A 144,179-nucleotide genomic window follows, 5' to 3' on the forward strand; every position below is an offset into this window, starting at 1 on the left:
TTTTTTGCAAAACATGATTTGCAGAGCATTGAACACATTATAGCCCCGTTGACACCTGTGCTGAAATCTTGTCTGATAGATGGATTTATGAAGCGCAATCCGAGCTGCATAGACAGGCACTTTTGCATAGCTCGACCATTTGTTTAGTACTTGAATCAACTAATCAAATGTGACCAGTGAATTTTTTTTACAAATTGATACCGATAATGACTCAATAACGTTGACAGTCAACTATACAATGTACATGACTTTTAGGGAGGTAGAACCAACTTTGGTATTGCCACATATTCTTTTCAAAGACGCAGCTTGCTTATTTACTTAGTAAGAAACTAGTTTTTGGGGTGGGCAATGATATACACCCCTCCCCCAGGATGGGCATCATGTGGGCAGGGCTTTTGGAAGGCTGTACTATATCATTAGTGTGGGTAGCGGCGAAACTGTGTCAATACAAAGACCTTATTCTATGTAGCCTGCTTAACATAATTACTGTAGACCGGTTGAATTGGTAGTCGGTACTAAGATCTTCACATAGTATTCAGAAGAAGCTAATATGAAAAGCTTTTAGTTTTCCTTGTTTGAGGCATTTGAGACATTGGTAATAATGTATCTGTAGCTGGATTCAAAATTTTATTCTAGCCAACATGAGCAAATACAAAATAAAATATATGCCAATAGAGACACATAATACTAGATTTTTATCGCAATAGCCAATGCAAATACGAAAGATAGAGACAAGTTGTATCACGCGTTACATCATTTTGGGCAAGTCTGGGCTTTTTTTTGCCTGAGCATTTTTACCGCGATCATTTTTTTTCGATTATAAACTACATATATCTTGACAATGAGATCGCCTAACACAAGAAACAACATATCAACTGATAGACAAAGAAAAATACTTTCTTTTAAAATCAGCTCAAATTTGACGCAACCACATCTTTAAGGGCAGACATTTCAAATTCTATTTAAAGCAGAGCATTTGTTATAAGACTTTACTGCTAGATATAGTACGGACATGTTTCTATAGTAGTTTTGAAATCTTAAATGTAAAACAACAAATTGGAAAATAACACTTTATTTTAATAAAAAACAGATATCAATAGAAACCAGGCTGCTCATTCTCATATAACTTTACCTAAAATACAGATACCTGTTTCTGATTTCACATACATTCATCTGTAGCTTATTATTAAATAACTTGGAACCATTTGGCAGCATGCTTATAGTTAATATATTAACACAAGTTTACTTGTGATAGTTTATATACCAGCACACACAAAATAAATAAATATTTCTTGTTTTAATAGATATTTGAAAGTTGTACTCCCATCCTTTCTGTAACAAAACCTTCAAAACAAAAATTCTAAAACCATTACAAATGAGTTCAGCAGAAATTTACAGAAAATTTAAATAAAATTATTTTGCAAAATGAAATGAAAACAAACAGCCTTAGCAGACACAACCATGTCATCTTACTGGAATGTTGGAGGTTTTTGTTTACAGGGATAAACACACTGCCTACCAATTTACTCTATGAATGTACTCTTCTAGAATGACTGATGCAGGAAATACTTAACTAAGTTGACAGGTCTTTGTTTTATGAAAACACCTGCTTTACATGTTAAAGACTCCAATGCAATGAACTGCACGAACTGCACGAACTGCACAAGCTGCACAAGCTGCACAAGCTGCACGAATGGCACAAACTGCAAGAACTGCACAAGCTGCACGAGCTGCAAGAACTGCACGAACTGCACACACTGCACGAACTGCACATGCTGCACGAGCTGCACGAACTGCATGAACTGTACAAACTGCACGAACTGCACGTGCTGCACGAGCTGCACACACTGCACGAACTGCACGTGCTGCACGAGCTGTACAAACTGCACGAACTGCATGAACTGCACGAACTGCACAAACTGCACGAACTGCACAAACTGTACGAACTGCACGAACTGCACGAACTGCACGAACTGCACGAACTGCACGAACTGCACGAACTGCACATGCTGCACGAGCTGCACAAACTGCACGAACTGCATGAACTGCAAAAACTGCATGAACTGCACGAACTGGACAAACTGCACGAACTGCACGAACTGCACGAACTGCACGAACTGCACGAACTGCAAAAACTGCATGAACTGCATGAACTGCACGAACTGCACGAACTGCACGAACTGCACGAACTGCACGAACTGCACAAGCTGCACGAACTGCACGAACTGCACGAACTGCACGAACTGCATGAACTGCACATGCTGCACGAGCTGCACAAACTGCACAAACTGCATGAACTGCAAAAACTGCACGAACTGCACGAACTGGACAAACTGCACGAACTGCACGAACTGCAAAAACTGCATGAACTGCACGAACTGCACGAACTGCACGAACTGCACGAGCTGCACGAACTGCACGAACTGCATGTGCTGCACGAGCTGTACAAACTGCATGAACTGCATGAACTGCACGAACTGCACGAACTGCACGAACTGCACAAACTGCACGAACTGCACGAACTGCACGAACTGCACGAGCTGCACGAACTGCACGAACTGCACGAACTGCATGAACTGCACATGCTGCACGAGCTGCACAAACTGCACGAACTGCATGAACTGCAAAAACTGCATGAACTGCACGAACTGGACAAACTGCACGAACTGCACGAACTGCACGAACTGCACGAACTGCAAAAACTGCATGAACTGCAAAAACTGCATGAACTGCAAAAACTGCGTAAACGGCGTGAACCGAGTAAACCACGTAAACCGCGTAAATTGCGTAAACTGCGAGAACTGTGTAAACTTCATAAACTGCGTATACTGCGTGAACTGTGTGAACTGCGTGAACAGCGTAAACTGCGTACACTGCGTGAACTGCGTGAACTGCGTGAACTGCGTGAACTGCGTAAACTGCATAAACTGCGTATACTGCGTAAGTGATGTAAATAAAGCTTGTTGTCTATTGGTCTCAGTTATAATGACTAAGAAAAAAAGCTTCTTACTACTTTAACTACATAAACAGTCCTAAAATAGACCATAAAAGCTAATCTTTTTGTTGGAACAGACGACCAACATACATGTACAGTCGAATTTAAATAGAATTAGTGTAAGTTGAAATATTGTGCATGATGAGATTTCAATAGATGATATAAGCTGATCAGCAGGATCTCAGTCTAACTGGTAGAGAGTCAAGGCTAAATTAGAATACACTAGATTGTATAGCTGCATGTACAGTTATGACTTTCACACTGTTTGACCCCACAGGGTTTCATTGTTCTAGGCTGACTTAGCGAAAATGGTAATTGTTCACTCATGAAAAAAGCTGCAAACAACTCCCATATAACAGTGAAACTTGCTCAATAATTCATGAAGTTTGGCATTGAACTTTACTAAACCAATCAAGTTTCTGTAGTCAAATTTTAGATCATATGCTACAAGGTACACTTGATTACAATTATATGTATATGGAGAAATAAAAGTGAACTTAGTTTAAGTTTAATGTACTCATTAGCCTATATATATTATATTTATTCAATAAATCTCTAGATTTATTTGCAAGTTATAAAATATATTAGTGGCAGTGAATATTCAGACCAGGTTAAGAACACATAATTAGAATTATTTCAAAAAGGCATTGAAAATGAAAACAATTTTCTCATTAAAAACTTTTTTCACTAAAATTGCATAAGAAATATCTGAATTAAACGCATTAGGTTTTTAACACGAAACTAACAAATTTATAATTAGCTAGTAGATCACATTCCAAAGTAATGGCAAAGCAGTCTATTATCGTGTGTGAAACAGACTGAAAATGTGCATCAAGTTCTAACTTGTTTGACCTAGTTCTAACTCGTGTAAACTAGCTAAGACTAGTTTACTACAACTGCAGCTAATAATGGTTTGTACTGGCTTAATAAGGTCAACTTTGTCTGTTTATGGATGTCATTCTCACAACAAGTTCTGGGTAAGAATAAACTTAATTATTCTAAATGTAGAAAAGTATTTTACCAGCTAATACAGTAACAGTCAAATAACAAAACAATTACAATAAAATGTTTCATTTAGCCAGGTGCTTAGATTGCAGGATGTGATGAAGGAGCTTTTACAACAATATAAATTTTTCTGCAAAACAGGTTTCTGACACAAACCAGATTGATTTTGAATGAAGATTTATTTAGTAAAAACAGTGTTTAGTAACCCGAAAATGCTTGTTAAGCATCTGGGCTTGACTTGCATAGGCTAACCGTAGTTTATAAGGTCGTGTGTATAGTGTTTATCTTGTAAATGACACTGTGAAGCTTTTCCACAAAACTTCCAGAACGCTTAAGGTTGATTGGTTTTTAATATAAGTCTATTTACAATGATATTCTCAAGGCTGTTTTACTTTTGTCTCATTTACTCACAAGTAATTCTGACATTGTGAAGCCTTACAGCAAAAGCGTGAATCAATTGAACTAAGATTTGAATCAAAAGATTAAAAATATCTGAATTAAAAGTATAAATCAAGAATAATACTCAACACTGCATTGATTTGGCTCAATGAACTCAAAAATGTGAATGGTATCGACCTTGTCTTTTTTAACAATCTTATCAATACTCTTATGTGATTTAAACTTTACCATAACCCATGTGTAACTCACTGCTTCCTCCAGCTAAGGTGATGGGAGCTACTACTACCACTACTACTACTACTATTACTACTACTACTACTACTACTACTACTACTACTACTACTATTACTACTACTACTACTACTATTATTACTACTACTACTACTACTACTACTACTAATACTACTAATACTAATACTATTACTACGACTACTACTACTACCACCACCACCACCACCACAACAACTACTACTACTACTATTACTACTACTACTACTACTACTACTACTACTACTACTACTACCATCACTACTACTGAACTATCTTTTGAGCATTGCTGCCAGCCATGACAAGTCAGCTCAAGGAACCATAGGGCTAGTAGAGTGCATACAAACAATACCCAATACTGATTATATGCTCACAAACCTAAGTCTGACTAACAATACAGGCACCAACCCAAGTCAAAAATGAGGTCATTACTGCAAATTTACATGTATAATGCAATTACTTTCCTGGCACATTGAACAGCAAAGTACTTTAGACTGTTAATCTTTGCAAAACCTACAGGTATATAATGTCGGTCTGCTAGATGCAATAACAGTTAATATTTTAAAGCGTCTGCAAAAAATAATGACTTTTTAAAAGTTGAGAGAAGTTATTTGCCGAGTTTTGCTCGAATATGTTTCCTTCCTGAAATGCATAAAGTGAATTTTATTATTGAAGACTATGAATCATGATACATATTTCTTGGTTCCAATGAAAACCCTTTGATCATTGAGTCTTCTATAAATACGACTTTGTCGCAACAATACAATCAAGAGTTGCAGTTAGTCAGCGTTACTTGCAAATTGATTAAAACTTGTTTGAAAATTTTGATTTTATTAGATTTGGTTTTACCATTATACTACAATATAGGCCTATTTTGTCATTTGTATGCTGCTAGTTTTTGCTGCAAAGACATGCTAATTATTTTACTTAAGCTAGATCAGCTCATTGTCAAGTCAAAATTTTCTGCTACTGATGGAAATGTTTTCAAATTCTCTAGTTGAATTTAGTACACCAGCTGTTTGTAGTTTTTATTGTTTATGAATACAGGTCGGCAATTTTAATGCTTTTTATTTTATTGACTAAATAAGCTCCCTCGTAGGATTCTAAAGGAACATAAATTGGCTAAATTTTGTAATACCACAGGAAATGTTAAACTTGAATTCACACAAAAAAACATAAAGTATTAACACACAAATGACTCTATCATAAAGTTGTGGCATGTACCATGTAGTACTCTACAATAGACATCAGTGAGATAAGACAATATAATTATATATTAAAATAATAATTGCATCTGTACAACTAAAAGTGTCTTTACAGTGTCTGCTGATTTGCTTAGTGATCCATGATGCACTCTCATAAGTACTGCATTCCACGCAATGAAATAGTCTAGCATGCGAGTTTAGGTTTGAGTGGCTGGTGGGAGTACGACAAATGCTAAATAGGTTGTTAGAGAAAACATATTTTGCAGCAATTAATTCAGTTTTCAAAGATCAAAAGGTTTTTTTGTGTATTTGTATCTTTCTTTGGAATTATGCGAAGTGCTGACCAATATTCCAGGAATGCTTTACTGCATTTGATAAAAAAAGAAATTGCTAAATTTATTGAATTCATTTGGCTCAAGCATACTAAAAATTTAAATTAGTCATGGTTAATTGCTTAAAACTCATCATGCAACTCTAGTGTCATTGACATCCTGCCAGTGACACCTGCTGTTATATTGATGAGTTCTTGAGTTTTGCATTCTGACTCACTGTAATTATAATATTGACTTTTGATTTAAGTAATAGTTTCTGAAGATGTTTTAGCTCAATTCATTCAATGCGTAACCAAAATGATAAGCAGTTACATAATCTATGAAAGGAAACATAATTAACGTATTCAATTTATATAATAATTAATTTTGTAATGTAAAATTCCTATAACATGAGCATAAGTTTTAGGATTGTCTATTACCTACTGATATAGTCAAAGTTAGGGATGAGCATAACCTGATATTCAAAATGATTTTCTAACAATGAGTAAAAAATAAATGTTATTATTTGTGAGTTCAGTGCATGCGGTGTATCGAATTACATTATTATGTAGTGTTATGTGGTATGATGTAATATAGTGTGGTACATTGAATTGTAGTTGAGTATGAATCACGATAGTGTAAAACGGTGTAGCTTTTTGTAGAATAGTGAGATGTAGTGCAGTGTAGTTACGTGAAAAAAATATTTAGACAAAAATTTTTTTAATTCAACACATACCACATTTACCATTCTGACTTTTAAATGTCATATCATGAAAATAGTGTTTTTGTGCAGTTCAAATAAAATAAGAGAAAAAAATAAATAACAGTAAAGTTTTAAAATATTTTCAAACAACTGTGACTTTTAAATTTCATATCAAGAATAAAATGTTTTGTTGAAATAAATTAAGAAGAAAAGTAAAACTGTAAGGGTGTTTAAATGTAAATTTAAGATCATTTGTAAGTAATGGCTAAATATAGTCTGTTTTATAAAGATTATAATGGAAATTTATTTGGTGTGCAATTATGATTTTTAGTTCATTTCAGTGTTGGCATCATAAGGAGAAAATATTGTATAGGCGTATAGATTGGTATAGAAGCCCTGAGTAATTATCCGGTGCAATCACCTTCTGGTAATAATCATCAAAATTATAATCATTAAAAAATAGTCACAAAATATGTTAACCTTAGTAACTATAGCTACCTACAATTATTTTAGCGCATTTTGTAGGTTTGATCTGCAAAAAATGTAACATTTCGTAAAAACTAGTTTCACAATTTTTACCTGCAATACAAACAGACATGCAAGACAGACAAACGTGTAACATAAACGCTGAATCTAACTTATATGAATTTAGCTTACTAAAACATACTTGAAGAAAGTTTTAGTATGTATTTTAATAAACTTGTAACTAAAATATTATTACTCATCTGTTTGCGAACCTGTTTTTACTGTAACGGATGACGTTAAACTGAGATATAAGTGCCAAATTTCATTTTCGAGAGAAGTTCTGTCAATATCGTCTTGCGGAAAACAATTTAGCCCTAGTACAGCAAGTATGGAGATCCATCGTGTTTCACAAATGTAATAGAGTTCATAGAGTTTTAATTAATACGTCATTTAGCTTATGAAATCATGAAAAAGGTGTATATAGTATATAGTAAGGGCTTTCAATCGCAGTATGAAGAATGGTAGTTAGACAGTTGAATTTCAAACCTGCAGTTGCAATATTTGTGAGTTCAAATCCAGCAAGATGCGAGATTATATTTGTAAATTTTAATAGCTATAGTCAGACAGATATCCAAACAGACGATGACAGAAAACGACAGACGAACAAACATTGAGATTTATATATATATAGGTGTAAGATATATAATTATATGTATTTATTTATAAAGTTATATACAATGTATCTGTTTATAAATGTGCATAATTAATATATAAAACAAAATAATTTACATCAAGATAAAATTAACAATAAAAATATTGCCATTTTCCTTAAAAATCTCCTGAAAGTTTCCAATAACTTTAGTCTCAACACACAAATCTAAAAAAAATTTGTTAGTTAATCTTGTCAAATTTTTTGAATATGCAAAGCGACTATAAAAGTCACAAAGCATTTTGAATTTAGTGTTTTTGAAAGTATTTAACTTGATTTTAACACAAGAGCTGCATTTCCTCAATGTACTTTTTTAAAACTGAGTGAATAGCAAAAATAACTTTTAAGGCCAACTTTGTAATCTTGTAATTATCAGTGTTTGATCCAAATGACACAGATAATATACTAAACTCTGATTGGCTGCTTACTAATAAAACTAAAAGCGTAATTGAAATATAGTCTTTGTAAAAAACAACTTTTATTATAATGCTTAAATATAGATATTTATCCATTCTGTCCACTAGTACACCGGCCTTGGCGTTGTGATGAGACAGGTGGGAAGTTTTCTTGTATCAGTTTCACTTGACAGTTATTGTGAGTGTTGCTGTAGTTTATAGTCGACAAAAATTTTGTTTCAAAAAACTCATGGACGATATAAAAAATTTATAAAATAAAAACTGGTATATAAAATTTTGTTAAAGCAAAATAATACAAAAGCGTTTTGTATGTGGTAGCACGACTCACACAATAGTTCCCTACTTCAGATTCCATTTTTTTTACCAAAAGAAGTATTCCAAAAACATATGATAGAAAAATAAAAATAGTTTATTGAAATAACCTACCTGACAGATTGAAAAAAGTTGTAAACAAATTTGACTTTTAAAAACAATTAAATTGGTATCTCCTGTCTCTCTGACAGGGGTGGGCTGAGGCCTGCCTTTGTTCTGCTGCTGTTGGCTGTTGTTTTGGGCTTGCGTGACATTAGCTGGGCTACAGTGCACCTATGGCTCCATCATCATTATCTCGTGCTCAGGTTGAGTGAATTTTGCTATAGTTTTCATTTTCTCATTGATTTGTATTTAACCTGATATATTTACTAATATGCAGTTTATTTTTCTGTATTGTTTCTGTTGATGAAATTAAACAAACATACACGCACGCACGCGCACACGCACACACACACACACACACACACACACACATGCACACACAATAAATGAAAATACCTAAGAGTTTAGTGTGACCTGTTTGACAAATTGATTTGTTGAAAATGACAAAAAGATGAATGTTAGCTAGATGAAATTTATTTTGGGTTTTTCAGTAACAAGAAATTAGTTTTATCATCATTTAAAGTGAATTTGTTTGAAGTGCACCAGTTTTGAATAGCAAGAAGTTTGTTATTTAAACAATCTATGTGCTCATTGAAGTTTTAGGTTTCAGAAAATAGATAAGTGTCATCTGAATAGAGCAAAGGTGTGAAAAGGTTGGTGACACATGTTAAATCGTTTATGTAAATTAAAAAAATAGTTGGACCAAGGATGGAACCTTGAAGTACACCACATGTTAGATCTAGCATGGAAGATTAAGCGTTACCAATAATAGTGTGTTTCTTATGTTAGGTTAGATAGCTTTTGATCTAGTTAACTGCGTGACTGGTATCAGCATCAACTTGCTTATACAGGTTCTAACTGGTTTAAACAAGTTCAAATTAGTTTAAACTAGTTATGAATACCATAAGTAAGCCATTGCTGACACACTATTGCTTTTGATTTAGGTCAACTATATAAGCATAATTTTTTTTTATTCACAGGAAAACTGCTTTCTAACAAAGGAGAATATTTCAGTACATTATTTAGGAAAATCCTCTTCCATTATGATTGCTAAGCAATATCTTGGAGTTCAGGTTGTTGCAAAAATCGTCAGCCTCCTGAACAAGAAAATGAATTTTTTTCGTAAAACATTTTGAAACCTACCGGAGTTGAAAAAAATAGCTGACAGTTTGCAGCACAAGTGAAGTTGAGCTCAGACCTATCTTGCCCACAACTGAAATATGCTATCAATAGCGTCATAATCTGCAAAGCTGTTCAAACCTATTCATAATCATGAGATCTGTGCAGTAATAACTTTAGCCATTAGCAATCAATGCAACCACTTTTTTCAATTTGGATTTTTAAATTTAAGTTGACAGTACTAAATTACAAATGAATGTTACTTACCAGTTTTATTGTTTTACTAAATAGTTTCACATATATAATGTTAACATAGTGTAAATTAAAATAATGGAATTATATAAAAAAATTCTAACAAAAACAAAAAGAGGCAAGTTATTTCAAATGCCCATCCAATTCAAATTCAATTCAAAATTACTAAAAATGCCAAAAATTTTGTAGTGAATCAAAGCTTAAATCATGTCTACTAATTTATATTCTTCAGTAGACACTGCAAAACAGTAAAAAAAATTAGTTATATTCACAACATTCTGTGGTAATTTCTAAATATATTATCAGACTATAAGCATTAGACAAGATAAAATAATGATGAAATTTCAATGGACTTAATGCATTTTAAAATTTACATTATGCAATGCATAGTTATAAATTAGTCATTGCAAAGACAGTATTTTTTATGGATTTAGGTGCAATTTTTCCAGGCTGACTCGTATTTCTTTTGAATGCTGTACTCCAGTCAGTAACTTGGCTGCCAAAACTATATGTATGAAGTTTGACAAAGAATGTAATTAGGTAGGCAAAGTGGTTAGTTTTCAAAACTACGATAAGCTGTCAACTCTACAAAATTTGATGCATATCCTTCTGATTGTTTTACAGTGTTATAAGCCGTCTCACTAGTCATAGATACACTGTTCACCAGAGAAGCAACAGCCGACTTTAATCTGTTCAGGTTTTTAAAGTCACAAACTGCATGAGAACAATAATAACTCCCTGAAGAGTAAGAAAAACGTTTAATATCACATACACTGCATCTTCATTCACTTCAGGATTCACATTGAACAGCAATAGAATCCAATGAAAACCACAAATGATCTGGAGTTTTATTACAGCTATCATCTTTTTCTGTGTTTTCTTTTTGTCATTAGCTGTGATAGTACTGCCAGCTTTAACAACCTTGATGGTTGCAGATAAACACAGCACTGTGTTTAACAATATATAGAAATATATAGGACCCGAGAACAACAAAAAACAAGTCCAACCACGGGATATTAGGCAAATATTATCAGTAAATACAAGATAGAACAAGTCGACCTTTGCTGAGTGGAGAGCATGTGCTAATATCACAAACGCTAGAGGAGTCAGCCAAGCGTAGGCAGCATAACCGATATAAGTTTTCACTCCTGAATCACTCGCTCTCCTCAGTGTACTTATACCTCGTACCATCCAAATACTAATAGCATTTGTCCAAACTTGAACACTGATTAACAAATACTGATTCAGTGTGGCAATAATTCTACAGCCAATACATGAGCCAGTGTATACAATGCAGTAACAAATAAGAGGCTGCAGCAAGAGTGAAAAGAGAGCTGATAACAAAGTTACCTGTTACTGACCATTTAGCCTTGACAACATAATAGAAAGTATAACCTAAGACAGCCATTAAAGAAATACCTGAAAAGACATAGTTATAAGAATATAAAAAAAATTCTTGCTCGACATACTCTGTACAAACTCTCAAACTCTGCTCCTCTAAAAAAAAGTCTTTATATTCAATATCATTACTTACATCGTATAAGTTATTGCCATTACAAACCAACCACTTTTGTTGAGACTTGTTTACAGGAGAGTACTCGAAGCAAGAAGAAAATGGTTTGTCGGTGAATGTAGAAAAAACCTGTTCAAACCCGTCAATAGAAGTTTTGTCCAAGTGAGTGAAAAGATCAAGTTTGACAGGAGTATATGAGACAGCCAGAGAATTGAGTAGAGACACTTTAGACGCATCAAACTGGATAGGAGTATATGATATAGCCACAGAATTTAGCAAATATACCTACACTTGAGTGTCAGTGATTGGTACGCCTGCACCTGCGGCTCGGATCCCAAAGTCACTGATGCAAACATCATTTAGATAAAAATATTTGCACTGTGTTAGTGAATCTCTGTGTGCACAGTGTATGCTAGAAAATACGGCAGCTGTATCATTGTCATAATTGAAGGGAGAGTATCTACTTACAGCAGTGCACTCTGAGGAACCATTTAAACATGCTTGACAGAGATTTTGAGCCAATTTTGCTGGCAAAGGCGTGTAAGTAGAATTATTTTCACAACTCTTGATTGCATAGGAAGACATTTCAAATGTTTCCATACTATAGCTGTTGTTTAAACAGTTGGTATTGCTGTAATAAGGTAGTGGGAGACAGTTACCAATTTCTAAGTTTAAAATAGACTGACAGTCACATTGTTTAAGTTGTGAACTAATAGAGGTACATGTGTCCCACCCTGTTGTATAGTCACTGTAAAGTAGAGCTGAGTCAGAGTCTAGTCTACGGAATCTCTCATTCAAGTCTATTCTGAATACAAGGATAAACTTTCTTACCTCTGACTTATATTGCATAAACAAGTCATGTTTTTTTCTATCAACTCCAAAGCTGCGTTTTGTATGACAGCCCAACCAGGCCATTCCATGACAACTAGCACAGTAGCTGTTTCTATATCTTGATTTCTGCCTATAGGCATAAAATGCAACCTCACCAGCTCCTACATAATCCATCACTCCATAAATCATCGGAAATTCATAATTGCGGTGTATGATTTGATCCAGAAACCCTCCTTGAAAAACGAAAGAAGCTGGAGAACTCTCACATTTCTCAGAAATCACCCAGTCTTCAGTATGCGGTGAACAGGTAGATATATATTCCTCAGCATCATAGTTACATCTACGAACTATAGGTATGTCTTTTGGTGGCAGTAGCTGCTTCACTCTGCAACTAAAATAACGAAAGCAATAATAACAATACAAATATATGTACAAGTTTCGGATAGAAAAAAATTTGTTATGTTGGTCAGGAGACAAAATAAGAGGGTAGTAGATTCATGTATCAGTATGCTGGAAGGACAGATGTTGTAAAACATAGAAAAAGGATCTTGTAAGTATATAATAGTACTAGAGGCAGATGAGATCAAGATGGAAGATATGCAGGAGAAGGTCAAAGAGAAGTATTAGGGAAGAATAACAAAAAGTGCTGGACTCGAAGCTGAATAGAGGAATATAGTTAAAGCAATGAACACATGATCAGTGTCAGCAGTGTGTTACACAAAAGGTATAGTTGATTAAACTATCTATGAGTTAAAAGAGATGGATAGAAAGAGAAGAAAACTGATGAAGACATCATGTAAATATATATGATGCTCTTTGTACATCAGAAAAGATGTAGGAATTAGAGGAATAGTTTTAGTTGAGTTAGGTTTTGTGAGGAGCAAAGAATGCAGCTTGTTAGGCTAAGTAAATAAAATTAGTTTGGGTGCAAATCTAGTTTTGGATAGTTTTTTAACCCAACGGAGCCCCTTTTGACCATTACAATGAATCAGTATTGAAAATGACAATATAAAGATAATGTGGGATTTCCGAGTGCACACTAAACATGAACATAGAGACTAGGTGGCCCGTTATTATAGTGGTAGACAAGCTGGTGTCATTAACATTGATTGTAGATATTGCTGTTCCTGGTGATTTTTGAATGAGAGAGAAAGAATCAGAGAAATTGAGAATTACCTAAGCCTGGCACCGACGGTAACTTGAATGTGGAAGACAACAGCAAGTTATCTCCATTGTGATAGGGGCTCACAGCGTCAGACTTCAGATTACTGATTGGATGGTTCTACTTACATTAGATTTGATAGAAATAAAAACTAATTGGTACAACAGACAGCTTTGTTAGGAGGGACTAATGTCAATAGGAAAGTTCTGTCTATCTTAGCCTGGTAGACCTTGACCGATAACTGACGAGATCATCAGCTTAAGCTGTGATAACATTTATAATAAAATAGATTGTGCTAAGTTGAGGTCTAGTCATTTTGCAGAAACAGTTAAAGTTTTGAACGCTTCTTACCTGTAGGAATCAAATGCTTCTTGCAATTTTTCTAAAGTTGCGTCATTCCGCAAGGCATCCAAAATGTCTGTGGTTAAGCTATCAAAATAGCCCATAAAATATGCGCACTTATCATTAGCCACTCCATAGCAACCAACATCCACTCTCCAGAACTGGATACTTTTCATGTCATGGCATAGTGCACAGTACCAGTTGGCATACCTGAAACCGTATCAAACGTATTAGGCATTTTCTTTCTTGATATAATTTAAATTAGTTACATTTCAATGAAAAATACCTTTAAACTGAAACTTTAGCATGAAAAGCTGATAGAAAGAAAAAGTTTCTGCTGTCCAATTATTGGAAGATGGGATTTCTTTTTTCCATATTTTTAGCCATTGAATATTTAAATATTTTGAGCGTTTGAAACAGAACACTTTGGTATAAGTCTTTAAAACTAATTTTCCGATTAAAAAGCATAACTTGGAAAGGCTTTGTGACCTTTGTAGCAAGATATATAATTGTCAATAAAATCTACTAAACAACTGTCAGTCACTCACCTGATTCCTGTAGTAGAATCTGTTACAGGAATCATCTCATGGTTCAGCTTTCGCCACGAAGGATGCTCACATTTTCTTCTAGTTTCATTATCTTCATATCCTCTAGGACATCGGTTTACTTCCATTATTCCCAATTGTATGTCACTAGGATTGTATTTTCCCATCAGCTCTGAAACATCTTCCTTACAGTGAAATGTATTGTCTGGTAACTTGGTTTCTGCTGTAGCTTGATATGGTGAATCTTCACAGCAATCATTGTAGTAGATACACTGCTTATCACAGAAACAGTGGAGTTCATGAGTTTGTAATAGTCCTAGTTCAACTGACTTACACTGACTTTGATAGGCACAGATGGAATGTGAGTGCCAAGGTAAGTCATTATTTTCTAGTACTGATTCATTTACGTTATGGTTACGTTACGTTACGTTCATGGTTACGTTGATACATTGCATGGATGAGGATCTAGTATATAATGTTCTCCACATCCTGGCAGTGAGCATTCAGAAGTAGCACTAATCAAAAACTGATCACAGATTTTATGAAAAGGACTGTAGCAAGACACGGACTCAAGGTCCCAAATAGGATCTGAAGTACTTTTAGTTAGTTCAAAATAGAATGTAAAGTACTCAACACAAAAGTTCTGATCAACTTGTGCAAACAAAGAGCATGAAAGTTCCATTTAATTAATAAACTTAGTGAAGGGAAAAGTAGCAAAGCTTGAATCGGTAGTCCATAATGTTGGACGGAGTATCGCAACAATTTCTCGCTCTTCTTTTTGCCAATGATTAGAAGGTTTTTTGGCTCTCCACAAAAACTGAACTTCTGTGTTGTTGGGGAGAACAGGTTGACTATATGTCTCAAGACTTACTCCGTTACACAAAGCACAAAACTGGTTTCGATATACTATTCCGGTTGTTGAGATGTTTATTTAGTTGGAAGGTGCTGTTTCACAAAGGTTTGCATGCTCAGAATTTGCATTGTCTGGACAAGACCTTTCGGACTCCCAACAGAAGTCTGGGGTTGTTGATGGCCGGAATACAACATTGCAATATCTACAAGACAGAACTAAAATTCAATCAATCCACCAAGCCATTGATAATGCGACCTAAATTTTGTTTACATAGTTTTTAGCAGTAATGGCACAATCTTGAGATAAAATTTTGTTGGCGATTTTTATATTTTAGTTGGTAAGTTTGCATCTGCTTCTATTGTTGCAACTGATGGTCACAAATAAGTGTTGAACAGGGACATTTTACAAATATGATTCAGGAATTCACCACCATTATTTTAAATAGTTCTTTCACACTTTGAATCTCGATCTAAAAATATCTCGATGCATTTAAAACATGCAAATAGGGAATTCCTGAAAATATTTGTCATCATAAATTTAAAAAACCAAAAAAACTAAAAAGAGGTTATTAAATCCAATGCAACCTTAAATTGTTTTAATTGATTCTAGAGCTGTTAAACTTATCTTATATAGCATTAATTCTGCATGAAATCGCTTGAGTAATAAAACTTTTGTGAGTAAAAAGCAATCGGAAATAAAGTGTTCCTGCTAATATTACGATCTTACATGTCTCAAATATATCTCGAAACCACTTGTTAGATACTTTGGTGCTCGTTAATAATCTCAAGCGCTACAGATATAGATTGTAACAAGATTTTTAGCAATATTTAGCTCAAGGGTAGAGAGTAGAGACTATTGAAAACATACTTAACAAATATATAAAGGTCAGAAACAAAGATGGTTATGAGAAAAATGAAGGTAATAGCAGATAACTCTAAAACGCTTTTGTCACCTGAAATTTGCAAATCATGTCTACTAAAACTAAAGCCAAATTATTGCACTGTGTTTCAAACTCATGTTGCATAAGATGCGTCAAAATCTAAAAAGTGGTACAGTTCAATTTTTCTAAGCATGCCTAGCTTACCTGACTTTTCTGAACATACCTAGCATATGTGACAGTCTAACTAGTCTTGGGCATGCCTAGCATAAGTAACTTATCTAGGCATGACTAGCACATGTGAAAACCTTAGGTTTCTAAACATGCCTAGCATGTGTTACAATCTAACTTGTCTAAACATGTCTTGCATGTGTGGCAATCCAACTTATCTGAGAAGACCTAGCGTATTTATGGGACAATCCAATTCGTTTGAATATGTCCTGCATATGTGATAATCTGATTTGTCTGAACTTGCCTAACATATGTGACAACCTAATTTGTTTGAACATGACTAGCATATTTAACAATCTACCTGTAACATGTCTGAACATGCTTAGCATATGTGACAATCTAGGCTAATTTTGTCTGAGCATGTTTAAAAATGGTAGGTACAACATGAATTTGAGCTATAATTAGGTTTACTGTGAGTTGAACACATTATAACCATCACCATCTTTAAAAATTAGAGCCTTTATGGTTTACTCAATAATTTTATGTTGGACAGTCTTAGCCATTCTTTGTAAATAAACTTAGAAGCATCCGCATGCTATCCATAGCAACAATTATTTAGTTATGAAACATTAACTTCTACAGGAACCCATGTAGTAACTTATTTTAGTTAGAACATCTGAAAGTTTTCCTTATTTTTGTTAACGTGGTATGCATACCTTATGATGAAATTAACCAGCTTCTGATGGTCAGGACTGTTTTCCAGGTATTCCTCAATGGAATCCTTAGCACACTCGACTTTGGCAGGCCACCATTCTACTCTAGAGATTGTTGTATTTTTCTCCTCTGGTCTACCAAACCAGGTCTGAGCTTGTAAGTCTACATCATCATATGTATCAACACCATTACAAATGGCATAGTATATGCTCTTATATACCAGATGGTTCACTCTTCCACAAACCGGCCATCTTTTTATGGAGATATCTAAAACAATGAAGTTTGTTTGCTAAGCATTCAGCTTTTCATATACTCTTCGCTACAATAGCATTGTCAACATACATTGTTCAATTCAGAGAAATGCATAAACACTTCATTATTGGGTTTTCATGCTTTTAATTGATTCTGAGTGTCTTCCACTCCAAATGATAAAATAAGAAAATTCTGAACAAATTTGTTGCCATTTCATTTTGCTAAATAAATGCAAAGGCAATCGCAATGGAACTACTAGTTGATGTCACTGAAGCACTCACCGCGAAAAGATTTGAATCGATAAAGTCTGGTTTAGCTCTCCCCAGTACAAATAAAAAAAGTTCAGCGCATTTCATCACACCACTGCATAGGCATGTTCTAACTACTAGTGCCAATTTTGGGTTGCTCATTCGATGATGATGAGGTAGCTACCTTTCTTTTCATTTTATTACCTTAATTGTTAAAGAACTGAACCTACCAATTGTGGAAATTATTAAATGCACTGGTGCTGACATCTCTTTAGACTCATCTCTTATAGCATAAAAAAGCTTTTCTACTAAAATCAATTGTCATTCATGTGACCTTCTAATAATAATGTAACTCTATATCAAGTAGCAACTTTTTTTCCTGTTTGGATACCAAAAGCAGCCATAAAAAGAAAAAAAAGATTGGGATCAAGCATTATGGTCTAGTTAGTAAAACAAGTATACAAAGCATAAACTAAAAAGTGACCGAGACCGAAAAGTAAGTCTTACTTTAACAACTTTTTCTGTCTTAAGGAGTATATCACGAGTCTTGAAAACATCGATTGAGTGCAACTCAAAATCATTGAAATTGTAAGGAGCAAACTCGTTGGCAGAGATGAAGTCCAAATCTATTTGAAATATGGAAACCCAGTAAATGAGTTCCCATGAACCTTTTTACAGAAAATGCATTTAACGCTTCCTTTGCTTGCATACAAGCATAGGAAAGCAGGCTATGTACTTTCATAGCAATTGTGATTGCTATAAAAAAGAATTCAAGCAAAAATGATCCAAATGAAAAAATATGTGTTTAGGAGGTACTCTGAATGTCTAGAGCAAATGTAATCTTTGTAAATCCATCATAATAAACACAAGTTGTTAGTACCTAAACTAATATCAAATACCAAAATGTTCACCTCATAAAGTACTATTATTTTATTAGGAGAATTTTTCATTAGGCCAAACATGGGCTTTGTTTAGTTTGTTAACCGAAACCTATTACAAACTATTATAATCATCACTACATCTATCACGAGGAATATCTACAATTGGCGGAGTTCTCATCACCTATCAACACAATTGAGTTGGAGGCTAGCAAGCATTCTCATTTGATGAGGACTTCATTGTGTGCAGCGACTCAAGAAATTTCATAGGATTTATGTATCGAAGCAACACTAAGCTAAAGCCTGAAGAAAGGCACACCGTACCCACATTGTTCAGTTTTAAATAATCAAGCCTAAGTAAGTAGCTGCTGGTTAGTTTTCTTAATTTAATCAAACTCTAAAAGGACCAGTATTTTTGTAAGTAGAAACGTACTCTTTTGTCAATCTCTAGATTTTAGTATAAAATTAATTATTATGTCAACTTACATGAATATTATATTAATGTGTTTTCCAGCGCGATGTGTTAAGATTAGTTAAAGATCAGAACATATATCTTACCATCTGCTGAGTTTTATTGGAAACTTGAAGAGCTTCCAATACAATTATAAGCACACGTTTTACCTTCTGGTACAAAGAGCTGACATTTCTCAGTATTTTGTCACACATAAAGTACAGGTAGGGAAATTAAAAGCACCTTAAAAAGTGTGAGTATATTTTAATTAGTAAGCTCTAAACTAGCTTGAACTAGAACGTCAGTCAGTAGTGTGACCTTGAACTATAATGCTAGTCAGTAGTGAGACCTTGAATTATATTGTCAGTCAGTAGTGTGACCTTGAGCTATAATGTCAGTAGTGTGACCTTGAACTATAATATCAGTCAGTAGTGTGAGCTTGAACTCTTATATCAGTCAACAGTGTGAGCTTGAACTCTCATATCAGTCAGCAGTGTGAGCTTGAACTCTAATATCAGTCATTAGTGTGAGCCTGAACTCTAATATTGATCAGTAGTGTGAGTTTGAACTGCAATATCAGTCAATAGTGTTAGCTTGAACTCTAATATCAGTCAGCAGTGTGAGCTTGAACTCGAATATCAGTCAGTAGTGTGAGCTTGAACTGTAATATCAGTCAGTAGTGTTAGCTTGAACTCTAATATCAGACAGCAGTGTGAGCTTGAACTCTAATATCAGTCAGCAGTGTGAGCTTGAACTCTAATATCAGTCAGCAGTGTGAGCTTGAACTATAATATCAGTCAGTAGTGTTAGCTTGAACTCTAATATCAGACAGCAGTGTGAGCTTGAACTCTAATATCAGTCAGCAGTGTGAGCTTGAACTCTAATATCAGTCAGCAGTGTGAGCTTGAACTCTAATATCAATCAGCAGTGTGAGCTTGAACTCTAATATCAGTCAGCAGTGTGAGCTTGAACTCTAATATCAGTCAGCAGTGTGAGCTTGAACTCTAATATCAGACAGCAGTGTGAGCTTGAACTCTAGTATCAATCAGCAGTGTGAGCTTGAACTCTAGTATCAATCAGCGGTGTGAGCTTGAACTCTAATATCAGTCAGCAGTGTGAGCTTGAACTCTAATATCAGTCAGCAGTGTGAGCTTGAACTCTAATATCAGTCAGCAGTGTGAGCTTGAACTCTAATATCAATCAGCAGTGTGAGCTTGAACTCTAATATCAGTCAGCAGTGTGAGCTTGAACTCTAATATCAGACAGCAGTGTGAGCTTGAACTCTAATATCAGTCAGCAGTGTGAGCTTGAACTCTAATATCAGTCAGCAGTGTGAGCTTGAACTCTAATATCAGTCAGCAGTGTGAGCTTGAACTCTAATATCAGTCAGCAGTGTGAGCTTGAACTCTAATATCAATCAGCAGTGTGAGCTTGAACTCTAATATCAGTCAGCAGTGTGAGCTTGAACTCTAATATCAGTCAGCAGTGTGAGCTTGAACTCTAGTATCAATCAGCAGTGTGAGCTTGAACTCTAGTATCAGTCAGCAGTGTGATCTTGAACTCTAGTATCAATCAGCAGTGTGAGCTTGAACTCTAATATCAGTCAGCAGTGTGAGCTTGAACTCTAATATCAGTCAGCAGTGTGAGCTTGAACTCTAATATCAGTCAGTAGTGTGAGCCTGAACTCTAATATCAGTCAGTAGTGTGAGCTTGAACTCTAATATCAGTCAATAGTGTGAGCCTGAACTCTAATATTGATCAGTAGTGTGAGTTTGAACTGCAATATCAGTCAGCAGTGTGACCTTGAACTATAATATCAGTCAGTAGTGTTAGCTTGAACTCTAATATCAGTCAGCAGTGTGAGCTTGAACTATAATATCAGTCAGTAGTGTTAGCTTGAACTCTAATATCAGACAGCAGTGTGAGTAAATACTTACAATATTATAGTTCAAGAGCTTGAACTCTAATATCAGTCAGCAGTGTGAGCTTGAACTCTAATATCAATCAGCAGTGTGAGCTTGAACTCTAATATCAGTCAGCAGTGTGAGCTTGAACTCTAATATCAGTCAGCAGTGTGAGCTTGAACTCTAGTATCAATCAGCAGTGTGAGCTTGAACTCTAGTATCAGTCAGCAGTGTGATCTTGAACTCTAGTATCAATCAGCAGTGTGAGCTTGAACTCTAATATCAGTCAGCAGTGTGAGCTTGAACTCTAATATCAGTCAGCAGTGTGAGCTTGAACTATAATATCAGCCAGCAGTGTGAGCTTGAACTCTAATATCAGTCAGTAGTGTTAGCTTGAACTCTAATACCAGTCAGTAGTGTGAGCTTGAACTCTAATATCAGTCAGTAGTGTTAGCTTGAACTCTAATATCAGTCAGTAGTGTGAGCTTGAACTCTAATATCAGTCAGCAGTGTGACCTTGAACTATAATATCAGTCAGCAGTGTGAGCTTGAACTATAATATCAGTCAGCAGTGTGAGCTTGAACTCTAATATCAGTCAGCAGTGTGACCTTTAACTGAAATGCTGAATGAATTGAATAAGGATCAAGAAGTTTTCTTATCATTTCTGATTTCCTACTTTCATACTGAGTAAATAGTGCTATGAATGAGTAATCATTTTTGAATTAGATTTTAAAACCTTTATCTTATACTTTTAAGATTATTTACTAATGACGGACAAGCTACCAAAGAACAAGCATCTTCAAAAATAAACTGGGTCAGTTAATTCAAAGTTTAAACAACTTTTAGTGTACTTTTCTTGTTTCTGATATTGTATGCTACTTGCAAATAGGGTGTAATACATTTAACATGAACTCATTCAAGCTTTGTATTATTCTCTACTCACCAGACTCCTCTGCATCTCCTTCACAAAGATCTCTCAGCTCCTTATTCTCTGTAACTCAGTTAGCAGTTAGCAGTTGAGCTGTGCACAAGCGTTTCTGAGAGCTCCTGAGGATTAAGCATTTACCAGCAAAGAGCTTATATTTCTATATACGCAACACACAATACACATACTCGACCGCTGATATATACCCTATCAAGGCGTTTACAGAATACAGTATTTACTAACTACAGAACACAAGAGAAAGAATTCAAGCACAGGACTGCAATAAGGGGGCGTAATTGGTGTTAACTGTGAAACCCCCCTGAAATTGGTAAGTCTTCCATTACATTTCTGATTAATATGGGACCAAAACATGGAGAATCTGCTTCACACTCTGGAGACCAAATCACTCTTGCTTCTATTGATCTAAAACTAACTCAGCTGATATCGGATGTTGCCAAAATACACAAACGTTTGGACTTAATTGAGAACAAGCAAGCTGAATATGAATTGTCGCTAGAAAATTTTCAAGAAGAGATCAACGATGTCAAATCTAAAGTTAGTGAACTCGAATCAGCTAAAACAAAAATGCAACAATCAACCACACATAATAATTTGCTAATGCGTGTTGAAGCTAATGAACATCTCAACAGAGCTAAAGCCATAGAGCTGAACGGAATTCCATTTAAAAGTGGCGAGAACTTAATGGAAGGTTTTTCAAAACTTTTGAAGGTAGCAAAACTTGATGACATCAACCCTACACGAGATATTGACAATATTTATAGGATTAGACAGACTCCCAGAATTCTTGTTAAATTCATCCAGACAACTAAACGAGACAATTTTTTTCAATTATACAGAAGAAATATTATTGATACTTCACTCTTAGGGTTTCAAGAGAAAAACAGAATCTACATCAACGAAGTTTTAAGTAGAGAACAAAACGAACTATTCTGGAAAGCTCGAAAATTTAAAACAAACAAAAACTTCCGGTTTATTTGGACTTTCAATCAAAGAATTTACCTACGTAAAACTCCTGAATCAGATGCTGTTCAGATAAGAACCCAAAGTGACTTGGATGATTTGGAAGCTTCGCAGTAATCATGATTTGTCTTTATTACTGGTGCTTATATGTATTTATGGCAGAGTTTTGTGTAGACTGTGTACCACAATCTGTATTTTCTTTCAACCAGCTTCGGTTACCCACTAATAGTTTTCATGTCTTGAACTTTAATTGTCAGAGTTTAAAGAATAAATTTACCGACTTTGAATATTTTCTTTCAACAATTAACACTAGTTTTGATGTGATATGTGTTACTGAAACTTGGTTCTACGAGAATGAAGCTTCAAATTTTACATTGCAGAATTACTTTTTCTCAGGTACACAGCGACACTCCAGGGGCGGTGGTGCTGGGGCTTATGTGCAGTGTGGCATGGCCGTTGAGACGGTGGATATCACAATGAGAGGGGCAGATGTACACGCTTTTAGACTAGTTGGTGGCGCTTCAGTTCATTCCCTTACGGTAATTATAATTTATCGCAGGCCTAGTTCCGACCTTGATTTATTTCTAAATGACATTGACCAGTTTCTTGCAACTACCTCAGAGTCTAAGTACCTCATTTTAGGTGATATCAATATTGATTATCTAGATAAAAAAGCAAGTGAAAACTATAAAAACATAATTTCCTTATATAATTTTGAAAACACTATTACAATTCCAGCAAGACTATCAAAGCAAAAGCATTCCTGTTTAGATCATATTTTAACAAACACAATGGAAAACAACATATTTTCAGGAACTATTAAATGTGATTTAAGTGACCATCTACCTACTTTTTACATAAGTACAACAAACTCTAATTTTAACGATCAAATCAGTAACCTTTCAACCACAAATAAACAATATATTCATTACAATAGATTAGCACAATATATAACGAATACAAATTGGGATAATATTTTTATTTCTGAATGTCTCAACACAAATTACACCCTTTTTATTAAAACGCTTCAAAATCTGATAGCAAAATGCACTCTTGAGAGGTCTGGGTCCTTCGGGAACAAGAGATTCAAATATACCAAACCTTGGCTGACCAATGATTTGCTGAATAAAATTAAAAAGAAATACAATATTTACCGCCAGTTATCTAAGTCTCCTCTTAATACGAAATTAAAACTTAAATACAACAAATTCAAGAATCAACTGTCAACCAAATTAAAGAATGCAAAATTTTCTTATTTCAAAGACAGTTTTAACAATTGCTCCAATGCTTCAGAAACTTGGAAAGTAATTAACACACAAATATTGAACAAATCAACATCAAAAATTTGCAGAGTGCCAACCCAACTTGAAGCTATTTCCAACGCTTCCAATTTAATATGTTCAGATATAGAAATAGCTAATGAACTAAATACATATTTCACTAACGTTGGACCCTCACTAGCAAAAAAGCTTCCAACTGAAATTTTGAGCTACAGACTACCCAATTACAATCCAAGCTTTGAATTACATCCAGTTACCAGCCAAAAGATTATAGACACAATAAATTCTTTAAGCGAAAAGAAAGCTGCTGGCTTAGATGGTATTACAAGCAAAGTTATTAAACGCAATGCTAATTCTTTAGGCTGTATACTCTCCCGCATCATAAACAAAAGCATAACTACACAAATTATTCCAGATGGTATGAAAATTGCAAGAATTAACCCTCTGTATAAAAAAGGAAACATAAATAAATGTGAAAATTATAGGCCTATCTCAGTTCTTCCGATATTTAGCAAAATCACAGAAAAACTTATAAATTTCCAAATCATGGATTATCTTGAACGCAATAACATTCTAGACTCTAATCAATTTGGTTTTAGAAAAGGTATTGGAACAAGAGATGCAATTATTTCCTTTACAAACAAAACATTCCAAGCTTTTAACAAGGGAAATTGTGTTCTTGGTATATTTATAGATTTCAGCAAAGCATTTGATACCATTGACCATGATATATTGTTATTAAAATTGAAGTCTATTGGTTTCAAATCAACAGCCATTAAATGGATAGAAAACTACTTAAAAGATCGGAGTCAAAGAACAAAAATAAATACTACCCTTTCAGCACCACAAACTATAAAATGTGGTGTTCCTCAAGTATCTGTATTGGGTTCAACCTTGTTCCTAATATATATTAATGACTTGGCATGTCAATTAAAAGTACTTTCACCAATATTGTATGCAGATGATACTAATCTTTTTTTTGAATCCAAAGACCTTCACAAGCAAATGCATTCAATAAATGAAGACCTAAAAATCCTTCAGAGTTGGTGCAACCAAAATAAACTAACAATTAATTTCAACAAAACTTGATACATTTTATTAAAAAACCCACAGAACTCGTACCACTTTGATGAACAATCCCTACTAATTAATGGTCATGCAATAAATAAATCTGACAATATAAAATTTTTGGGAGTACTTATTGACCCTCAGCTGAATTGGAGCAATCATATATCCAAACTGTTAAAAGACTTTAGACCTTATGCTGGGTTGTTTTTTCGATTGTCTCAGTACCTCTCTAAGGATGTTTTGCTAATTCTGTACAATTCCTTCATCAATTCCAAACTCTCGTATTGTGTTGAGGCATGGGGAAATGCTCCAGACTGCTACTTAAACAAAATTAAAGTTTTTCAAAACCGTTTACTCAGAATAATTAACAAGAAAGCTTATGACTTTTCAGCTAATCCGCTATTCAACTTAAATAGAATTTTAACTATTAAAAAGTTATACAAATACAAAGTACTAATAAAAGCACACAACACATTTTACAAAACAAACAATAACAGGACGATAACACATTTAACTACTCGTCAAACACACATAAACCTAAAAATACCATTGTTTAAAACAAAAGCTGGTCAATGTTGTTTGGATTATCAGGAGTCATTGCTATGGAATCGACTACCGGTTACACTGCGTAAAATTGTAAATGCTAATTCTTTCAAAAATGAACTGAAGCGCTACCTCAGACAACCAGACGACTAAACCAACTAGACATACTTCTGCTGACTCTACTTTCAGGTTCCGCGCCTTGATTAGCCTTGCTATTGCGCACAGGGACCTCATCATCACCTTCCCTGGAGTGACATTTTGTTCTATTTCTCTTGTCTTTTTATACTGTTAGAAACACTCTTCATGTTATTTTTTGTGGTTATATTATAGATGAAAATAAACAAACAAACAAACAAACAAACAAACTGGAGGACATCTGTCTGCTATATAATATCCATCATGGCAAGAGAAAGTCTTTGGAGCCAGTTGCTCTAGAGGTCGAGATGGTGTCATGGCACAGCAGTCACTGTAGTACTTACATCTATCAAAGCTCTTTACATTATACTGGAAGCAAGTTCCATTTATTAAATGTGTTTTCACAACTTCCGCTGATTCTGTTAATAGACCGAGATATATTTCCGTAGGCACTTCATTCCACAAGCTGAAGTAGTCCAGTATTACATCTTGCGGGATAGCAAGAGGTAACACAGCCAATGCCAGAAATATTGTTAGGCAGACCATTTGTTGTGATTAAAGATTTAAGACTGTGAACGCAAAACTCTACAAATGTCCTGTCCTTAATTGAGATGAAGCAGTTTTATCAATATTCAAGCAGTCTTCAGGCTGATGCTAATATGAAGTGATACCCCAATAGAATGTTTTCAGACCAGCATGAGTGGATGTTTGCTTTTGTCAAGCATGATTGACTTGAGCGTATGATGAGATCAGGCAAGTAAGAGTTTTGAAGTTTTTTTTAACTCAGTTGAGGTTGATTTAAGACAAGTTAGTATATATATTTGTACTAGCTGTACTACCCGACGTTGCCCGGTAATAAAAAAGTCTTTAGACAGAAAATTTATTTGTATTCAACATATAACAGCATTCGCCATTCTAACTTTCAAACTATGTATCATTAGAAAGGTGTTTTGTGTAATTGAAATAAATTAAGGGAACAAATAAAAACAGCTGTAAAGGCTTTTAAACTTTGTCCAAACAACTGTAACTTTCAAACTTTATATCATGAAAAAATGTTTTGTGTAGGTCAAATAAATTAAAATAAAATATAACATCTATAAAGGGGTTTCAATGTAAATGCAAAATAATTAACAAGTAATAGCTAAATCAGGGTGTCAGGGTGGCCTAGTGGTAGCATCTTTGATTTCAACCATAGGGTTGGTAGTTTGAGTCCTGCTTAATGCCCATCAGACAAAATACTCTCAGCAATGTTTCAACCCTAAATTACTGGGTCTTTTAGATAGATCTAGACCATAACTTGGATCACACTGACCATGTGGGCCCGTTGAAGATCCACCTCTGTCCTTCGCACATTGGGCAAGTAAATAGCTACCTGGCTCTGTCAGACTGGGCATTTTGCAAAAGCATCCAATCCGATTAATTTGACAGTTCCGAAAGTGGTAGACAGTCACCTTTTTGGGTCACCTTTTTGCTGACCCAGGCATGCAAAAAGGTTGATCGACTCAGGCATGCATCGCTAAGATGCTTCTAAGATGCAAGTCATTGTCCATTTCCGACCGACAGCCATATAATTAAGAGCTAAATTGAGTTTGTTTAGCTAGGATTACATGATTTGACATGAGCTATGACTTGCTATAATAAATACAAAAAGGAAAAAATAAAAAATCTTGAATATGTTGAATTAATAAAAACAGTTCTTGTATAGAAGTATGTGTAAATAAAATAAAATATTACTAGAGTAAATAAAAGGTTACAGATCCACCAGAAGCTGTCTATCAAAACTTTAAATGCGATGATACTGGTACCTCTCGATACTGGTACAAATGTAAAAATGAGATATTGTACTGTCTTTGTCTGACCAAATGAAAAAGGAATGTCGCATCTCTTCCTACAAAGATAATACAACTGTCCCTGTGAAAAGAATTGGCCTCGACCATGATATAACAATTGAACCTTACGAAAAAAATCGAAAATTGAAGTTAAAGAAAACACAAAAAAGTATCGTGTTTTATTGAGCTAATAAAATTCAGAGAGCTTCAAATAAATACGCCTACAAATTATACCATCTAAATGTGAGATTTTAACAATTTCAAATGATTTACTAAAACACCAAACCTGTGAGAGTGTGATGACCTCACACATAATGAATTTGGCGTAAAACAATACTTTCACTCTAAGCGTTAAGCAAGATATTGTATTTGAGTCAAATACACTGTGCATATAGCAATCACATGTAAAGAACTCTTGATCTATAGCTAAAAAAATTTCTTTTATGCAAAAACTGTAGCAGCATGATTGACGTCAAAGGACCAACGCCACTCGGTGTTTATGACGCATAACATTAGCCAAAATATATATTTTATGTTTTAGACACCGATGACACAATAAAAGTTCACAGGGAAATATATAAAGACGTTGGATGAAATGTATCAAGAATAAACTTTGAAAGCAGAGACAAAATGAAATTGTTGGCTTTAGACATTGTTCATATTAATTAATGTCAGCAATGACTGTTGATATAAATCAAACAGTAAACATTACATAGCTTGTGTAAATGAGAGTCATTTTTAAAATGTTACAGTGATGTTATTAGAATGAGACGATGGTTGTCATATAAGGCTGACATATTTAGATCAGATTCAGCAGCTGTTTCCTTTAAGATATTATAATATCTTACAAACCATTTGTACCATGAGCTTCAAGCAAGAACTCTTCTATTTGTAAGCCATCTAATTTCGTTTAACAAAATAAATAAACTTTCTATTATGGGCAGATTAAGTACATCAACTTGTCACAATAAACAATAAATTAATCAGTACTGGCTTTGCCTTGCAGAGCTGTGTATAAAAAGGACAGCTTTTCAACAATGTATACAGGACCTTTGTTTTAAACAATGAACTTTAATAGGCATCGTATTTTTTGTTGATCATTTCCAATTTGTAGCAGCTACTTCCCTGAGAGCCTGGCATGTCGTGAGACATTGTCAGATGGACTCATAAAGCATAGAGAACAAGTATATGTACAATTATTTTAAAAGGCTTTAGGGTGTTTGGAGGGTGCAAGTATCAAAGTGTTTGGCGACCAGGGCAGTATCCACCTGTTTGAAAGTGGTACTGCAAGAAGAGTCCAAGAGGGGTACCGAACGCCCTCTCGGTGGGGGAGGGGGTCCGAGGGTTTTCCTCCAGAAAAATTTTCAGTATAACTAGTCAAATTGGTGCAAATCTAGCACACTTGGCTCCTGATGGGGCACATGTTCTAACAGCAAATTTGACATTATAATCCCATTTTCTAACTATAAAACTGTTTATTGAGATTGACTTTAACAACGCTTATTAAAAATATAATGTGAATGAGAGCTGCTGAAGGGGTTGGCCACAGCTAGCATGAGGTAGAATTATCACCGGGTACAATGCTGAATAGTGTAGGAGACGGGTAGTCTCCTATGAAATAATTTAATTAAATAATATTGTAGAGTTAAAAAATAAAATTAATAGAGCATCATGTTAAAAGTAATGCACTTATACTATAGTCTATAATACTGAGCAAGTAGTAGGCCTGGTAGATTTAAGTTTGTGCTATGCACGTTACATGCATAGCTCAAACTTAAATTTATTTCTATGAACAAAATATTTTGTACATAAAGCATTCATTTACATATCTACTACTACAAAAAATACAACCATGTACAATTGTCTCTGTATGACATGCTTGGAAGCATTCCTTTCGGTAGAGTCCAATGCTATAACGTTGCCGTGCGAGCTACCGTAACGATTGTTTTTCTTTGTATATTCCAAGTATAATAAAAGTCTAAAATGTTTACATCACTTCTATCATCTGAATTACTGTTAATCCAATCACACCAAAAATCACTTACAATCAAAGGATCAAATAATATTTTAATTTACTGTTTTGAAAGTCGAGCCGATGTTGACTGGTGTTTCCAGCTTTTATTCTTTTCCAAGGAGGCGCGATTTTTTTAGCACCAAGCAACACCTTTTGGATAATCGTTTCATATCTTAATTTATTGACTAATATCTTATTGATGATATTTAAAACTTACTCGCATTCAGATCCTTTGTTTAACGTTACGAGATGGCAGCTTTATAAATGTCTACCGAAAGCGACATAAATGCCGTTTTCCCACGCAACTGTTAAACGACATTCTGGTCATTTTCCCAGCCAAAGTGTTAAAATCAGGCAAAAATGACGTGAATTCCAGAATTTTGAGCCTCAAAAAATGGTACTGCCATGGCAGTAGCTGCAGTATAGGAGGATACGGCCCTGTCGGCGACCAAGCCAAAAGACGGAAGTTGGATTTTAGTATGATGCAATTTTTTTCCCAACTTTCCAAAGTAGCGTTTGACAGGCAGACAACATGCCTGTATTCATAGCAATGCTTGTAATATAATTGATTCCAAAAGCCTTCAGGAAGTTTTTGCTGTAAAAATAACTAGCAACTAGCAACTAGCCACTTAACAAGCTCCAGGCTTTTGCATTGACATTTGACACTTTTCACTCTCTAATTACTTGTTAACTGTTCTAACCTCTAAAATATCAGTGGCTACTGCACTGAATATGTTGAATGAGTTTTTTATGATGGTACTACGCTCCAATGGTTGATATTAATCTAATGTGGACTGGTTTTGGACCAGCGACATCCTTTGAATATACATGTTTATACCCAGTGCATTCAAGCTTGAAATATCTCCATCTTTTATTAAGCATTCCATAAAAACATAGCTCTTAGTCTACGCTAAGAATTTGCTCGTTAATCATTACAAAAGAATTACTGTGTCAGTCAAATGTCTGCATAACTTTTTATAACCCCTCGTAGTCACCCACAAAATGATGTTTTTCCTTACATGCCAAAAAAGGAAAACAGAAATCTGAAATTATTGAGTAAGTCAAACAAGATGGTTTTGAAAGTTAGTAATGTATGGTAAATGGTAAGTGTTACGTATTAGGTAAGTATTGTGAATTAAGAAAGTATTGCGGAGGATTCGTGATGGCGAATTAAAGGTTGAAGTTACAGAAAGTTCATAAACTTAAACAAGCATATCGCATAAGGTAACGTGTAGAGTACTTCAGGTCCTATGGTGTAGAGGTGGCTCCAGGTTAATAGATATGCAAAAAAATAAACAAGTGCTTATTGTGTATTCCAGTACAGGATAAGTAGTATTTTGATTTGCTGTCATTTGACCTCTCAAGTTAGGCGTGTTTAAATCTAAAGCATCCAAAAGCAAGCCATGTGTGAACGGCCATGAAGATTTTGTTGTCGAATAGTTCATTTAAAATAATCCGCCTCGAAATCAAAGCGTAAATGTTTCCAGGTTTTGGTTACACTCAATTTAATTTAGTAAAGCATGTCAATGACTTACATGTAAAGATTTTGTAGAAAAAAATCATCTCGTGCAAAATTATCCCATCGATAGTAACCAAACTTACCCAATAGTTTTTCCAAAATGTGTACTGCAATACAAATATGCATTTAAATTTAGTATCCTATCAGCTTTGTTATAGAATAATTGAAATATATTGTTGGACATTTTACTGGCGTTCAAAGCTCTAAATATTGCTCTTAATATGTTCTAATATTCTAATGTTATTTTTTTATTTCTAAATTATGTTGCACTGGTGAGCATGTTAGTTGTTAACAAAGATGTTGCTACAAAGTGAGACTATCTTGCTATTGATTTAACAAAGAAAGTTATTTGGGTAATTTATTTCCAAGCATTCTTCAAATAAACACAAATTACTGAAGCTATCTAACAAACATACAAGTAGATCATAAAATAATATAAAACTTTCATGGAGTAAATTAGGGGAGCATTTCATAATACATTGGTCTAAAACAGTTGTCTTCACTTACAATTGAGAATGAACTATGTGTTTAAAAACTACATTCAAGCAGTAGAAACTATAAAAACTAGACAAAAATTATAAAACATTGATATAACAAAATAAAGATAGGAATATTTTATGTTGTTATGGTTCAAAGCAAATGAAAGAAATTGATATTGAGTCAGGATATTGTGATGAAGGTTATATCAAAAACAGGGAGACTGGTTGAAAGTCTTTAGAGTGGGACAAGAATTAATGATCAAAGAGAAAAGCAAACAAGCACTGACTCTAAACATGTGACCTTTTTAACATAACTGAGTCTATTTACTGTAAGTCAAATTTCTACCTACAGTTCAAGCAGGCATTATTGCACTTGGAATAAACCACTTAATTTTTTTAACAAATGAAAATATATTTTTGTTTTTACTCAAAAGTTGACTATAATTTAGCTCTTTTAAAAATAATTTGACATAGTTTGAAATATTTTTCAATTTCTAAACTCCATATGTCAAGCAAACACTCCCATCACCTCCTAAGCATCAATTAGCGAAAAGCCAATACTTTTTTCAAAAAAATTAGTTCCGAAGTTGGACTACTCAAATGGAACAGAGAGCTTTTCATAATGATGCGTGTTAGCATTATAAAAAATGGCTTTTTGCAACAGTAGTAATGACATAATCAATATGAAAAACAAATAATTTCAAAACGTACATGTATGTTCTTCTGTCTATCTTTATATCAGCAAAATTAGTAGAGCACAGGCTATTAAATAGAGCACAGGCTATTAAATATGTGCTTCAGCAGAAACCAGGACAGGTGCCTGACTGATCAACAATGTCTGAATTAAAGTTAGCTGCAACATCAGGCAATGATGCGAGCATCATTAAAAGTTAGTTCTATCAATTGAAAACCAAATATAGTTTCAAATCCAGACTTAGCTCAGCGATTAAATAATTACAATGCTGTCTAATTTTTTAAAAGTTTAATACTTGCTGCTGATCATTTGAAACTAAGTAGAAATGTAGCTAATACTATTTTTCATGGTCTCCGAGCGCCAAAGATTCCGAAGCTAGTTTTACACTACGACTTTTGCTGTCAGGAGTGCGACTCAATGAAAGGTTAGTTTTCAACGAGAGCATCGTATTTTACAACTTTTCAATATACTTGTTAAATTTGCAAAGCTGTATATAAAATGACAGTTTTCAAACAATGTAAACAGTACCTTTGTTTTAAACAAATAACTTTAATAGGCATCATCCCTTTTGTTTGGCCATTTCCAATGTGTAGCAGCTGCTTCCCTGACAGTCTGACGTGCCGTGAGAGATTGTCAGGCGGACTCATAAAGCACAGAGAATAACTATATTTACAATTATTCTAAAATGCTTTATGGTGTTTGATTGGTGCAAGTATTAAAGTGTTGAGCAACCAAGCCGAAAGACGGGAAGTTCGATTATAGTATTATATAATATTTGCCCCTAACTTTCCAAAGACAGGCCAAAAATAGCTGTAATTAAAGCAAGGCTTGACGTATAATTGATTCCAAAAGCTTTCAGGAAATTCTTGTTGTAAAAAGAACCAGCAACTAGCAACTAGCAATTAGCAATTAGCAACAACAGGCATCAGAGTTTTGCATTGACATCGGGCACTTTTCAGTCTCTAATTATTTTGTAACTGTTCCAACCTTTAAAATATTAGTGGCTACAGCTCCACCAAATATGTTCAATTAGTCTTCATGATGGTACTATACATATCTGGTTAATACTAATCTAATGAGGATTAGTTTTGGACCAGTAACCTCCTTTGCATATACATGTTTATACCCAGTGCATTCAAGCTTGAAATATTTCCATCTTTTATTAAGCATTCCACAAAAAGTAGCTTTTAGTCTACACTAAGAATTCACTCATTAATCATTGATAAGAGAATTTCTGTGTCAGTCAAATGTCTGCATAACTTGTTATAACTTTCTCGTAGTCACCCACAAAATGTTGTTTTTCATTACATTCCAAAAATGGAAGACAGAAATCTGAAATTATTGAGTAAGTCAAGCAAGATGGTTTTAAAAGCTGGTAATGTATTGCGTATTGGTAAGATTTAGGTATTAGGTAAGTATTGCGAATTAGGTAAGAATTGTGGAGAAGTCGGGATAGCGAATTAAAGGTTGAAGTAACAGAAAGTTCATAAACTGAAGCAAGCATATCGCATAAGGTAACATGTAGAGTACTTCAGGTCCTTCGGTGTAGAGGTGGCTCCAGGTTAATAAATATGCAAAAGATTAAGCAAGTGCTTATCATGTATTCCAGTACAGGATAGGTAGTCTTTTGATATGTTCTCATTGGACCTCCTAAGTTAGGCGTGATTAAATCTAAAGCATCCAAAAGCAAGCCATGCGTCAATGGCCATGAAACTTCTGATGTTCAATACTTCAGTTAAAATAATCCGCCTCGAAATCAAAGCATAAACGTTTTCAGGCTTTGGTTACACTTAAATTGATTTGGTAAAGCATAACCGAAGCTTGCAATTGATTGGACGAATTATTAGTCAGTAATAATACAGTGTAACTCTAGTAATAGTAGTAATAGTGCACTATTCACTCTATTTCTACGCTGTCGTAAAGCAGGTAATGATGTAATAAGCATATTATTATCTATATTCTATGCATAGACAGGTTGGTTGAAAATCAACTGTCATACAGTAAATAAAATTTTCTAATTACACAACATGAAACGTTTGGAACAATTTTAACTTTTAGACTTTGGTTGGAACTCATGTGACCCCTGAACGCAAAATGTGGGTGTTTCAGTTGTGATTGGGCCGCCTCTAAACCTTTCCTAAAGTTGTAGTACAGCTATTATTTTAGACATATTGACCTACCATGCCTAATTATACAATGAACAGCACTGTGTGTCATTTTCATGGCTTGCTGAAAATTTAAGTTTTATGATGCATGAAGTATTTTTCCTTAATAACATCCCCAGAGATTTGCTAATTGAGGCACTCATAGAGTTATTGCAATTGTATAAGAACTTCTTGTAATAAAGAAAGCAGCATGCATCAGGAGACAGGAAAAGTCCTAAACACTTTGCTTTAATTACATAAAAACAGCTGGTTAGGTGGATAGGCAGTGATGAGAAATTACTGCTACTACGATGTATTGTCATCACTTGAGCTAGTCCAGTGCTTCTCTATTCATTTTTATTATCTTATGGCTGATCGGGAAAGTCTCATATTCCCATGTTTTGAATAAATAAAAAAGAATGAAAATAATGAAAGCAGACATCAGTAATATATATAAAAACAATACGTGTTTCATGGTCATTTTAAGAAGAGTCTAATGTATTCAACCAGCAGCAACATATGAAGCAGTCAACTCACTTTATGATCTTTGATGTTTTCTGTCCCTTCTCTGCTATTATCTGTTCAAAGCATGTTGCCTTGTGAGTTGGTAAAATGTGCAGATCATTATCAGGTTTGGTGGCGTTAAGATATTTATTTTTGATTGATAGAAGTCATGCAAATTGACTTCTGGACTTTCGCAGAAAACATCTTACACCCCTTAGGGTGTCGAATACACCTATCCGCCAGCCCTGAGCTAGTTGCTTGTGAAACTTACTGAGTATTTCTTCAAACACTTATTGAACCAAAAAAATTTACTTTGATGACCTTGACATACCTTTGGCATGGTTTTTTTGCTATCACTTGAATATTCATTGATGGTTAAAATGTGGTTCCATTGAATTAGATTAGAAACAGGTCATCTTAGGACCTTCCAAAGAGCTGTAGCAGTATCAATATTTCAGATAACCAACCAAGTTGTGATCACTACAATCGATTAATTGTGAATCATTGTAGCAATTTCCATGTAAAGGCTTCGTATAAAACAATCCTCTCATGCAAAGTCATGAAAAATCATTCCATAAATGGTAGCGAAACTTATACAACAGCTCATTCAAAATATGTACCGCAATAAAAATACCCTTTTAATTTTATTATCTTATCAGCTTTATTATAGATTAATTGAAATGTATTGTGAGTCATTTTAATTACATTCTAATGTAATTTTTTATTTTTTAATTAAAAGTTGTGCAAGTGAACACGTTAATCATTTACAAAGTTATTGCCACAAAGTGAGTTCTACTTTTCTCTTGATTTAACACAGAAAGTTATTTGGGTAATTTACATGTATTGCCAAATAATCATAAAATAAACAAAAATTAGCGAAGCAATCTAAAAAGTATGCAAGCAGATCATAAAATAATATACAACTTTTATGAAGGAAGTTAGAGAAGTGTTTTCTAATATACATTGGTCTAAAAACCTGTCTTCACTTACATATGAAATGAAAATAAGTGTTCAAAAAAACATTCTGGCAGTAAAAACTACAACAACTAGACAAAAAATATAAAACATCAGTATAACAAAATAAAGATATGAGTATTTTATGTTGCTATAGTTTAGGGCAAATGCAAGAACTAGCTCATCGAGTCAAACTATTGTGGTCAAGAATACATTGATAACAGGTAGAGTGGTTAAAAGTTGTTAGAGTGAGACAATAAGATTCAAGGGGAAAGCAAACAACGACAGACTCTGAAGACATATTCTTTTCCACATAACTGAGTCTATTTCAGTTAAACTGCTGTCTATGGGAAAGGCAGGCAATATTGCACTTCGAATAAACCCCACAGTTTTTTTAACAAATAAAAAATTTTTTTTGTATTCTTTACTCCGAAATTGGCAATATTTAGCTACTTTTAAAATAATTTCACATAGCTTGGAAATTTTATCAATTTTCAATCTTAAAACGTCAAGCAAACACTTGCATAACCTTCTAGCCAACAGTTAGTGAGAAGCCGAGACCTTCCTAAAAAATGAGTTCTAAAGAAACACTACATAAGTTAGCAGAGAGTCATTCATAATGTTCCATATTAGCATTGGCACAAATAGCTTTTTGCAGCAACTGTCATAGAATTCGCAGAAAAAAAGCTAATAATTTTAAAACGGAGGTTTCTCTGTCTATCTCTATATCAGCAAAAGTAGTGAGCACAGGCTATTAAATATGTCTCAGTAGAAACCAGAACAGGTGCCTGGTTGATCAACATTGTCAGAATTAAAGTTAGTTGCAACACCAGGAAATGTTGCAATAATCATTAAAGGTTAGTTTTTCCATTGAAAATAAAATATAATTTCAATTCCAGATTCAGATCGACTATTCAACAATTACAATGCTACCTAATTCTTTAAAAAGTTTAATATTTGCTGTTGATAATTTGAAACCAAATAGAAATGTAGTTGATACTATTTTTCATGGTCTCTGAGCGCCAATGATTCCGAAGCTAGTCTAACACTGCGACTTTCACTGTCAGGAGTGCGACTTGATGTTGAAAGATTAGTTTTCAATGAATTCATCGTATTTTTAAATTTGTCAATATTCTTTGAGGTTAGGAACTGCATGAAGACAAGAATGACACCTTGAAGGGTTAAAAATATGTTCAAGATTATGTAAATGACAGAAATGTTGACTTTAGGAACTGAATTAAATAACAATAGAATCCAATGGAAACCAAAAACTGTCTGCAGCTTTATTACAGCGATGACCTTTTTCTGCACTTTCTTTTTATCATTAGCTGTGATATTATTTCCTGATCTAACTACCATTATGATAGCAGCAATACAGAGTACTGTGTTTAACAAAATGTAGAGGTATATCGGACCTGTGAACAAGAGAAGACGAGTCCAGCCACTGGATATAAGGCAGATATTATCTGTAAACACAGGATAAAAGGCTTCGACTCTTTCCCAGTGTAAAATGTATGCTAGGATTACAAACACTAGTGGAGTCAGCCAAGCATAAGCAGCATAACTAATATAAGTTTTCACCCCTGAATCACTCGCTCTCCTCAGTGTACTTATACCTCTTACCATCCAAATACCAATAGCATTTGTCCAGACTTGAACACTGATTAACAAATACTGATTTAGTGTAGCAATAACTCTACAACCAACAGAGGAACCTGTGTATACAAGACAGTAACAAACGAGAGCTGCAGCGAGAGTGAGGAGAGAGCTAATCACAAAGTTTCCTGTTACAGACCTTCTAGCTTTGCCAAAATAATGCACAGCATAGACTATAATAGCTACTATTGAGAGTGCTGAAAATACATAGTTATATGCGTACAATGTAAATTCAGCCTCTACATAATCAGTACAGACTCGTAGCTCTGACCCCCTCAAAAGGAAGTCAGCATATGTGATTCGGTGATGAAAATCGTACAAACTACTTTTATGGCATACTAACCAATTTGGTTGAGAATCATTGACGAGAGAATATTCAGAACAAGTAGAAAGAGGTTTGTCAGTAAAAGTTGAAAAAACTTGTTCAAATCCATCGACAGCAATTTTATGCATTTTTACAGCAAAGTCAAATTTAGCAGGAAAGTAAGAAATAGCAACAGCGTTTAGCAATGATATCTTCGTTTGTCGTGGCTCGCTTGAAAGGCTTGAGCTTAATCCCCCAAAAGAATACGAAGACAAGCAAGATGAGCTAGAAGAAGGACTATTGCACCTAGTCAAGGATTTCGGTGCGCAGTGAATGCTCGGGTACTCTACTGTTGGATTATATTTAAAAGCATAGTCTGTTACGCCAACACAGCTCGATGAATTATCTGTGCATGTCAGGCATTGACTCAATGCTAAAGTTTCTGGCAACGGTGCATAAGTGAAATTATCTCCACAACTTTTAACTGCATAAGAAGACAGCTCAAATGTTTCTATATTATAGTCACTGTTTAAACAGTTAGTATTGCTGTAATAAGGTAGTCGGAGACAGTCACCAGTTTCTAAGTTTAAAATAGACTGACAGTTACATTGTTTAAGTTGTGAACTAATAGTGGTGCATGTGTCCCAACCCGTTGTATAGTCACTGTAAAGTAAAGCTGAGTCTGAGTCTAGTCTGCAAGATCTCTCATTCAAGTCTATTTTATATACAAGGAGAAACTTAGCTACCTCTGACTCATATTGCATGTACAAGTCACGGTCGCCGCTGAAGATCTCAAAGCTATGTTTAGCATGGCAGCCCAACCAGGCCATACCGTGGCAACTAGCGCAGTAACTGTTTCTATATTTAGACTCTTGTCTATAAGAGGCAATTGCAACATTTCCAAGAGTTTTATAGAGGTATGTTTTATATGTCACTGGAAAGTAATAGCCTTGAGTTATTATCTGCTTCAAAAACCCTCCTTGAAACACGAAAGAAGCCGGAGAATTCTCACACTTATCAGAAATCACCCAGTCTTTTGTATGTGGAGGACAAGTGGATATATATTCCTCAGCATCATAGTTACATCTACGAACCGTAGGTACACCTTTTGGTGGCAGATACTGTTTCACACTGCACCTACATCAAACGTTAAAAATATAGAACTATTAATTTAAACATCATTAAAAAACTTTGACAGGAAATATACTCTAGAACCTCTATTTGAGCACCCCCTTTATTTGAACGCCACCTCTAAAAGAATATCACTATTAAGAAACATAAAAAGTATGGCGTTAGCCTATAATTGAATGTCAACTGTAATAGATCTTCATTTTGACACTCGTCATGTTTGATCTTTATATACCTAAGATGAAAATAAATAATCAGAAAACTTTTCAAAAATAGATACCAATTTTGACTTGATTTTATCAATGGCAATGTTTGCCATCATTGCTGCTATGGTAGTTAATAATAAGGCTTTTCATTGTTGTTGTTGTGGTAGATGCTAGTGCTTTAGTGTAGCTTTACCTGAAAGTTTGATTGTCAGAATCATCAGAACTAGATCGTAATCTCTTTCTAGTTGCTCTTGTTGCTGAGGAAGGAGTTTTCTATCTTTGTTTATTTTTAATCTTTCAGTAAAAAGAAATTTAATCAATTTGTGTAATTAAAAGGATATGTTCTGAGCGCAGCTATTTTTCACTTCTCGGTCAGTTAGAAGTCTCATTGCTATATTGGCGATATCCCACAAACCAATACTCTAACAACTTTTTAAACTACAAAATGATATTAAAAACATATTATGCACATATTATGGACTAGTATTCTACAATTTATGTAAAGCACAAGTGCAAAATTAACAGAGTAAAACTACACAGTCAAGTGTACTCGGGAGCACTATCAGATGGGAAACAACGCCCCGAACTATCCCCGACACATGCTTCAAACTGTTAAACAGCACAGCTATAGTTCAAGTTGAAATTGCATCCGGAGTACTAACTTAAACATTGATAGTTAAAATCTAGACCTCTTCTCACCTGTATGATTCCAAGGCTTGTTGTAAAATATCCAGTGTTGCATCATCCCTAAAGGCATCAGCAAAGCTCATATCTGATACAGATGACATTCCAAAAATGTAAGAACAATTGTCATTAGCCACTGAATAGCAACCGACATCGATCCTCCAGAACTGGATGTTTCCAACTTTGTGACATTGCGCGCAGTACCAATTAGCGTATCTGTAACACCAAACGTAAAGCGATGTTGGAAATTAAAAAAGACAATGAAATTATTTTGTTGTCAAGTTGAGTCTGACATAGTGAGATCAGCAAAATAAACAAGTTTGAAGCAAAAGACTTTGTCATTGCTGTCATTAGTACTACTTATTCACAACTAATATTAATTCTAGAAAGATAAGAAATGACCATAAAGATAAACAAGAGTTTTTCTTGAAACGCTTTCTTATTTTACTTTCTTTTCACTTTTTATTATTTAATATTATTTTAAATGAACATTAGTGGTAGTAAGAAAAGATTTTTACAGTTTCCTAAATTTGTAAGAACTCCACAGAGTCTAGAGCTCACATAGCTTGCATGTTAGTTTCATAGAATCAGATTCCCAGATAAGATTGTTACATTAATTTTTTTTTTATTTCAACATCATATAGAATCTTATAGAGTCTCACCTAATTCCTGTGTTAGGATCTGTAACAGGAATCATCTGATGACTCAATGTGTTTCTAGAAGGAGGTTCTTCACATTGTCTTCTAGTTTCATTATCTTCATATCCACCAGGACATCGATTTACTTCCATTATTCCCAATGGTATGTCACTAGGATTATATTTTCCCATCAACTCTGAAACATCTTCCTTACAGTGAAATGTGTTGTCTGGTAACTTTGTTTCCGCTGTAGCCTGATATGGTGAATCTTCACAGCAATCATTGTAGTAGATACATTGTTCATCACAGAAACAGTTGAGTTCATGAGTTTGTAGTAGTCCTAGTTCAACAGCCTTACACTGACTTTGATAAGCACAGATGGAATGTGAGTGCCAAGGTAAGTTATTATTCTCTAGTACTGTTTCATTACCAATTACAAAGGTGGTTAAGTTGATACATTTCAGTGAGTGAGGATCTAATATAGATTTTTCTCCGCATCCTGGTGTTGAGCATTCGGAGGTTTTTGCCGTTAAGAGTCGATCACAGACTTTATGAAAAGCAGAAAAACAAGATGCAGAACGGAGGTTCCAAACAGGATCCGAAAAATTATTTTGGGAATTTTCAGCAAGCGGTCGCAACAGTTTCTCACAGAAATTCTGCTCTTCTTGCACAAAAAACGAACATTTGAGATCGATATTATCAACAAAACTTGTGAATCGGAAAATTGAAAAATTAAAATTACTGTTCCATAAAGTTGGCCGCATTATTGCAAAAATTTCCATGTGATTTTTCTCTTCAGTATAAGCTCCCAGCCTTTTAGCTTTCCATGTTAACTGAACAGCTTCGGTGTTGTTGGCAAGGTCTGGCTGGTTATACGAATAAAAGCTTTCTTTGTTACACAGGGCACAAAATTGGTTCCTATACACTAAGCCTGTCGATGGGATGCTGATGTAGTTTGCAGGTCCCTCTTCGCAAAGCTTCACCAATTCAATTTCGGTACCTACTGGGCATGTTCTTTCAGACTCCCAGCAAAGGTCAGGCGCTTCGGGTGGCAAGAATACAACATCGCATGAACTAAAAATAGAAAAACTGTTTATTGCCATTTTAAGCCCTGCTTCAAAAAGTTGCACAAAGTGAAGGTTAACAACAAAACCTTTCAACTTAAGCAGTTTTATGGGTATGTTTGATCTCTTCTTCAGATGACCCTGTAAGTCACTTTAACAGCTGAATTAAGTGTTAAATTACGAGCAAATGATGCTAATATTTTTGCTTGAAAAATGTTAATTTTGGTTTTAAGCTGGTAATTTTTGTTTCTAAATGTGTTATAAATATGGTGTGATTATATCTTTTTGTTCTTGAATATATATTTTAGCATATAATAGATTATTATTATACAAGTTATAAATTTGCAGATTTCTAGCATATTAGTTGATAGCATCAACTAATATGAACTCGGCTCACAATGGGTCGACGCTCGTAACTCCTCTTCTAGTGCACATAAAAAGCCAGTTTTGGCTACAAACTCTAACAAACATGTAAGTGAGCGCAATGAGCTTTTATGCAACTTTGTTAAATATATTTAGTTACAAAATGAATATACGCCTTCAACTTTAAAATGAGATAAAATTGAAAGCTCCCACAAATTGCAAAGCAGGCTATAAGATCATCGGAGGTTAATTGCAAGCAATGGATATCAACTGCGAGAGACACGCATCAGCTTCCCCATGTATATTCATTTAGAGATCCAGCACAAGTTAGAAGTAAGTAAGCAAAATTCTTTTATTTAAAGGCTTAATGTCGCTTTGCCCAAAGGATAATACAAAATATAAGTGGCATTCATTTTGCCCATAAACAGATTAAATTTTTCTTCTAAGGTTCTTACGAGGTTTTTCAAAAGTAAAAATCTACCTTTATTTTAACACCACCTCTAATAAAGCACCACTGTAAAGGAAGGGTTAAAAAATAGACCGCCATGACATTCAAATAAAGGTTTTACGGTAATAGTAGTAAATATTTTTTATTTATCCAATTTAATTCATATTAGTTCCACTATGTTAAGGCCTCTATAAAAAGGCTAAAACTTGTGATGGGGATATTTCTTAAAGCGATCAAAAAATAATAATTAATGACTTCCTTTTGTTTTCAAACCTGATCAACTAGTAGACCGGTATCAAAAGGCTCTACTAATAAATGACCCAAGCATGTCCCAAAGGTAAAAATCATTAATATTTATGTGTAATTAAGCTACTGTTTCCAATACTCAGTGTGTTGCCTCATGTAAGAAAACTGAGCATGTTTTTACTCCCGGCTTTGATACACTATGTTTCCATGACAAATTTAAAACGCAAGTTTATATCATCTGCAAGATGGAAGTGACAAAAGCCCACAAGGCAAGAGAGTTTTATTACTCATAAAGTTTTATCAATTTTTTTACGAGCGGAGGATGAAAACTGCACTTGCTAATGATGTGCAAGCAAGTGTCACACACACAAAATAGGAGCAGTGCACGGATATGAACTCTGGTACAGTTGCGTATGTTTTTCAATAAAGCACCTGCGTTAATCTACAACATTTAAATGTCCAATGAAACCCTTACTGCACGGTAACTCAAGGAGCAGACAATTCCAAATCTGCATCAACCGCACAATGAAAACATACTTTACCGTCTTCAGATTTTATGCTTATGTCAAAACCATTCCAATTTTTTTTATTTAGTTGAAAAAATTTTGAGTTTAAAAAAAGTTTTTTATATTTTTTAAAACGATACTTTCTAAAAATTGTTACTCAAGTGTGGAAATTATTTTTAGAATGCTTATAAATTTGAAAGGTTTTTAGAAGACGTTTCTATAAACATCCAAGTGAACTGTGTTCTCACGCCTGTTTAGTTACCTCCCAATGAAATCAACCAATTTCTGATGGTTAGGACTGTCTTCCAAGTATTTCTCAATAGAATCCTTGGGACACTCTATTTTAGCCGGCCACCATTCTACTCTAGAGACCAGGGAACCTCCATCATCTAAATTGCCATGGAAGGTTTGAGCTTGTAAGTCCAACTCATCATATGGATCAACACCATTACATATTGCGCAGTAGATGTTCTTATATACCAGATGGTTTACTTTTCCTCGGACTGGCCATCTTTTTATGGAGATATCTGGAACAATAAAAGCTTTCATTAAAATTATGGAAACTTGATCGTTGATGCGATTAAAAAGAATCTGCACAAAATTTTAGTAGGTTTTTTTTAAGTTTCAGTGTTTTTCTATCATTTGAAACTTTTATTGATGTTTGATGTTATCTGACAGCCAGGATGTTTCAAGACTAAAATCAACAAAGGTTGATCACGGTTAAAACACTCAAACAAAAACGACGTCTCCACAAATTATGTTCTGACAGTCACCCCAAACATAAAAAAACAATTGCTAATGAGAAGAAAATAGTTTTATTTCTGATGAAATCTACTAAAGGTTTGTGCAAGCTCATTTTAACAAAGTCAAATGAGGGAGCTGGCACTTCCGTAAGGGACCATAACTCTAACACAATAATCAAAGAGTTCTTCATAAGGTTCGAACAACTAAACAGGTACAGTAGCTAGCTTTCCTAGCTTAGCAAAAAGCTTGCGGCCTTCTAAAGAGATCATATGAATATGAGTTTTTCAGATCTTTCAGCTGTTTTGTCACAATTATGTAGACTTTAGTCCTTCGTTTTGGTTGTTATTTTTCTCTATGGTAAAATCTTTATTATAAAAGAACTGTGTCCATGCATCTGTCTCATGCTACAGTTGATGGCTGAAATTAAACACTATTTCACACGGGCTTCGAACTTATGACATTTACCTTAGAGGCCCACAATGCTAACACCTGTAACAATCGACCACCCGCCAACATTTCAGAATGCTTGTGCACATAGTTATTACACCTGATGATCTTTCAAAGCACGCTAATATGTCAGGGTACTAGTGTATATAAAATTAAAAAAACAACTCACCATCAAATGAACATAAAAGAAAACAGTTCAAGATTTTTAAAATGACTTGCAAAGTAATACAATATCGTATTATTACCATAGTAACAGAGATTATTAATAAATAACATTCATAGATGGTTTCATTTTTGCACATCAAATAATTGAGTCATTTTATGCTAACCACTTTGGTTAAAATTAATTTAACTCATTGCCTTGCTACAATGAATGCCCTTTCAACCCATTAGCTAGCTGAGCCAATAAATGGGACAATACTACATTTGAAATGAGCTTCACGCATGACAGAGAGCCATCTCTACTGTCGCAATTACACAGTGCTGGCTGACCCACAATAGCCTGTGCTCCATCAATGTAGCATAGCAGCATTACTTTTTATATTTCTTTTGCTGACTACAAATCTAGTCTATAACTGGTTACAAGAACAAAAAGTTGCCAAAAGCCCATTGATTTAACACCTTTTCAATTACAGAACAATCATGCATTTATTTTGCCCATATTCTTTAGGTTTCCTAATAGGTTTTTCTTCACATAGACAGAGTGTTGTATCAACTTGTCATTTTAGATTAGAGCGCAACGGACAGGTGACTTGCTTGACATGATCCAGAGCAGAAATAGCGAATCCCATTGCTTGATGGAAAAATATTCTAAAGACAGATAAAATATCTGAAGACCTCTTTAAACTTCAGCTGCGAGACATAGATGCCATAGACATAGATGCATAGCACACTTTAATGTATTTAGCAAGGCATAAAATAGAAAAATGTACATATTCATGTAGTATTTTACTACTAACTGCCTAAGAATGCCAAACAATAAGCACATGCATCGAGCTAGAAAAATTGACTTGATCCTTGATTAGAAATTAAGAAACTGTTCGTCTCTCAAAGATTTGTCATATCTGTAGAAAACTTATGTTTGTAGTTCACTTGCTGAAGCATACTGGAAGGATATTTATCAAGGTTGCTGGTGAATGCTGATGTCAATGCTTTCTCTGAAGGCTAAAATGTCTACTGACCTTGACCTAGAGTATCTGCACATTTTGATGTTAATTGGCGCCACTTGATCCTCATTGGTTGCCTAATTGGCGACATCGATGTTTTCAAAAGAAATCTGGAAAGCTATGGAAACAATAATTCTATTGTAGCCATTACCAAATAAAAACTTTATTAAAAATATGATTTTCAAAATGCTTGCTAGAAATGCACAGTTTAAAATGCTACCGTCATAATACTAAATGTCAACGAAGAAAGATCCAAATTTTAAGGTTAACAGAAACCTTTGGTAGCCTAGTGTTGATTGGGAATCAGTTTCCTCAAAATTATTATTTTCTTCCAAGTTGTTTCAGTCCTGAGGCTACAGTAAGTCTGCAACCTGTCCACTGGCTTGCGCAATAAAGTACTTAATCTATCAGAGCATAATTAAATCAAAATGGTTGGGGAAATTTCGACACAGTCAAACTATAATGATTAACATATTGTCGCTAGTATGTTATACTGCAGAGTCATAACTCAGTCTAGGTAAGATTTAACATTCAAAACCTTCAAAACATTTGAGGGTTTGGCATACTTTTAGCTACGCATAAAATTTCTGCAGTTGATGCAAACATTGGTGCCAGCAGCTAGTATATATATATATATATATATATAATGGTTGAGACTTCACTGATATAGTGCTCAAAGTTGTCCACCGAGCCTGTATAAGTACAAAGATGGAAAAAGTTTTTTAGCAACAGTTTATTACTTAAAGTTTCATGATGCAAAATGATGTTAAGTTTACACCAATCGTCAGATAAAATATTGCATGACACAAACACAAAACCAAGAATACACTAAGAACACCAAAATGAAGAGTTACCTGTATAAGTACAAAGATGGAAAAAGTTTTTAGCAACAGTTTATGACTAAAAGTTTCATACTGCATGCAGTAATCATCAGACGCTAATGTGAAGTGCTGGTGTATAATACTTGGTCAAATCAAGTATAAAAGCCTAACTATTAAATTGGTTAATTGGTGAGCTTAGCCTTAGATAAGTAAAATTTGGTGAATTTGGTAATGAATCAGAGAAGTCATATAGTAACATCCTGTAGACACCAAATTTTACTTATCTAAGGCTAAGCTCACCAATTAACCAATTTAATAGTTAGGCTTTTATACTTGATTTGACCAAGTATTATACACCAGCACTTCACATTAGCATCTGATGATTACTGCATGCAGTATGAAACTTTTAGTCATAAACTGTTGCTAAAAGACTTTTTCCATCTTTGTACTTATACAGGTAACTCTTCATTTTGGTGTTCTTAGTGTATTCTTGGTTTTGTGTTTGTGTCATGCAATTTTTTATCTGACGATTGGTGTAAACTTAACATCATTTTGCATCATGAAACTTTAAGTAATAAACTGTTGCTAAAAACTTTTTCCATCTTTGTACTTATATATATATATATATATATGTATATATATATATATATATATATATATACTATATATATATATACTATATATATATACTATATATATATATACTATATATATACTATATATATATATATATATATATATATATATATATATATATACTATATATATATATATATATATATATACTATATATATATATATATATACTATATATATATATATATATATATACTATATATCTGTTTCAAACAGATCTTGGCCTGCTCTAATCAAGTGATCATTTCACAAAGGTGGTTCTTACTGGTGGATGGCAATCACCTTTGACAATGAGATTTGTGGGCTCGTTCCTAATGATTAATGAATAATATTTACATAATATATATTTACATGTCATATAAACATATATGATATATAATATAAATTGTATATAACAATTTATACATACATTATATCTCTAGTAAGCTATAATCCATAAGCTAATACCACAAAAACTGCAGACTAAAACAATAAAGCTAAGCCTTCTTCCAGAGAGCCGAAATAAACAGGATCTGTTGTAATGAATGTCAGTGGGTAACTTGAGAAAGTAGAGTGTGTAAACATAAAGATCTTGTTGCATAAATATCTTTCTGCTAAATTACTACCCAACGCAAGAGGATAAAATGCATGCAACAGACAGATCGTAACTTCCTTACGAGTTTGCGCTAGATGAATCGGGCCTACACTAAACAGTGATGACACCTGCCTGCACTAGACAGTGATGACACCTGCCTGCACTAGACAGTAATGACACCTGCCTGCACTAGACCGTGATGACACTGGCCTGCATTGGTTTGTAATGACGCCTGCCTTTCAGTGCCACAAGCAACAACTCGTACAAATTATTATAAGCAAGCCTTGACTGTTTGCTAATGCGAGGTACCCACTGTAATTTATTTTACTCTACTGTTGCAATACGCTGATAAGTTTGCTGCTAAACTGGTCTCGAGACAGATGGTGAAACTGAAGCAAACTGTTTATATAGAAAATTTGTAATTTTGAGTCAATATCATGAAACAAGAAGAACACGGAAATTTAATAAACTGTTTTACGGTCCATTTTTGTATGGCCTGTTTCATTACTGTTTTTCTATAGCTTGCGCTTCATCAAGCCTTTTTGTTTGTCTTTAATTAGCTAGCTTAGTTTGACTTAACTAGCTTAGCATTAATTAAAGCTTAGCTTGCAGCCTTTTTGAAGTTGAAGAACAAAATATTTTTATTTAATTAGATGAAAGGAATAAACTTGAAGGTTTAAAATGATGTAAAGATTTATGCACTTGGAGCTAAGCTGAGATGAGAAGATATATTAATTACCAAGAAGCGCTAGGGTCGCCACTATTTTTCACACTACTAAATATCAATACGCATCTGTAGCTACTAAAAAATTACAAAAGGTAGACTACGATCAACCATTTTGGAATAATATGAATCTTAAGCACTTTCCGTAAACAAGGGCTGATTTTTAAAGTTTGCATCAGTCTATAGCCTCAGGAATATTTTTAGAGTTCTGTGCTCTGAAAGAACTGGCAACAAATGTAAAATTTAAGTTTTACCTGTACCATACATCATGCCTTTTTGGCTTGTAAAATTCCTCACTTTTCTCTCACATAATTGACAGCGTTCAGCAGAAGCCTTAAAGTTTGAGAAAAACTGAAAGCAAATTGAGTTGAGCACGGGAATGTTGCTATTACTTCTTATATCTGATAAGCACTTTCTATATAGTCATGGTGTGCTTAAATAGCCCACTGTTAGCGTATATATTACTTTATTGTCAATAATTATATGTATATATTATATTTATAAATATCTACATAAAGCAAATTGGACCAAGTATGAGAAGGTTGCCGTTATTTATTGTACTTCATAAATGAGGCAAAATTTTTGATTTTTGGATAACTGGTCACAATATACCGTTGTATGTCGGTGTTAATCACACAAAACTTTAGTGATCGTCTGTAATAACAATTTTAACACTATCACAAATTCATCCATGTTCACATCAAGGAATAGTCCACGGTGTATCGTTCTCATTGCACAATGTGATAGCAGAGATGATGAAATATGTATTAGTCCCATGGCCATCAGGAAAGCAAATATAGATCAATCCTCGATGGCCAGTCATCATCACGGAAGTGGTGCACATTGTACAGGCTGCTGGAATGCTTGCCAAACTATTGGCAAAGTTTGACAGCTTCAATCTTTCTTGATGTATCGGCGTTGCCTGGGCGTAGAGAGAATTTCTGAGTAGAGACTATTTCGCTACCTGCACGAAACTTGAACTAGATTTTTTAAAGATATTTTGAAACGGTTGGCCTATTTTGCTACTTTCGCCCATAGATGTATTTGCAATAGCACTTTAATTATTGTGGAAGTACATGAAGCTGCCAGATTGTTTCCTTTGGAACTAAGAATATAATTTCAGTTTTTTCACAAGTTTAAAAAACAATGGTATACATAATATATTTAGTAGAAAATGTGTTTTTATCGTGAATATTGCTTCTACTGCCAGTCATGCCGGACCCAAAATATGACAGCCCATGAACTTTATGACAGAAAATGGTTAGATTAAAATGGACCTTACCACAATCTTTCAAATTTAAGCTCTGCATGCTAATCTTGAAAATAAACAGTTGACATGTAGAAGTTACTAGCTAGTACATGAGAAGGGAAGCTGGCTTTAGATATTTGATTCAGTGTCTATTTATGACAGTAACTCTTTTCACGAATCATTTCATATGCTTTCTATAGTAATTTGAGAGGAGTTACATGTATGAACTACTCAAGCATGTTCTATAGCTGATCACTCCCTCACTTGTCTATTAGTAAAGCTGGGGTCACTACTAGCCTCAGTCAGCTACTGCATAAAAATGGTAGTTTAAGAATTTGGTAATTAGGTAATTTAAGATGCTCCTGCATGTGACGCTTTCTGATGTATGTGCATTAGCTTTATGTCAACATATTTGCAGACATGTTCTTTTATTGAAAAGTTTCAAAGCCAAAAAAAGTTTAAAGGTACCAGTCAGTGCTGAAAAACATTTTCTTTTTGAAGAGAGTTATGCAAACTTATGTCCTGACACTTTCTCATTTAAAATTTTTAGAGAAAAATCAGATCATTCCAAACGGTTCCAATTGAGTGTTATTATAAGTTGCAAAATATTTACTGTAAAAAGAGCTGTGATCATACGCCTGTCCAAAGCCATGGTTGACATGAATGTTGGGAAAAATAGCTTCACACAGAATTTGAACTCCGACATTTGGCTTTCCAGCAAGGCACACTGTCAGCTGCACTATTTGATCACTTTGTTACCTTTCAGAATAGTCGAACAGATACTTTTCACACCTGAGGATACATCACGACGTACCGTACTGTCATGGTACTAGTATCTGTATACCAAAGACATCCACCTGTGATTTTTAGCATTAATAACTTTGCAAACCTAAGTATGTTTTAACTTGATTTTAAATGCGAGTTTAAACCAAGTCTTAAGTTTACCTGATAATGCGCCAAAATATCCTTCACAAAGATCTCTCAGCTCATTATTCTCTGTAACCGGAGGACATCTGTCTACTATATAATATCCATCATGACAAGAAAAAGTGTTTGGAGCCAGTTGCTCTAGAGGTCGAGATGGGGTCATGGCACAGCAGTCACTGTAGTACTTACATCTATCAAAGCCGTTTACATTATACTGAAAACAAGTTCCATTTACTAAAGGTGTCTTCACAACTTCTGATGATTCTGTTAGTAGTCCGAGATATACTTCCGTAGGTACTTCATTCCATTGTAGGAAATAGTCAAGAATTTGATCTTGCGAGCCAACTGTTTGCAAAAAAATTAGCGCTAAAAATGTTGACAAACAAGCAGCCTGTTTCTTTGACATGTTGTTGTATTTCTGCCGTTGCTAGTGTGTAATAAGCTTGCTACCACAACTGCATCTGCCTATGAAATAGTCTAATTTAGCCAGCTGATCGTCAGTGTAAAAAGTTTATTGAAATCGGCTATCCCTGCCCTTGTAGAGTTAGCTTATGGTCTCTATTCATTCAAGCGTGAATTTTTTGCAGTAAACTCAAAGCATCTAAATCTACAGTCCAACAGTATACATCAAAGTATTTCAGCTAATTGAATGTATGGAGAAGTAACAAAACTAATCAACACAAGACTCCCCTGCATCTCTGGCCTGTGGTTGTCTATAATAATTTTTATTGTGATAGCTGAAAAATATGACAGGCACAATTTGCATTTGGATCAAAATAAAAAAAAAAGTTTTTTGAATTTATCTCTACAAGAAACTGGTCAGACTTGAAAAAATCGAAACGAAAAAGTCGCAACTCATTAAATATTTTTCTGAGTGATAAAGGACTAAAGTTAATTGCATTTGTTAATATGGTAAACTAAACTGCCATGACTACCATCTATAGAACATTTGTGGAAGGTATCAGAAGTTTCAGGTTTGTTTAAAAAGGTCTTTTAACACTTTGAACTCATGGACCCAGTTAATTTGGGGAATTGTTTTCCCAAGCATGAGTAAACTCGGCAGCGTAGTTTTACTTTGTGGTCTACTGTACTTTCGGTCTATGTAGAACTACGAAAATTCAGTTTCTTGATGCAGGATGTGTTTGCAGCGTAGTTCTAAAATTTTAAATCAATTAGTTCATGAAACATTGCCAAAATACCAGAGGGCATTTTTACACATTGATTACACTTTTTGGGAACAGAGGATCAAGAATAGAGAAAGCTAGATAGCTACTTCTCAGCAACAAGAATTGTAAACAAAAACTATTTGCATTTTTGTTTATAATAAATATATTAAAGGATTTGCTGTGACCCCTTTGCTGCTCCACTCATAATCAACTATTTTGTTCAAGTATAAAATATATATTTGCATCAAGTATATATAATACAGTTAACAGTTTGCACATACATATAACTGCATTAGGTGAGGTTTTTGTGCTCTGTCTGGCTTTTGCCTGAGTAGCTCTTTTTATACTTTAGACTCTGCCCTTCTTTTTTAAAGTCGGGCTGGTCTCCTCAATGCCGAGCTTGAGAGTAGGTTAGTCTCTTGGGCGTGGCTTAATAGCTGGCTGGTCACTCCTTTATCTTCTGGCAGCCAGCTGGTTGTATTCCTGACGGGCTCACTTTTCATTTTCAGAGTCGGTCAAGCCGAATCTCTCGACACGGCTGGGCCATTCCAGGCCATCCTCCAGCCGGCTACCTGGTGTGGTGGCGAACTGGTCAGTCATGTTGGTGATGCTTAGCTTGGGGCTTGGTCGCTTTTATTCATCCCACTCTACATACACTATCAGAAACACTATACTGCAACCATTACGTTTCTTCAGTATTCTATAAACCATCACTTCTTTGCAAGAGGAGAGAAAAAACTATTTACAGTATTTGATTTTTACCTTTTTGAGTTCTGCAAGCTTAGAGTTGCAATGTGGTACTCAGTTTAAAAATTACCCCATTCTAAGTTTTTGTTACAGTAGACAGAAAGTTATGAATATGATCTAAGATCAAGGGACTTGATTGTATACACATGATTAGATGTTAGTGTTGTAAGTGTTAATTCACATTCAGATATTTGGCATCTCTATCATTTCTAATACTAAGATCTGTGCATCTCTAGTTCCAATTAAACTGCTTTGCGACATTTGCTATCCAATTACTTTTTGAAGATGTCATAGCTAGCTGCTAATCAGGTCAAGTATACTTGACCAGGTCAAGTATACGTGACTTGGCTGAGCTATAGCTCAGTCAGCAACATTGTTGAGCAAATAAAAGTGATACTTATTTTTTGTCCTGCTGCTTATGAATGTTAAGCAAATAGCTGGAAGGTGACAGGTAGAGGGCCTACTCTGTGTATTATAGGGTCACTCACACCATATTTTAAAATGTTTTATCAAAAACTCTTAATATTTTTCATCATTTGAGATTTTGGTTGTTGTTTAGGGTGATCTGACTGCCGAGATATTTCAAGAACAAAATTGAGAAAGTTGATGACAGTTCAAATGCTCAGGTTCAAACTAAAGTGTGATTATAATGTCTATAATTATTCTTCGGCAAAGAAACTGACAGAATGGAAATATTGTGATTGGTTTGCAGTTGGATACCTGAACACTGTAGAGAACTTGTAGCCTTAGTACTGCACCTGCTACTTTTTTGAAACCTAAATGAGTTCAGGCTGTATCTTGAGAGTCACCAATCAGCCAACATAGTTTTGTTCCTTCAACAAAACCTTCACAGATTGCTTAAAAATTACTTGCATGTGGTGATCGTAATTATGGAGCTACTTAAAATAAACATGTTGTTTGTTATTAACTCATAGTTTAAGTGTTTATTATACTAATTATCGAAATATGCACATCATACAAAAGTCAAGCCTGCTTCTCATATACGCGCAAAGCACCAGCGACAGCACAGCAAGCTATTAACGGTGAAATGTGAACCTGCACGCAGGGTTCCACCAAGTATTGTCGGTAGTTGCCAGCGGCAATGCAAGAATTTAGAGATGTTCAAATTTTGCAAGGATCCGCAGACTAAATTTTCCTGAAATTCACTGTACAGCTAAAGGTCAGCATTATCTAAACGGCATGGCGATCGAACGTTTTTATGTGGTTATTAGTAATGCAGCTTTATGTGAACAGAAGCCTGTGAGCTTAGAGTCTCAAGCGTTTTGCTGCGGAAGACTACCGATGGGGTCTTCCAATCGACATGGGAACTAGGCTTTAAGGATACTCTACACGGAAATATTATTAAATATCAACTGGTATTTGCCTCGTTAGCTTTGTTTGGATGTAACATAGCGGTATCCACACCTTTTGACAAAACAATCCACTAAAAACTAAGTTTATATTTATCAACCAGAGTTGGCCAAACTAAAAATGTTTTTTCCCCATATTCAGATTGATGTAACTACGTAAAAATAAATTGGTGGACTTTGAAGTGTTAGCAGCATCATAAAATCTAATTGGCCAGCGGTAATGGCCAATCACTGCATAGGTTAAAGTGGGTGCCAAATAACTAGATCATATTTCTTGAGAATCATTTTAGTGGCAGACCGAGTGTCTACAAAACTCACTTCTCAAATATGTATAGTACTAGCTGTTCCACCCGGCGTTGCCCAGGTAATAAAAAAGTCTTTGGACAGAAAATTGATTTGTATTTAACATAATTTATAACAACATTTGTCATTCTAACTTTCAAACTACATATCATGAGAAAAGTGTTTTGTCTTATCCCGGAGCTAAGGGTGAACATGGAGGCAGCCATGCAGGTCCTAAAGGTAATGATATTATATATATAATATATCTACATGTACTATAGTATAATATATATAGTGCTAGCTGTGCCACCTGACGTTTCCCAGGTAATAAAAAAGTCTTTGGACAGAAAATTGATTTGTATTTAACATATAACAACATTTGTCATTCTAACTTTCAGACTACATACCATGAGAGAAGTGTTTTGTGTAGTTGAAATAAATTAAGAAATGAAATAAAAACAACTGTAAAGGTTTTCAAACTTTGTCAAACAACTGTAACTTTTAAACTTCATATCATGAGAAAAATATTTTGTGAAAATCAAATGAATTAAAAAAAATGAAACAATTATAAAATGATTTAAATGTAAATTTATTAAATGTAGGCTTGTTAGCGCTATTTCCCAATGATATGGTACTCTACTAGAGTTGTCTAATATCTTCGATAGCAAAACTTCATTTTTGTTGCCCATGTTTTCGTCTGTTTTAGGACAGGGACGTTTGTGCCATCTGCAAGCCTTATGCTAACCTCAATACGGTTTGCGTCTGGATTACTCAAGAAGGCAGCAGGTAGATGGAACTAGAATAGGCTTGTTTACTAGCTAACTTAACATAATCCAATATAAATATATATTTCTCAATGTTTGTCGTCTGTTTCTGTTTCTATTACCCGGCGTTTCCCAGGTAATAAAAAAGTCTTTGGACAGAAAATTGATTTGTATTTAACATATAACAACATTTGCCATTCTAACTTTCGAACTACATATCATGGGAGAAGTGTGTCATGTAGTTGAAGTGAATTAAGAAAGAAATAAAAACAACTGTAAAGGTTTTAAAACTTTGTCAAACAACTGTACCTTTCAAGCTAGTGGCCTGGCATATTGCCAATGGAAACTCCACTAAGCTAGTTAATAAGGTTAGGCTTCCAATGACAGGAAGAATTCCATGAATTTCCATGAAATTCCATGAATTTGAGTCTTTATTGTTGTCAAGCTCAGCTGTTCTAATAATAGCTATAGCCGGATTTCAGACAGACATACAGACATACGGTCTTTGAGAAATATGTATATAGATGTATGGTCTGAGATAATCAAGGATGTGTTTATGTCATACATGACAAAGAACACAAAAAACACTATAGTGTCCCATAATTATGATCACAACTGTAAATATAATTTAGTAGTGAAGCTTCTGTCTGAATCACCAAGTCATCGCTAGATTGCACATAGCAATAGCGTGGGAAGCTGTTGTTTACATGCACTGCCAGCTCTGCTAAAACACTCATACTGTTTAGCTCGCACATAATGAAAAACATTGAGAAAAAAAGTGGCCAATATTTATTAAGCCATTGGGAACGTTTTGATGCAATAAGCTGAACTTGTTTAAATACAATAACTAAAATCTGTTCAATACATGATCAAGCAGTCTAGCTCCTTTGTAGTAGGCTGACCCTTGCTGCTATTAATTACATAATAAAATTTGGCTTCATCCCATCAGCTCTACATGCGTTGTGCTGGGGGTAGACTAGAAGCCCCCTATGTTAGCCTTAGCTTAACCCTCCAGCTTGAAGGTATGGACACCACAACTATAGTTGTACCAGCTTGTAAAACACACCAATAATAGCGTGACAGGTGACAAATTTAATTTAACCAGCATGTGTAAATAAATGCCTGGAAATAGAAAGCCGTTGTATGAGAGAAATGAGCTCATATGCAATGTTGTTCATTATTAGCTGCCAGTCAAACTAACGTCAAATAGTAAATATTTTTCTGAAATGTAGATAAAAATTATAGCCACTGTGAGGAAGCAATTTTTTAGCAATTCAAACAATTTGAGAAAATATTGGGAATCGTCTCTATAATTAAAAAAACCTGTTTTCACCAGCCTATATACAGCATTTCCAAAATAAACTGCCGCTATGCAGGAATAGTAATGTCTTAGAAATGGGATAATATAATCTTAATCTATATATAAATTCGCAGTTTGTGTGTTACTTGTGTGTACAGCTATAAAGATTAAAATCTAGCTAAGAAAAAACTGCATCAAACTGGATTAGACCCTCAAACCAACAATTTGCAAGGTGACAACATAATCTATTAAGCTACACTGAAGTAAAATGAATCCATTGATCGTTTTTATTACCCATGTAGTCATCTAATTTCGTACATCATGTAAACATAAGCACTTGCGAAGAAATGGCAAAAGCTCTATAGGAGTTCTCACAACAACACACTAAAATAATTTTTATTATGATAGGAGTTATTTCCGTCTGTTCAAAGTAAAGGTTGGAGGTTAGAATAAAATATTGCTTTTGACAGGATTCAAACTCAACATTTGATTTAGCAGCCCAAATCTTTAACACCTTTGTCTTATCACCTGCGTCCATATTTACAGATTATTTGTGCACATACTTGTTATATGTGCTTCGATGACCCACTTGACAATCTCTCCCAACACACTAAACTGTCAGGGTCCAGTGTGCTAGTCTAGGAACTAGCTTTTAATAGATAGACTGAAGCTGCTAATAGAAGTAGGGAGTGTTAGTGTATTCACTTGTATGGGAAATGCTTGATATTTACACTTGCCTTTATGCTAAGATTGGTTAGCTGTCTGTCAAAAAGTATGCTTAGAAAAATTTGAAATCTACGCAAGAGAGCATTTTGTTTTATAATAAAAAGCAAAACTTTAAAATCATGTAATGTAATTTAGAATAAAAGTTGTTTTGAAAAAATATTAGTAAAATGAGAATTAAAGTATATAGATGTACATATATACTAGCAGAATGCCTACCGTTGCTCGGGTAATAAACAAGTGTTTGCACAAAAAATTTATCTTTTATTTAACGTGTAATAACGGTTACTACTCCGCCTTTCAAATTTTATATCATGAGCAAAGTGTTTTGTTGCAGTTCAATAAAATTAAAAAAGGCACATGTGAAGGTGTTTAAATGTAAAATAATTAGCAAGTAATAGCTGAATTAACTTTGTTTTGCTACGATTACAATGAAAAATGATTTGGTAATGATACAATTAACACGAACGGAGAAAACAAAATAAAAATCATGAATATGTTGAATGATTAATAACAACGAGTGAATAGAAGTGTGTGTATAAAAAGGTTTCTGTTGCAGCAGAAGTTATCTATCAAAACTTTGAATATGACAGTACTGGTACCTCTCATTACTGGTTCAAACAAAAATAAAAAAAATGGATTTTCCTTGTTTGATACTTTGTCTGACCAAATGGAGAGAGAATGTAGAGGTAATTCTTACTCTAGCTAATACAATTGTTTACATGAAAAGCATTTAGCCTTTACAGTTTTAGCAATCCAACCTTGGAAAAAGTCAAAAATAGGAGTGTAGCGGCATATTTGAAATTGATATGGTGCAGTTAACAACTACAAATAATAAACAGCTAATCAGTAATAGAAAAAACTTTTACTGAGTTTTATAAAAACAAACACAAAAAGTAATAATAATTAATAATAAAAGGTATATGTTTAGCATGTGCGATCACGATAAGAATAGATAAAGATTTCAGAATGTTAAGAACGGCTTAGCCTACTAGTAGACTTGTGGGTTTGAATTTTACGAGCTCAAATCCAGTATAAAAGCGATGACTTGTTTCTAAGACTTTATCATTGTAACTATACAGCCAAACAATAAACAGGTGACAGACAGAGAAATACTGAGATTTAAACATATACATGTAAATTGGATACATTGTAGTCTTGTATAAATATACTAATTTTAAGAACAATATAAATCTCATGTTGGATACATCAAACCGGTTTGTTATAGCATTTGTCGCACCGCTGATGTTACTACTAGGTTATAAATTATCTGCTTTTATTTCTTAACAAACTTCAGCTTCCATTCTAACAGCAAAATTACAAAATACTGAAAGTTTTAAAATGTTTAACTGGTGAGCAAAAAAATCTCTTTTTCATATGTTTGCCAGCACATTGATAAACCACTAAAATGTTACTGACAGTACACCATTAACTCAGGAATAAAGAAACTGGTAATGTAGTCATTAAAACAGCATCAGTAATGAAATGCTGCTGTTACACAGATTCTACAGGAGCAAACAGAATTGACAGATGGGCCACTCAACATATTAAAAACAATTTTTCTAGAGCATTCTTTAAGTGCAATTTTATGTGAACAACTAGTGAATTTTATTGAGCAACTAGTGAATCAATTTTTTCATATTGTGATATTTATACTCCAAAAAAGCAGCTCTTTATTTAGTCACACCACCCTGAATATTTTGAAATGTTCTTGCCACAATAGTCTACTAACCATAAACACTTGTAGCGTACCAGAGTTGAGGGCCACCAAAAATTGTGCCTGCTGAGCACCTCTGCTGTTACTGGATCATCACCAGACACCATTACCTGACATCATGAGCAATTGGTCACCAGACACTACCACAGCATTAGTTGTCTAATACTAAATTGCTACCACATGCTATGCCTAGACTATCTAGAAGTTTTTCTTTTCGCCTAATGTAGGTTTCTTTCCTTATTGATGCATTCCTAAATGTAATATACACACAATTATAGTGTGTAATTTTTCACTCTATCTAGTATAGGCCATCGGCGTATAACTCCAAATGCTACTTGTACGCTTGGAAACTCTAGAGTTTCTAGTGCTATAAATTGTTATAAAACACAGCAAATTTTATTAAAATAATTAGATTTATAGTATATATAAACATATTCCATATTAACAGAATATTGCAACAGTCTCATGCAAGTGGATTACAGCAAATAGATACATAAGTAATATGATAGGAAAGACAATTCCCAGTATCACAATAAAAATATATTGATAGTTTTTTATGCCATACCTTTTAGAGACGGTTCACAAGTATATAAAATATGTATGCATCTAGATGAGCTTAACATGGCTCAAGATTACTTTTGTACTGATGCTATTCCTTTACATCAAAGTATTGTAACAAAACTCCATTAATCAATCAGATAATTACAAATGATAACATTCTTGTTTTTAATAATAGTATTACCAACAATATGATCTGTTGCCACAGTGCTACAATTAGCAAAGTTTCGTATTAATATTTCGTTTGCTTTAGTTTTTAGACATAATCGAAAATTTACATGTCGCGCATATACATGTAGAATCTTTTAATCTAGCCACACAAGAATATATATGCTATATATGCTATATATTTGCTATATATGCTTACAAGATGGTGTATGTACTCAGCAATTAAAATGTGTAGTCATGAGCACTTTCATATTCTACTGAACTACAAATAGTTTTAGAACAATCCTGACCATGGATAAAATATATCTGTATGAAGTAGTCAAAATTGTTGTTTCACACTGCAAACAAACAAATATGTAGTAATTATGATTATCTTTACAGAGACAAAGTTGTCTGCTCATAAAAACTGCATTGAATCACAACTCCAAATGTGCACATAAAGGTTTCTCATAGCAACCACAACTCAATAGACCCACTCAGTCATTGAGTGGGTCTATTCTCAACTATTCACGCATGATGCCATCTGCTTGCCTAATCAACGTTATGACTATCTGGAGATGAAATTACAAAAGGTTAAAAGGTCGCACTATCCTTTACTGCTGTTGCCGTCATGAGTGTGATTGATTTGTGGTATGATATTCAGAGCTACAAGGGACAGTTATAAAGCTTGGCACCGCTAGTATGAACGTATAAGACAAGAGTATTCCATCACGCAAGAAAAAAAAATTTTGATAGAGACAATTGAGCCATCTTCTCCATCTTATAAGGTAAGAAGAGATTCAGCTAGTCTACCTTTATGTACAAGTTGCCATGACGTAAACACTGAGTTACATTTTGAAAGCCCATTGTTAAGCAAGTCAGTCATTTAAAAAGCCTCCCCAATCCCTTCAAGACCTTGACAACAAATTTTCTTGATAGTTGACTATTGTCTTGCATACATAATCGAGGACGTTATTTGCTATTAACTCATAGTTAACTCATTGTTAAGAATTTGTTAGCTGAAATATTGAAACATGTACATTAATGGAAAACTGTTCTACACAAAAATATTATTAAATATTAACTGATATCGGTAGTTTAATCCTCAGTTTAAGGTAACATAGCGGTATCTGTACATGATGACAAAATGCCTTTTTCACCACTGCTCTTCATCTGCTACTTATTGACTGTTTTATTACTAGGTGTAAACTTTTAATAAGTTAAAGTTTAACTTTTTTACTTAATCTTTGTGAGTGCATGTACACAGATGTGGTGTACATTGCGGTAAATTCTAAGTGTTTACACCTATTGTCTATTTTTGCTTTTTTTGCTTTTTCTTGGTGTTTTTCTTCTCATCAAACATTTGTATTGACCAGGTGTTTTTTATTATAACGCCTTTAAGTATGGCAAATATGTCTCTGTCTGTATGTCTCTCTCTCATAGTCAGTTGAAGCCACTAATACCGTCTATGGTTGAGGCTTGAATATGATAACCAATTTCCAATCAGCTTGATTACAAGCAGTGATCTGCTGTATGTTCGTATTGATCCATCTCTATTTTAACTTCCTCTCAGCTACATGTTTATGGCGGAGTCTAGGCCTTCTTTAATCTCACTTACCACCTCGTAGTTGTGAGCATAATATACGACATGGAAGCCAGTCTTGTTCCATTCGGTGTACATGGATAAACCATCTCAAAAGTTTACTATAAGGATGTCAGCCACTGATAAGAGGCTTACCCATTTTAAGATTTCTGTGATTGTAATCTTTTCCTTCCACTTGATGTTCATGATTTCTCTCGAATGTATCAGAATCTCTTGAGCAATAAGTTCAAAGTTCTCATTGTGTGGGTGTGTGCATGTGTTTGTGTGTGTTTCTCTACAAAACCTATGTGTTTGCACACTTTTACTCAATTTGTACAAGGTTTTCACGCATATAGTTCTGGTAGTTCTGAGGCACACTTCCTTTTACATTAAGCGGTTCTGTGTTGATGCTGCTAAGTATTGGCAGCGATATGCTTGAACAGTTGACATGCTTGTCATAGTTGACATGGTTGACATGAGACTCTTCAGCTAACCAGTGACTCGAAATACTTTTGTTTGAAGCTAATTCAACCAACATGCACTAGAGCTAAAGTCTTCAGTCCAACATCAACAGGTTTTCCGAGCTGCTTATGCTCACTCTCGTTCTATATTATGACCCAATAATCAAAAAGTAAGTAAGTAAATACACTAGCTTTTGCAACATAGCGCAGCTGATGCAGCTTTGATTTTGTTGCAATTATCATAAAACCCAAACTGAAAAAATAGAAAAAGACAGTAGGTAAGCAAAAGCATGTCATATTTTACTTTTAAAATACTTTGATTTGATACTAAATCAACCTTCATGCAATAGAACCGAGGTATTTAGTTCATCTTCAACACGTTGGCTGAGCTTCTGAGCTGCGTACACTCATTCTCAATCTATATTATGACGCAAGTAGTAAAATCAACTGCCACTATGTAGTGACTAAACCTTGTGGTTCCTATGATGCCACATGATGAACTGCTGACCACAGGGTTTATTTTACTTTTAGCAAACAAGGTGTTAATACTTGCTTACGTAAAACCTGGCTTACTGTATATATAACAGAGGTGTTAGAAAATGATTTCTTAGTCAATGGGAAATAAGCTTCGCCCATCCTGGTCATCATTTTGGTGCGTGATTAGTTTTTTAATATGAGTGGTGTATTGCAGCTCAAGGGTGAAAGTAATAGAAAAACACTGATGTTCTGAGCAAATGAGTTTAGAGAACAGAAAACTATGTTAAAAGCAGAAACCAAGAAACTGAAATTTAGAAAAAGACAGTAGGTAAGCAAAAAAAGGTCTTATTTTAATTGGACAAGTTATTTCGAGTATTAATAGTAAACAAAATGTGTGTTTTAGCACCAAGTTAGCAAAATCTTGTTATTTAAATGCAGCGCTGTAATAAAGGCTGGATCACACTATATCAGTGTATATCGGGCTTGTTCTCATGTTTATTTGCAGACTATGTGCGCCATAAATTGGTAACATTACCATGGCGACGCGAGTAGTTAGGAAAACATGGCAGCTGACAAACTTTCTTATTATTTTGACGAACATCCAGAACAGTCAGTACAGTGTACACCATTTTGGACCATGGTGATTGGCTGTCAGACTGCCTAATCTATATATCTATCCATTATAGTTGCTGTGAGACTTGTATTTCATTGTTTCAGCTACCACCTTGTGTAATGAGACCACTATATGGCAAAACATTTGCCAATGTACAGTAATCTACAAATTGGAATGTGATAATATGAATTATGTTATCACGGACAATTTCTGTTCTATTCTATGGGATAAACACATACATACTGCAATACAGTGTCAACTGTATTGTATCTTTAGCAGTTTACAATAGCTGTTTCACTTTTAAGAAGCAGCTGGTCTGTTGCCATGGAAATGTTGTCAACAGTGACACCCTAACGCGACTAGCTTCTTCAGCTATTCAAATGATTAAAATCAAATTAACTTTATCTCACCTTTATAATTCTTTTCTAATTGCGTGATCGTTTATTAAAACTAAACTAAATTCAAAGGTAGGACATGTCCTTGCGCATTATGTTACATAATCACCTTTTTGAGGTCATAAAAATATCACTCAAAATTTAGTGCCTGATGACTAACAACATGCTATGTTACACGATGGGTATTTTTGCTAAAAAACTTTTAACTTTTGATCATTTCAGCTGTTTGTTTGAGTACACAAATTATCCCCTATTTTGAAAAGGTCATGTACATATGGTGTCAATATAACCTGAATTATGTATATTAGCAAAACAAAAGGGTGCTTCTAGCATCAAAAGAGTTATTGCCATTGCAAATAGGCCAATCATATGACTAAAACTATTCATTATGAGTCAAGTTCCTGTACCGAGTTAACTACTAATTTTGTAAGAAGGATGTTTGAATTGACTCGTAGTTGGGATGCTAATCAAAGGACAATCAGCTATGTTTTGTCCCTCCCTTAATAAGACTCTTGCTATCTCTTTATTATGACCTGATTATGACCTACAGCACTCGAATTACTCATTATAACTATAGACTATGGTACTCATCTTGAACTAGATGCAGTTAATTACGATATTTGTCTAAGATAACTTTTCTTTGGCAATAACTGGTTTGAAAGTTCTTGTTTAATTAGTGAAATATTTACTAGTGTTACATGCTACGAATATTTGTCATATTTTTCAATTTCGTAGCATGTAAAGGGTTTGAGATGTTGAATCTTTAAGTATGTGAACCAGTTTAAATCTTCGTAAGATTTTTTGAAGGGGATATTTTTGAAAACATCGTATCAACCATGAAGTACTGCATATTATGTAAACAGCGATATTTGTATTATTGTACCAATCTTTGCGATCGGGAGTTGGATTTTCATCATCTTTATTAGTGACCTCCTTATAAAATTCATACGCAGCTTTGTTTTTAACGCACTTGTTTTAAAAATATTATCTCAAAAAAAAATAATAGCCTGATATTTGAAAAAAACTTTCCTAAACGCTTTTGACATTGAAATTTGACCTTGGACGCATTGCAAGAGTGTCAGCCCCGATATAAAATATGAACCCCGTCGTAGCTAAAAGCGCAACAGACTAATATAGAAAAGCGGAGCTGTCCGGCAATTTCTTCATGGCATATGATCTCGTCAGCTACGAATAATTGGGAGTTGTGAAACCACTCCTGTAAATGTAAAATCATGTAAATATGTCTTCCTCATTCCTACAATTAAAACCACAACTTTAAAGCTCATATATTTGTAGCATATAACATTAGTGAATATTGATGAATCTCATGTTCATGACAAGAAAAGTTGTTCGACTCAGTTAAAACCATCGATAACTTAAGTACAAATTTTCATCGATTTACGACGTATGCTACTTATGTCTGACTGACTTTTTGACCTTCCTCAATATTTGTTTTTAAGGGAACTTTTTATATTTTCGTATTTTTCAAAATGTTGTTGTCACAAATCACATGTAGTAAATTGATAATTATTTAACATCTTCTGAATCCAAAGAAAGACAACAATAAACATTTTTAGCCCACACAGCACTCAATTGTTGGTAAAAATGTTTGCTGGAGTAAACAAAGAAGGTTGCTTTGATGGTAAATCATATTTTTATTTTGTATTGCATTTTGTCAAGTTTTGTATTTTATATTTAAATTTTGGTAAAAATAATATTGTATTGAACAATTCAATTGCATTCAGGCTGACTTGCGTGTCGTTCAACCATCTAGAAAGGTTTAGGGTGACTTCCATGTGTTGTAATTGCACAACATGCTGATGAAACTCAAGCCACATTAATCCATTCATCACCAACAGCTGTAAGTGTATTAGGATTTTTGAACTCTTTTTATCCAACGTTTCTTGGAGAATATAAACTCCCAAATGTTTCAAAACAAATTGATAGCAATTACAAATATTCAACTAAAAACAATATCTTTTTTCTTTCAACTAGAAAAACTTTTTAGATGTACCATCAGTGGTCTATCTAAGGTTTTCAATTTTTTTTTAAAAAATTAGCAAATATTTTAGTCAGCACTTAATGTAGTCTGGAATATAAGTTATTCAATGTTTTAAAAAGTTTTGCATTAAAGTTTTGTGAATGAAGGAGGAAAGGCTGGTCAAAGTTAAAACTAAAACATAAAAACACTGAACAACATTTCGGTTAAAAAAGTTTTGTCTTTACCTAGGTACGTTAAAGTAAACCTTTAGCATCTTGTATCATTATATTTCATTTCAAATAGAACGGAAGATAATTTTGAATCATGTCCATTGGTGAAGCGTTTGAATGTTTATCCACCATGCTGATTATCATGAGTTCGAATCCCACACAAAGTGATATTTTATCTCTAACGGTTCTCTGAGAGATAAAAGCCTTTTTGACTGACTATGGGCACATTATGTTGTTGTCTTAAATTTAGCATAAAATTTTTTTTAGTTTGTATATAGCCATATATATATATATATCCTACGTTTTTTTGTGACGTCATTTTACAGTTGTCGGCCAGCTTTATAAACAATTGTATCGTTAAAAACATGAAGCTTTTGCAATGAGTTGTTGAAAACAATGCTTTTGTTTGCAATTTTTTTATTATTGTATCAAAACTATACCAACAAGTACTACTAAATAAAAGAAAAACGATTGTTTTCTACAAATATGGCGACTTTTTCGTGAACGAGCGAATGTGCAAATGACTTGATGACATCAAAAAACGATGGATTGCTTGGTCTATTGCCTGCGTCAGTTATTTAAAGATATGAGCTGATGAATAACTCAGTGAATTTAATTTTATTCTATGATTTATTTTTGTTCCAACATTTGATAGCTTTAACATACAAAGTAAAACTTTAAATTGATTAGCTGTGAATGCCAAGGCAGGACCATATATTGATGCATCTAGCAAAGCAAATGTATCATATACCTTGTTACATGCTAAAAGGAAGCATGTGTTATCTCTAGTTCAGTACTTGGATATTAGCGCGATATGCTACGACTAAACTAACACTGTAGTAGCTGGGAACTTACTGACAAGTATCTCTGAGGAGCTGAGCTAACTCTACTTGATGGAGTTAGTCTGCTTTAATATTTGATTACTATTGAATAGCTGCCTGAGAATTGCTGCCAGTGATTGACAGCTCATTTTCAGCACGGTAATTTGCCAAAGAAGCTGTTTTCAATCTGATGGACGGATTTGGAATGAGCAATGACTGCCAGCAGCGCACTTTCACTAATGAAAATGGCTTGTTAAATAGCATGTGGCACGTGCATTGTCATAGCAGCAACGCTGCCATCTGCCATTGCAAGCAAAGCTGCCATAGCTGTCATGGTAGCCTGTTTTTATCTTTGTTGCCGTAGCAGCCATTGCATTTTCTGCTTACAATCTGCACTTTGTTTTTAAAACTTTTATGCATTACACAGTTAATATGCTTTTTTAATCATCAAAAATGCAACATAAATCACTTTGATTTATTATATTAAAGATGTTCACTTTTAAAATATAAAAGCATACACTTTGTTTTATAAAAATATAAATCATACATTAAAACCTTTTTAATTACACTTGCATTTTAGTTCAGATGGCTGAGTTACGATGCTTTGTGTGGAATGATAGATCATTCCACAAAATGATTTTAGTTTTATGGTTAGGATCATAACTCAGCCAACTCAGCTAAAAGGCATAGATCTATAGTTGAAAAAGGTTTCAAAATTATAAAACAAAATGTATGTTTTTATACCTTAAAAGTGAACATTGCAGAAATGCTATAGCACTTCTGCATTAAGAAATTGTACTAAGCATATTCTGAAATAATTATCTAGAATTATTCTAGTATAATGCTCACATAGATGAAATTCCAAAAGTTCTGGTGATCTGATAAAAATCTTTCCAAAGCTCGATATACATGCATTTACATCTACGTAAAAATCACAACTGAGCAATAGCAAAATCATATAAGAAATTACTATTTTTTACATTTTTTTAAATTATAGCGCTTTAATTTGCTAATTTTTTCAAGCATAAAGTTAAATAATCGAACCACAAAATTTGGTTTACAAATTGTCTCTATTTGGTGTTTCGCGCTCGCTCTATTCGGTGATAATGCAGATTTATTTCAACGCTTTTACTTGCAAAAACATGCTGTTGACAGTTAGGAGCTGTTTAGTGGGGAGCTTAGCGTAGGATCTGTTGACAGAAATGCTAAAGAGCGTTTTTTCATCAGCTGATATATGCCAGCACAGACTGCTTTGTTGGATCAACACGTTATCAGATCCCTGCTGTTTAGTATGCCTCTACACTGACTTGAATAAATTATGTATTGATTCTACTTTATGGGTTGAGATGGTCATTCGTTAATATGTAAAGATGAAATTACACAAAAGTTTTTGAAGATTTTGTCATGAAACATGAGTATTTTTTTATCTTTTGAGGTTGATTGTCATTTTTGTGGTGATATGTTTGCCAGGATGTTTCAAGATTAAAATCGATAAAACTTGATCACTATAAAAACAATCAGATCAAAGGAAAGTGTGGTTATGATGTCTATAGTCTATAGTCGATAGTCTAGTCTATAGTATATAGTCTATAGTTTATATATATATATATGATGTCTATAGTTTAGCTTAGCTCCAAAGGACAAGCAGAGCAAAGCTTTCAAAGTGAAAATATCTTGACTGAAGCATTCAAGGCAAAAATAGTTTTAATAACAAAACCAGTTCAACAAATATTAAACTTTGACAGAACAAAGATATGATTACACCAAATTTTAACAGATTTTATCATAAGGTTTAGACATTTTTCTATCAGTTGTGATTTTGTGTGTTGTTTCGGTGATCTGACTGTCAGGATGTTTAAATATGAAAATAAGCAAAACTTGATCGTGATGAAAAAACCGATTAAATAGAGACGCATAACGCTACAATTTAAAATCAATAGCCAATAAATATCATCAGTCGCAACGATAGCAATCAGTGACATTATTTTGCAAAAATATTTCTTTGGGCATTTTAATCGCTATCAATCTTGAAACATCTTGACAGTCAGATCACCTCAAACATCAAAAATAATCACAAATGATAAAAAAGGAAAATACAATTAACTAGAACTTTGTACAAGTGTAATAGCCAGTAAGGACTGAAGCTAATTGGAAGCAAAATAAAAGATATTGTACAATGCCTCAGCCCTTTTCTCTTTGAAAACCAAACAAAGAAACTTTTGTAACATAAATTTGCTGCATTTTATTACACGAAATTACAGCAGGCAAACTAATGTAACTGTCCATTTTGTAATAATCACCGTTGTTCTCTTTTTTAAAGGTATTTTAACACAAATAAAGTGGTGTCACTAGAATGGCAAAGAAAGGAGATGGTAATCGCTTTCTAGTCTCAACTTAAATGGTTTCCATAGAAGCATCTTTATAAAAATGGAATTTAAATACATTTTTAATGAGCTTTCTTCTATGCCTAAAATATGGTAGGTAATGGCTGTCTTTACTACTTCAAAAAAGGCTAATTTACATGCCTTCGGTTCTTACTCACTGATACCTAGCTAGTCAAAACCTCGTTTTAGAAGCTATGAGACACACTTGTAGCAATTGCTAGGCTCCCATTTAAATATTTTTTAATATGCAGCAATCAGTAGACTCGTGCAGGTAACGTTGTAATACTCTTTAGTCGTGCTTTTTTATCTATTTAAACAAATTATCAAATTATGTTATCAAATAAATATCTCATTGATCAGTTTGCTAATAATATACAAAGTGGTGTTTCGATGTGAAGGGGCTTTTTATTTTTTTTCAATTTGAGATATATATATAGATATATGGGTTCCCTGGTAGTTTTGCATGTCTTGGAAAATTATCAAGTGTGCCAATCAAACACGGAGAATAAGTATGTGTACAATTATTCTAAAATGTAGAAACGTCCATTGGTGCAAGTGTTGGAATGTTTGCTTTCCAAGGCGAATAATATTGATTCCGGCACAAAGTGATCTTTTTCTAACATCTAGCCTTGGCTAAGGATGGGTATGGCTCTTATTATAGTGAAGACGAGTTTGAATCCCGTTCGACACAATCTTTTTTAACCGTCAACCATGGCTTTAAACGGGTAAAAGTATATACTAACATTCCTTAGCATGCTTTACTAGTTGAAACAAGTTTGACTGTAACCACACCTTTTTTGTAAGGATTCAAAGTATCAAACGCCGTATATGAGAGATGTCAGGGTTTGTCAATATAATTACATACATATAGGCCTTACTCCGCGCTAAAGACACCTTATCACCATATGCTGATTTCCCAGCCGTAGCAATCAGTAGGTAATGACAACAATATATCATGCTCTAGAATTTCTTAATACAAACTAGCTAACACCAACTTATCTATAGGTCAAAACAGTTTTCCTGAAAGTCGGGTAAGTTCGTCAGTGCTAAACTGTATAAATTTTATTACTATGTTTCTATTGTGTGGAAGATGCTGAGTTGAAACGGCGCACACTGAGTTACTGTGTGATAGGCCTTACTGCTTCAATAGACTTTCACATGCTGCAAAGTAACAAGGATGCTTTGTTGAAAAGATAAGTAATTATATGACAATGTTCATAGCGGTGAACTCTGTCTTGCTGTCCCGTTGTCTAGAAAGTCGAGAATAGCGGTAGTAAAAGCTAGGAATGAGCGAAGGGTAAAAAATGTTCGCAATGGAAACTCTTGCGAGACATTTCCTCTTGCGCATCATTTGTAAGTACTTTTTCCATCTTCCATAAACATGAAATGCTTGATAAAAGTTTGCGAGCAACAAAACTTACTTTACTCATTGGTTTTATAATTTCCAACTTGCGGCTAACATAACTTACTTACCACCGCTCTTATTATAGTAAATATTATTCTGGAAAGAGTTCACATTAACACGGTTGGTATTGTAAGCTGAATGTCCTCGAGTTCATGTTATGTACACACAAATCTTTTATGAAGCCTTTTAATTACCATTTATATTATTTCTTTTATGTGATGGTATGAGGCAGTATTGCACAATGGTCACAGTTTTAGAACTACTAAGAAATAGATTAAATAGTTTCAGAGCCTCTAAGTCAACTTCAAGCATTGATCCGACATATGGTCTGTGCACGGAAGTTTATTTTCTAATGAAGAAAGCTGATATTTATCATCCAAACAATATTTTTAAAAAACACATAATTTTGAACTTTATCAAAGTTAGTGCTACGCATGTCTTTAGAGAGAACCTTCACCTTATAACTAAAACTATTTAGCTCCGACTGCTAACTGAAGACCATGACTAAAACGTATTGTTTACATCAGAAGTACCTAAATTTACACCTGTATAGCTATGCCATTTGTCATTTAGCATTGCTTTTAGAATTGTGCTTTGAAACATATAAGAACATTTTAATTTGTGTCAATTTTTAATAAATGCAAAAACCTAGGCTCAGGCAAAATCCTCCATTAACAAGCAGCATTACAGTTTTGTAGCAAATGTTGTGAGGCATTGGCTTGAGAATTTGTTCATTTTAAACATGCCTGCTGTTTCTACCAAGGGCGTAAAATTGTTGCTTTGAATTGTATGTCAGACCATCAGATAGCATTCTTGAACGATGAGTTATTTGTCATCTGTAATCAGTCATATGTGACAAATTTTAAGATATTGGCTGTTACTAGGTGTTACTGTCAGTTTTTCACAGCTTACAAAATTTAATCCAAGGCAAGAATATTTTGGCAAATTTATCGGAGTAGAGACGCAATCATAAGCGGAACTTCAAGCTAAAATGTACATTCAGTTGCAATTTCCTTACTTAACAATCACGGTGTTACCATAATGTGGATGGTGCGAGCTTGGAATTGTGCGCACATGGAACTACCATGTGATGGGTGTTTCAATGCACAATTGGATGTTGTAGATTGTTGAAAAACATAAAGATTTCTGGGCCAGAGGTTTTAGCAGTGCGCTTCTGTTTTGCTTCGTAGCACGCTTTTGAAATAGGAGCTACTAAAGCCCAGAAAATGTTCAAAATGAAATAGCTAGATTAGCATTTTTGCACAGCATTTGCAAGGCCCATTTTTATTTTTTGCAAGCATGAAACCCTTAAAAAAAGAAGCAAATAATCAAACTTATTTTTGTGGGCTTACGCCACTATAATTTTGTGGATGTCTGAAACTTTCAGGATAACTGCATCATAAAAACAAAGTGATTCTAACACCAGACATTTCCTTCGACCAAAGATTAGACTAAATTTTGCTAAGATGCAGTCTTCAAAGTTTTTTAATTATTGTAGTTGTGTTAACCCTGTGAACCCTGGCTGTTTTTGTCAATCTGTGTCAGTAATCCTGAGCAATCTGTCCAACGATCCAAAGTTTTTAAACTTTTGTTAAATATATCTAGACGGGATCATAATACAATGATAATTGGTAAAACACTAGTAAAAAATGTCGGGCAACCCATAGCAAATGTCATCAAACAGAAAAAAAACAGAACTTCACCATTATTCGGGCTAAAACTATAAAAGTTTGTACGATTTTAAAAACTCGTAAAAACATTTACAGTAGCATCATAATCATTGAACACATGTTCATCATCATTTCATGACTCAAAATATGTGACAGCTCGTGTCATTTTCAATACAAACGCGGCATTTCATATAGCGCACAATAGGCTCTCAAAGTGAAACTTGTCCATGCGGCTCAGACTTTTGTGTTTTGAGGTCATGAACTTTCTAGGGCGAATAGTATGTCAGGAATTGATTTCTGAGGTGCTTGATTGGCTAGGATGCTTAATTAGACTGTTTTGCAGACTTTCAAGTGGTTGCTAAGGACGATAAAAATGGCGATTTTTCATTTCCGGTTATTCGGTCTGCGTATCGTATTTTAAAATGTCTTACCGCGATGTCGATGGTGGTGATTTTTGGAGAGAATTTGAGGAGGTAGATGCAGATTATTTAGATTTACAATGTAGAGAAGAAAGTGATAGTGATTCTGGAAGCAGTGAGATCGATTTAGATCTTGAGAACGATGGGTTAGATGGGAATTTTCAGCCGAGTTTTGCGGATGACAGTCGTAATTTAGAGACATCTTCTACAAATAATACTGCTCAGCCGTGCTCAGATGATACAGGTACAGCTCTGCCAGCAGATGTAGAGTTTCATCTCAGTGATGATGAGTACCTACTGCAAGCAGGTAGGTGTATTCTAAAAAAATATTGAATGTATTATTGTGAGTATTATTTTATTATGTATTATCTTATTAGTAGGCCTATTATTATGTAGTATTATTATCTTCTTCCACAGTTCGGTGTAAACGACCAACCTTTTTTTCCCTTACCAATCTAACACTCAGTGTGATACATGTATTTAGTGTCATGAATTCATATTTACCTTAAATCAGCTAGCACCGTCAATGACCTGACTGATAATTCTTAAGCTTACAAGTTGTTTTTGTTTTTAAGGGTGTAAACCGACATGTGGCTGCATTGCACGGTTTGAAGTGTCAAATATACGCATGATCCGCACAGTCAACCAATCACTAGCCAAGGAGAGCAGAGATCTTATCATTCTTGGGAAGATTTCAGCCATAAATGACATGTCAGAGACAACTGGCAAAAAGCATAAACACAAGGAGATGCAGCGAGAGCGAGACCGCTGCAACTTTGCTCACGAAGGTAGGATGTTTTTGATGTTACTGTGGAAAATCTGTGATCGAAAGCTGTTATTGTGATTTCACACCGCTACATAATGCTTTCTGGTATGTAGGTCAGAAAATATGCCAGGAAACATTTCTTTTCCTCAACGGAATTGGGAAAAATACATTTCAAACACTGAAACGACACTATAGGACAGAAGGAGCTGTACCAAGGAGTTTCAATTACCAAGGTAGGAATAAGAGGGCTGTCACATCAGATGATAGTAAGAGCATTGCAGACTTCTTAGACCACATCACCTCCATTCACTCTCTTGACCTTCCAGGCCGAGTTTCAGGTAAGCCAACTATGTTTTAAAATTTTAAAATAAAATGCTTTTAAAGCTTAATTACGGTTATTTTTATTTTGCAATTAGTTAACTTAAGTCATTTATAGTGTCAGAGCTACGTTGAACATTATTCATCAAAACATTCCAATAGGGTTTCGACGTGAGGAACTAAAGATTCTGCCTAGCAGCTTCACAGTCGAGTCAATATATGAGCTCTATAAGCAAAAGTGTCAGCAGGCTATGCTTAACTTCAAGTGTAAGTCGACATTCAGAGCAATCTGGAAGGAGCTTCGGCCTTACCTTATCATCACCAAACCAAGTACAGATCTGTGTTGGCTCTGCCAGAAAAACAACATGGCATACTTGAGGTATGTGCGTTTACAGTTTGAGTCTTGGTGATATTTGAGCATATTGAATATTCTGGCAAGTGTTCTTTGCACACTGCCCATTACCTTTCGTTATTGTTTGTCACAACAGATCTGCAAACCAACCGTTACATAAACGAGCTGCAGAGATCGATCAGCAGCGGATTCACCTGGAACATGCTAGACAGGCACGCAAATACCTTAATGAGTGCATCCTGTCATCACGACAATATCTTACACAAGGTTTGAAGCTCGGTGCCAACACTCCTCTTACTGGACCTCCCATTGCTTACTACGGATTTGATTATGCACAGCAGGTAGGTCAAAACATTTTTTTGAACATTTTTTGTTGCTTGTTACAAAACGCAAATCTCATCTTTTATTTTCGTCAAAAACACACAGAGCCCAATATATAAAAATAATTACTCGACTATTACAAGGTTATAAGGTTATGAATGTAGTGTTTCAAGTATAAACATTGCTGAGTTTTAGCAATTGGCAATTAGCAATTGCAAATGCTAAATAAGAATTATAAAAACAATCAAATTTATAAATAAAAATATACATTTAAAAATGAAAATAGTAAATGTACAGTGTACTTGCAAGCCTATAAAGAACAAAAAATGTTTTTTTTTGTTTAATTCTTAGGTCCACTACCCTGCCGACCCACAGCAACCTGGGCCACTCTATTTCAAAACCCCTCGGAAGTGTGCGCTATTTGGAGTGGTCTGTGACACCTTCCCTGCCCAAGTGAACTATCTGATAGATGAGGCTGCTTGTGCGACAAAAGGAGCCAACAGCGTCATATCTTATATTCATCACTATTTAGAGACTTATGGCCTTGGTGAAGAGAAAGCTTTGTTTCACGCTGACAACTGTTGGTATGCAAACTACAACCAATGTTTTGAAGTTTCATGCTTGTATTGAAAATGTATTGATAAAATTATATAATTATGTCAAACCCTTTTTAGTGGCCAAAATAAAAACAACGCAGTGATACAGTACTTGGCTTGGCGTGTTGCAAACGGGCTGCACAAGGAGATTGAGCTGAATGTTCTCGTCGCGGGTCACACGAAGTTCAGCTGCGATTACTGCTTTGGTCTGCTAAAAAAGAAATACAGAACTAACAGAGTTTCCTCTCTTTCCGATATAGCTGAGGTATGTTTCTCATTTTGTCAATTAGTGAAATAAGAATTTGCAAATCTTGCATGCGCTATTTATACACAAACTATCTAAAGGTTCTTGGTTTCCTAATCTGAGTTTTATTTAATTAGGTAGTAAATGGATCGTATCGCATAAATCATGCCCAGCTTGTCATGGATGATCATGGCAATGCGCTCGTTCCAATAAAGGACTGGAGCGGATTTCTTCATTCAAAAAGCAAAAGGATCAGCCAAATTAAGAGCTACCACCAGTTTATCTTGTCGGCGGAAAGATTAGGTATAATTTGTTTGGTATTCTTTAACCATACTAAATTTTGTCTTTTTAAGTAAGACAGAGAAATTCAATAATGTTGTCCAATTAATATAATACGAATAGGCAGTGTGTGCAGTAATCATTGTTTTGCAGCAGGCAGTGTCCGAGTGAAAAAGCGTGCCAATAGCTTGGAGAGTGAGGACATACAGCTTATGTCTCCAGAGTCAGCCAGGTCAGGGCAGCCCGTAATCATTCTGCCACCTGGTCTGAGTGTTGAACGTCAGAAATATCTGTTCAAGGAAATCAGAGAGTTCTGTGATGAGAGCAAAAGGGATATCGTGTGCCCAGCGCCCATTCAACAGCTTTCACAGCTCGATATGTTTGCTTCAACGACTGCAGAATCTAAAAAGACTGCTAAAAAGTCTACTAAGGCTAGCTCTACCACCTCAATACGGAAACGTAAAAATCAATCATAGACAGCAGCAGAGGTGCTATTATTTTATTTTTTTGTTTATATTATATTATTATATTATTTTCATGTTATTTTGATAATATTTTTATAAAATTTAACTTACTTTAACTTAAACTTAATTTACCTGACAAACAGGTAACATTCATCTCAAATTGTCTCCCCTGGCTCAGAGGCCCTGAATCGCGTACCCAAAAGGCGCTAACTCATTCATCTCCGTAAAAGTTCTGTGAGTGAATTGGGTGATTATTCTAACACTGATACATTTGCATCATTGTTATGCTGAAAATCATCAGTTCAATGTGCAACACAATTTAATAGTAGCTCCTTTACTGTGTATTAATGTGTTCTTTTCCAATGACACAACATGTGACCTTGACCCCCTGTTTCATGTATTCGAGTTCATGTGACGTCATTGGGACCCATTTCATATCGTTCGCCATGTTCTCTTCCCTATAGATCGCAATATTCATGAACATGTCATGTCTGTAGCGTGTGGTTGCTATGACCTTCCAAAACGTCAACAAAGTATACTGTTTAAAATTCAATCCATCAACTTTAAAGACAAATTTCTCAGTTTGTTGCGTCGACCATATTGACATACACCTTCTTCGATAAAAACCTGTATCTCAGGTTAAATTTCTTCGATTTCAATTCCGAAAACAGCTTTGAAAAGCTGAGAAGTTTCTCTATTACTTCAGGCTAAAAAACAATTTTGTGATCTCACCTCATTTGTATTGAAAATGACACGACCTGTCACATATATTGGAAAGTTATAGTTAATATCATGAAATCTTTATTTGCATTACAATTATTTATGACCTACCAACAAATGAGTCGTATCAATTTTTTGCGATATTGTTCTAATAGAATTGGTTACCAAAACGAAGGAAGTAGGTAAAGATATTTGAAAACTGTTACAAATGGAAGTGAAATTTTTGGTCTAACATCCTGTGCAAGAATTAGTTTGATTAGTTTACACTATTACTTAAAAACAGCTTTTGTAAACAGAGCCATGTGAATGCCAGAATTTGGGTCGCTAGGGATTCTGACACACCCTACGCATTGCCGGAATACCGACGTTAGGGTTCAAAAGGTCAAGTGAACATCAAAAAGACTGACAAAAACAAGCATACAGACACTGTATATTACAACCGTGGGTTAGTTTATGCACTAGCAAGCAACGTTCCTTCAGCGCACTCCATTGTTTATGATAAGCATTACGACTTGAATAGAAAAGGCTCGAATGGGTGTTTGTATAAGCACAAGGGCTGTTAAATTCATTAATAATAAATAAACAAGTAATCAATAAGGATAATACTGTAACAATGAATCACCCGGCTATATCTACTATATGACCAGACTAGCGGCTGTAAGACCACTACCTAGTATTCAATTGTATATTCTCTGGACACGCCGGCTGACTGCCTGCTCACTCGTAAGTTTTAGAATGCTTTTAATTTTACACTGCTTATGTTAGTCTATCAGTTCAATTATGGAGCTATTCTCCATCTAAAATACAAATATATTATACCAACTAGAAATTCCACTGTCATACAGCCCATGGCCAAAGAGATGGCCAGAGATATTGGCAAAAAAATAAAGGGTACTGATGGTTGAGAAATGCAATATTAGCAATCAAATGGCTCTGCAGTGCAATAGGATAACTGCAATGGTAGCTGTAATGTACTGGGTGTGGGTGTTATTATATACAACAATAAGCAATAATGAATGGAAAAGATGTTTATATTTCCCCCCTGCAACAGGAGAAATGCAATATTGGCCAATATTAGAAGTAAAATGCACTGATATTCTTAGAATAATCAATTTTATTAATATAGTAATAATAGAAAACCAATACACCATTTTGTTTACATTTCAAAACGTCATAGGTAGCAATATCGAGAAGTTGTGGTATTTATATAAGTTTTTAGAAAATTTATTTAAAAAGTGTTTGGTCATGACAAACAACAACAATGAAAGAAAAATATTACACGTTTATATCTCTCCCTTGCAATAGGAGAAATGCAATGTTGGCCAATATTATAAGTAAAATGCACTGATATTATTAAAATAACCATATTGTTAATATAGTAATACAGCAATAATAGAAAACCTATGAGCGTTCATGCGTCTCGAAGATTTCTGCAAACTGCAGCAAAATAAAAGCTGTTATAAAAGTGTTATAGAGCTGTAGGCCTGATTTACTGTAATGTATGTAATTCAACAACAATAAAGAAATATGTTTATTATAACTCTGAAATGCAAAATTAGAAGTAAAATGGCAAGCTACTGTGTACTATACACAGTTTGAAAGTTGGTTGCGTTGAATGTAGAATGGTTTTGATAAGCGATCTTTAACGGAAAGCGGGTAGGAGCATTCACGCGTATAAAAATGTAGCAAAATAAAAAATGTTCTCGTCATGAAGGGGCGTTGTAGTTCGGCCCTAGCTGGTACGTAAGTTGTAAAGAATTTCGGCTAACGTTTTAAATAATGAAACCTTCGGTGATTGGACAAAAAACATAGGCTGATAAACGGTGTACCACAATTTCGTACCTGTAAATCGGTCTACGCCTCAAACGGTCTACGTTTATTACAAAAACCTTCGAATAAATTCGATTACAAGTAAACAGCACCATAGACTGGTGAAATGAACACGGTTTTCTCGTGAAATACGCACTACTAAATAGTTCTACAATCGGTCGCACGGCTTTATTGGCGTTTCAATTGTCGGTCTTAATTTTTATTAAACCGAGCTTTTCAAGCTTTTTGTGGCAATTTTCGTTCAAATAAATCTGTCTATTTGTGTATAATCCGATCATATGGGTAAGTTTAAAGATAATACCGACGGTTTACAAATACTTGGTAACATATTTAAATAGGTTTAAATGTGTATATAAATGTATTATACTTTAACGACTTTACATTCCGATGCTTAAATTTCTTGATGAAATTTCTAGCCAAGGGTTCGTCTCATTGTTGATGAATAATTTTCGTAAGTTGTGTGCACATGCATTTATCATAAAAACTCCCACACATCGCTCCGCTCGTTTGCTCGTGGGATTAGAGTTTAAAAGCTAAACTAAATGAGCAATTTTAAACACAGTAATAAAAGTTTCTACTAATGATGTGTGGATCGATTTTTTATAAAATCTCAGACTGTTTATATCAATAGACTTAGATGTTTGCGAACACTTGCCACAAGTGATGGCTGATTTTTTAAGATACAGTAATAATAATTTAAGTTCTAAGGTTCCAATTTGCATCATAATTTTTTACTACCCTGCAAGTGTCATGGTTACTACTCACATCTAGGTTTTACTGAAAATTTTAGTAGATTTTATCAGAAAATGTCGACATTTTTCTATAATTTGCATTGCTTTTAATGTTTGAGGTGATCGGACTTGCAGGATGTTTTAAGATTAAAATCGACAAAACCTGATCTCGTTGCAAATGCTCAGATCGATCGAAAGTGTGATTATGATGCATATAGTTACAAAGAGACAGACAGAAGGGAGACACCTAATGTTGAAACTTGAATGCAATAGTCGATATTGATGATAGCAATTAGTGATTCATGTCACATGTTTTTTTCTGAGCATTTTAATGGTTACCAAGTTTTATCGATTTCAATCTTGAAACATCCTGGCAATCAAACCACCTCAAGCTAAAAAAATCACATAGAATAGCAATAAATTGATACTTTCTAATAAAATCTATCAAGTTTTATGGGAATTTATTTTTAAATGTAACGAACTATCAATAAATTCAATAATACAATAATATAAATAACATTAGGTTTTTTGTTGGAATAATTATGCAGCTAATGATTTAGGTCATAGGTGATATTTTACGCTTCTTGATTTTTGTCATTACGTTTTTTGTGAGTATAAGGTGAAAAACCAGACCAACACAATTGTTGAAAGAATGAAGAAGGATTTTCTAAGAATGCTTTGACACTCCTTATGCATAAAAGGTCAGCAATTGGGGTCAACGATTGTGATTGACAATTGACTACATCTGAAGCATTTGAATCTTCGGCGCATAAACACAGTTTAAAATAGCTTGTGATTTGTTTAGAATACATAATGGTAAACGATAACTGAGTTGGGTGGAGTTCATTTACAGTGTATAAAGCATGAGTGACAATGCACTAGCAGACGTTACAACTAATCTCGTTATAAATATTGTAATTATTTCGTTGGCATCATTTTTGTTTAAATAAAAAACACGTCATGATGCATGTCAAACACATTAGATTGGAATTGTTTACAGCTCTTTCACAGAGCTATTACTTTACCAATCACAATTTTATCTCAATTTAATTTTACCAGCTATTGCTGACAAAAGCAGACCAGGCATTGTGAAAAAATGATAATACAGGAAAGCAATAGTATTTAAAAAAGAAATTTTATAGGATATTTCTCTGGATAAAGGATGGGCATATTAGTGATTGCTTCATATAGCAGATAACTCCAAGTTTGTGGATATATCTTGTACTAAATGAATGTTTATCACGTGCCAATGTCCACGATAGATATTTTTATCAGTATTAGTACATTGACAGACTTGTGTGCTGTCAGTGATCATAACAAATAATAACTATGTGCACAATAATTCTTAGATGTGAGAGGTAGTCTAGTAGTGCAGATGCTGGTGTGCTTGATTGGAAACCTAGATATCCGAGTTTGATTCCTGGGCAGTGTATTCTTTTTTTTCCTAATGTTCTTAGCAAGGCTTAAAACAGATGGACAGGCACACACAGTTTTGGCCTCAGTATCCTCCTTAGGAGAATAAAATAAATGCAAATAAAATCAAATTATCACCCCAACATACATGTATCTACTCTAAATCACCATAATTATTCATTAGCAGACCGAATTAGCTCATTAGCTCGCAATCAGCAGCTAGTATTGCCAGTCTCATAGTAAAGATTTAATTAGGTAAAGGAAAGTCCTTTTGCTATTGATAGAATTTAATACTATTGGATAGGCTGATAAAAATTATTAAATCTCAGTGTGATGTTGTTATTATTCAGCCAGATTTAGATTTATTACAGTCTAAAGAACAACCAGTTTGTCTCCACACCACCAGCAGTCACTCTCAATTTTTTAAGTGTTAGTACAGCCCTTAATGCTGACAGAAGCTTTATTTTTATGAGCTTGTGTGATGTTCGATACATTTCTGCTGTTTTTCGTTAGTGTAAACCTAGGGTCAATAGAGTTCATATAATTATATGAATTTATAAATTTATTTATTGTAATTATATATTACATTTCTATGATGCTGTTTTTTCATAAAATTGCATCATCCTCAAAATAGATATGGTCAAAACTCGCGCAAGTCTATAGAGAATTTCATTAATTATAAATTTCTACCAAGTGTTTCGTGCCTGCGAAAGATGGCAACGGCACTTGTGTATGATACGCAAGAAAATACCAGGTAGCTGTTTTAATTGGAACATTGTCTACATTTCAGTCATTCCTATTTTGAAAGTGTGCTGCTAAGCAAGTTTGCATCTTTTTTAACAAAGCACCTACGGTTATCCACAACAAAGTCTATGGAAACACATCACACGGTAACTCAACATGTGTACAGTATCAAATCCGCTTCATCCGCGTCATGGAAACATAGTCATACACATTGAATCTATTTAAAGATATCATTGACACACTCACAAAGACTTGAAGTAGCTCTATGTAGGGCAGGTGTGTTGGAGTGTGAGGAAGCATCTAGTGAATTTTCATCTTTTTTGTTGAAGTCACTAACGACAATGGCAAGCTCTTTGTTTGGAGGATGTTGTGGGCTCGGTGACATGGAGAGTCTACAGGAGAAAACTGATTCTGAAATGTAAATTTTACTGTTTTCCTACCATCCCTCATCAAAAGCACGCGTTAAGTAGCTTTATACATAACCCTGAAAAATAAACTTACACAAAAATTCAGCATATTTTACTTGAAATTATCAGTATTTTTTATCATTTGTAATTTTCTTTTTCATGTTTGAGCTAATCTGACTGCCAGAATGTTTACAAAATAAAATCTACCAAACTTGATTGCGGTTAAACTACTCGAATTAAGCGTAAGTGCGATTATGATGTCTGTAGTTGCAAAGAGACTGACAGAATGAGCCGATATCAACTATAGCAATGATAACAACTAGTGATGTCATTTCAGCAGGAATTCTTCTTCTGAGCGTTTTCAACCACAATTATGTTTTGTCGATTTTAATTTTGAAGCATCCTGGCAGTCAAATCACCTCAAGTATCAAAAACAATTGCAAATGATAAAATAATGCCAACAATTTTTGATGAAATCTACTAAAACTTTGTGTAAGGTTATTATTTAACATTCTGAGTTTTTAATTTTTGTAGGGAATTGAAAACTTGAGAGTAGGGCTTAGGGTACTGGCACACTCAGGTGCTATACTTACAATACTTACAACTTAATACAATACTTAGTACTGGCACACTCAGGTGTTATACTTACAATCTTTCATTTTTTTGTGACGTCATTCTATCGTTGTCTGCCATCTTTATGGACAACATTTATCGTTAAAAACACGAAGATTCTGCAATTGATTATTGCAAACAATGCTTTTGTTTGCAAATTTTTTATTTTAGTATCAAAACAACACCGAAAAATACCATTAATCAAGAGAATGACGATCGTTTTTACAAAGATGTCGACTTTTTCGTGGACGAGCGCATGTGCAAACAGGGTGATGACGTCAAAAAACCGATGGATACTTACAACTTAATACAATACTTAATACTTACAATCGGTAGAGCTTAAAATTTCTGGGCTTTTTATCGCAGAGAAAATTCATTAAATGAATATGTTCGACACTGTGAGGGGCTGAGTGTGATTTTTGAAAACCCTGGCTTACAGAAGCAATAGATTTAGTGGTGTAAAAAAGCTTGACCTTTCGTGATAATAACAGATGAGAAAGGAATTCTATTTTTGCGAATGTAAATAAAGTTACAAACCATTGTCTGTGTTTATCGCCAGTTTAATATTTTGCAGCAGAATGTAGCAATGTTTAGGGTAATAATCGCTTGCGATGCTTGATCTTTAAAAATTTAGTGTTTATAACTCATTAAATACAGTTGTGTTTTTTAAATATATAATATCGGTTTTGAAACTATATTTTACTATATCTACTATTGATCGTAAAATAATTGGAGTATGAGATACATAATGGTACATAAAAACTCTGGTAGCAATGAGTATGAATATGTATTGATAGTCAATTAATAAAAAGAGTAGGCTGGGACGTTAGTCTACGGGTATGAGCTATAAAAAAACCAAATTGTTCATATAAATTTGTTTTTGGTAAATTTTAGTTTTTCAACTTTATTCCATTTTCAAGTTTTCCTATTTCATTAAGCAGCTAGTTTTTGGTCTTATTTTATTGAAACTTGTTCAAAAATAATGATTAAAAATTGATGAAGGCAACTAGCAACTACTAAATGTGTGTGGCATTCTTAAAACAACTATTAGTAATCTTTGTATCAGTTACCCTAATAGATATGAAATTGTTTTAAAGGTTCGTTAAATGAAATAAACTGGACTCTTTTTTGGAAAACCTGAATTCTCATTTAGAAAATGGATATGATTTACAGGAATTTAATCATTAGCCATGAATTTTATTTTAAATTAATCCTCATTTGGTGCTGATTTTAAACCAAACAGCTTTATAATTATTCTTTGAATGACTATGTAGGCTGAATGATGAACATTTCAATTTTTCACATTTGAGGATTACAACTTTTACAGAATTTATCACACAAGATAAATTTTTATTTGTTTATTTTAAGTTATATACATGTATATATATACAAGTTGATGAGCATGCTAACTAAAAATTACAGTATAACTCTATATGAGTACTCTATTACAGTATAACTCTATACAATAGTAATATAGTCACTTACTGAACTGCTCAATATTTAATCTATATAATCTTTCGAAATCATAATTTTACAGCTGTTTAGTTTGCATGTTTTAAATCAGAACAAAATAAAGATTAATTTAATGTATAATTTATGGCTATTGACTAAATTCACAACAAGTAACAATGTTGTACATGAGAATTTCAGTTTTCTAACCAAAAGAGTCCGGTTGCATTCGCACAGCAAAACTTTAACTAACATAGCTGAGTTTTATTTTTCAGTTTGTTATGCTAAAAATACTAATTTTTCATTGTAGATTCTCTCCAATTCTCAGCCTTGACAAGTATGTCGCAGACTGGGCATATGACTACTTCAAGGAAGACTTTCATAGTCGCTACTCTGGTTGCGCAAAAGTTGGCAAAACATTTCCCAAACGCAAAGACGTAGAAATAAGCATTATATGGACCAGTGTAAAATTTACCCACAGTAAGTCAGAGTAAACTGTCTATGAAGATGAACTTGCACAAAATTTCAGCAAATTTCATCAGAAACTATTGACATTTTTCTCATCATTTGTGATTACTTTTGATGTTTGAGGTGATTTGATCACCAGCATACTTGCCAAGTAGTTGAGAAAAAAAAGCGTGAGATTGACATTAAATGTAGTAGTTGAATCTGAAGCCTAGATTTCTTTTTGATTTTTTTTTTCATAGATACCTTACATAGAAGGCCCTTCTACGATTTTATTCAATGTTTAGGTACTCTACTATCAATGTGAGGTCATGGTCGTTTGCCAATGATATCACAGCTCCATGTATAATCTTTGTTTATTGATGAAAAACTGTAGAGCAAATTGTTAAACATCAATGTTGCTAAACCTAAATAGCCCAGGTTTTATGGCAAGCATGCGGTTTAATAGCGATCTGTTTCATTGTTGCTAACTTTGTATGATGATGCAAGCTCACAACTAGTAAACAAAGGGGAAATGACAAAAAAAATTTAAACCACTACTTTTATTGAAAAAGCTGGAGGAAAACGGGAGATTTTGTGAAAAAGAGGGACTGACTTAAAAAACTTGAGGGTCTCGGCCAAACCGAGAGACTTGGCAAGTATGATCACCAGGATGTTCCAAAATTAAAATTGACGAAACTCACGATTAAAATACTCAGGAGAAAATTGCCTAAACTTCTCAAAAAATGACGTCCGTAGTAAAACATAAATTTCGATCTTCAATATCTTATCGATATTGGGTACTCATATGTTTCCACGATATTTAGAAGGAAAATTTGGACAATTTTTAAATAGCCTAATCTGCTTTTCAAGTTTCATTAAGTTTCATTTAAACAGCCAAGAAAAAATAAAAAATAAAATTAATATCAATAGAGACATAGCACAAGCACTGCAACTTGAACGCAATAACATAACAGCTAACTTGCATAACATAATAGCAATAACAGAGAAGTCATAACAAGAGGGACAAACCAAAAACATGCATGGTTATACTCATTACTGGAGATGTATTTTTCCGCTGAGAATTTTTACCACAATCAAGTTTTGTCAATTTTAACTTTGAAACATCTCGGCAGTCAAATCCCCTGAACCATCAAACTAATTCCAACTGAAAGGAGAATACTGATATTTCCTGAAAAAATCTATTAAAGTTTTGTGCAAACTTATCTCTATAATACGGTCACAAAATATTTTAGCAACCACCGGTAGATATCTTACAGTTCAGGCTATTTGTTAGGTAAGTAGCTTTTCACTGGGTATTTTCATCAATTTCACAAAATCATTTTGTGGAACAAAATGCAGAAATATGAGAAATATAATATAGTGATTGTACAGATAATTAAAGTAGCAGCGCTGTCTCTGATAGTGGTGAAAGTAATAGTTTTGTAAATGTAAGGAACATTGTGGAGGATTGTCTTAGCTTCATAGTGATCGTTTCACATAGCTTTATCATCGTACAAAGTATAGATACATTGAATTTTTTGCATAGCAGTGTTAGTTAAAATGTTGGCAAAATAAAATATGTGGCAAAAAATGTTATAGATAGAAATTGAAATTGAAAAAATACTGTTTACATATCATGAAGCAATATTGGCAAGTTTCAGTAAAATGGCTGGCACTAGGCCGATATCCTAATTTGTACATGGTTGGCAGTGACAGTGTTAACAACTATTAGGATCACCCAAAGTAGCTTATAAAAAAACTAGTCCTGGCGGTGTGTTTCTCTACTAGAGAACATGAAAACACTACCAAGCATTGTCACTCCGTGACAGAAACTCTGTTACCATTTTTTAATACCGAAACATTAGATTTAAGTAAAGAGCAACATATTTTTGATGATATTCAAGTAAGAATTGTTGTTAGTCATGTTAGAGGAGCTAGTATGGGTTAATCTTTTAACTTGTTAGCAGGTCAAGTTGGTTTAAAAAGTTCTACCATTGACCTAATGTTGGTTGTTACTATTTATTAAAATTATGATTATTAAATTATCAAATTCCTATATAGCACATTTGGCTTTGATGTTTAGACTAAGTCCCAAACTTTAATAGGCACTTTTAAAATTTATTCAATTGTTAATCAATGATTGTTGTGCTACCAGATGAGCCAGTCGAAGTAGGAACAAAGGAAACAAAGTCATCAGATGTGGATTTATCTGAACCACCCAAAAGTACCAGCCCAGAAGCAGGTTTCAATCCAAGGAATTTAATGGAAGCTCTGCACCAAGAGACCTTTTCTGTGAAGGTAGCTAAATTATAAGTTTGTATAATACATAAATATTGTATAATACATAAATATTGGAGAATATCAAATTATGCTTAATGGGTAGAATTAAAAATTTCTATAGTTTTTGTTGAAACTTGTGCAACCAGTTTCCATTCATTTTTTTTGTTTCTAATCGAGAATATTTTTGAAATCTTTGACTGCTTACTACCTAATATTTAAAAGTTTTATTGTATTATACTTTATATACTAATCACAATTCTTTGTCCCAAAAGAAATCATATAAAATAGATTGATATAGAAGCTACAATGTGCACTTGGTGTCACCCAAACTAGTAGATCTTTGAGCATATCACAAAATAGAAAATTCTTATCAGCACAATCCGTTAAAAAACTTAACAAATCATTCAACATATACGATTTTGTCGTCGCAAATGTGTATTTTCAGTAGGGCTTCATACCAATCTGGTTCACATTCAAACATGGAGACCATGCAACTATGATGTAATAGATCTTCAGATGCCCTCTCGCTGACTCTTATATTTGTGGGTCATACTGAGAATGTATTGAATTATGCTTTTCAAACCCTTGATCAATCACATAGAGATTTATATGATATCATATTACCCACACTGTTTGCTCAACTATTTTTTGTAATTCAATTGTATATGGCAGTCTATGAAATATTTTGGTACTTCGTTGATCGTAATATAATATAATTAAGATTGAAATGCTAAAGGTCTCACAAAAACACTTTCCATAACATTTTAAACCCTGGAGCAACCATTAGAGAAGCATTTGTTGTGCACAGAAAAATAAAAAGCACCAAATTGTGCCATTGCATTACTGGTTCATAATGGTGTTGAAGATATGCTGAATAGCTGTGAGCAATCCTCAGAGATCAAGTATTAAAACCGCTTAACTTACTGCAAGTAGAAGTTGTGCATGTTATCTTACGAGCATTGTTGCGCAAACAATGGCTCTGTGATGTTGACTGAACATGTCTGAGTTTAGTGACAAGGAAACCTCGCCAACTGGAAACATGCGTGGTAACAGAGAGCAACATTAGGTTGATGTCATTCCTGTCACCCCCAGTTGACTTCTTTTAGGAAATGAACCCCAACCTGCTGTTTGTTGGTCAGGCATTTTAGACCACTAGTCCTCGAATATGGCTAATAAGTACCAAACCCCAAATTGAATCTAAACATTCTTAAATTAGTTAAAAAAACTGATATAATAAGATTATTTTCATTTTGTTTATTTCAGTTTGAAAATACGACTGAGAAACCATGTGAGACGACTCTATCATCAGAGAGGACTGTAACAGCAAGCTATGAAGTAGATGTTCATAGCAGTGTTCAAGTGGGGCACAACCTCCAGCTTTCTTTAGAAGCAGGAGGAGACGAAGCCATGGTGAGTTGAATAGCTCAAAGGTGAATACAAAAACTTTTAATGAAAAAAACAGATGACAACACTAAAAGGTTCAACTTTTTTGGTGAAATGAGATTTTGACGCAAAAGTTTTAATGCACTAAAGAGTGTTTTGCATGCCATTTATAGCTCATGGTTTCATTGAAAACTTTATATATTTTAAAAATTAACATATAACATGTAGAACTTTTAAGAATGAAAAACTCTAAAATCTGTCCTGGAAAAATTTTAAAACGAAAAATATTAAACTGTGTGTGATTCTAATTCTTACATGAATGAAAGCTGGGACTGAAAAAAGCAAAAAGAACATTGGATAAAAAACTGTAATGTACAAATAATAAAAACAACAACAATAGCTAGAATATTTTTTACTGGTGCAAATCGCAGTTCGAAGCAGACGAAAGAAAAATAGACATAAACATTTTTACACAACATATTCTAAAACAACTGAATACTTACCACAAAAACTCATAAAAAATCTTTTCAAAAATCTCTAACATAATTATACAATTTAATAAAAAGATGAGTTGCTTGCAATAAAAAACTATAAAGGAAAAATACATGAATCAAAGGAAGTTATTTTTTAGAGCCGATTGTTTCTGAACTTTGCTACATAAGAATTGTTGATACATGTAAGTATATTAAGATATAAATTTGTCTGAAAATTTAGCTTGACCAAAAACTTTTTATTTACCTAACAGATGGATGTTTTCAAAAATTTCATGCAGAGTGCGCATATTGCTGACTTTCATGGTGTTCATATTTTAGCTGAAGTTCTTTAAACAATGTGAAATAGCTAAAGTACTTTTTGCAAAAAAACTAAGTAATTTTTGCAAGTTTGGTTGCAAAGCTTCCATTAGAATCCTTACATTGAAACCTGGTTGAATATTAATTTTTGCAGTAATTACTGAAAATAGAGTATAAACATTAAACATTAAACACATTAAACATTGTGAAATAGCTAAAGTACTTTTTGCAAAAAAAAACAAAGTAATTTTTGCAAGTTTGGTTGCAAAGCTTCCATTAGAGTCCTTAGATTGAAACCGGCTGCTGGAATATTAACTTTTGTAGTAATTACTGAAAATAGAGTATAATAATTGAGTAAGTAGATGACTCTGAAAGCATTGAGGGAAACTGCTGTTTAAATTTGTGAAATAATTATAACTAGCAATAAGCCAGGTGATGCCAATGATTTTTATTATTCTCAATCAAATACCCTGCAGGTTGGTGTTTATGACGATGGTTTTTGAGAACCAGGTATAGTTGTGATACCAAATATTTTGATTGACCTGGTGGAAGGCACTGAGCATATGTATATATGCAAAGCTTGGACTAACAGACAGACACATACATGTACAACGACAAAAGGGTATTTATTAATATAGTTTTGCGTTAGGGGGGTCAGTAAGTGACTGCTTGGAAATAATAAATTTTACTTAATTAATGAGCATGTCATTGTCTAAGCGTTGAAGTAGCTGTTAAGCTACAATTTGTTTAATTTTATGGAAAGAAGATAACTCCAGGTTTATTGATACCATGTTTTTGATTTCATATAATGTTGCCATATTATTTTCATCGATTTCATTTTTAAATTAGAAAGGTATATATTTTGTATATAATCACACTTCCATTATTAGTGAGTTTGAATCTTTGGCTAAATTGTTGACTATCTGCTCTTGTGTGTGTTAGAAAACAGAATTTCAATCAGATCACAAAAAGGATTGTTTTAACTAGATAAATTTTGTTGGGTTTTCCTGTGATAGAAAAAAACCAATTTAAAATATGTAATTGTAGTATTTGACTGCTTTTATAGGGAAAAGTTTCAGCATCCTACGAGTTTAACAAAATGCTCGAGCAATACAAAGGTGAGAAGACAACAAAAGAGCAGACAACAAAGATGAATACAGAGTGTCCTGTGGAGGTGAAAGCACTGAGTGTCACAGAGGCAAAGTATGAATGCACTGCTGCCTGTTATTATAAAAATAAAACTAGAAAAAAATTTAGTTGATTATATCAAAAATTGCTGGTATTTTTCTATTAGTTGTGATGGTTGTTGATGTTTGAGGTGATCTGATTGTACAGATATTTTGAGATTAAAAGCCACAAAACTTGATCACGGCCAAAATGCTTAGAAGAAAGATGGGTGCAAATTGGCGTCATTTGTGGCGATAATTGGTATATTGTTGATATCGGCTATTGCATATAAGTTGGAGCATTACATGTTTGTTTTATTTTACACTAAACTATGACACAACAAAATTATAAAAAAGTAAGGCACAATGAGGACCCATATGTGCAGTAGCATGGCTATTCGAAATGCAGAGGAACAGATGAGAAGTTAACAGATGAGATTGATTGACAGTGAAGAAAAAAGGTTGTCTAAGTAATAGAAATTAGCACAAATCTATTCCAGAGAGTCCAGCAAGTACTGCTTCAAAGCAGCCCTAAAACCATCATGACTAGCAATTTTTCTTAGCCAAATTGCCAAGGAATTCCACACTGATGACACACGATAGGCAACCCCTCTATAGCCACCAGTAGAGGGGTAGAATGTGTAGATTGTCTTTATTCGGTCGGTCTCTTTGCAACTATAAAGGTCATAAATGCATTTTTGCTTGATTAGGGCAATTAAATCGTGATCAAATTTCTGTCGATTTTAATCTTGAAACATCCTGGCAGTTAGATCACTTCAAATATCAAAAATAATTGGAAATGATAGAAAAATATGCAGACTTTCGGATAAATCTACTAAAAGCTTTTTTCATCTTTGAGAGCATTGGTAGAAATTTTGAAGAGTTCTACTTTATCACCTGTTTACATTTTACTTGGATAGCCTCCAAGTTTGGTTTAAAAATAAATTACATTTTTGACTGTATGTGCTGGTCTTGACGAGTTTTTAGTTGTGACCAGAAAAAATAAGTTTTTATTTGTTATTGTCCTGATCTCTATAGGATTTGCCATCTCTTGCTTTAAAAAAATATTATTAATTAGTTTTATTCATATTACCAGGATTAAAGACTTAGATCATTAAAGTTCAACAGTTCAAAGTTCAACAACAACACTTTACTGAGTAACAGAATATCCATCACTCTATGCCATTTTTTTATATTCAATTAAAATATGAAATGTAACACGGTTTGTCAACGGCAATAGTAATGTTTACCTTGTTAGACTGCCTCAATAATTGTGAGCATGAAATGTAGTTTTATCAAACAATATTTTGCCTTTAAAAAAAACCCTCCTGACTTTGCACAGGTTTGTGACAACCTATCAGGACTTTAAGAAGACATTTAATATCTCTTCAGAGTTTTCCGGAAGACTTGGTGTTGACATCAGTGAAAAGAAAAAGCGAGGGTAAGAACGTTAGTTTTTGTTTAAACTTGAAAAGATATATGCTTCGGCTTGAAATAATACCTAAAACAGATACTTTTATATTGTATATGTAAACCAAAGCGTTTTTGGGGTTAGTAAAAGACTAAAATTTTTAAGCCATTTTTGGGTTAGTACGTAAATGAATGAAGACATTGTTTTAGAATGGTAAATGACTTTAAATCATAATGCTGCAGAGAAATCCTGGTTCACATATATTTTATAACTTGGAGCATTTTTCAAACAATAGCTTTTTAATGACACCAGCTTGTTGGCCAGTCAAAGATATTACAAAAAAACAAAATCTCTCACTTGTCGGAAGATGATAAACTTTTGGTTAATTGTGCTTATTGTTGAAGTCAGTTCACAGCAAACGAAAGGTCAGAAAATTCATTTGCAATTATTAGCAGTTTGATTTTAGGAAGTCTAAAAAAGTTCTGGTGGCTTCACAGCTCCCGAAAGTCTAGGTTCACAAACTAAACTGACTCAATGTCATTCTTAATATTTTTAGAATGACAAGCGTAACATGTACGGCTTGCGATTGAAACATACTTTGTACATAAATGTGTGCATTTACTGTGCGCATAGGCTCGATGTTCCTTGTTTTACATTGTAAACTGTAAGCAAACCCGGGTTTGTCAGATACTTGGCTGACAGTTGTCTACATTGTAATATATATGCTAATAAAATATATTTTAAGGTTAAAATACTACTTTTTATAATAATAATAATAATAATATGACTATAAAATGAGACTAGTAAGTTTGCCAGTTTCATGCACTGTGAGAGATCATCATGAGTAATCAGTATATATGGAGAATTATCTCTTGAAGTGGTAAGGGTCTGAGTGGTAGCATGCTTGATATGGAATATGACACCCTGGGTTTGATTCACATACGAGACAATATTTTTCCCAATGCTTTTAGTATGGCAATGTTTTTCTCCTAGTGCTTTTAAATTGGTTCAGTACAGATGAACAGATAGTCACTGCTCTTATTATTGTAAAGATTGTTATCCTCTACCATCTATATTAATCCAATCATTGGGGAAACGGCATAAATATCATTTTCGGTAGATGTTTATATAGCCGTCACCTAGTAACAACACAAAAGCATAGGAATGCTGCTAAGTTTAAAATATTGCCATTAAGATTTTTATCTATAAATTCTGATATAAAACGATTATTTGGAGGTCATTCCTTTTGCTGTTAGCAAAACGAAAAGGATATTTCCATTCCTTCACAAAACTGTAAATTGAACCAATCAGTGAGCAACAATTCGGCTTTAGAAATGAAGGTATAAAACTTTTATTTGGTCCTGCGGTGGTCAGTGCTCATTTGACTGATCGATACAATGATAATTACATAATAATTGCAACATCAGCTTTGGAATCTTCAAATATATAGAGAAAAGTCATGGCTATGGTAGCTCGGGTGATGATAATGTTATATCCACTTGTGCTGTTGTTGTGAATACTAGAAAAGTGCCTCATAATAGCAACTCCAATACAAGCAACACCTGTGTTACTAGCTTTAATGCACCAGTTACTATTACTGAGGGATCAGAAATTGAAACATATATAATGATAGGCCTACCAGCTTTTACTGGCTAGAATAAAGTTACTGACTTGTTACTGACAGGTGGCAACAAGCCTTCATCGCGCTACAATTTTTCCTCCAACACAGGGCACAAGTTCATACCACCTGCTGATACTCTACCATTACAGTATTTTGATTACTTCTTCTTACTGAGCAAAGAGGAAGTAATTTGTAGAAGCTTATAGTAGCAGAATCTAAAAAGTTTTACTAGTATACACATGCAAAGGTTAGAGTTCTGAAATCACCGTCTAAACTGCATTTATGGAAAAGTGCTACAGAGGAGCGATGAAGGGCAATTATAGTACTGTGTCTGAACAAGGGTTTGTGAAAAGCTTCAAACAAAGTAGCTTACTTTAATAGAAAACATCACATCAAAACCATCCGGTAAATATTAGCTCAAGCCATGTATGTTCATAGAATACTGACCTTATTGAATTGCCAACAAAAATTACACCACTTTCAACGTTTTCCGGAGACTTACCAGGCGAAAGGGTTAATAAATCCTACTTTTGTATTGTGTTCTTGTGTTCGTGCTTGTTTGTGTGTGTGCGTGTGCGTGTGTATGCGTGCATGTGAGGGAGTGTATGTGTTAGTGGGAGTCCCTGTTAGTCCTCATAGGCGCTATGCATTTTCACATTTTTGGCTGCTTTCATACAAATTTCACAATCATAGGATTCATGCTATCTGCCAGGTGATCGACAACTTCTGGTTTCAAAACTTTGTCTGGTTCTGAAAACCTATATGATTACCAGCAAAGAAAATCTCAGGTGTCGTCGAGCTTATTGCTAGTGATATGGTGATATTTAATGTAATCAGAAAATGAAACCAATCATTATGCAGTGCACTGCATAAATACATGTAACAATGAAAAATTTGTTTACTGCATTATAATAAAATTGTCAGATGCAGACAGGCAAAAAAATTGCTACTGCTTCACTATTACTTGATAATAAAGCTTATAATTTATTTTTGTTACAACAATAACAGAGAACTGGAAGATAAACTTTTATCTCTATTTTAACCTATTATAGTAATAAGGTTGCTACACCTTATAATTGCCTGCTATCATACGTTGCACAACTTAAGACTTCATGTTATGTTTGGTTGAAATACTTGTATAACGCAAAGTAAGAATTCATTGTTATGATTTCATTTTTTTATATATATAATACCTCCTACTTTTTAGCTCAACTATTTACAACAAGATAAGCGAAGCCAAGCTAAAAATGTTAACCGTTGCTTATGCAAAATTGGCATAAGGCATGTCTGCATAACTTGTAACAAATTGGTAATTTTATAACTGTTGATTATGGTCAAATTAAAGGATAATTTGTAGATAGATTTTGAGGATAAATTGTGGATAAAATGTGGATAAATTTTATCTACAACTTTTGTGAAAGAGCTTAAAAATGAACTTTGACAAAATTTGAGTATATTAAACAAAGTGTATTGGTATTTTCTATTGTTTTTGATTGTTTTTGGATGTTTGAGGTATTTTGATTGCCAAGATGCGTCAAGATTAAAATTGACAAAACTAGGTCATGGTTATAATGCTCAGAAAAAAAATCTAAATCACATCACCAGTTGCTATAGCTGATATAGGCTATTACATTCAAGTTGCAGCATTAAGCGTCTCTATTCTGTCACTCGCTTCAAAATTATAGACATAATCGCAATTTCACTTGATCTGAGAATTTTTCGATTTTAATTTTAGAACATTCATTCAGATCCCTTAAAAAATTACAAACCATAGCAAATGATAAAAAATGCCGATACGTTAGGATAAAATCTACTAAAATTTTGTGCAAATTAATATTTAATTATTGGGCTTCTTTTTGGTAGATACACCAGCCTTTTTTCCACGTTATGCTTCAGCCGCTGTTTGAAGTGTGATTTATTTCATGTACTGCCCATCTTCAAAATCATTTAATAGAACTCTAAACATTTGTCGTAGTGGGAGGATCAAAACAGATCTAACAATATGCAAATTTAAATTTTCTATTTATTTTGCTCAGCAAAGCTGTCACCTGCCACATTTTGTAAAGTTTTTAACCCAACAGCCAACAGTTTTTCTACATATCAGCCTTGTATCAGTTTAAAAAAGAGTTCAACCTTTTCTACAGGAAAAAGAGGTTCTACAAGCATCTGAGTATAGATGTATGTGACGTGTTCAGCGAAATAAAGGCAACGAGAGACTCTCCCATAGCTGACCGGATTTTCATCAGCGGAGCAAGACCAAATTGGGTATAAAATTTTAGCAAAAATTTATTATTTATTTCAAAACATTGATTTAAGCTGGTAACACTTTATGAACATGTCGATAACCAACAAAAGTGAAAAGCTATATTTTCTAGGTTTGGCCTAACTTGAAAAATATTATTTGCGACAATTATAAGCATGGCCTAATATTTTTATTATATGGCATACTGAAAAATGATGCTCTGAATACTCTAAAAATAGCATCTAATCTGTTATGAGAATTGCGCAATTTTTTTGCAACTATAGCACTTTTTCTGGCTAGACATATTTTTGAAAACAGACATCAATGAGATAAAAATATTCATTAAAACTTTTAGCAGTCAGCATATGTACTAAACTGAAATTTAAATGTGTAGCATCAGCAAGTAAAACAAGAAATAATCTCATTAAAAGAAGTCTACAAAAGTGACACAGAGTTTTAGCCAAAATCTGTGTGTAAGTTTTTATCGAGCAACCCAAAGTTACAATTGTACTGACGAATTTATAACCAACCGCTTCGATTTGCAATAGACATTTGACTTGTACTGATAATGCTAATTGAACAATAAATTGATCAATCTATCAATCGATCGATCAATCAATCAATAAAGCAATCAATTAATAAATCGATCAATCAATAACTCAATAACTCAATCGTTAAAGCAATCAGTCAATCAAGCAATTAATTGGTTAAAATAATTTTTCTCTTAAGTTATGGCAGATTAAGTGAAAGCAAAAATGGAATACCATTTCTAATTCTAAAAGGGAAGAAGTGACGCTAAGCATTGCTAGTTTTAAGTATGTTACCAAATGATTTAGTAGTAAAAGTCTACCACTAGCATTATGTAACTATGTATGAATGATTGCAGGTTGTACAGTACACCAGCGCTGCTACCTTTTCATCAAGCCATGGAGTTGACCAGCATGTCCGAATCTTGAATTATCCTCTTCCAAGCCATGACTAGCCTGTCTGCAGCTTGCTGATGTGTATTGTTACTAAGATAGCTCTTTATTCTTAGGCAGCAATTATTTATATGATAGATAGTACTATAAGTATTATATAAAATTATTAGATATTTTTACAATGTTTTACTAAAAATTAGCTCGTTGTTGGAATATTTTCAAAATGTCAACAAAAAACCCAATTTAACAAAAAATGTCAAGTTATTTTAGAGCTTCATGTTGTGTTAACAACTTCTAAATACTAAAAGCTTTTATGGCTATACTAGTTTTGCTGACTCATTTATTTAGTTTGCAGTTAATCTTCCTTCTGCTCATCCATTCACTTTAGATTTTACTATATTCACAAATAAATTCCTAAATTAACCTTGAAATGTTTAATATTGTTCTTATTGTTTCTATGTAGGCAGCAAAGATAACAAACTAAATTGAGTACAAAACGTTGTCTGTTGAAAAACCATCAAGACTAAATAATCACCACCAACTAATGAGAAATAATGGATTACAAAAGATAATAACAACGAGGTTTTTTATAGTTTTGTGCAGTAATACCTTGAAATACGAGTGCCCCAATGTACAAGCAATTTGAGATACAAAGAAAACTCTGAGCAACCTTTTGCTTTGAGATACAAGACAAATTTGAGATATGAGCATGCTTTACAGTTTGAGTCTGTGTCAAACATGCGACAAGTTGCTCACTGGAAGAACATCTCTCAGTCTATCTCATCAGAATAGTTTGAAAGAGTTTTACAAGGTCAGCTAACAATGAAGATGAAACAAATATAAAAAGTAGGCAAAAAGTATCAAGCTGGCAAAACAAATAAAAACAAATTTACATGTAGAATTAAGTTAGATGAAAATTTAAAACTTATTTTAAATGTGTTTATTTAAGTATGAGTTTAGGATATTTAAGTTTAGCATTTGGGCTAAATTCATTTGAATTTAAAGTTCATGATGCGTTATGTACAAATATGTAACAAACTTAATGTGTTGCCATCAAGTCTCAACCACAATGCTGTGAGACGTTACCATTTCTCTCGAGGGTATGATATACATACAGTAATGTACCGAATAATGCCGCATTTTAGTGTGGATCATATTCACTAGATAAGTAATTGTTACTTTATAGGTGGTAAATTAGAATAATATATCAATTAGTATGTGACAGATTAATACGTTCTGCAATGAGAATTTCTCCTAACAAAAAACTTTGCAGTCTTTTGAGAATTGTCTTACTTTGATCGGGAGGACAACTCTTGTCAAAGTTGTACTTTACGGTGCGGGTTCAAACAGTTTGCATCCTTTTAGTTACATTTAGTTACATTTTTTCCAACCAAAATCTTAGGTAGTTTATGGTCAGCTTACAGCTTGAGGATTTATGCTCAGCTACAGAAACAAGCAAATAAAACAAACGTTTATCGTGATGATACTTTTCAAATATGTAATTTTTGAATGCTATTATATTGAATTGCCTTAGTGAATAAAAATATAAACGAACACAGGCTGTTAATCAATAGCATTTTTCATTACAACAAAACACTCTTAGCATTGCTATGCCCATCGTGCGTAGTTGCGCAAATGACGATAACGTCGTTCGGCCTTTAAAGGGTCAACACAAATTCTGGATGTGTCCACTATCAGTTTCAATTCAGTTATCAATTGTTTAACTTGAGTTGGTTGTAATAAATTCTTTGTAAGAGCTAGCTTTGTAACTTGCAAAAAAGAAAACAAAATAAAGCATGCATATCTTAACATAAAGCGCCACCTACAATAGTTTGGGCACACAACTATAACGAAAGCAAATATTATAAAGCAAAAAGAGAATAGTTCCAACTTAATTTATACAGAGCATTGCAAGTAAATCCTAAAATTTTGAAACTGTTGTGTCCTTAAATTGTTTTTCAGCTAAACATGAATGCACACTTTACTACGATACAGCATCAAAGCACATTTTTACCAACGCTGCTTTATGCTGAAATTCTTTTGTAATTCCATTAAGCTAATGTGCTACAAATTTACACAGAGTAGGCATATTGTTTACAACATTGAGTGACATTCATTTTTGCTCCCTCAAAAATTTCACGACTTATTATTTTGTTAGCCAAATTAAAAGTCTCACTAAAATTGTTGCTTGTTGCAGTTTGTCCAAGTTGTGAACTTCCTTTCATGAAAATACAGCTGTATGTGAAAAAACTGGATTCCTTTGTCGAAAAGTTAAAATTATTCTTTACAACATGGATTCTCATTGTGAATTTAGTCAATAACCATAAATTATATATTAAATTAATCCTCATTTTGTCCGAATTATCAAATAGAAATACGATTTTGTGAACACTTTTCTACTGACCACGTGATATTATGGGTTCGTAAAGATCAAATAATGTAAAAGTGGTGGTCAAATGAAGGTGGCGTTCAATTAGAGAGTGGTGCTCTATTAGAGAGTGGTGCTCTATTTTTCAACTTTTTTCTCAATGTGCCAGTCAATTGGAAGTTTTACAGTAATAACTTTTGGTTCTATTGAGTTCGTAAAAGCTTTTAAATGCCCACTTAAAAGTTTGCTTGTTTAGCCCAAACTAATGTTCTTATCTTTTTATTATTCCACAAAATATCTTTGCCTTACATGTATCATTTAAAAGTCTTTTGTGCAAGTGTGAATGCAGCTATGCAACAAATTGTAATGTTAAGTTGCAATCGTTTTATGATTTTTGAATGTATCAAAAAACTTATTTTCTTGTGCTACATGCACTTGTTAAACTTTAAAATTCATTTTTGAGGTGTTATAACATATAATTTTTTAACCTCAATTTTTTTTCCCAGCACTTATGAAAATAATAATATTTCTGTAAATGTTCCAAAACAACTAAATAGAACCTCTTTCTGTATACTATTTCATTGACTTTTAGAAGTGTTTCTATTAACAATACAAAGTTTGATAGAAGTGCTAATCCATGCATCTGTTGGCAGTTCGGAAAAACATAACATCATACAGAGTTTAAACTCATGCCATTTGGTGTGATATCCTAACACTCATTTAATGCCCGGGCTACCCATCTACCTATTAGTTGTGGTATGCTTAATTTATTGGCTTTATCCGCTCATCTGACAATCTTTCATAGTACGCTAGACTGCCGAGGTACAAGCATGTATAATAGAGACACCCCTATATGACGTTCTTTCTTCAGTGTGGCAAAAAATCAATATTTTTAATACTAACTAATGTATGTATAAGGCAATTGCCATTACGTTATCACATTACATTAGACTGCAGTGTATATAGTAAAATATTTTTGTTACTAGTTTGAGTAGAATGATAAATAGAAGAATGAGTACATACTAGTAAATTTGCTCGTTTATACACGATAATAGAAAAGACACATCAGGGCTTTAGTATGTGTTGTGTGCAATGAACTCTCATAAACTCCTAAAAGCATCATCAACAAAATCCCAAAAATAACTTTCACGCCAAACAGTTTTTGTAATGTTAGTATTGATCGATTGATATATTTTAGCGCAAGCAGCCCCAGGTGATATATATAATATATATTGTAGCAGCGAGAGTTTGCTGGTGCACTTTTGGAATCTTTTTGCTTCTCATTGATAGTTCATCATGAATAATCATGCAGTTCAATCCAGCTATCCTTTGTAATTTTTTATAAGCAAACAGCTAATCTTTGTGCTTATTATTTCGAAATAGTATTTAAGTTACGACACATTTATGAGGTGAGTCAATAGTAGATGGAGCTACAGTTATACTATAGAGCACAGTCGGAATTAGTGGCTAACTAGTTCAACCTTTCGATACTCACATTGGACAATATACTAGTTAGACAGTCTAACTATATACGTAATCAGTGAGGACCTGAAAACAGGTACGTGTAACAACATCTTGTACTATTGTGTAAAGTTGATAGTTTGAAACAAAGTTTTGTATGGGCTGTCTTTGACAAGTAACTTTAGATACATTTAAATCGTCATTGAAAATTCTGCAGTAGTAACTTTCTTGAATTGTAGTTTTATGGTTAACAATTTTATAAAGAATTGACTAGTAAAATCGCAAAATCACTTCGCTGACTGGGAAATATATATAATATCTCAGTGTTTGTGCATCGTCTGTTATTCTTTGATTTGATTTGTCCAGTTATAGCCATTAAAGTTTTGAATTAAAAAACCCGCTTCTTGCGGGATTTGAACTCGCAAGGATTGCAACCACAAGTTTGTTAACCAAATATCTAACCAGAAGTTTATGAAAGTTCATGAGTCAATTGTTCCTCCTACATACTGTATAATCTTTTCTCCCTTTCTCCTTCGAACACACTGAAAGGCATATTAATTGATACCTTGAGCCCAGTTTTTGGTAAAGATTATCAGAAAGTATCGGTAGTTTGATATCATTTGCAATTGCTTTTAATCTTTGAGGGGATGTGGTTGCCAGAATATTTCAAGATTAAAATTGACAAAACTTGATTATGGTTAAAACACTTGTTGTATTTAGGAGATTTGTGAGGCTCAAGCTATATGGGCGTAAGAGCTAAAAGCATTTTCGATTGGTCGTGGCAGTTACGGAGGAGCGAATAAAGCCAGTGGATTAAATAGTATCAAACAGTATATAAGAACTGGACAGAATTACGGCGTTCATTTTTGCTACAACTCTGTGTAAGTAAATACACTTGCTTATGCAACGTAGCGCAGCTGAAGGTTTGGTTTTGGGATAACTATGATAAACTAATACTGAAAAAGTAGAAAGAGACAGTAGATAAGTATAAAAATGTCTTATTTTAACTTTTTTTTTTAGTTGTTTTAAGTATTATAAGTAAACTTTTGTCTGTTTTAACCCATAGATGTGCGAAAACAAATTTTAAAATGCAGCACATTGATAAAGTTTGGATCACACTGCTTCAGTAAATGTCAGGCTTGTTCTCATGTTTATTTGCTGACTATGTGCGCCATAAACTGATAACATCACCATGGCAACGTGAGTAGTTAGAAAAACATGGCGGCTGACCAAATTTGTCATTATTTCGACGAACATCAGAACCAGTTTGCAATGTACAACACTTTGAACCATGGTGATTAGTAGTCACAGACTACTTAATCTATGTTTCTCTTCATTATAGTTGTTGAGGGGCTACTATTTTATGGTTTCAGCACCTGCATTGTGTAATGAAAACATATGATATAAACTATAAACAAGAATGAAAATGTGATAATGTGAGTAATTTTATCACATACAATCACTGTTGTATCCTGTGAAATAAATATTGACACACTGCAATACAGTGTTAATCAGCAATAACTGTATTGTACCTTGAGCAGTTTACACCATAAGTTTCACTTTTAGGAAATAGCTGATATGTTGCCATGGGAATGTTGTCAACAGTGACACCCTAACATGAATAGCTTCCCTTGGCTATTCCAAAGATTAAAATCATATTAACTTTATCTCCCATTTTAATTCTTCTCTGAATGCTTGATCGGTTTATTAAACTCAACTAAATTTAAAGATAGGACAATTCCTTGCACATTATGTTACTTTAGTCATCATTTTGAGGCCGTAGAATTATCACTCAAAATTTAGTACCTGATGACTAAGAACATGCTATGTTCCACAATGGACATTTTTGATAAACTTTTGAACTTCATTTCATCGTTCATCTTTCATTTTCATCATTTCAGCTCTGTTTTGAGTACACAAATTGTCCCCTTTTGTGAAATGCCATATTCATATGGTGTCACTATAACCTGAATTATAGTTTTTAGCAAAGTAAAGGGGTGCTTCTTGCATTAAAAAGCTATTGCGATTGAAAATAAGTCAATCATATGACTCCAACTCTAAGTTACGAGTCAAGTTCCTGTAACGGATTACTAATAATAAGATTACATCGCACTCAAAATGGAATTGGTCAAAATTAGCAAGTCCAGAGAATTTTGTCAATTACAAATCGCTACCAAGTGTTCCATGCATGCAAAAGAAGCAACAGCACTTGTGTACATGTATGATGTGCAAAAACTCCAGTTAATACAGTTTGAATTTTCTACATTTTAGCCATTCTTACCTCGAAAGCGTGCTACTAAGCAAAATCATATCTTTTTTAACACAGCACCTACGATTATCCACAACAGTCTATAGAAACACTTATCCCACGGTAACTCAACATGTGTACAGTATCAAATCCGCTTCATCACCGTTATGGAAACATAGTCATACACATTGAATATATCTATAGATATCATTGACATACTCACAAAGACTTGGAGTAGCTCTATGTAGGGCAGGTGTGTTGGAGTGTGAGGAAGCATCTAGTGAATTTTCATCTTTTAGATTGAGGTCACTAACTGGAATGGCAAGCTTTTTGTTCGGAGGGTGTTGTGGGCTCGGGGACATGGAGAGTCTACAAGAGAGAGCTGATTCCGAAATGTAAGTATTGCTGGTTTTTTACCATTCCACGTACCCTTTGTAATGTAAAATTATAAAAACCTTTAAAATGAACTTACACAAACCTGTAGTAGATACCATTGTTCAATAATCTTATCACCCGAAGGAAAGAATAGTTTTTATTGAAGCTGTACATATGATTTGTTCTAGGTCAGATCGCTGCTTTGTATTTTGCCAGCTAAATACATGTATATAAATATCAAAAATCTTTTTTATAATAAAATCGAGTGTCTTGTCTCTCCGAAGCCACGCTGATAGCGCTCATAAAAAAGACTGTACCACCCAGGGATTAAAGCCAATCATTTAAATTCTTAGCATGCTACTATCCACACCACTTAGCCATCTTTGCATGTCTAAAAACAATTGTGTAGATATAAATTACACATGACAACCTCTCACGACGTATGAGACTCCAGGGTACTAGTTCTGTATAAAAATAGTTAAAGCCAAGCATAGATACTGTTAAAGGCTTAGTATATATTACTCGCACAACAAAAGAACATTTGCTAATCTTCGTATGGTGCACATTAGGTTTCTATACGGTGATACATAGCAACACACCCTCATATGGTGTTGCAATGCCATCATGGAAACAGTCGCGCCACTACTATTCTGTCATGATTCGTTTTTTACAAGTCTCACTGATTAGAAACGGAACACTCATGTAATTGGCCATTTTTATGCTTGTGCGGAAATAATGACTAAGTTGATGAAGGCAGAGAGCAACTACTAATTGTGTATAGCAATCTCAAGACAGCAAGAAGTAATTTTTATACAGGTTACCCTAAGGGATATGAAACCATCTTAAAGTTTCATACATGAAATTACCTGGAAATAAAACTTAAATTTTCATTTACAACTTTGTTACTCATTGTTAATTTAGTCAGTAGCCACGAGTTTTATTTCTAATTAGTCCGTCTTTTTGACTGATTTGAAACCAAACAGCCCTATGATTACATTTCTGCTTTAAATGATTATGCTTGCTAATCGATAAACATTTCAATGTTAAAAGTTAAACATAACAAACTTTACAGAAATTATCACACTACATTATTCGTTGTTTATTTTAAGTTATACACATTTATATGTACAAGTTGATTAGCATTCTTATTATAAATTACATAATTATTGCATATCGGTAAAAATCTAATTTGTATACAGATGAAAAACTTATCGATATACAACAATAATATATTCACTTACTGAGGCGTTTAGTTTTTAGCCTACATAACCTTTTGAAATCATAATTTTACAGCTGCTGGGTTTACACATTTTAAATCAAAATAAATGAGAACTTAATGTGTAATTTATGGATATTGACTAAATTCACAATCAGTAATAATGCTGTAAATGAGAATTTAAGTTTTCTAACAAAGTTTCATTCGCAAAGCAAAACTTTTACAAATATAGCTTGGTTTTATCTCTTAGGTTGGTATGCTAATAATACTGTTTTCTCATTGTAGATTCTCTCCTATTATCAGCCTTGACAAGTATGTAGCGGACTGGGCTTATGACTACTTCAAGAAAGACTTTCATAGTCGCAGCAGCTATGGTTGTGCAAAAGTCGGCAAAACATTTCCCAAACGCAAAGGCGTAGAAATCAGCATTATATGGACAGCTGTGAAATTTACACACAGTGAGTCAAAATAAATTGACTTTAAAGATAAACTTGCACAAAATTTTAACAAACTTTATCACAAATTTACGATATCAATATTCGATAAGACATTTGCATTCCTAATCGCTAAATAATGGTGTTAGTATTAACAGGGACATATCTGTAAATAAAAACTGTAATGTAATAAAACAAATTTTAAAAAACAACTATTTTGAAATTAAAACAATCTACTTTAAACTAAAAGTACCAAAACAAGCTACAGCTCAACACAAATTATTACAACAAAATGGAAATCCAACTACAACTTTCTACCATTACGAGAATGTTTTTGCGAGCAACATTCATAGCTGATTTCTAGTATTGCAGTATAAGCCAGGGTTTCATTGCTCTTTTTAATCGCAATGAAGAACTTTCACTTCAATGACTTTCTTGCCGCCACGACTAATGTATACTGGTTATAGCATTTCTGGCTGTGCATCTAATTAGTTTTGGCACCGAAAGCAATAAATTGTGCATAAAATGTGGTCAGTATTTATTATTTAATTTTAAATGGTAATTTATTACCAATATAAGGATTTGGTCACAAATATTGCCCTATTGTTGCCCCAACAACAAAAGTCGAACAAGCATGCATTTCATATACTTGGGTGCCAAAATATTTTTTAACATAAGCATCGTAACATGTGGATGCAATGCTAAAACAATAGCTCTGGCTAGACAATCACATATGAATACACAAACTTTGAGAAATATATATGTATATATATGTATATATAGATAATTATTAAATTCTTTAAACTAAGTTTCCAACTTTAATAGATACTTTTATGAAATTTATTTGATTGTTATTCAATTATTCTTGTGCTACCAGATGAGCCGGTAGAAGTAGGAACAAAGGAAACAAAATCAGCAGATGTGAAATTGTCTGACACACCCAAAAATACTAGTCCAGAAGCAGGTTTTGATCTAAAGAATATAATGGAGGCTTTGCACCAAGAGACGTTTTCTGTAAAGGTAAATTAGCTAGCTATAGTAGACGCTACTACCACATCAACAATCCAGTCCAGGAACTCTTACATTATATGGATTTTACGTTATACAACCAGTAGATTACAGGTAAATTGCCTAATATGTTTCAAGATCTTTTCAAACTCACCTCTTTGGCCATTCAAAAAAAGACTACACTTAACTTTTTAATTCCTTAGCTGTATCGTGACTATAATATTAGTTTGCACTGACAACTTTTCTCTTTTTTATCAATTTTACTGGTTTTATAGACAATGCTTGTGGTAATTTTACAATAATTTGATAGGGAATTCACAATCAAAATCCATTTTGAGCAATTTGTTCATTTTTTTAGATGGCAAAGTATGCTCTGAAAAATAAAGCTAGTACCAAGTATCTTTTACCTCTACAATAAAGCAAGACAAAAATACATTTGCTTATAAATAGAGTCGTGTATATCTGTTCATTATTTATCTGTATCCCGAGGTCAAGGCAAGGACAAAATATAACTTTCGGCGATACTCCCAATTCATGAGATTCAAATTGGTAGACCTTGGGCGGTAACACCTGCATTAAGCGATTGCCTTCAAGTGTTTTTAAACAATCGGACAGCTACATATTCTCTTTTGTCGACAAATCTGACGATTCATCACGATGAACTTTAATGTCATAGAAGTCGTATATATAATAAACATAATGCTACAGATACACCGATTCTCTATCACAAGTGCGGCGAGATATATTACCATTCAAATCGAATTTAAATGAGAGAAGATGTCCCTTCGTCGCACTTTACGTTAAATGGAATTTTTTACGTAGTACAAAGTAAAATATTTACATAATTTCCTTACGTTATCTGAAGTTTATGTCATAGGAGCATCTATTGTATCAAATTTATGTAATAGATAAATGTTGAAGAACATCAAATTAAGTTTGGCAGGTGTGATTAAAATCTTTTGTAGTTTATGTTGAAACTTATACAATTGGTATCATTGAGTCTTGATATTTATTGGAGAATATATGTTTATTGTTTATTTCAAATTTTTATTTTTATTGGGAACGTATTGGACTGTTGACTACCTAATATTTGAAAGTTATAATGTATTACATTTTGCATACTAATCACAATTCGTTGTCCAAAAATAATTATTTTTTAAATAGACAGATTTTGAAGCTACAATTCTCACTTGATGTCACCTAAACTAGCAGATCTTTGCTCATATCACAAAATAGAAAACGGTTTCCCACACAAACCGTTGGCAATTACACAAATCATTCAACTTAGTTGATGTTGCCATTGTAACTGTGCCTTTTCAGTAGGGCTTAACATCAATCTTATTTACATTCAAACACAAAGAAAATGCAACTATGATGTGATAGATCCTCAGATCCCCTCTCGCTGACTCTTATGTTTGCGAGTCATACTGAGAATGTATTGAATTATGTTCTTTAAGCCCTTAGATTAATTCTATAGAGGTTTATATGATAGCATATTACCCACGTTTTTTGCTCCACTTTCTTTTGCAATCCAACTACCTATGTATGGGTGTCTGTAAATTATTTTGGTATTTCATTGATCGTAATACAATATGAGTGAGATTTAAATGCTAACAGTCTAATAAAATACTCTCACATAAAACTTTAACCCCAGTAACATCTATAGTAGCATTTATTGTGCACAAAAAAATGAAAAATCTGAAATTGGCTTGTTGAATGGTGCATTTGCGTTACTGTTTCATAATGGTGCGGAAGAAATTCTGAATGGGTGAGACGTTGCTAATGATGGAGTACGACACTATGTAGCTTATTTAGCTTACTGCAAGCGGAAGCTGTGCGTGTTGTAAAATCAGAAATAATGTGCACAAAATTTATGTGCACAATTTTTATCTGCACATAAAAATTTATGTTTGCACAATTTTTATGCGCAGAACCATTATTTGTTGCACAAATAATGGTTCTGCGATCTTGGCTAGAATTGTCTGAGCCCGGTGGCAAGGAAACCTTGCCAACAGGAGACATTCGTAGTGGCACAGAATAATTCCAGGTTGGATGCCACTTTTGTCACTACCAGCGGCCTTTTTTAAGAATTAAACCCCAATCTGTTTAGTTAGCGGGTTAGTCATTCTAAACCACTAGTCGAGAACTATGGCTAATAAGTTTCAAATCTCAAGTTAAATCTAAATGGGCTTAAATTAATTAAAGAAACTGTTATAATAAGTACAATTCTATTCATTTATTTCAGTTTGAAAATACGACTGATAAAATATGTGAGACAACTCTATCATCAGAGAGGACTGTGACAGCAAGCTATGAAGTGGATGTTCATAGCAGTGTTCAAGTGGGACACAACCTCCAGCTTTCTTTAGAAGCAGGAGGAGATGAATCTATGGTATGTTGAATAGCTCAAAGGTGAATAAAAGAACTTTCGATGATAAAAAACAGATGACAACACTTTCAATTTCATGGTTCAACGTTTTTGGTGAAGAGAGGTTTTGACACAAAACTTCAAAGCACTAAAAAGTGTTTTGCATGGCATAGTTCAAAGTCGAATCGAGGACTTTAGATATTATTAATTAAAATATGACTACATGTAGAATTTTTAAGAATAAAAACTCTAATATTGGTCTTTGAAAATTTTTTAGATCGAAGTATTAAAATGCTTGTTATTCTGATTCTTTCATGATTGGAAGCGGCCACTGAAAAAAATTAAAGATCATTAATAATAAAACTGTAAAGGTTGAATAATAGAAACAACAATTATAGCTAGAAATAGTTTTACAGGTGCAACTCAGTTTAAATCAGACAAAATAGAAATAGTCAAACATTTTTACATAGCATATTCTAAAATAACTGAGTACTTACCACAAAACCAGTAAAACATTCTTAGAAAATTTCTAATAATATGATTTAATAAAAAGATGAGTTGCTTGCTATTAAAAACTACAAAGGAAAAAGACTTATGAATCAAGGAAATTAATTTTTAGAGCCGATTGTTTCTGAACTTTGCTACGGGATAATTGTTGATAAGTATATTAGGATGTGATAAATTTTCTGCAAAATAAGTTTGACCAAAGCATTTTATACACAGATGGATGTTTTTGAAAATATCATTCAGAGTAAGCGTATGGCAGACTTTCAAAGGGTTAAGATTTTAGCTGCACTTTCTTACCCCTTTGAACTCAGGCTGTTCTCGACAATGCATATCAGTAACTCGGGGGGGAATTTGTCCAGCGATTCAAAGTTTTCAAACTATTAAATATGTATATCTAAATGTGCTCATAATACATTGATATTTGGTAAAACACTAGTGCAATAGTGGGGCAACCCACAGCAAATCTCATCAAACAGAAAAAATAAACATTGTTTTACAATTATCTAGGCTGAAACTAAAGGTTTGTATGTATGACTTTAAAAAACTTGTAATCAAATTTACGCTACTATCATATTCATTGAACATGTGTTAATCATGGTTTTACATCTGGTCTAACATTTTGCGCAATAATTAGTTCGATTGGTTTACGCTGTTACTTAGAAACAGCTTTTGTAAACAAAGCCATGTGAATGTCGGTTTTCCGGCCGTTAAGGTTTTTGACAGACCCTTCGCAATGCTGGAAAACTGTCTGACATGATTCAAAGGGTTAAACGTTGTAAAATACCTACAGTAATTTTTGCAATAATCACAGTAAGTTTTGCAATATTTTGTGCAAAAGTTCTATTACATTTTTTAGACTTAAACCTGATTTGGGACTAACAATTTTTGCAATTGTTACTGAAAATGGGGTACGGTAATTGAGTGAGTGGATAACTCTCAAAGTGCTGAGGGAAGCTGGTGCTTAATTTTGTGAGCTATAACTAGCAGTAAGCATATATAACTATGTATATGTAACTAGCAGTAAGCATATACAACTATTATATATGTATGTAATTAGCAGTAAGCCTCACGATGTACAAGATTTTTTTACCATCTGTTAGCCTACAGGCGAGCTGTTAAAAAGCTGATTGTACAAAACTAGAAAGAATTTTGAAACCAAATATTTTTATTTATCTGGTTGAGAGCACGAAGCATATGCATGCAAAGCTTGGACTAACAGACATATTACTAAATTAATGAGTGTGTCATTGCCTAATCGTCGAAGTAGCTGTTAAGCAAAAAAGTTGTTGAATTTTATGGAAATAAGATAACTACAAGTTTATTGATACCATTTTTTGATTTCATATCATAATTCTAATTTATTTTATTGATTTCATTTTTAATTTAGAAAAGTGCACAATAAGCTGACAGCATCCACAAAGTAGCCATTAATTGTCTATAATCGCATTGCCATTATTGTGAGCTTGCGTCTTAGGCTAAATTGTTGGTTGTCTGCTCTCGTGTGGGTTAAAAGGCGGATTTTCAATCAGATTGCCAACCTGATAACTAGATGAATTCTGAGGTTTCCTGTGATAGAACAACAAAATTATAATATGTAAATGTATCATTTAGCTACTTTTATAGGGGAAATTTTCAGCATCCTACGAGTTTAATAAAATGCTCGAGCAATACAAAGGTGAGAAGACAACAAAAGAACAGACAACAAAGATGAATACAGAGTGTCCTGTGGAGGTTAAAGCACTGAGTGTCACAGAGGCAAAGTATGTATGCACTGCTGTCTTTTATTATAAAAATAAAACTAGAAAAAAATTTAGTTGATTATATCACAGAAAGTATTGTTATTATTTTCTATTATTCGTGATCGTTGGCAATGTTTGAGGGGATCTAATTATTAAGATATTTTAAAATTAAAAGTGACAAAACTTAATCACGGCTAAAATTCTTAGAAGAAAAACGCATGTAAAATGTTGTCACTAGTTGCTATTGTTGGTATAGTTAATATCAGCTATTGTGTTGGTAGCTTATAGTTTATATTGGCTATCGTGTTGAAATTGCGGCATCACGTGTCTTTATTCTGTCGGTCTCTTTCCAACGATCAAAGTCATAATCACATTTTTAATTGAATGGAGCATTTTAACTGCGTTAAGTTTTGACAATTCTAATCTTTACACATCCTGGCAGTTAGATCACCTCAACATCAACAACCGTCACAAATAATAAAAAATATGCGTAGTTTCGGATAAACTCTTTTTAAATTTTGTACATTTTTAAGCGCATTGATAGAAATGTTGAAGACTCTATTTTTATCACATATTCACATCTTGTTTCAAGGCTTCAATTTTTGTTTAAAAATAAATAATATTTGGTGCTATATGCTAGTCTTGACCGAATCTTTGCCAGTACCAGAAAAACCAGTTTTTATTTGTTATTATTCTGATCCTTAGGAATTGCCATCACTTGCTTGAGAATAATCTTAAAACAGTTTATTCGACTTACCAGAATTGAAAGCTGCGAATATTAAAGTTTAACAACGCCCCTTTACTGTTTTACAGAATGTCCTCTGCTCTATGATAATTGTTTTGTGTTTGAATAATAGAGTACAAAATCTAACACGGTTTGTCTACGGTGATAGCGATGTTAAACTCGCTAGGCTGCCTCAATGATTGTGAGCATGAAAGGCAGTTTTATTAAACAATATTTTGCATTTAAAAATAATTGTTCTTACTTTTCTCAGGTTTGTGACAACCTATCAAGACTTTAAGAAGACATTTAATATCTCTTCAGAGTTTTCTGGAAGACTTGGTGTAGACATCAGGGAAAAGAAAAAGCGGGGGTAAGAAAGTTAGTTTTTGTTTAAACTTTAAAAAATACCTGCTTTGGTTTAAAATGATAGCTAAAACATACATTTATAACGTATATGTAAAACAACGCATTTTTCATATTGCTGAAAGAAACTTTAAAAAGCCAGTTTTGAGTTGCAATGTAAATGATTGAAGATATTGTTTTAGAATAACTTGCTAATAACCTTTGGTTTCAATACACTGTCTGGTTCTAGAAATCAGCCTCTTAACATGTAACCTCTTATACATAATTATGCGTGTGCGCTGTGAGCATGCGCATACGTACTCTTAAACTCCCCTGTGAGCTATCTGATTAACAGCAAATCAATCTTAGGCATTGTCGAGTTTACCCGCTGGTGCAATGGTGATAGCTAATGAGATCAGAAAACGAAACCAGTTATTATACAGGGCACTGCATAAAGAACAAGGAAATAATTATTTGTTTACATCATAGTAATAAAACTCTCGGAAGTAGACCAGCAACACAAATTGTTACTGTCTTGTTGTTAACTGATTTGAACATTAAAAACATTGTTTTGATGTTTGGAGACTTCTGACTGCCAAAGTGCATCAAGGTTAAAATTGGAAAAACTGGATCATGATTAAAATGCTCAGAAAAAATGTGCGAAATCACATCACTAGTTGCTATAGTTAATATCAGCTAGTGCGTTCAATTTGCAGTGTCAAGTGTCTTTATTTGTCACTTGATGCAAAATGATAGACATTCCAATTGCACTTTCATTTGAGCTGAACATTTTGTCAATTTAATCTTGAAACATTTTGGCGGTCAGACCAGTTCAAACATCAAAAACATTAGCAAAATGATAAAAATATGCCGCCACAGTTAGATAAAACTTGCTAAAACGTTGCGGAAGGTAATGTTCAACTATTGGGTTTTTTGTAAGTACGTAGATACACCAGCCTTTTTTACATTACAAACCTTAGCAAATGATAAAGAATGCCGATACAGTTTGATAAAATCTAGTAAGATTTTGTGCAAGTTAATATTTTATTATTGGGCTTTTTTTGGTCGATACACCAGCTTCTACATTCTATGCATTATCCACTGTTTGAAATGGGATTTTATTAATGTACTGTTCACCTTAAAAATGATTAATTTTCTCAAAATCATTCAATAAAATACTAAACATTTGCCTTAGTGGGAAAATCGAAACATAATTATGTAACAATATGCAAACTTGTTGTGAATTTCCTATTAACTTTGCTCAGCAGTGCTGTCATCTGCCACATTTTGTAAAGTTTTAGCACAACAGTTAAGTGTTTTCTAAATATCAATCTTGCAGCAGTTAAAACAATAGTTCAACCTTTTGTACAGAAAAAAGGGATTCTACAAGCATCTGAATATAGACGTATGTGACGTGTTCAGCGACCTGAAGGCAAAGAGAGACTCTCCCATAGCTGACCGGATTTTTATCAGCGGAACGAGACCAAATTGGGTACAGCATTTCAGTAAACACTTATTATTTATTTCAAAACATCGATTAAAGCTGGTAACACTTTATAAATATCGAGAACCAACAAAAGTGAAAAGTTACGTTTTGTAAGTTTGGCTTGATTTGGAAAAAAACTTCTGCATAGTTATAAATACTCAATGGTTCATTACTTTTATTCTATTTTCATAAGGAAGAATAATGCTTTGCATGTTCTAAAAAGGACTTCCAAGCTGTTATAAAAATTGGTTGTACAATTTTCTTTTGCGACTATAGCACATTTATTGCTCGATATGTGTTTGCATTTATATCTAGAAAAAACAGTTACATAGAGTTCTAGTCAAAGTTTGTGCGTAAGTTTTTATCGAGCACCCCAAAGTTACATTTACATGACATATTTATAGCCAATCCTTTTGAATTTGCAACTGGCATTTGACTTGTAATGATAACGCTAATTGATTAATAAATTGATCAATCAATCAATTGGATCAATTGGATCGATCAATCGATCAATCGATCAATCGATCAATAAGTAACTTTATCATTAAATAAATCAGTCAAATCAAGCAAATAATTAAAGAAAACAGTTTTTTCTTATCAGCTATAGCATATCAATTGAAAGCAAAAATGGAAACTTTCTAATTCTGAAAGGGAGCGAGTGACGCTAAGCATTGCTAGTTTTAAGTATTTTACCAAATAGTTTACTAGAAAAGGCCTATTACTAGGATAATGTGACTATGTATAAATGATTGCAGGTTGTAGAGTACACCAGCGCTGCTACCTTTTCATCAAGCCATGGAGTTGACCAGCATGTACGAATCTTGAATTATCCTCTTCCACGTCATGACTAGCCAACTGCAGTTTGCTGATGTGTACTGTTACGAACATAGCTCTCTATACAAGGCAGTAATTATTTATAAAAAAGATTATGCTATAAGCACTATATGAAAATATTAGATATTTTCAAAATGTTTTACTAAAAAAGAGCTTGTTATTAGAATTCTTTCAAAATTTCAACAAAGCCTAATTTGAAAAACATTTCAAGCAGTCTTTAGGGCTTCATTTTGTGTTAACAACTTCTAAATGATACAAGTTAATATGGCTATAATACTTTTGCTGATTCAATTTTGTTTGCAGTTAATCTTCCTTATGTTCGTTCGCACTTTTTAGATATCATTATATTCACATAGAAAATCCTGAATTAACCTTAAAATGTTTAATATTGTTCTTATCGTTTCTATGTAGGCAGCCAAGATAACGAATCAGATTAATTACAAAACTTCAACTGTTGAAAACCCTTGAGACTAAGTAATCACCACCAACTAATGGGAAGTAGTTTATGACAAAAGATAACAAATACTAGATTTTTATTTTTTGCTGTGCAGTAAAGCCTTGAGATACAAGTGTCCCAATACACAAACAATTTGAGATACAAAGAGAAGACTGAGAAACTTTTTGTCTTGAGAAACGATAAGTTTGAGATACGTGCATGCTTGACAGTTTGCGTCTGTGTTGAGCATGCAAGAGGCAGCTTAGAGGAACAACATTGCTTAGTCTTTATTATCAGATCAGTTTGAAAGAGTTTTATAAAGGTCAGCTAAAAGTGAAGGCGAAACAAGCCAAAAAGCAAGGCAAGAAGTAAAAAAAAAGTGAAAAAAACCAAAAAAATAAAAGCCAAAAAATAAAAACAAAATCGCGCATAGAATTAAGCTCAGTGAAAATTTAAAACTTATTTTTAAATGCGTACATAATAGGCTAAATTTATTGGAGTTTAGCCTTGAGATTAGCATTTGAACTAAATTCATTTGAATATAAAGTTTATGTTATGTACAAAGGTGCTGCAAACTGAACGTGTTGCCATCAGTTCACTCTCACACTGCCGTTAGCCGTTCCCATCTGTCTCAAAGATATAAACTACATACAGTAACTAACCAAATGATGTCAATTTTTAATGTAGATCATAATCACTAGATAGGTAATTGTTACTTTGCAAACTTAGGTGGTAAATTAGAAAAAAATACTATTAATATGTGACAGACTGTAGCCTGTCTTGACAAGCTGTTGTTTTTGCAGAGTTGTCTCCCGTCCCGCGGGCGAGCAACACTACAGCTTGTCACAAGACGTACTGCACCTGATGCATCAGCTGCACTTATAGGGAATTGTTCCCTTCCATCTATGCGGCTTGGTTGCGATGTTATGTCGGTAGCTCCATTGGTAATCAATACTAATCATAATGGATTTCGTGCAAAAATTTATGTAGAAAAAATAAGATTACAACGTTTAACTAAAGACTGTTGGTTGTTTAAAACTCTGTTGTAAACTTTAGTGAAACTTAAGAATAAAATAAATTGAAAATAAAATCCATCAGAACAAATAAAACTGACTGATACAAAAATAGAAATTAAACTGACTGAGCGCACAAATAACGACATGTTTAGTCGCTGTTGTTGCCTAAATTTTCAAGTTCTACTAAAGTTTACCGCAGAGACTGATCGCTGGTTAAACATTGTAATCTTATTTTTTTCTACATGAATTTTTGCATGAAATCCATTATGATTAGTATTGATTACCAATGGAGCGACCGACATAACATCGCAACCAAGCCGCATAGATGGAAGAGAACAACTCCCTATAAGTGCAGCTGATGCATCAGGTGCAGTACGTCTTGTGACAAGCTGTTGTGTTGATCGCCCGCGCGACGGGAGACAACTCCGCAAAAACAACAGCTTGTCAAGACAGGCTAGACAGACTATACTTTCTGCATTGAGAATCCTTCCTAACAATTTTATTGAATTGTAGCTATTTGAGATTTGTCTCACTTTTATTGTGAGGACAACTCTTGTCAAGTTTGTATTTCATGGTAAGGATTCAAACAGTCGTTGCATCAGTTTAGTTACATCTGTCTTCCCAACCAAAAGCTTAGATAGCTTATGGTTAGCTTATAGCTTAATGACCTATTCTCAGCTATAATACAAAACCGTAAAATTCAATGATAGTGATTATTGACTTATATAACTGTATTCTGTTGAAAACTAGTACCCTTGGCAGTTCTTGTGCACCACGGGTAATAATCAGGTGTAATAGTTAATTGCGCAAGTATTCGGAAATACATGTTGGTGGAGATGCACAGATGGTAGCGAGCATAGCTGTTAATCCAAATCTCCAAATGAAATCCAGTGTGATTTAATCTTTCCCCAACAGCCAAATGTATTTTGGACAAATGGACAAGTGTGACACTCATTATAGTAAAGTTTACTGTAACTGCTTTAAAGAAAATAACAATGCCAACAATGCATTTTAACCTTGAGATCTGAAATAAAATACAAATTTTGACTTATCACTTTTAGTAATTGAAGGAAAGAAAGAGTAATTATTTACAATGGTCCCGCATTGAAGTGAGAATGAGTAGGTACTTACAGTACCGGGAGTCACCTTTCCAATGGCTATCTTGCAAGTTTATTTTTCAAAGTTTGTCTGTTCTTCGGTATGCCCAGCTCAAGTTACTAAAATCTTGAAATTAAAATTTTGCACTCTGCTGGACTTGAACTCAAGATGATTTCAACCGCGAATTTGTAATCCAATTCTCTAACCATGATACTACAAAAGCTTTTACAATTTATAGCTTTTACTCTATACTTTACACTCTTTAACCGATTCCACAGGCTAAATAACGTATTAATTAAAAGTCTTCAATTAAAACTCTATCAACTCTATAAAAGTCGGTGCTTTTTCAGGTTTTGTGAAGTTCTAATTTTGGTTTTTTCGTAATGTTTAATTGCTGAATGGCTGCCAAAGCTTTTCACGCAGATAATTGTATGATCTCAAGTAGGAATAGCCTCTACATTCTATTATTTTTCGGTCAGACAAAGACAGTTCAATATCTCATTTTTACAATTGTACCAGTATCGAGAGGTACCAGTATTGAGAGGTACCAGTATCATCGCATTCAAAGTTTTGATGGATAGCATCTGCTAGAACAGTAACTTTTTTGTACACACACACTTATTCAAATAGAGGCACGGATGTTTTGTACTGCCAGAGAAACCAGAATTTTGATGACAGATGTTCAGAGGTGTGAGAAAAATGTGGCAAAGTGGTTAACCTAAAAGCTTTTTTGCAGAACAGGTATTTAGAATGCCTAATCATTGGTAAGATAGCTAAGATGTGATGGTAGTTTAGTGAGATGTATTCAAGTGTTACTGAACTGCATGTTACATTTGACAATGTCTTTTGTTGTACATTAGTTGTTTTGTTGATATAAGACTCACAGCATTTGAAGTATCAAAGATTGAATCAAAATGCAGTAAAACAGGGAGATAATTTATAGAAATAATGTTTAGAGCTAGTCAAAGGGTTGTATAGTTGATAAAATTTGTAAAAGCAAAATTCATTCACTAATAGTCAGGACGCGGCTGCAGGGTTGGGTTGATCGTGAGTAATGATGGCTTGACAGATCTCGAAGCGTACACACCCGAAAGCCTTCTGGCACTGGGCAATTGAGGAACGGTCGGATGTGTTAGACGCCTGCAACAAACCAAAGAATTTTCTGGAACATTGGAGTTACTGGAACAATTACATTTTGTTATACTTTTGATAAATATACTTATAAAAATAGATTGAATATAGTTTTTTCTACAGTCAAACAGTAATTTGTTTTTTTTTCATAAAAAAAAATTTTTAATATTATTTTTTAATTTTTAATTTTAGATCAAAATTTTTTTAGCGTTTTGATGTCATGTTTTTCATTTACGATTGGAACAGAAAATATACTAGCAATTTAAGAATTATATAGATAGAGCATCAATACAAGCAAACATCTTCATACAAAATGAATTTATTTTAAAACGTGTCATGTTGGTATATAAGAGCCAACATGAGTTAGGGCAACAAATTCAAACAAGCACAAACTCTAATGCGATTACCTCATTGAACAACCTTAAACTCTGACATGATCCCCCAATACAGCAAATGCATCATATCAGGGTGATAAAGTAATATATTGCTACAAAAAACACTAAAAGGGCCCATTATAGAAAAGTATAGAGATCAACAAACCAAAGAGTAGGGTTGTTGGTGTAAAAGTGCATTAGTAAGGAAGTAGAGGTGTTGACAGAAAAAAAGATGCAACTTAAATTTACCCTGTAATTCTGTAAGCTAATTATTGTTTTATTCATTTTCATAGTTTTTAAACATATTTTAGTGTTTTTATTCAGTCTTTTCAGTTTTACTACCAAAACTTTAAAATCTAAGAAGTTCTTTTTAGTAAACCTCATATTTAATTAGTTTCACTGTAATGTCTGAATTATAATGCTTTGCAATCCTTGGAATAAAAAGGAAGACATAATTTGTTAGTTACATAATAATTACAGTCACCAAGTTCTTATGTTCGTGTTATCCTTAATATGTACATGGAGAAAACCTCCAGATGACGTAATGTAAGTTGTGTTACTTACCAATTTTGTGTCGAATGGTTCATGATTGTAAAAGATGGAAATGATACTTGCGCATGATGTGCAAAATAATACCTAGCAAACTATTTTATTTTAGACATTTTCCCAATTCAGCTGTTCCTATTTCAATTTGAGTAGTTCCACAAAACAGCTGTGTGCCTCTGTTTCCCCCGGCATTGAACTAGTATGTTTTAACAAAGCACTGCGTTATTCTGCAGCATGCCGATGTCTATTGAAACACTTATTGCGCGGCAACTCAATGGGTGCACAACTCCAAACCTACATCAACCATTCAATCACAAAATGTTGAATAATGTAATTTCAAATCATTGAGTATGCAACAATGGTTACAATATTATAGTTTGAGGTTATAGACTGGTATGCTACCTGATCAAGCCTTTTTTTCGTCTTCTCTTTTTCCTCTTTGAACAGTAGCACACTATAGCAACTACTAGGGCTATAGTAGCGGCTAGTCCAGTTCCAATTGAAGTCCACAACGAAATCACAACAGCTGTAATACACAGTAGTCGTTTTAAGAATTGTTAGCTTTCATAAAACTATCATATCAAACTTTGCATATAATACAAGTAATAGTTTTTATGTCAAAATTATATTGGCCAAAATACATATTATCCGATTGGCCATTTGTGGAAATTGAGGTCTTTCGTAGAAGACTGCAGTTTTGGTCAAAAGTGTAGGCATTTGTTAAATTAATTTTACTGTAAACTACTACCTAACAAGTTTAATTTCTTTGTTTAACCAATTGCTACTAATCATAGTAATAGTTGGCTTCACCTTCACAGTGATTGTTGATGGGGAGTCGCTCTTTCATTGAGGGGATAAGTTCAATCAGACATAATACTTCCATTCTCCCACACCTATTTTTATCTGCTACCTACTCATTTAGCCTTTATTCTTGCGCCACATAAGGTTGTTCAATATTCAACTTTAGGGAGTTTTTTCAGTTTGAACAAAACATATTAGAAGAACTTTGTAGTGATTATGTTAGTTCTATCATAATAATTATTTCTGCAATGACTTCTTATTTCACAATTATCTGTGATCTTTTTGGTTGCTCAATAATAATTAAAAAGAAAACTTTCACTGAAATCACCCATCTTTAGAAGCTCAGCTGGTTTAACTTTTTTAAACTTGAGAAACTTTTTTTATGCTTTGAACATTTATTATTAGCTCAGCAAGTTAATGACTGAGTTGATGTAACAAGGTTTATCAATTATAGCTATAATATTTTTTAACAATTTATTTTCTTATGATGATTTTCTACAATATTTTCCTATAACTATTATGTCTTGCATGTTATTGTCTATTGAAATTGTAAAATTATACTATTAGATTAAAAGTGTTAATTGTAGTTAACAGTGTTATGAGGTACTACCTTTTTTTTCAAGCAAGTTGTCAAGGTTATTTCAGTCACTCACAGTTAAATTAATTGATAAAGAAACAAATTTCCCAAATTGAGGACTCGCATTGATTGATATATTTATTCATCTATACATTTTTTGTCAATGCAGAATAAGATATTCTTTTTAAAAAAAGCATTTTAGTTCCAATGTTAGCCATTATGAATTAAACTTTTGAAAGCATTTTTCCTTGCAGAGTGCCATTCCTGAATCGATACGCCAGATTGAGATTCGGTTTCCTTTATATCATTTGTCCAGTTTCTTTAGTTTAGCACAAACTGTCCAAAATTTAATTTTTTATCCACAGGGTATATTTTAGTGCTGAGAATACTTATACATGTACTTACACTTGATACTCCATCACGTATTTGTCTAGAAACCATCATATTTTTTACCTATTTCAAGTCATATAGTGTATATAACTTAAAATAGGCAAAAATGAGTTAATGGGTAAGTAATGTATGAATAAAAATGTATGCCCTGTAATCATATCTGTATATATTGTTATTTTTAATCAAAACTTAAAGTTCTGAACCATTTGTGTCCTTAAGTGGTTTTTCAGCTAAACATGAATGCATACTTTACAACGATACAACATCAAAGCAAATTTTACCAATATCGCTTTATGCTTAATTTCTCTTTTTATTTTATTCAGCTAACATGCTACACATTTGCACAGAACAGTCATGAAATTTACAATATTGACTGTCATACATTTCTGCTCCTTTGAAAGTTTTACGCTTTAGTACCACGTTAGCCAAATTACAAGCCTCATTAAAATTAGCGATTGCAGCAGTTTATCCAAGCTGTAAATCTTCTTTCCTGAAAATACAGCTGTTTGTGAAAAAACTGAACTCCTTTGTTGAAAAGTTAAAATTCTCATTTACATCATTGTTACTCATTATGAGTTTCATCAATAGTCGTAAATTATATATTAAATTAATCTTTATTTTGACACTTAATTGCAATTATGCCACTTATCATTTTATTTGCTTATTTTAAGTCATATATCGTACCTAAAGTAAGCAAAAATAAGTAAGGTAATAATAAAAATGTATATCATGTGATCATATCTGTAAAGATTGTAATTTTCAATCATTAAGCTGATGAAATGTTCAGATTTTAGACTACATAATCATTCAAAAACATTACTTTACAGAACTTTGGTTTACATGTCTAAAATCAAAACAATATAAGGATTAATTTAATATAACATTTATGGCTATTTACTAAATTCACAATGGGTAACAAAAATGGTAAAGGAGAATTTTTGTTTTCCAACGGAGAGGCTCAGTTTCTTTCACACCCCAATGCATTTATTTGACTTGATAAGCAGACTAGCCTGACTTGAAGTTCATAGAATGATCTATAAAGGTATGCTTGACCCTAATTTACAAGTTATCTGCTCTTCAGTGATAAACTGGAAGCTGCTGAAGTGATTTACCACTATAATGCCAAGATTACTAATGCAAAGACTTACGTTTTGCCAGCTGGGTAGTTGCGGAAGGTGTAGAGAATCCACCTGACCCTAAAATATTTACATAATGTTAGTGGATCGCCTTCGATGATGCAAAAATCTAAAGGTATAAAGTGTCAGCACAGAATGAAAATCTTTTTATGGCTTCCAATTTTTAAACCAATTTTATTATTTTTAGAAAAAATTCTTAAAACCTAATGAGTTTATACAGTGAACTATTTTTCTTGACAAGAAACTTAAAGAAACGTAAAACTTTTAGAATTAACTTCATGTGCAAGTTTTTCTGAGGTCAAAAATAAACAAGCCCCAAGTATTAACATTATTTTTCCCCAAAATATCGGTATATTTCTATCATTTGTAACTTTTTTGTCCTGATCTGATTACCAGGATATTTCAATATTAAAATCAACAAACTTGATACTGCTTAAACCATTCAGATTCAGGCAAAATGTAGCTTTGCTTTTACAAACTTGCTGCTTTAAGACGAAAATCAGAACATAGAAAATATTATAAAGTAGGACCTTTAAAAACTTTGACAACCATTTCTTTGGTTTGTAGACCAGCTTGATGTAGTTTGAATGAGACAATCAATTCCTTGTCAAATAATGAAGAAGGAATATCCCACTCTGCATTGTATTCAAGTATATCCCCATTGGTTAAGTTTACATTATGCCAGTATCCACAGCTAGCATTAGTGCAAACTTGATATTCCCCATATTCTGGTGTGCCATATGTTTTAATACTTGCTTGTAGAGCCGTACCATCATTAACCAGTACTACTCGCAGCTCCTGGATTTCTGGAAGAGCTGAAAAAATTAGAAGTCTACCAAACAATTTTTTGTCATTTGTTTGTTTTTTTAAATTTATGTGACAAGGTTGAAGATTTGAAATAAAAATAGGAATTGAGCATTAAAAATGTTGATTTCAAGTTAGCAAATTGTTTTAAATTATAAAAAAGGTTTAAAAGAATCAAAATTAAATTTAAAATTTTTGAGTCAAAATTGGATATAATAACTTTTGGCTCTGTTGATTTTTCAGTTCTTTTTAAATTTTACCAAAAATCAGCTTTTTTTGACCAAATCAGCGTTTGTGTCTTCTTTTGATTTCATACAATATCTTTGCTCCATTCTTCAAAAAAATTTAGTGCAAGCGTACATGCTGCTAAGTAAAAATTGTAATGTTAAGCTGCAATCATTTCATAATTTTTAGTGTACTTGTACTAAAAAAACTGAATCCGTTGTGCTACATGCATTCATTAAAGTTAAAACTTCATCTTTGAGGTTTTGTGACATATAATTTTTTTCAGCCCAAAATATTTCTAATGACAATTATGAAAATAATCATAAGTCTGTTAATGTAGCCAAGTCAACCAAATAAAACCACTTTCCGCATACTATTTCATTGACCTTCAGAAGGGCTTTTCTATCAATATTACAAGTTTCACTATAAGTGCCATGTCCATACGTTTGTCAGTAATTTGAAAATGAATTTATCATTTTACAGGATTCAAACCCATGAAATTTGGGTTCATATCACACTCTTTCAATGTTTGGGCTACCATCTGCCTATTAGCTGTTGCATGCTTACTCTCTGTGTTTTATCAGCACAACTGACATTCTCACACGACACACTAGCTTGCCGAAGTACTAGCATACATGTATATAATAAAAATCCCCTTATATGTGGCACTTTCTTAAGCGTGGAAAAAAATCAGTATTTTCAATGCTAGTGATAGAACACTCGCAGTTCGAATCACATTATTACAATACATGAAACTGCAGTGCATTCAGCAAAACATTTTATGGCTAGTTTGGGTAGAAAGAGAAAAAGAAGGATGAGTACATGCAAACAAGTTTGCTCTTTTATACTTGGTAATAGTAGAGACTTATTGAGGCTTTAATATGTAAAGTGTTTAAAGAAGATTCATAAACTCTTAAAAAAAATGTTTCAAAAACAAAATCTAAGAAAGTTGCCAAAAATTGAAAACAAAACTTTCACTTGAAGCAGTTTTTTTTGGCAATTTCCATATAAATTTTTTGGCATGTTCTGGTACAAGCAGCCCCAAGGTGATATAGGAACACTCATATTGCTATCGATATTTCAGCATATTTTAGCTGTTAAGATACGTATAACACTTGCGAGGTGATATTTACATGCAGTTGATTCTGAAGTTGTTTAGAAAGAATCTTGTTTACAATAGATAAAAGGAATATGCCCAGGAAGTTACCAAATCCTATATGACTATTGTTTTCGGATGTAAGAACATTGCTTGAACTTTTCCTGTTTTTGGATACTGTTTGAGTATTTCAAATATGCAGACTGCAATATAATTTTATGTTTCTTGTCTCTGGGAAAGGTCGATGCTCTTTTTTATTTTCTCACCACTTGGTGACTACTGCATAAGAGCAAATCTAAATCTCACTCTTCGCATTTACAATCACTTTCATTGTTGACAAAATCCTTAAATAGCAAAGAAGCTTGTTTCGTTTTGTGGTTTGTCTTATCAAGCTATGACAAAAATGCCTATCATGTACATTCAAGATAAACTTACAAAAATATATCGGTAGAGTTTATCAGAAAATTTGTTATGATTTGCAATTGTTTTTTATGTTTAAGGTGATCTGATAAAACACTTGTTGTATTATGAAACTTGTTAAACTCAGGCTATATTGACGTCTGAGCTGAAAGCATTTGTGGTTGGACGTGTGTGATCAATGGTAACAGGTAACATTCCTTAGGTTTAACCTACGGCAGAAAAAACCATCAACAGCTTTGAAAAATTCTGATTGTAGTGAGCCGATTGTAGATGAAATGATGGTAGTTTATTTGGAAAGCAAACACAACAAGTCTATAGATGCTGAGGTTCATGTGGTAAAAAAACTAAAAACGAGTTTTTTAAACATATGTAACTTTGTTGAAGCAGTAAAAATTTTTGGCTGTTGTAATTGAGTTATGCGAGAACAAGTTCGAGCCTGATAAGGAGTGTAAACGCTTGAACCAGTTGGCTGTTTTTGTTGAAAGCTATTGCTGCTGGGTTAAGTTGCAAAAGCTGCACAGGTCGCGACTTGTAGACTGGTGAAACCAGTCAAGGAAGTGAAGTAATAAAAAGGTATATTGGAAACCAGCACAAGGACAGTAGTAGAGAGCTTGTCACTTAAGAAGGAAAAGCAAAAGGCGCCCAAAGGGTGAAAGCTTCTACATGGAATTATAGAGAACTCAGTAAGTCTGAGGTGAGTGAGAGTGGTAAGAAAGCAGCGGTACCTGTACCTATTATGGGGAAGTGAGCATATTTTTAGCTAAAGTGTCCAGCAGTAGAATTTTGGACAGCATTGATTATGAACGGAAGATAGCAAAGAATAATAGAAAGGAAGAGGAGGTACAAGGAAAGTATAAATAAAAAATGGCTAAACTGAAAGACAAGTGCGAAGCAGCAATTACGGAGTTGGCAAATGCTAAAGCATTCAAGGTGACTATACTGCCACGAGCCAAGGTTTGGAGGAGGGTTGTAGGCAATTTTTTTGCATCCTGTCAGGAGCAGACTGAGATAAAAAGGTATTGGCCTATAGCCACACCTAACTCTTTGGCACGACTTCCTGTACAGTTGAGCACAGTAAAGGTTTAGCTTGCCTACAGCCTGCCGTCAAGCCCATCTCCAATAGTAAGAGCATGGTGAAGAAGGGGGAGATGGAAGATAAGGTTGGGGAGTCAGCATTGACTTAACCAACAGGTTCCAAGCTGATCAGATGTGGTGGCAGGGTTGGTAGTGGTAGCGGAAGTGTCGGTAATAATGGTGGTTTCTGTGGCAGTATTGATAGTGACTTAGAGCGTTAGGGAAAAATAGATCACACAGGTATTGAAGTTGCGTAGCCGAGCTTTAATGACAAGCGCACAATTAGCATTGACACTGGAAAACATGGAAGAACTATGCACATATTTATTACACATGATTATGACTTCTCAGAGCACACGGGACTGTCAGCATATTAATCTATATTAGTAAATGAGTCGGCGTTAGTCATTGTAAACCCTTTTGCCAAATATTTCAATCATGCAATGAATACTGAGATTATTAATGTTTGCTGATAATAATTCTAAGCAAAACACACGTAAAAATCCTTTTGTATGTTAAGCATCTCTCGTCTACATGCCAGTTGCTACCATTCACTCTTGAAACTGATTGCTCGTACAAAACAAAAAACTCGGAAAAGCCAGTAATCTAAGCTGGCAGTTACATTCACCTAAGAGACGCTATGCAAAATGATGATGCACAGAACATTGGCCAATTGGTTGTTCTTTCACTAGTAGCTTTCGATACATGCATGAGCGTGTCCAAAATGCTATGACCTATATCAGGCAACATGGGAGGCAAGATCTCTTTATAAAATTAATGTGCAATCCAAAATTGATGGATATAAAAGAACCTCACATATATGGACAAACAGCTCATGACAGACATGATGCTGTAGCTAGAGTGTTTTGGCTAAAAGTCAAACTGCTGCTCAACTTGCATACAAAGGGAAAGATTTTTGAAGATGCTCAATGTTTCCTTTATTTAAATGAATGGCTCAAATGAGGTCTGACTCATTTTCATCTCCTTCTATGACTGGTATAAAAAATTTGCTCAATTTAGGTCGAATCAATAATACCTGCAGAAATTCCAGATAAAGAAGAGAGCGCAACTCTTTACAGCATAATCACTAAGCGAATAATACATAGACCGTGCGGCAACCTCAATCTCCTTTCTCTTTATATGAAAGATGGAAAATGTGGCGAGCAATACCCGCAAGAACTTATTCAAGACACTCTGACTGCTGATGATGGATATCCACAGTATGGAAGACGAATGCCAGAAATGGTAAGACATTTTGCAAGAGTTAAACATGGTGGCACAAAAATGGAAATTAGCAACAGATGGATTGTGCCATACTGCCCTTTTTTATCAAGAATCTTCTACTCCTATCTGAATGTGGAATTTTGTCATTCAGTTAAATCGATAAGGTACATTTGCAAATACATTCACAAAAGTAGGGATCAAGCAGCTTTTGTAATAAATAATGACAAGGATGAAGTGACTGCCTTTCAAACTGTTAGATATATTTTCAGCAATGAGCCTGTTTGGAGAGTTTTAGGTTTGCCAGTTCATCAGAGACATCCTGCAGTAACACACCTTAGTGTACATCTGGAAAATGAACAGCGAGTATACTTCAATGAGGACAACATCGAACAACGTGCGCAGGAGCCACCAATGACTAGTTTAAAAAAACTTTTAGAGTATGCGAAAGCCATGTTTGCTCAAACTGTACTATATCATAAAATGCCTACTTATTACATGTGGACAACACAGAGGAAGTGACAACCTAGAAAGCCAGGAAATGTTAAAAATTGGCCTCACATACATGCATTGGATGCGCTGGGAAGAGTATATACCGTTCATCCAACAAACGTAGAGTGTTTTCACTTGTGCATTTTACTACACAAAGTTACAAGACTTACTTGGTTTTAACAGCCTTGAACTGTTGGCAGAATCGTTTGCTTAATATTTAAGGAAGCATGTCTCAAACAAAGATTACTAGAAGATGACAGAAAGTGGCACAACACTTTTCAGTAAGCTTCAGTTTTAGGCTCACCTTCACGGTTGCGCAATATGTTTGCTGTTATTCTTATTAGCTGCAATCAGTCTGATCCTAAAAAGTTATGACTAGATCATACAGAAAGCATGAGTGAAGATGTACGTCGACAATTGATTCAACTTCAACCAAAGATTTATTTAGATACTACATACAACATTTTTAACAAAGTTTGAATTTTGTTAGAAAACAAAGTCATTAACATTTCCAGTAAGAAACATTGCCATGCAAAGATTTAGACCTGCTTTCACAGACAGAACTGTTACAAGACACCAACTATGACAGAAAATTTAGCTAGATTTCTTAGCAGCACAGAACCAAACCTTACATTTGCTCAGACTTTAGTTTATTGGTAAGTTCTAAAAGCTGTGGATGTTGAACATAAAGCAATCTTTTCTTTGACGCTCCCAGTAGAGCTGGTAAAACGTTCTTGCTCAATATTTTGTTTGCTAAAATCAGATCTAACTGACAATTCACATTAGCAGTCGCATCTTCTATTGGCTACATTGCTGGAAAGTGCAAGAACGCCTCATTCCATGTTTAATCTACCATTGGTTATAGGACACCTGAAGACTCCTGTTTGCAACATCTGTAAAGGTAGTGGATTGGCTCAATTGCTATAGACCACAAAACTAATTGTTTGGGATGAGTGTGCAACGCAAAAAAATTCTTGAGACTACAACCTTATTCTTTAGCATAGACTGTGTTGTTGAACGAAATTACTTTGCCAATTATCCGACACAATTTTTGAACTCTTTACTGTTTGCCAGTATGCCTCCTCAAACTAGTGGGGCCCCAGTTACACTGCTTCAAAATTTGGATTCACCTAGACTTTGTAATAGAACAAGAATGATCATTAAAAATCTATCACCAAATTTCATATGTGCTACAGTGCTTATCGGAGCAGCAATTGAGGAAAAAAATTTTATTTTTAGAATGCCACTAATTCCAACAAACACACTGTTTTAATTTAAGCGTATTCAATTCCATGTTCGACTTTCGTTTGCTTTGACTAACAACAAATACCAAGGTCCATCACTAAAACTGTCGGCATTCATTTCCGAACACCTTGCTTTTCACATGGGCAGTTGTATGTTGCGCTATCCCAAGTAGGCAGTAAAAATGGCCTATACATTCTCTAACCGTTTAGTCAGACAAAGAACATCGTTTACCCTCATGTGCTTCAGTGATCTATTAGCGTTATGCCCAACAAATTTTTAAGGATATCTTCCACAGGAACTCGTCATTGTTATTATTCATTCGATGTATTCATGATTTGTTGGTTTTTCATTTTGTATATCATATTTCTATCAATACATGTTTTTTGCAATCATTGTAGTAGAACAGACTTCATTTACCTATTGCTTGCTAATTATTTTACGTTTAAACACCTTGTGTCTGCTACTGGTGTCTTGTTCCTTTGTAAGTTATTTCAATGTGCAAAAACTGCCTTGCTTATGAAATGTTTAAGAGAATTTCTATTTTCATTGTCATGTAATCACCTTAAAATTTGGTAATGCGCCATATTTCTACCTTTTCTGTGGTGCAGAAATGACTTATGTTCACAAATATTCAAATTTGTAAATAAATAGCTTCATATAAGTTAAAATATTAAATGTTTCATGTGTTACATAAAATCAATTTTTTTTGTAAAATATGTTGATGTTCCAATTAACGCCGGGTATTTGAGTAGTAATCTTATAAAATTAAGATAAATTTATAATTTTTACTACTTTTATAAATATAAAAATTTAAAAGCAATCTAATTTTATTATAAGTTTTTGAAAAATTATAACATTGTAAATTTGATTGTGGCTTCATAATTGTTATTACCTAGGAAAATTTAAAGACTTGTAGATTCTATAAAATATAAAATTATGACTTAATAATTTTATAAATTATTGCAAAGATAATTTTATTAAGTTTATTCAATTTTGTAGTAACAATTTTTATATTTTGCGCTAATATTGCCATTTTTCCACCTTAATTTCCTCAAATATTCTGCGTCGTATGGTATCATCAAAAGCTTGTACTTGTTTATTAAGAAACTATTCCGCTGGCTGTGTGTTAGTTCCAACTTTCTCACCAAGACATGTGTACATCTTGGTGTCTAAATTCAGTCATGCACATACAGGCATGGAGGTTTATTAAAAAAGATCCTCTATTTTGAAAATAGTTGTAACATCTTTGATATTCCTAATTACTGCATGAAAACCGAGCTTTCAAATGCGTATAAAAATTGCACGATACCTGTGACATATAAAATTGTTACTTACGAATAAAGACCTCAGCCTGTGCTTCATTCAGCTTATTCTGGGTTTTGGCAGCAACTACCACAGTTTTATAGCCTGGTTCTGGAATTGATTCAATTATGGTGTCGACAAAATGAATATTTATCATATCAGCAGCAACAACCTTCTCCAATATTTTGGAGTCACATGGGCCAGTTTTGCTATTGGTAGCGCATACAGCAAGATAAAAGCTCTCCTGTGTACCTGCACTACTGGTCATCCAGGTAAAGTTAACATGGCATTTTCCATCAATTATTTGTGCGAATGAGCTGACAGATGTTGGCTTGAGAGGTCCTTCATAGAAATATAATATGATATTGGGTTTATGATAGTGTACTAAACATGCTAGAACTTCAAATAAAGCAAAATTTTTCCTGTTTGTTTTCAAAAAATTGCAAAAAAACATTTTTAAAAAGTTAAAAAACTATTTTTAAACAATAAAAAAAACTATTTATAAAAGGTTTTAAAAATACGACAAATGACTTTTACACCAAAGAAACACTCTTATGCTGTTGGTAAAAGATAAATCTGAACAGGAATCTGCAACTTTTTATAAAAATAATTTAAAACTTTATTTTGAAAAACCCATTTCAATATTAACTCTAATGAAATCGTGTTTTAAATTATGCATTTGCTGAAGTGAGCAAATACTACAAAAAAAGTGCACCAAATGTGTGACAAAGTGCATACATGACCTATAGGGTTATGTGACTGAGTTTTTCATATTCGATACAACAATATGTTTCTTTACAAAAATTGTACATTGACCATAGAACCATACCCAAATGATTTAAAAACACTGTTTGTAAAATTAAATGCTACAGATATATATTCAAGAACAAGTGAAATAAACGAACTATACTTATAACGCATGCAGAAACAAAAATTAAGATTATTGAAACAATAGAATTAGCTACAAGTACCTTTGCTTCATTTGCTCGGACAGCTGTGTTTTGATTGTTGCTTTCAATGAAACAAACAGCTCCCGACTGTTCAATACTTGTCACAACGTCTACTGGCCTCAACTGTTCTTCTGCTCTGCTGAACTAGTCGATATTACCGTCCAAACAATTTTTTGTCGGAGCAAAACTTTTAAACGTTGCATTTAGCACAAATGCAACGTGTAAAAGTTTTGCTCACTAAGCACAACTTTTAGCCTAAATCAAGCTCAAGAATTAGCTCCAATTTTTACTCTAAAATATATTTGCTTAACACCTACTTGAGCTCACAGAGTTGCTTGTTGCTGGGTCGGAGTGAAAACCTTCTACAGTTATAGAGACATTCAAGTAGAAACTTAAGCCAGGGAGTGTTTCAATAAGTAACTCTTCTTCAAAATGATCTGCAGAAAATATTGAGTCTTAAATATAAAAACATGATATCTCATGCATCATTAACTACCTTACCAGTTGTTTATACAACCAGTCAGATATAAGTTTGAAAAGAAAAACCTAGTGGCTTAGTGATCTAAAATGTCTGACAACAAGTGACAATGAAAATGAAAAATGTCCTCGATGTCAACAATCTGGCATGTGAACCACAGGTTGGTTTCAATTCCCAGAAAAAGTCACTGGTGTTGACAAAATGACATCCAACCTTAAATTCTTCTCTGTAATTGGGCATGTCTCCAGCATTGGGGTTCTCTTGCCACTTGTCACAGAAATATTCATTCAAGTTTGCGTAGCCGTTGAAACATGTAGGCCTACAGCTTCTGTTTAATATTTGAGGGATTGTTCATATAAATGTATTTATAGGTCAATGCTCTTGATCTTGCTGTAACTATTATTAGGACGAATCATGTTATTCTCATAAGTTTTTCATCATTTTTCTAAACGGCCAGTTTGGGCGACATTAATATGAATGCATTGATATTTTGAAGTTTTTAATATTAACAAAATAATTAGATCAATTAAAACCATATAAAGAAAATTCTTATGAAATTAAAACAGGTTGTCTGTTCTAACTGCTCCTGCAAGAGTTGACTTTTAACACAGTAAAAACATTCGTTGCTTTTTAATAAGCTGTTAAGATTTTTTATCTATTTTTAATCAGAATTTTTGAATGTTACGATAGAAATTTTATATTTATGAGCAGCTGCGTTTTGGCAAAATTCATCATGTTTTATGCAAGGTATGTTATGTGGCATCAGTCTTATATAGCTGGCAGAGTTAAAATAATGATGCAGATTGTAACAATTTATTGATAACAAGTTGTGCTCATTACAACCTTTTTTATTTAATGTATAATTTTTAACGATTAATCAATTAAAATTTAATTTTTAGTCATTTAAAAAATGTTTCTACATTAGTTTTATATTATTTTATGTAAAACTCTTGTAAATTTTATATTAATAATATTGAATCATTTTTAAATTAATAAAATATCATTAATTAGTTTAAAATTTATTAAAGAAATTAATTATGCATTAATAACTGAAACTAATAATATATAATTCAGATTAATTAAAGAATAATATGCATCAATAAAAAATATATTTAATATTTGTGTTTAATATGATGCAATTTTGTCCAGTAAATAGATCTAAACTGCAACTGCAGAGTAAAAGCCGGCACCAAAAACCATCCTTAAATCTTAAAACACAAGCTAAAATTATAGGTAGCAATATTCAGACCATACCTCTTTCTGGTAAAACTGGAAAATATCTTGAACCTTTTACTTCACAGGTCATATTTGTGAAATTGGTAAGACACTCCACATAGATCATCGAAGCAAAGGGCAATGGATTCAATTCAACTGCGATATGATGAGCACTTCCATTAACATTTGACACCAGAGCGGATAGAGGACCCGTTGGCCCTTCATGCAACAGAGATTTTGACCTCAACACCACTTTGGTTTGGAAACAAGAAAATTTAAAAATGTAGTATTTTAACTATGAGTATATTTACATTGTACAATGGCGTTTTGGTTCTGAAAAAGTGCTTTTGGATTGTTTTAAATCAAAGGTTTCAAGTTCCTTAGAATTAGTTTCTTATTTTTATTAATAATGTTTATATTCAAAACTATTGATGGTGACTGATACTTGATGTTTATTTTTATTTCCTTGATCAATATCAGATGCACTGCAATTAAAACTGCAGCTGTAGTATTAGGTACATGTATGTTTATGTGGTTGAATTACTAACTATCGTTAAACTTAATATGTGCAAACTTGTCATATTAAAGGTGAATAATATTTTTTGCAAAACTTGTAACAAATAATATTATGACAAGTTTGAACTTTAATTTATTTCCAATGAAGTTCACTACAAGCTTGATAAGCGATAGTTTTTTACACAAACATAAATCTGTTAAACCTTAATGAAATATTTTAACAAAAAAATTTTTAAGAAAGGCCTGCCTCATTCTTTATCACCCCATTAATCTTTTTTTAATTCAACTTGTTTTTTGATAAAAATTTAGAGTACCACACTTTCTTTCAAGTTTGTTTCTTTAAAGAATCGTTACTTTGTAGAGGTCAGTGGTGACGGTAAAGTGAATTAACTAAGGCACACACAAACAAAAGCAGATGATTGTTACCCATTTTTACCCTTAGACTTCAAATTTATTTTCTCATTCTTGACTACAGAGCATCTAAGATAAATTGTTGCCAATTTTTGCACCAATAAACTTTCAAAATGTTAAACCAGAGTTTAAGCATATTTAAAAGCCAATTTGCCTTTTATCATTGCGGTTTATATGTAAAAACGCATAAAACAGGTTGCATGAATTTGGCATTGCAAATGACAGATATCTTATGCTTGCCAAAAGTGCATACAAAATGTATCAAAAAAGTGTTAAAGTTGCACTAAAAGTCAAATTCAAACTTCGGTAGGCTTTTTTAATACAAATCTGCAGTACATTTTGAGTCCTTTGAAAATTAAAAAAACTCAAGATATCCTTGTAAGGTTTGTCTGACCTAGAAATTTTAAAACTCAAAAGTTAAATAGTTTGTTCCGTAACAAAAAGCTATAAGCCCATTGCTATAAGCCCACTCATTGCTAGTTCCCACATTTAGACATAATGGAATGAGCTAAATGGAACAACATAATGAATATGTTCAAATTTTTAGATGATAATTTGATCCTTGAGATAAATAGAAAAGTTTCATTCAGCTTAAAATGAGTCTATTTATTTTGGCTATAGCTTTTAAGCCATTTGATGCAAAAAGGAGATAATACATAGATATTTCCGCACTTTAGATACACTGTGTTACCAGAAATTTTGTTTCTAACAAATAGACAGCTATACAAAAAATTTTAATTGGTGAGCAAAAAGCTAAAAAAATTAGGCTTTATTTCAGCCTATGTATGCCTAGAATTCTATCAATTTAGTAAGATACAAAAAGTTTTGCTAAACTATAAATTCACAAAAATAATTAAATAAAACAATAATAACTTTGCAATTTGTCTCAAAACCTTTGTTAAACTACTTATTACAAGCGGTGACAGAACTAAAAACTCCTGTCGCTAATATCACTGAGTACCTTTATAGTACAACGAGGTTACACAAAATAGTTTGCGCGACAGCCTATTATACTAGTGAAAGAGCAGGAAATTTTCATGGTTAATATTGTCACTATAATAACTGATGAGCTGACCTTGTTTGTAGCTAAAAATACTATAGAAGAACAGACTGTGCAACATTCTGTTATAAAAGGTCGTAGGTCAGCCTATTGAATGACAACAATATGGATTTAAATGCGAATTTTTCTTACAAGTGAATTCTAAGACAGACCAATTTTTAGGATATACTGATCACTCACGCATATCACAAGAATTGCTTTGATGCACTGGTGACTTGCTTCGAAGGTCATCGTTCACAGACCTGATAACTATGCTGAATTCTTGACCTATGTTGGCTTGAACAACATACTTGGTTACCTGAATTTCTGCAGAAAAGTGTAAAAAGTATTAGTTGCTGTATTGATCAATGTTGAGGCAAAGTTGAAAACGACATTTGATCTTCTTACGATGTCTGCTTAGACAAGAAATTGTTTCAAGTCTGCATGCTCACTCGATAGTTATGATGTTTGCATTCATTTTTTCATATCTTAAAAAACCTGAAAGTCTAAGACCAAAAGAAAATTGATTTTCTTACTTCTCAGAGTTCAACCATACTGCAGGAAATAAAGAAGCTAACCAATGAACATAACTATAAAAAAAACTGTGGTTGCTATGAGAAAATTGCAGTACCAAAATTACCACTATGCAAACTTATTTGGTATAAAACACAATTTAGAGTGATACTAGCTAGTAAAGAATGGAGTTAGTAGCATCAACACACACTTTGGTAAAATGTGATGAGAGATAATCTTGTCCTTAGGAAATTATTTGACTCACATTTTTTATGTGTAGCAACGCAGCAGTCAGGAGGGTGGCTAAACATTTGGATGAAGTGTTTCATTTTTGCTGCCAAAGTTGGCAATGATTTATCAATGAGTCTAAAGCACCAGCTACATTTACTTTACAATAAGAAAGAAGAACCCTACACGGCTCTTAATGGCTAAAAGTTGATTCCCAACAAGCTATATTTTTGACACTATTTCTAGAGCAAAGGTATTTTCTTCGAAACTTTCTTTCGATTGCTATCCGACTAGACTTCACACAAAAATTAATTATATATGTTTTTAAACCTTAGTTTATAACGATTTATACAAAGTATCTGTACATTAGATAGTTCAAGTAGAATATGAATAGAGAAAAATGTGTTAGAGAACTAATGATAGGCGAGGCAAGTTTGAGCAAGTAATTTTATTTCCGTTCTTCGTGTTGCCAGCGTAATGACTTTGTTGGCAAAACCTGCAGAGAATCTGTCTTGATTTTGGTTATCAGGCTGCTAGAAGGCGAATACAGGCTTTTACAGGTATCTTTAAAAAAGATGGTTTGTAGATTTAGCCTGAGTATATTCATTAAATTTGTGGATGGCTAAAAGGCAGGATAGTGGCTAGTAGCTTGCAACAGCTACAAGTAAATATATTGTTACAGGGCCTTTGGTTTTAATTTTCTGGAATAGGCAGTCTTCTTTGCTGTTATAACCCTCACACTTTGATGGATATCGTTGTGGCTTTTAACAGCCTTACACTGGTTATTTATAGTTTGATTCAGCCTATAAAACTAAATCTTTTGCGGATTCAGCTGATATTTAACATAAATCTATATGTGGCAAAGGTTCCTTGAGCTAAAATATAGCTATGCAAAAATAACCTTTCAAGTACATTGTTGTATCAAACTTTGATTATCCATACAAATTTATTGTACCAATGAACATTCACGAACAAGAGTAATTAATATAGAAATCAACCCATTGTTTACCCATAATCAACTTATCTGTTTGATAAGTTGAATATGGGTAAAATACAGATTCAGTCAGTGCCATATCTTGCCATTGCTTGTAGAGTTTTGAGTACAGCACTTAACTGCAAATGAAACTACTGCAAAAAATTACCCACCTTTAAAAATTAGTGAGAACCTAAACAAAAATATGTTTTCAAGTGTCTTGCAGTAGCTGACTTTGTTAGCAAACAACCCAAAGCTACATTTAAAATGTAATCGCTCACCACTAGATGATGTAAGTTGCAAACTCCTCATTGAAATAACAGTACATCCAGGTCTTGTCGCAAAACACATTGCAGTACTTGAATTTTGATATGATCCAAGAGCGAAGGTTGTAGTGACGGTAAATTCAGCAGTTTTTTGAGACAGAAAGGATGGTGTACATGAAAGTTCAACCTTTGAAGGTGGTAATGGCGCTGACAAAGTATAGAAGTTTAAAAATAGGCAAATGCTGAGATTTAAAAAAGAGTTTCCACAATTTTAGTGAAGTCAACTACTAACAATCAACTACTAACAATGAATTACTAACAATTAACTAGTTTTTTCAGCACCTCTTGTATTCTTATAAGCCATGTTCCTGTCATATACTTTCTATTCATGTGCAGCAAAATATTTCTTCATTTTAAAGTGTTTGTATTTATTACAACACAACTAAACATCTTTTACCTTTTTGTACACGTAACTTTAATTATAATGATATGTGATGAACATTCAAACAATTAAATAACTTTGCACAAAACCTACAAATACAATTGCAAAATCCCCATGCTTATCTTAAACGACTCTTCAACGTTTGGCTAAAGTTTTTATCTGTGGAACTTTGTACAACTAATTAAAAATTTAATCAATTCAATTGATTAGAGGTGGAACGAGACACGAGACGTCTCGAGTATCGACCTGTCTCGTCTCGTATCGGTCTCGTCTCGACTTAACTATTGCCAAACTCGAGACAGGAAATAGAACTAAAGCGCCTGCGCACAGTTGTTAAAACGTGGCTTCTGGCGGTAGCAACAACTCCATATATTGTAATGGATTGCGGGCAACTGCCTTTAAAGTTATACCCGGTCCGTTACTACTTGTTGCTACTGATTATGTTGGCCACTGAGTCTAATCATGTAGTCCGGACAACGGCCCTGTTATTTTTTAGTTCGGTTCTGTGTCCTTAAAACAGATACCGGGTCGTATCTAATTACTCTTCGGATAATCCAATTTAATAAATAGAATTTTGCGGGTACAATGTCTGTATTTTATCGTATCGTGTCTAAACACCAACTGCCCTTCATAAAATTCGGGCCTCTTTTACGTATATACTACCAATCGCGGGTAAAACTTGCCCGGACACGGAGAAACAAACGAAAGGCCGTGTCGACCATAGTCCGTGTTCGGTTAACAATGACGTTCTGTTTGTTTGTTTGAGAATATTATTTATTGAGGTTTTCATGTTAGCTCAATATAAGAATATACATGTGCATGTATACAGTAATTAATATAATTTCATGAGTACAATTTAAATATAATTCACATACTACAGCTAATACACAAACAAAACTTAACATTAATGAAACGATGAGAATGAAAGTGTTATCGTGTGTTCTTTTAGTTGCGGTATTTCTTTGTAGAGCGACGGCTATCGGTTTCATTACACATTACATTAAAAAGTAAGAACTATTCAATAGATGGTAAAAATATACATGTACAAAGCAATATGTTTATAATAATTATGATCAATCAAGCTCAAAATTCTTAGAATATATAACTTCGGTATTTTAGAGCTGTTTGTGTCACTTTTGTTTCTAAAAACTACATGCATATCACTATTAAAATGTTGTATTTAGATCGATTACACCAGGTGAAAATTCAATTTAAAAAGAGTTTTATTAATTTTATATATACCAAGTAGCTAGTACTTGTGTAGTGAAATCATCACAAAATGCTCATTATTTTACTGTCTCGTGTCTCGAGTCTCGAATTTTTACAAGACAGTGTCTCGAGTCTCGTCTCGAGCTTAAAAAACCTGTCTCGTTCCACCTCTACAATTGATGAGTGTAAAAGTTTAAGTACAACAATAAACGATAGAGAAACTGAAAAAAAGACATTTATACATATGAATCTAAGGTTTTTATTATTGTTTTGTTAGTCTGTCGTATTTCCAGTTATAGCTATTAAAAGTAATTTATGCTTGCAGTGCTTGTCAGCCTTAGAAACAAAAAACTGCTTCACACTTGAATTGTACTTCAGAAACATTGTTTTTGCACACAGGCGCACTAACCACTATGCCATTTGGCCACCTTGCTATGCTATGGAATAATTGTTTACATACTTATTACACTTGCCAACCTTTAATGGTGCATGGGTCTGCCAGTGTACTGGAAAAAAATACATGCACAGATTGTCCGAAAATGTTATAAAAGTATGAATACCAGCTGTACTACTCGGTGTTGCCCGAGTAATAAAAAAGGCTTTGGACAGAAAATTTATTTTTATATAACATTTACCATTTTAAATTTTTAGCTTCATATCATGAAAAAATATTTTAAGCAGTTTAAATGAATTAAGAGAAAAAGAAAACAACTGTAAAGGTTTTTAAGCTTTTACAACAACTGCAACTTTTAAATTTCATATCATGAAATAAGTTTTTTGATGAAACAGATTACGAGCAAAAATAAAACTGCAAATATGTTTAACTGTAAATGCAAAATAATTAGAAAGTAATGGCTAAATAAAATCTATTTAGTTGTGATTACAACGAAAGGCTGTTTAGTATACGATTATATGACTTTAGTTTGTTTCAGTGTTGGCGTCATAAGGTGAACATATCGTATAGACGTATAGAGTGGTATAGAAACCCATATCCATTATTTAATTCAATCACTGTTTGTTAAAAATCATCACCATTAAAAATAGTAACAATAAATTATATGTTAACCTTGGCAACTATTAATAGTTACCTACAATACTGCCCTCCGCTGGTAAAACTAGATACCATATCAATGTTTAGTTTTTTGCTCATCGCTTTAGAGTTTTCAACCAACAGAGCTAATTTTCCCAACAGACATGTACATGTATTATAGGACAAAGAATGTTCATGTTTGTTTTGAATGATAAAAGTGAAGCCTAATCCACAATAATCCTATTAAACTATTTATGCAAGCAGAGTTCTGAGCAAGTAGGCCAGGTATTCTGCTGGAATAACTAGTTAGCAACACTTACAGAGCTATGAATGCAGTTATGCAATGCATGAAGCTAAGGTTTCTGCTGGTTAAACTAGTTAAGATGTTTGCAAAAGTTTTTATTATCTAAAAATAACAAAAATATCCACATAGTCACAGTATATAAAATGGAAGATCATACCACACTGTCACATCACATTTTGTGAGTTTGCAAATATGACCCATGCAAGTACCATGAGCCATAGATGTGCATTGAAAGACAAGCTGCAGCATGGAATAAAAACACACTGTTTGAATCAACCATGCAGTGAGAGTGAGTGTCAGAGGGAGAAAGAGAGAAACCGCACCGCCATCATCAATCAGCGCCGGAGAGTTAAAATTTACATCGAGTTTTTGAACCTTCCCTAAACTGAGCGAAAAGATTTTGTTCATTAGCAATAGCTAGACATACAAAAAACAGATGACCATAAAACAAGGCGACCGACAGATGACAAACTTTGAGAAATATATATAATAATAGATATAACATAAACACCTAATTTAGCTTATGGCACACAGAAGTATGTAAATCAACATCTTTATTCAGAGGTTAGACTGGTAAATATTTCATATGTTGATCGAAAACAAACTTTCTGAGTGAAAACTTACATTATTAACCGTTCAATTACGCAAATTCAACTAGTATAATAATAAATTTGTGATTCATTTCTTTAAATTTCTGTCAAAGCAGTCAACAATCAATCACTGTGTAAAATTGTCAAATTGAAATGTACATTACATGCTTGTAAATCTATCATGCAAATGCAATCTAAAATCTAATCACAGGTAGGCTTCAGTTAGTAAGCAAGCCATGCAAGAACAAACTTTCAATATTTGGTTAAGTTTTGGCTAGAATTTTGAATTTTTGCGAGTTTCTGCTAGCTATTTTACTGTTTGTAAACACTTCTTAAAACCTTTGACGAACCATCAGTTTTGACTAACATTCTACCTGTAGTAAAACGCTAACATCAAAAGCTGCATATTTTTGCTAGCCTGTAATTTAAATGAAGAGAAAAACTGATTATCCTTCATACACTTGATTTCAAATTTAGTCAGATAACATCTGTTTTTAAACTCTTAAAATGCTCCAAGCAACTGTAAGAAATTTTTAGGTTTCACCTTTAGCACTGTAAATTTATTTTGATTATTTAGGATCAGTATCAGATTTTACCTTCATCTGCATGTTTTTAGACAATGAGACAAACATGTTTTAATTTCAACTTAAGCATCTTAAAGCATTTTGGTGCATAGTAACTTTAATAGTTAAGCACCAACGGAGAAACATAAAATAGTTTCCAGCTTCCCTTGTTTGTAGCAAATCATCTAGAAAACAATTGTCAATCTAAGATCAACCTTACAGCTAAGGTCAATAATTGTTGACCTTAGCTGTAAGGACATACAGTGTGACCTATCTAGCAAGGTCTACAGAAAGTGTGTATTTAGAAAGTATGGCTATCATACACAGTCAGGACCTTCCAAGGTTACCATACGCCAAACTAAAGCTGCTATTGACAACCAAGTTGAACTATTTAATTAAATTCAACATTGAATTAGAGTAAAAATAATTGAAGCTTATCAGAAATCTGATTAAAAAACCTTTAAATATTAATATAGCAAATTTATGAAAGATTAACTTTTTATTATGCTAAATTTATTGGTCAAAGCCAAAAACCAACTTACATTTTATTTTGAATAAAATTTTTACTTGAGGTTAAGTTGTTTGCATCTGTGCATTTTAACCTCATCAAAGATCTGTTTTGATTTTCACAATCGATGTGATGGTGTAATTGAACCTTTTACAAAAAGGTTAGTTTAGATTAAATTAATCGTTTGATAGGTTTTTTTCATTATAAGAACAAGTTTGTGTAAACAGAAACAGTAAATTAGTTTGATGAGTTTATGTTTGCACCTTGGATAAAAATTGCGTGAATACCAACTTTTTATCTGTTTTTCAGCCAAATTCTGTGCAAACTGAGTTTCAATAGGATAACTTAGGTGAGCTATAAATACAACTCATTTGTTTAATCTGTGTTATTTTTTTCCCTTTTTTCATTTTGGTTTTGTGAGTATACAAATCCAGCAATCGCTTTTTTCAAACGGAAAGGTCAGGAGTATATAGGTTATTTAAATGTTGCTTGCCAGTGTACAGTTGATGAAATGCATCATTATATTGTGGTGGGCAATTGCCGGGTTCAGGGCGGACAATGCAGAGGCAACCGACGCCAAGACAGAGCCGAGGCTTGACTTGGTAAACTTGAAGGTTGATTGCCGAGTTGCCCTACAACTAATGGGCAGAGCCAAGCCAAAACCAGGAGAATTATAAGGCGCTACAGAAGCGACCAAGAGCAGAGCATCTGGAAGTCTCACAATGGGCAGTTAGTTATAATTTTATTCGCATATTCAACTGTATCCTTATATATTTGCTGCAAAATATATACTCATTGGTCTTGTATAGGAGTGGTTCATTTCTTGGAGAGCAAGTGAAAAAACTTGGTTGGGTTCATTACAATATCTTTTAAAATAAACGGTTGTTTTTCCAAATTTATTAAGCTTTAATTTAGCCCAAAAATTCTTACTTAAGATGAGTTAACAAAAAGATTTAGCAGATTTTATTAGAAAATGTGAGCATTTTTTTATCATTGTCAATTGTTTTTGATGTTTCCGGTGATTTGACTGCCAGGATGTTTCTAGATTAAAAATGATGACGAAACTTGATCATGGTTAAAATGCTTAAAAGAAAAATACATGCAAAATGATGTCACTAGCTGCTATTGTTGCTATAGTTGATATCGGCTATTACATTCAAGTGACACAGTTAAGCGTTTCTAATCAGTCAGCCTCTTTGCAACTATAAATGACATAATCTTACTTTTTTCTATATGAGTGTTTTAATCGCAACAAATCTTTTTAGATTTTGATTTTGAAACAGTTAGAAAAGGCAGTCAAATTAACTCCAACATCAAAAACAATCGCAAATTTTACAAAAAAATTAATACTTTTTGAGAAATCTACTAAATTTTTGTCTAAGTTCATCTTTAAAATTGCAAGAAACATGTTTTTTTAAAAAGTTTTTTAGACCCAATTGGTACAAAAATTGGTAACTCCAAAACAACATGTTTTTGTTAACTTTTACAAATTGTGTTGGCAGGCCACGGGAATTTTACATTTAGATGTTGTAAACTTTTGTTTTTTTATGGAAATAAAAAGAAATAATTGGTAGCAAGTCAGTATATAAATTTTCACTCTCAAGCTGCAAGTTCACAAAATGTTTTAAGCATGAAACTGCTTGAATGCCAACTGAGCGGCATAAAATTTCGCTATTGAAAATATTGGTAAATAAATATTTGACCAGTGCTAGTGTGGTGGCCATAACACACATACATTTTTGACTACATTTTAGGAAAAACTTGCACTTTATTATAGTGAACTTCAGTAGGGTTGGTTGTCATATACGCATATCTATATTTAGTCATTTATTATATAATTTTCCTTGCGTATTAAGTAACGTCTTACCGCAACCTATGTAATCGCCATCACAAGTTTGACCATACTATTTTATGTTGTTGTCGTAGGCCAACTATATAAAATGATGGTATTTTTTTAAGATGGCAGAGTAGTCTTTGGCTGCAGCTGTGCCTGTTATATGCAAATATATACTAAAGCACTCTACACTCATGCATTATTATTTCTGAGCCTGGAAAACGGGAATTAGATACTGTGCCGTGAAAGACCAGACATGTTTTTTTACATCAGTGGTAGCAAATCGATCAAGTCAGATCCAAAGGCTACACTAGCAGTGATTTGGTTTGGCTTTGATGGATAGTTTTTGCCAGCCTTAGAAGTGGCGGTTGGGAGAAAATTGAAGTAGATGGAAAAGGGCTGAAGCCTCGAACCTTGACAAGACCTTGATTTTGTGCTAGTTAAACATTCGTCCAGTTTTCGAGGACCGATCAGTACTTAGCCGTCATATCATTATCTCTGAACAACGGTTAAGAGCCAAGCAAATGTGTGGCTGTACTCTGAACTTGTTGAGATCCTTATGATTAGGAACATTGAACCCTGAAGTGAACGGACAAAGGTTGGACCCCAAGCTTCGCGCTAATAGTATCATGCATCCACAGAGAGCAAACTAAAGGGCACGCATGGCTGACCAAAAGGCCGATCGGCTAGCAGACACCTTGGAAAGGTTGTTGTTGGCACCATCGACACCGGCACCACCGCTCTAAGCTTTTCAAGACTCCAGTACAAAAAACCTGATATATCTTATTTTTAGATTTCAGGAAGTGCCATTGGCCTACGAATGGACTGAGGTAGCTACTTTTTTACAGCTGTGTGAAGCCTTGAAGGAGAAAGCTGAGAATTTTGGACACGCTCAAGGATTAAAAGACATATTTGATGCCATCTGGGCCCAGTTCGAGCTGTCTGCTTGACAAGCACAGGCCAAACTCAGCACTTTGAAGAAGGCTAGCTAAACCTCAATGCAGGAGCATGCAACAGAATTTGAAAGACTGGTGGTACGCATTAAGTATGCGGAGCTGCCAAAACCATTTATGAAGAATCTGGCCAAGGAACCCTTTACAAACACCTGGAACAACCTAGCTCTCAAACAACATTTACTGGCCATGCCCACGCCAACACTAGCCGATACCGTAAGGGCCGAGATCCCCACAGCACAACCACTTAGAACTCTGTAGGAGCCAGAGGAAAGGGTGGTGGAGGCCAAGCCAGTCTAGACTCCGAAGCTAGCACAGCTGATGCAAGTCCTGAAGCAGCTGACTGAGCAAGTCAATAAGTTGAAAGCTAGACGGGCACTTTCTTGCAAGCGTGATGCTCTTGGAAGTGTAAAAAAATGAATAGTCTGAAAACAGTGCTCGAGTTTTAAACTTAAGCTCTAGTGCTTTGGTAGTAGAGCCTGGTACTGGCCACACTAAGGCATGAATCTGAACTGGCCAGAAAGAAGCCAAAAAACTCTCCATGATAGAAAACCACCCAGAAGGAGATGATAGAAAACAAAGCTAGGGACTTCGAAGGAAGTCAAGCTCTGCCCCCAGATTGCCAGGACTGCACATGAGACGGCTTGCCCTCTGAGACCAAGTCCTGACTAAAAATTGGGGCACACAGTTGATTCAAGGCTGGCCAAGGTCACACTCAAATCTGTGGCATTGAGCAGGTGAGAAATCAAAGTATGCCAATCCAGACTCCTCATCCATGAAGAAACTGGCCTGAGACCGCCAGAACCACACAGGAGACGGTCAGCTCTCTGAAACCCGGTCCTGGCTTGAAAGTGCGGAAATGACTGTTGACTAAGAAAATAGACTATTTTGACTGTTGAAACAAAGGTTACACAGGCTTAGCCAAATTACTACAGTTTTCACTGAGCTGTGATTAAAGGCTTCCTGGTGCCTTCAATGGAGGAGTGTGTGGTGGCCGTTGCACAAGGACATTGTCTGCTACATTTTATGAAAAACTTAGACTTTATTTTAGTGATACTTGGTAGCGGTGGTTGTTATGTATGAATATTTATATTGACCCATTTATTATAGCATTTCTTATAGCAGTATAGCCATTACTAACAATATAATAGATATAGAATCATAAATATAATACACATAATAATTAACAACAGTAACAGTGAAACCCCTTATAATCTAACTTTCAAATATAAACCTTGAAACATGACTTCAATACATCTATAAATTATTGATTAAATTAAGGCAACACAAACTGTAAACATAAGTTTAAGTTAATTACCAGTAAGTATACCAGTCTAAGTATAAAAATAATTTACCAGTGTATCTATCAACTGTGCGATTAGTTGATGAAAAGGAGATACCATCAATGATATAGACAGTAGTAAATATATAACTAGTTCCGTGTAGTATCGGAACTTGGCAGGATGAGCTGTTACTTTCATCAACTGCAAAAGAAATGCTGCCGCTATGAAACAAACAAACACAGATATAGAAACATGTCATGAAGTGTTTTTATTGTGAAGGTAAGATTAGTTGATATGAAAAACCTAATACATCTATTCATAGCTAAATGAAAACATGTTTGTTTAATGATAAAAATATTTTTGGTAAACAGAAATTTATTTCATTCATCTGGTAATTTATTTTACAACATTAAAGAATTGCACTACTAAAAATGACTGCAAATCTTATATTTTAATGCCACCTTAATTTGAACCCCACCTCTATATGAACGCCACCTCTATTTGACGGTTTCTATGCCATTTTTGATCCTTACAATTCGACCATAACGACTGATCCGTAGAGAAGTGTTCATAAAATAGTACTAATAATGACTCAGTTACATCAATAACAATTCATTCTTTGTTGCCACTGTTCATCTTGAAATTTAATTTTCTAAAACCAAAGCTTTACGATTTGTTTGTTAAAACTTTGAAAGCGACACAATAAAAATAATTAGTAACGTAAACAGGCTACAATAATTTCCTTTTTAACGAGGTATTGGTACTTCAACGAATATGAAAATGGTTTAGCAATTATGATGAATTTTGTACTGCTACTTTGAGGCTAAAATCTTTCTTTAGCATGCATGTGCAGGCTTACATGTGGCTAAACATTTTTATTCCCGACAAGTTTATTCTAAATTGTAACACACAAGTTTGGCTCTGCTAAAAAATGGTGCAAACGCTAATGTTAACTATTTTGACATTTCAAAAGAACAGTTGACATCAAAAATTACTGTAGAAAGTATTGAACAGCCAGGATAAAAGAGATGGGTCTAAACAAAAGGCAACAATCACAAT

At 33.7% G+C, this 144,179-nt stretch overlaps 5 protein-coding genes across 8 annotated transcripts; 3 read left to right on the forward strand and 2 right to left on the reverse strand.

The window, feature by feature from the left end:
• Nucleotides 1-371: 371 nt before the first annotated feature.
• Nucleotides 372-2,948, forward strand: LOC137407802 (homeobox-like protein HDP1). The gene is made up of 2 exons (XM_068094182.1): nt 372-421; nt 1,625-2,948. The coding sequence occupies exons 1-2, from the start codon at nt 372-374 to the stop codon at nt 2,946-2,948; spliced, it is 1,374 nt and encodes a 457-aa protein (XP_067950283.1).
• A 12,636-nt stretch (nt 2,949-15,584) lies between these two features.
• On the reverse strand, nt 15,585-26,480 carry LOC137407803 (uncharacterized). The gene is made up of 4 exons (XM_068094184.1): nt 26,166-26,480; nt 21,946-21,991; nt 17,271-17,535; nt 15,585-15,708 (listed from the first exon to the last, which is right to left on the reverse strand). Exons 1-4 carry the CDS (start codon nt 26,478-26,480, stop codon nt 15,585-15,587), a joined length of 750 nt encoding a protein of 249 aa, XP_067950285.1.
• A 10,557-nt stretch (nt 26,481-37,037) lies between these two features.
• LOC137407804 (uncharacterized) lies at nt 37,038-51,008 on the reverse strand. Its single transcript, XM_068094185.1, has 5 exons — nt 50,621-51,008; nt 43,577-43,841; nt 40,712-41,761; nt 40,065-40,265; nt 37,038-39,168 (listed from the first exon to the last, which is right to left on the reverse strand). The coding sequence occupies exons 1-5, from the start codon at nt 51,006-51,008 to the stop codon at nt 37,071-37,073; spliced, it is 4,002 nt and encodes a 1,333-aa protein (XP_067950286.1). The 3' UTR covers nt 37,038-37,070.
• A 9,020-nt stretch (nt 51,009-60,028) lies between these two features.
• Nucleotides 60,029-95,740, forward strand: LOC137408546 (uncharacterized). 4 transcript variants are annotated; one of them, XM_068095111.1, is made up of 9 exons: nt 60,029-60,164; nt 80,922-81,010; nt 83,371-83,540; nt 85,663-85,805; nt 87,051-87,197; nt 89,028-89,164; nt 90,470-90,568; nt 94,304-94,424; nt 95,288-95,740. In XM_068095111.1, exons 2-9 carry the CDS (start codon nt 80,934-80,936, stop codon nt 95,381-95,383), a joined length of 990 nt encoding a protein of 329 aa, XP_067951212.1. In that variant the 5' UTR covers nt 60,029-60,164; nt 80,922-80,933; the 3' UTR covers nt 95,384-95,740. The 4 variants fall into 4 exon arrangements, with proteins under 4 accessions (XP_067951212.1, XP_067951211.1, XP_067951213.1 ...); XM_068095110.1 differs by having other exon boundaries at nt 60,032-60,164; nt 80,864-81,010; XM_068095112.1 differs by having other exon boundaries at nt 60,047-60,164; nt 80,869-81,010.
• Nucleotides 95,741-103,381: 7,641 nt separating this feature from the next.
• Nucleotides 103,382-112,448, forward strand: LOC137407805 (uncharacterized). The gene is made up of 7 exons (XM_068094186.1): nt 103,382-103,447; nt 104,301-104,443; nt 106,677-106,823; nt 108,930-109,066; nt 110,041-110,139; nt 111,483-111,603; nt 112,353-112,448. The coding sequence occupies exons 2-7, from the start codon at nt 104,408-104,410 to the stop codon at nt 112,446-112,448; spliced, it is 636 nt and encodes a 211-aa protein (XP_067950287.1). The 5' UTR covers nt 103,382-103,447; nt 104,301-104,407.
• Nucleotides 112,449-144,179: the final 31,731 nt, after the last annotated feature.

This window comes from Watersipora subatra, chromosome 11 (genome assembly GCF_963576615.1).
Source record: "Watersipora subatra chromosome 11, tzWatSuba1.1, whole genome shotgun sequence".
NCBI classification, from domain to species: Eukaryota; Metazoa; Bryozoa; class Gymnolaemata; order Cheilostomatida; family Watersiporidae; genus Watersipora; species Watersipora subatra.

Coding starts and splice junctions, on each gene's coding strand:
- LOC137407804 (XM_068094185.1), bottom strand. CDS start 51,008: ATGTCAAAGAAACAGGCTGCTTGTTTGTCAACATTTTTAGCGCTAATT. Junction 40,266..40,711: donor GATCCTAACACAGGAATTAG/GTGAGACTCTAT, acceptor TTGGTGTTACAG/ATACGCTAATTGGTACTGCG. Junction 39,169..40,064: donor CAAGCCTTGGAATCATACAG/GTGAGAAGAGGT, acceptor CGTTTGATGTAG/GTGCAGTGTGAAACAGTATC.
- LOC137407802 (XM_068094182.1), top strand. CDS start 372: ATGGGCATCATGTGGGCAGGGCTTTTGGAAGGCTGTACTATATCATTA. Junction 422..1,624: donor GGCTGTACTATATCATTAGT/GTGGGTAGCGGC, acceptor TACATGTTAAAG/ACTCCAATGCAATGAACTGC.
- LOC137408546 (XM_068095111.1), top strand. CDS start 80,934: ATGGCAAGCTCTTTGTTTGGAGGATGTTGTGGGCTCGGTGACATGGAG. Junction 83,541..85,662: donor CAGTGTAAAATTTACCCACA/GTAAGTCAGAGT, acceptor TTGTGCTACCAG/ATGAGCCAGTCGAAGTAGGA. Junction 90,569..94,303: donor AGTGAAAAGAAAAAGCGAGG/GTAAGAACGTTA, acceptor CCTTTTCTACAG/GAAAAAGAGGTTCTACAAGC.
- LOC137407803 (XM_068094184.1), bottom strand. CDS start 26,480: ATGGTCTGCCTAACAATATTTCTGGCATTGGCTGTGTTACCTCTTGCT. Junction 21,992..26,165: donor TAGCAGACAGATGTCCTCCA/GTTTGTTTGTTT, acceptor TGAGTTACAGAG/AATAAGGAGCTGAGAGATCT. Junction 17,536..21,945: donor AGGAGATGCAGAGGAGTCTG/GTGAGTAGAGAA, acceptor TCATTGTTTTAG/ATATCTCCATAAAAAGATGG.
- LOC137407805 (XM_068094186.1), top strand. CDS start 104,408: ATGGAGGCTTTGCACCAAGAGACGTTTTCTGTAAAG. Junction 109,067..110,040: donor CTGAGTGTCACAGAGGCAAA/GTATGTATGCAC, acceptor TACTTTTCTCAG/GTTTGTGACAACCTATCAAG. Junction 111,604..112,352: donor GCGGAACGAGACCAAATTGG/GTACAGCATTTC, acceptor AAATGATTGCAG/GTTGTAGAGTACACCAGCGC.